Raw genomic sequence first — 144,179 nt, 5'->3', positions numbered from 1 at the left:
TTTAGACGTTCCTTCTCAGCTTATTTACGTTTTCTCTTTTAGTCTTTGAGTTGTTATTGTTTTAAACCTTGTTTATTTCTAGTTCACCCTTTATTTCTAGCTTGTTAGTCTTGAATTGTAAGTTTTAATCTTGTTTAATTAAAATTCCAGCAAGTTCTTTGTTACTCATCTCTCTCTCGTTCTCATTACGAAGTTGTAATCACTCAACCTTGAGGAATGATCGAGTACTACTCCCCAATCTTGAAAGAGAACGAGTTATGGCCATTCGGGTTACAACTCCACCATTTCCAGCTTGTTTTAATTCTACTAATCTTTTAATCATGTCTTTTACTTCCATTAACGTTCAATTTTGTTTTTTCCTTTATTAGCATGAGCTAAATTTATTTTTCCCAAGCCCGGTTATAGATAGTTAGTTAAAGTTTTTAAAATCCAACAAGACAAAAAGTGTTTTTTCTCCCATTTTATCACTTAAAGTTGTTTCCATAAGTTGAAACTTGATTTGGCCAATTAATGTTTTAACCAAGCATCAATACTGAAAGGGTTGATACGTTTTCACAACTTTACTAATTTAACTTTAGAGAGGAATACTTTAGACATAAAGATTTCGCTCGGGTATCCTAGACATACGACCTCGACCTAAGGTTACTGTTGGTTTTTACTAAATTAAGTTCTTTTTTCTAATGGGTCGACCCTTGGGTCATACCTAGGCCTAAGGACCTTGTCGATTTGGGCCGACTTACCTTTTCAAGATGGGCTCCTGAAGTGTTCAGGTTACACCCTGATCTTCTTCTTAGACATTTCACTAGCTTGTTTGTATATAGCTAGACTTTATTTAACCCAAGACACCTGATTTTCAAAAAAAAAAAAAAACAAGAAGAAAAGTTGGACAATAATTATAAAAAGAGATTAGTACATTTATAGACTTTTGAGTGGTTATAATTACATAAAAGGATTCAATCTATAAAATTTACACTTTTATCATAAATGGATGGGATAGTACCTATGAACAATTTACAATATATCATTCTTTATTTACACCTAAATATTAATAAATTATTGAAATTAAAAATAGTTGATTTTGGAGGTTAGATTTCAAATCCCTTAATTTATGCAAATTTACACTTACCAAAAATAAAAATACCAAATCCCCAAAATCCTTTTCGTCTCCCTCATTCGCTTGTTTCTTCTTCCATCGGTTTCTTCTTCTTTCCAAAACACCATTTTTTCGGACCATTTACTCCGTTCACTCGTCGGTATCAAGCCGTCGCGTTAAGGTTCTTCGTTCTCGTCGCTGGCTGTTTACTCCGTTTATCCCGTAGTAGACCGTAGCAGACCATTTACTCCGTTCTCGTCGCAGGCCGCCCGTAAAGCTTCTCACCATTCTAAATTCGAGGTTTGTTTCGTCTTCTTCTCACCATGATATATTTTCCGTATTCATATATCTTTAAGATGGTACACATTCTTTTAGATGTATTACTATTGTACTATTTAACCTCATTCCTGTAAAGTTTTCGATTCCAGTTTTGAACAATCCTCCCTTTCGAAACTCCATTCCTTTAGATGAACTAGTTTTGTACTGTTTAACTATATATATATATATATATATATATGCGGATATAGTTTATATCAAGTTTAACTAGTTACCTTTAGATGAACAATTTTTCTCACTAGCTAGTTTAATTAGTTATCATCATCGAGCAGTTCAGTTTTTTTCGGAGTCCATATTGTCAAAGAATCGATAATATGATTTGAGTGGTGCAAAATTTAGACGTGAATTCGATACTCATTTTTTTTATATGCGGATATAGTTTATATCTACAAATAAGTACTAAATGGGTAGTTATAAGAACTCAACAGCCGGATATATTTTATATTTATCATATAGGTGTATCTTATAATCAAGCATGTGCTAGGGTGTCTAAATTGATAGAGTAGATTTTTTGAGCTTTGTTTGTTAATTGTTAATTGTTGTGGTTTGATATAACACTATATAAGTTTATATAATAAAATTTGTGGGTATATTTTCAATTTGAAATCATGGGTAAATCTACACATTAATTAATTTCAAATTTGAAATCACAATAATCATTTTGTAATTAATATATGAATGATTTGAAATCATGGGTATATTTTCAACTTTGTTTAAAACGTAGAATGAATTTGAGACTCATCCTAGATCGTAATGACTGGTTTCCGACCACGTTGACGAACCTTGCCATGTTGATAAAACCACTACTAGGATTAAGGCCAGGCTAACCCCAACCCAGTTAGACATGTTTAGGCAAACATGTTTCGGTCCTATTTTGGACATGGACATTGTTTTCAACGGTCCATTGATCCATCACCTGTTGTTGAGAGAGGTTGAAGAGCCTAAGCAAGTTATTAGCTTTGACCTGTTTGGGAAGAGGGTGTCTTTTGGTAAGCGAGAGTTAGACCTAATCACCGGGCTCGCCATAGGATGAATAGGGTAGATAATCATATTCCCGGACGAAGACTTAGAGCACGTTACTTTAAAGACAGTGTTAGAGTTAAGTGTAGGGAGCTGGAGAAGATTTTTTTGGAGGACGTTTTTTACGACGATGAGGATGTTGTGAAGGTTAGCATAGTTTACTTCATAGAACTTGCCATGATGGGGAAGGAGAGGAAGTAGTTCATAGATACGACCCTGTTAGGTGTTGTGGATCGGTGTGAGGCGTTCTGCAACTATGACTGCAGTTCGATGGTTTTTGATAGGACGATTTGGAGTCTCAAGAACGTCCTGAAGGATAAACTGTCGGCTTACCAACGAAGGCAAAAGCGGACCCCACACACGTTGAGACTTATAGCCTGTATGGGTTTCCGTATGCATTTCAGGTTAGCGAGGTTTAAGTCAATTGTATAATTTTATACATGATTTAACTATATCATTTATTTGCCTTCCCTGGATTCCAGGTATGGGCGTGTGAGACGATCTCGACGTTGAGTCTGCGAGTAGCAACGAGGTTGAGCGATGACGCCATTCCTCGACTTCTCAGGTGGTCATGCACTTATTCGCGTGGGTTTCGTGTGCTGGCGAGTGAGGTTTTCGATAACACGCGGGTAAGTAATTCTCTTGTGGCCAATATCCAAGAGTTCATCGTATATGCCTCGTCGCATAGCCTGTATGGATCTATATTTCGCATCGTCGCCCCGACAATAGCATGAGAGCATGAAATCTTAAAGTAATTAAACTCCCGACAACTACACGTCATAGCGTTCAAATCAACAATCTCGTCAAGGTTGCCATCCCGTACCTGGAAATAGATCTGGTCAATGTTGTCTAAACGTGTCTCCGCGCACTATCCGAATATTCGACATACATGTTTTCTACGTAGTCGGACAATGTGGTTGATCGAGAAGCTGCAAGCGCGTCGATCGTAGAACCAAGTCTGCAACTTACCTCTAATGTGGTCAAGTAAGGTAGTAGCCGACAACTTACGGGCGTGCCTGAAGAGGGCATTTACGGACTCCGCGATATTTGTAGTCATTTGTGTGTACCTCAATTGAGTTTGGAAACAACGAGCCCAATGCTCATTCCCAATATCATCTAGATATTCCCGTGCACCGCGGTATGCACGAAGTTGGGCCCAGATCGAGTTGAAATATGACTCGCGATACGCCTTTGCAGCCTTTAAAAATAGTTACTTGACTACCTTCGCATCGTCTTTAAATTTTGCTATCAAGTTAACCTTGATATGTTGTATACAAAAGCAATGAAATGCAGCAAGAAATACCTTGTCAACTGCCTTGCAAATGGTTTGGTGTCTATCAGAAACGAAAACCAAATTATCCATTCCGGCGAGCGCACGTTTTATTTGAGTCATAAACCACACCCATGATGCTACCGTCTCACCGTCGACAATCGCAAATGCTACCGGGTAAATTTGGTTATTCGCATCGACACCAGAAGCTGATAATAATACCCCTCTGAACTTTTCCTTTAGGTGGGCCCCGTCAACAACCAACACTGGTCTAATACAATCGAGAAAACCTCGAATCGATTGACCCAATGCCATAAAGACATATTTGAAATATTTGCCACCTTCTAGTTCTAATTCGAAAATAGTACCTGGGTTCATGCTTTTCAAAGCTTCACCATACGCTGGAAGTAGACCATATGACGATGTTGGATCCCCTCTAATAAGCCGAAGCGTTTCTTCACTAGAACATCATGTTCTATCATAACTTAAATTGACACCATACTCATTCCTCATATCTTGTATAATGTCCTTCGGTATATACGTGCGGGAGACGTCCGTGAACTTCTCCTGCACAAGATGTCGTACCACCCAACTTTTGGCTTGCATACGATCATGTTTTAAAGCCCCACTATAGCACGTATGGGCAGCACAATATTTTTTTATCTTGAACAAATTGCATTCCTTTAACTTGGTAGCTCGAAGTCTCCACGTGCAATCAGTATGAACGCACCGCAGTATATATAGCTCCAGCGTCGACTTTTTTACTTTAAACTGAAAATTCATCTGCATTGTAACTAAATGCATTTTCAAACTCTACTCCTTCTTAGTATCAAATACATCGCCCTCATTAACATCATTTGTCCCAGAAGACTGTACTATGAGTTGCAATTTCTCATCATTAAGGTGTCCGGTGAGACCATTACATCCTAGTGGCCGGACCGCTTCTTCATCCCTGCGAATCTCAGTATGCACCGGTTCCACATCAGGCTCAAGCTCATCATCAAGAGCATCGTCATGCTCTTCGTTCCCATATTCTGCTTGAGAGTGTCCTTCTTCAAACTCTGCCAACGGGTCATATGATTCATCACTTTCATCTTCGTTATCATTCCACACTCCCGGCACATCCCAATCACACACCCTGTCATCTCTCAGATTACATGAAACAACATCGGACCCTAATGGTGTTAAACCCTCTACATCATTACCTATATACCCGTAGGAGGGGTGTGGTTGTCGGGAAGAAGAGTCGATGATGAGAAATCAAATGAGGGTATAGGATATGTAGGTCTCTGGAATGGGGGAATACAAGCTGTGGACATAGGAATCGAGGACACGTTTTGGCCTACATAATATGGGAAAGAAGGCATGTACATTTGATTCCCGTGTACCTGCTTTGGCACAGTAGATATATATATATAGGCAATTCAGATACATCCTCACCAGTAAAAAAAAACGCAAGTCATTGTCATCAGTTATCTCCATCACACAAACTTTGGTTTTAAAATGATACACGCGTCTAATTATAATATCAAACTGAAGGGGGTTAATGTTACTTAATCTATACACGTGACCTAGAAATTCTCTGTACGTGATTGTACTATCCACTGTCAATCCTCTCGTACGACTGCCGATATAATCTTTTTCACTATCATTCCATTTTTCACCGAATGTTATGAAAACACGAGGCATCCTGCAAATAGATAAAACTAAGTGAGATAGGAAAATCGATAATTAAGAAATAAAATAATAAAAATTAAAATAAATAAATAAATGTCTCGGATGAATCTTGGACCAGTCTTGGTCCGAGACATGTCCTGGACAAATCTCGAAGCAAGATTGGTCCAAGACATGTCCCGGACTAAATATTGTTCAAGATTAATCCATGACATGTCTAGAACCAAGACAGGTTTGAGATATATCCGAGACAGTCCCGAAACTTGATGCACCGGGATTTACATTCAACCCCGGATCTAGATATGGGATTGAAGTAATTACAACAATCTGACTTTTTTTTTTGTTTTATTCTTATCAACAACCCAATTTAGTAGTAGAACCTATTCATGGGAAAATATTTCAAATAAATTCAACAATTATAGAGTACAAAAGGTTGTGTAAAGGTAACATACCTAAATTTTCACAGGTGAAAATGTGCAGACAATGATTTTGGATAGTGTGGGGACAAAGATCAAACACGTTGATGCTTTCAGCGGATTTTGAAAACGTGATCTGTGAGTTTTTGATAATGTGTTTCAAGTTCAAACATATGTAAAATATGCGTTAGAGTTTGGTGAAATGGTTAGGTGGAAATCATAAATGCACATTTATTAACAATGAGGGTAAATTCGTCTTTTTCCATGAATAAAATATTTAAGGGATCATAAATAAAGGGTGGTGGGGTCAGAAATTAGGTTTTTTGAAAATGGGGTCATTTATCTAGTTTCAATTATTGGAGGGGTTACAAATTCAAATTTCCCATGAAGAATAGCCAAAGCTTCCATTAATTTTACACTTCTTTTCTCTTTGATGCAGCAATTTCCAGCTTGCAACACCATGCCGCTTGAATTTCCCACAACCCAGCCAGCGCCCCCGCTCGTCTGTCCTCGAACCAGGAAGCATCCGTGTTCATTTTCCAGGTATTGTGTGGTGGTGGGTTCCAATTTTCTGAAAGCTTGAATCTTCTGGTTGCATATGTAGAAATAGCTTGGCCGTTGCAAGAACTCTATCTGATAATCCTCTATGGAACCTTCTGTGCTTGGAAGTTGAGCTGTCTTTCAATTAGTAGTCTAAGTCGATCTTGATTTGGTTGTTCACCTCCAAACACCACCACATTTCTAAATCCCCATATTTTCCAGACTAAAATTATAGCTTTTGTGATGCATGGGCTGCCACTGATAGCTAGGATCTCATCCCAGTAGTCCCGACAAGATAGCGTAGGCTTGTTCAGCGAAAACGAAGTAAGACAACAAAATGCACCTCGAGGTGCTGCCGAGGAACTGGGGAACCTTCTCGAGCACAGGATAGGCAATTGATATTAATATTAAGGAAATAACTCCACATACTTCTAGATACCTTACACTCCCAAAATAGGTGTTCGGATGTCTCCTCTTCCTTCCTACATAAGACACATAAGTGGTTAGCTCGAATCCCTTTCTTAAATAAATTAGAGTTTGTTGGAAGGATATCATTTAAGGTCCTCGAGCATGAAATCTTTGCTTTTGGAAGGGCATCAGCATTCCAAAGACAATTCCTCACACGCCTATGATTATCTAGATTTGAAGAGGAAGCTTCCGCCTGAAATTGTGACTTCATCCCCACGTGATAAGCACTTTTCACCGAGAAACAACCTTTCTTATCTGGACCCCAAATAATTTTGTCATTAGCATCCCAACTCTGTTTGGTCAGCATTGCCTAATTGAAAGACCTTAGCTCCTTAAAGCTCTTTACGGATCCACATTCTCTTCCAACTTCGCTAGTGAATTTTCCTTGCTTTCGACGTTGACCCCACCAAAACTTTGCACAAAGGTTATCAATCTCGTTACAAAGCCCAACAGGGAGTTTGAAACAACTCATATAAATTTATAGTTTTAATATCTTAAGTTGTAGAATTAATATTTTGTGAGGTTGATATATAATTAGATTTTGTAGATTTTTTATTTAATTATTTTGACTGCAATTATTTATTAATGTGATTAAGTATTTTATAACTTAATTATGGTGCCCAATAGTTAAGTTTGAGACAATTATTTTTATGCAAAATAAAACAAAAGGCCAAACAATTTGAAAGAAAATGGGGCCAAAACGAGCATAGCTCGGCGGTAATTGGCATATACCTCCAATCAACAAGTTGTGAGTTCGATTGCCCTCCCCAACATGTTGTACTAAAAAAATTTTTGAAAGAAAATGGGTGAAATGCTTCAGACTTTGATAGATTCAAAAGATGGTACAAGGTTGATTTATAGAGACACGAGAAGACACCAAAAAGGAGATTATGCTATCATAAGGAAATGTTTTGGATATCAAAACTTTCCTAAACAACCCAAAATAAAGACTAGCCGTTGGAATGCCGTGGAATGGAAAGTAAGGGAGAATTTTGGTAGCTGCTATTGGTTTGATGTTTTTCACAAAATACACTCCTATTCCTTGATAAAATATATTGCCAAATTCTGCATTTTTTATAAGGTATTTGGTTTATGCTTTGAAATCATGTTGGTATCTGATTTATTTATGTTGGGTGCTGATTGAATTGATTTATGATTGTTGTTTAGAAATTATGTAGTTGTTGATATTTAAGATTATAATGTTTCACATCTAAGTTGTGATCGTGGATGTTTAAAGTTTTGAAATTTGAATGGTCTATTACTGTGAAATTTCAAGTTTGTAATCCTTAAATATTGCTGGTGTTTAAAATCTTGGATTTTCGAACTAATTTTTTATGATATTGATATTATATTTTAAGTACACAAAAATCATAACAACAAAATATTTGTTTAAAATTTTTAGTTCTAATCCATAAATCATTTGATTTTCGAACTAATCCTGTATGTTTGATACTATATTTTTAAATGAAAGGGGAAACACCAAAATTCTCAAGTAGTATGCTTTTGTAGAGTTTTGGTTCCCGTGCAAGTGCTAAGTTTCTCAAATATCGTGTTTTCGTGAAGTTTTGGCTCCCGTTCAAATACACGAATTGAAAATCCTTAAAAAAAAAAAGAAGAAAAATCTTGGTTTGAATCCACAAAATTAAAGTTTAAAAAAAAAAACAAATATTTTTGTTTTAAAAAAGAAAAGGAATAAAGTTTTTTTTTTAAATAAAGTTTGAAAACAAAGATTATGTCCTTTAAAAGAAAATGAAGTTTACATCCTAAGGTGTAGCATAGTGGCAAGAGGCTTGGATATTGACACTTATGTTCCCAATACTCATACCTTTAATTCATATTTTAGTATTAAAATGTGAATTAATAACATGAGACATGTAAATTAAAATATGAAAATAGTTTTCTTTTTGACCAAATAAAATCATAGGATAATTTATGACAAAATTTGGTAACTGTTTTTTAAACGGGTGTTGTAGGGAATATATATATATATATATATATATAATTTGATAACTTATAATTAATCAATCTTATTAATTAATTATTAATCTAATTAACAATTAATTAATTAATTATATATAATAAATAAATAAATAAATAACACTTAATTATTTATTACCAAAATAGAATGATATTCTAACGCATTTCTCTCGTATAACCAATGAGTAGGATATCATCCACATACAATACTAAGAAGGGCTATAGTGTTGTTGACGATCTTCTTAGATACGCAAAGCTCAACAACGTTTTGGTCAAAACCATAAGATTTGATCATAGTATCAAACCTTATGTTCCAAGATCGAGATGCTTGTTTTAATCAATATATGGACCGTTTAAGCTTGCAAATCTTTTACTCGTGACCTTGAGCTATGACACTTCGGGTTGAGACATATAAATACTTTCTTCAATATTGCCATTTAGAAAGGCAGTCTTGACATCCATTTGCCAAATCTCATAGTCAATAGACAAAAGTATTATCATGGACTTGAGCATAGCTACAGGGGAGAAGGTTTTTTCATAGTCCACCTCTTCCATTTGTGTGTAACCTTTCGCCACAAGCCTCACTTTATAAGCATGTACCTTTCTTTCGACATCTCGTTTTATCTTATAGTGTTCGACATCTCGGTTATGAATAAGCTGGAGTACACTCTTACCACGCTCCTAAACGAGCTGCAGACCTACCAATCTCTTATGAAATGTAAGGGACAAGAAGGGGAGGCAAATGTTGCCACCTCAAAGAGGTTCAATAGAGGATCGTCCTCTGGAACCAGGTATGTGCCCTCTTCTTCTGGAAGTAAGACTTTTAAGAAGAAGAAGGCTGCTGGTAAAGGGTCTAAACCTGACTCAGCTGCTGTTGCCCAGAAAGGTAAGGTCAATGTTGCAGAGAAAGGAAAGTGTTTCCACCGCAATATGGACGGGCATTGGAAGCGCAACTGCCCAAAGTACTTGGCCGAAAAGAAGAAAGCCAACGAAGTTAAATATGATTTACTTGTATTGGAAACATGTTTAGTGGAGAATGATGACTCCGCCTGGATACTGGATTCAGGAGCCACTAATCACGTTTGTTTTTCATTTCAGGGAATTAGTTCCTGGAGGCAGCTTGACGCCGGAGAGATGACTCTCAAAGTCGGAACGGGAGAGGTTGTCTCAGCTGTGGCGGTAGGGGAGCTCAAGTTGTTTACAAACAAGAATATGTATATATTATTAGATAATGTGTACGTTGTTCCTAAAATTAAAAGGAACTTAATTTCAATTTCTTGTTTGTTGGAACAGATGTATTCAATTTCATTTCATTTAAAGGAAGCATTCATTTCAAGAAATGGTGTTAATATTTGTTCAGCTTTACTTAAAAACAATTTGTATGTGCTAAGACCAACCATAACGAAAGCAGTTTTAAATACCGAGTTGTTTAAAAATGCTAGAACTCAAAATAAAAGGCAAAAAGTTTCTCAAAAGGAAGATACCTATCTTTGGCACTTAAGATTAGGTCACATTAATCTCAATAGGATTGGGAGGTTGGTTAAGAATGGCATTCTAAGTGAGTTAGAAGAAGATTCTTTACCACCATGTGAGTCTTGTCTTGAAGGCAAGATGACTAAAAGACCTTTTACTGCAAAAGGTTATAGAGCCAAAGAGTCCTTAGAACTTATACATTCAAACCTTTGTGGTCCGACGAATGTTAGAGCTCGATGAGGGTATGAATACTTCATCTCTTTTATCGATAATTATTCAAGGTATGGTTATTTATACCAAATGCAACATAAGTCTGAAGCCCTTGAAAAGTTCAAGGAGTACAAGACTGAAGTTGAAAATCAATTAGGTAAAACCATTAAAACACTTCAATCAGATCGGGGTGGAGAGTATATGGACTTGAGATTCCAAGACTATATAATAGAACATGGAATTGCGTCCCAACTCTCACCCCTGGTACACCTCAACAATACGGTGTATCAGAAAGGAGAAACAGAACCCTGTTGGACATGGTTCGATCAATGATGAGCTATGCTTAGTTGCCTAACTCGTTTTGAGACTGCAGTTTATATTTTGAACGTAGTTCCATCAAAGAGTGTTTCTGAAACACCCTTTGAGCTATGGAAGGGTCATAAACCTAGTTTACGTCACTTTCACATTTGGGGATGCCCGGCACACGTGCTTATGACTAACCCGAAGAAATTGGAACCTCGTTCAAAAGTATGCCTATTCGTAGGTTACCCTAAAGAGACGAGAGGTGGTTTCTTCTTCGATCATAAAGAAAACAGAGTGTTTGTATCGACAAATGCTACTTTCTTAGAAGAAGGCCATGTTCGAGATCATAAACCACGGAGTAAGGTAGTAATTAACGAGATTTTCGAAGAGGCTACAAACACGTCAACAAGAGTTGTTGATCAAACTGGCACTACAACAAGAGTTGTTGATGAAGCCAGCACATCGCGTCAGTCACATCCACCTCAAGTGTTGAGGGTGCCTCGACGTAGTGGGAGGATTGTGTCACAACCTGACCGCTACGTGGGTTTAACTGAAACTCAAGTTGTCATACCTGATGACGGCGTCGAGGATCCATTGACCTATAAGAAGGCAATGGAAGATACTGACAAGGACAAATGGGTCAAAGCAATGGACTTGGAAATGGAGTCGATGTACTTCAATTTCGTTTGGGAACTTGTAGATCAACCTGACGGGGTAAAACCCATAGGGTGCAAATGGATCTACAATCGAAAACGAGATGCTGAAGGAAAGGTACATACCTATAAGGCGAGACTTGTGGCAAAAGGCTACACACAAAGGGAAGGGTTGGACTATGAAGAAACTTTCTCCCCTGTAGCTATGCTTAAGTCTATTAGAATACTTTTGTCCATTGCCACATATTATGACTATGAGATATGGCAAATGGACGTCAAGACTGCTTTTCTGACTGGCAATCTTGAAGAAATTATTTATATGTCTCAACCCGAAGGGTTCATAAAACAAAGTCAAGAGCAAAAGGTTTGCAAGCTTAAACGGTCCATATATAGACTAAAACAAGCATCTCGATCTTGGAACATAAGGTTCGATACAGCGATCAAATCTTATGGTTTTGACCAAAACGTTGATGAGTCTTGTGTATACAAGAAGATCGTCAACAACACCGTAGCCTTCTTAGTGTTGTATGTGGATGATATTCTACTCATTGGGAATGATGTAGGATACCTTACTGACATAAAGAAGTGGCTAGCGACTGAGTTCCAAATGAAGTATTTGGGAGAAGCTCAGTATGTTCTTGGCATCCAAATTCTAAGGGATCGCAAGAACAGAACGTTGGCCTTGTCTCAAGCAACTTATATCGACAAGATGCTTGCTCGATATTCGATGCAGAATTCCAAGAAAGGTTTATTACCCTTCAGGCATGGAATTCATCTGTCTAAGGAGTAGTGTCCTAAGACACCTCAAGAAGTTGAGGATATAAGACGTATACCCTATGCTTCAGCAGTGGGCAGCTTGATGTACGTTATGCTGTGCACTAGGCCTGACATTTGCTATGCGGTAGGGATAGTCAGTAGGTACCAACCAAACCCCGGATATGATCATTGGATTGTTGTTAAAGGAATCCTCAAGTATCTACGGAGAACGAGGGATTACAAGCTCGTGTATGGCGCTAAGGATTTGATCCTTACAGGATACACTAACTCTGACTTCCAAACAGACAAGGATTCAAGGAAATCCACGTCGGGGTCAGTATTCAGTCTTAACGGAGGAGCGGTAGTTTGGCGAAGCATCAAACAAGGATGTATCGCAGACTCCACCATGGAGGATGAATATGTTGCAGCTTGTGAAGCAGCAAAAAAGACGGTTTGGCTTAGAAAGTTCTTGACAGATTTGGAAGTCGTTCCAAACATGAACTTGCCCATCACACTTTATTGTGATAATAATGGTGCTGTGACAAATTCTAAAGAACCTCGAAGCCATAAGAGAGGCAAACACATCGAAAGGAAGTACCACCTTATACGGGAGATAGTGCAGCGAGGAGATGTGATTGTCACGAAGATCGCTACAGAGCACAATATTGTTGATCCTTTTACAAAGGCACTCACAGCTAAAGTGTTTGAGGGCCATCTAGAAAGTCTAGGTTTACGAGCTTTGTACAGTTAGTCTAGGGCAAGTGGGAGAAATGTAATTGGGTATAGTGTATGCCCTAGTTTATTGTATTTTCTCTTTGCTTTATGATAATGTACACCCCACTCGAGTTTAGTTCAAGTGGGAGTTTGTTGGGTGTGTTGCCCTAAACTCGTAGTTTGTATTCTGTAAAAACAAATATCTATTTAATAAAGTTTTATTCAATAAATTTGTTGTTGAATCATAGCTTTGCATTATCCAAAATCCAATAAACTAAACATCTAAGGTTATTTTTGATGTAATCGGGACAGTATATATACTGAGTATATAGTTAATATACGGGGTATATATTTGATATACCCCTGATATATGAATGGATAATGTCCCGTGAATAACCTAAAGGGTCTATAGTATATGGATAAGGCTGGGTACCTTATCCTGGCAACACTATGGATACGACCAGCTCTGTAAAGGTTACAGACGACTCGATCCAAGTCGTTCGTGTGGAGACATGCGAGTGGGGGTATCCTATACAATGAGTTTGTATAAGACTGGACCGCGAAATAGGCAATCTTTAGTTGTAACACCGTTAACTAATAGATTGCCATTTATTAGGATGACCAGGCAACTCATTCTCAATCCTGAGTGAGTTATGGACTCCTGCCGGTGAGGGCTCGTTCTTTGATCTGTATGGGTGAGAGTGGCCCGAGTCGCCGACTCAACATTCCTACCATTTTGGGGACGAGACCGAGTGGGGAGCTGGGAACATAACTTCACAAGATGGAATTCACTCCTCCCCGACTTTAGGGAAGTAGGTGAGTGTTCCCTTAAATGCTGACTCCGGGACTTGAACAAGGGGCCCCACCCTCTCATTGGCCGAGAGGGACTTCCGGTTATTGGTTGGACCTTAATCGGGTTGTTCATTAGAGAGCAGTGGTGTTTAAGGAGTAAGATGTGACTCAGGGGTAAAACGGTAATTTGACCCAACTTGAGTTACGAACACTCGTGAAGGATTGACTCGTCATTAATGGTCGTATATCCATGGACACGAAAACATTCTGCAGTGAGAAGAGTGCAACTGCAGGTCTTTAGTGGAATGACCCGTAGTAAACGAATCTAGATTAACTCGGTCGATGAGTTTGACCGATTAATCTTGCATCATTGGAGCTTCGGATCTGTAGGTCCATTAGGTCTCCTTGCTAGCTCATAACGGGTAAAACGAGGATCAAATTTTTGGAAGAATTTGAATTGTTCAAATTACTTAAGGGATTATATGTATATTGATACATTATAATATATATAGTTAATTGTAAATTAAAACTATATATTATGAGAGATATTATTTGAATGAGATTCAAATAAAATTAATATGAATGAGATTGATATTAAAACTATAGGTTAAAAATAATGTGCATAAGATGTACATTAAAACTATAGGTTATAAGAGAGAAATGTTTTAGAATATGATTCTAATTTTATAATAAATAATTAAGTGTTAATTATTTATGTGTATATATATTTATTAATTATTAATTAGATTAATAATTAATTATATTAATTAATTAGATTATTTATATATATATTATTATATATATATTATTATATATATATTTATTATTATATTATATATATATAATATTAATATTATTATTAATATTAACTCCCCTGTAAAATTGCAGGGGAGTGGGAGGTGTTGTGACGTGGGGAGTTACCGCACGTCACCCTTCTTCTTCTTCTCCAAGTGTTGGAGAAGGAGTAGAACAAGTTTTTTGTTACAGAACAGAGAAGAAAAAAACTCCCAAGATTTCTCACAAATTCTCTCAATCTCTCCCTCTCTTCGATCAAGGTGCTACCACAAGCACGATCTCGAGACTCAAGAGGATAGCGAGAAAGATCCGGTGGTGGTGTTCGAGGGGAACTTACTGAAGAAACGTTCTTCAAAGGTTTGTTTTTCCCCTGTATTTTTCTTCTTTAAAATTCGATTTTGTATCTCGAAAATCAGCAACGAAAATTCGTTTCCGCTCAGGGATTCTCATCCCTTCAATTGGTATCAGAGCCAGGTTGTAGTTCTGATTTTTTGGGATCAAAATCGATGAGTTTGGTGGGTGATTACATATTTTCGAAATATTTGTTTGCGAGTTGGAAATTTTCTGGTTTTTGGCACCTAGATAGTGTTTTACTTCGTGATTTGATCATGTAAGGGCCCGATGTTTTGGGCATTATGTTTCTGTTTTGTTTCTGTAAATCCGGGTTGCTCGAAAGTCGTTCGTGGCGTCGGATTAGGCAAAAGTTGTAGAAAACAGCGAAGAAGACGAAGCAGACTGCGCAGACAGCGCCATGGCGCTATGCAGCAGCGCCATGGCGTTGCGGGATAGCACATAGCGCCACGACGCTGCACTGTAGCGCCGGGCGCCGCGGCGCTGCCCTTAGGTGCCGAGGCGCTGTCCCGGGTGTTTTCGACGCGGTTCCGAAGCTCCGGTTAGCGGTTCGAGGGCGGATGCAATCAGTTTTCTTATTTTGTATTATTTCGTTTTCTTGAGTTTTACCTCTTCGGGTTGATCTACAAGTTCCCAAATGGAATTGAAGTACAGAGACTACATTTCCAGGTCCATGGCTTTGACCCATTTGTCCTTGTCAACATCTTTCATTGCTTGTTTGTAGGTCTTTGGATCTTCGATGTCGTCATCAGGTATCACAACTTGGGTTTACAACCCACATAGCGGTCAGGTTGTGACATAATCCTCCCACTACGTCGAGGCACCCTCAATTCTTGAGGTGGATGTGACTGACGTGATGTGCTGGCTTCAGCAACAACTATTGTTGACGTGTTTGTAGCATCTTCAGAAATCTCGTTTATCACTACTTTACTTCATGGTTTATGATCTCGAATTTGGTCTTCTTACAAGAAAGCGGTGTTTGTGGATACAAATACTCTGTTCTCTTGAGGGTCGAAGAAGAGTCCACCTCTCGTCTCTTTAGGGTAACCTACGAATAGGAATATTTTTGAACGAGACTTTAGTTTCTTTGGGTTAGTCACGAGCACGTGTGCCAGACAACCCCAATTGCGGAAGTGACGTAAATTAGCTTTACGACCCTTCCAAAGTTCAAAGGGTGTTTGAGAAACACTCTTCGATGGAACTATATTCAAAATATAAATCGCAGTCTCCACTGCATAACCCCAAAATGAGTTAAGCAATTGAGCATAGCTCATCATTGATCGAACCATGTCTAACAGAATTATGTTTCTCTTTTATGATACACCGTTCTGTTGAGGTGAACCAAGGAATGAGAGTTGGAACGTGATTTCATGTTCTATCATATAGTCCTGGAATCTCAAGTCCATGTACTCTCCATCGTGATCGGATCGAAATGTTTTAATAGTTTTACCTAATTGATTTTCAACTTCGCTCTTGTACTCCTTGAATAATCATCTATAAAAGAGATGGAGTAGTCATACCCTCAAAATTTAACATTCATCAGACCACAAAGGTCCGAATGGATAAGTTGTAAGAGCTCTTTTGCTCTGTAATATTTTTCAGTAAAACGTCTTTTAGTCATCTTACCTTCAAGACAAGATTCACATGGTGGTAAAGAGTCATCTTCTAACTTGTTTAGAAGACTACTTTTAACCAATCTCTCAATCCTGTTGAGATTAATGTGACCCAATCTTAAGTGTCAAAGATGGGTATTTTCTTTAGAAGAAACTTTTTGCTTTTTTGTTTAACTCAATATTTAAAACTGTTTTAGTAATGATTGGTCTTAGCACATATAAGTTATTTTCAAGTTTATCAGAACAAATATTCACACAATTTCTAAAAATAAACACTTCATTTAAATTAAAAGAAATGTTATAAAAATGTTATAACAAACAAGAAATTGAAATTAAGTAACTTTTGATTTTTCGAACTATGTACACATTATCTAATAATATATACAAATTCTTGTTTGTAAACAAATTGAGCTCCCCTACCACCACAGCTGAGACGACTTCTCCTGTTCCAACCTTGAGAGTCATCTCTCCGACTTCAAGCTGCCTCCGTGAACTAATTCCCTGAAACGAAGAACAAACGTGGTTAATGGCTCCTGAATCTAATATCCAGGCAGAGTCATCATTCTCCACTAAACAAGTTTCCAAAACAAGTTAATCATATTTAGCTTCGTTGGCTTTTTGGCCAGTTGCGTTTCCAATGCTTGTCCACGTTGCAGTGGAAACATTTTTCCTTGTCTGCAACTTTGGCCTTGCCTTTCTTGGCAGCAGTAGTAGTAGAGTCAAGTTTGGGCCCTTTACCAGCAGCCTTTATGTTCTCGAAAGTCTTACTTCCAGAAAAAGAGGGCTCAAACTTAGTTCAAGAGGTCAAACCTCGGTGGAACTTTTTATAGGTGGTAACGTTTGCCTCCCCCTCCTGTACCTTATTTTTCATAAGTGACTAGTAGATCTGTAGCTCGTTTAAGAGCGTGGTAGAAGTGTACTCCAAGTTATTCATAATCACATTGCTGCGGAATTGTAGGAAACTCTTCGAAAGAGATTCCAAAATGAAGCTGACCTGACTTTTCTCGTCTATGACGGTCCCGTTCGTCTGTGCCACATTGAAGTGGATCATCAGGTTAAGAATGTGTTCTCGTACTGACGAGCCCTCCTTCGTGCGGGAGTTATATATGAACTTAAGGGTTTCATGTCGAGCCTATGAAGACGGTTTTCCAAACCTACTCTACAGCGAGTCCATGATCTCCTTGGCGGTGACCATGTTCTCGTGGTTCTTAACAAGCACATCAGATATGTTCGCCAATATGTAGACCTTTGTCTTGTCGTTGGCCTCGATCCATCGGTCATAGGCGTTGTGCATCACTGTAGTGGCGTTAGGCGCATGAGCTTGAGGATAATCCTCTTGCAAGATGAACCTAAGATCATGTATCACGAGTATAGTGTTTAGGTTTGATTTCCATTATTTGACATTCTCACCATTAAGTTTTTCGACAGCTAAAAGAGCAATAATAGAAGTCGACATGCTAAAAATAAAAACAAACCTAATTAGTTTCATACATTATCCTTTAAACCCAATCATATTTTAGCAAAAGTAATCAAGCACTCTAACAAAAAAATTTTTGCAACGACAATTCATTGATTTAGAACAACAGCTACCGTAGAGTAGACAACTACTCCTTCACTTAATTGAGACGTTCTCAACTAAATCTTAAACCAGAATAACTCTTATTCCTATAATCATTAGTCACCATTTATTTTATCAGGAAATTGCTAACTAACTTCACAATTCTCCGTAAGTGTGACCCACCATTTTCAGACCTCGTAGGTCAGCCCCAATAATCCCGTAGTAGGGAAGAAAAATATTGAAATAAAACCTAAGAAACCCTTATCCATTTCTAGAGTTTGTCATGGTTTCGATTCCATACAATGGACCATCCGTAGGGATGATCGTTCCAGGACGACACCCAGGTCATATATGAAATCTCATGATGCAAACTAATGGCAGAGACCGTAGAATGTGTTGTCACACGTCCTTCCCACTTACTACGAATACTTTCTCCATTCACCTCGATAATGAACTATGCAAACACACTACAAGAAATATGACTTATTATAGCGCTAAATTATAGCATTTCACCCTTTAAAGCTATTAGAAATGAGGCGGCGATTTAAAAAAAAAAAGCGCTAATTTTTTTTGGCCCACGCATTACAGAACTAGGCCGGTCAAATCCTTATTTTGTTATGCAACCCTAGACATCTCTCTCTTTCGTCTAACCCCGAACCTCCATGGGGCTGTCTTTGTCGGCAAAATTTTGCAGTGGCCAATTGAACAACAGATTTGGTGACCACAAATTCAAATATGGCGAAAATCATAGATCTTGCGACTCACTCTTTAACAGCGACGCAACGTACTTCTAGCGAGAATAGCAGCAGTGGCGTGACTCCCTCTTCAGCGGTGGTGAAACTCGGTGGTGGCTGAACACATAGGTTTGGTGATCATAGCTTAGATCTGGCAAGAATCACTAGTGGTTGAACACAAATTTGTCAAAAATAACGGCGGGACCTTTTTTTTTGTCGGTGGCGTAATTCAGATCTTGTGATTGACGAAAAGTGAGAACACTCAATTTATTGTATTTCTACTTGTCTTTCTTATTAATGGGTAGGAGAAAAAAAATTCTTAATCTTTAAGGTTCTGCACAAAAAAAGCACAAGTATTAATTTTTTTTCCCTTAATACGAGACTTTTTTTAACTGCGTAATATGAGGCTTTTTTTTCACTGCTTCTGCTTAGACCACGTTTACCTATCTGCAATCATAAAGGAAATCAATCATAATGAAAATCAATGGTAATGAAATTAATTGGAATCGTAATGTTATTCCATTGATGTTGTTTACTATAAATTTTCTGAAATCATAATCAGAATTCCTTTGATGTTGTTTACTAAAACTATCTGGAATCGGAATCAGATATATAACAATTACTAATATACCTCTTTCTCCTTTTTAGTTAATTACAAATATATTATTGTGCTAATCTTTTTTAAATTACAATAATAATATATTTTAATTTAATTTATTAATATATTATTGATAGTAAATATTTTTTTATTATAACATTTATCTAATATTAATACATAATGAATAATTAAAATAAAATTACATATTAATAAAATACTTTTTATTAGAACAACCAAACTTTAATATAACATATTATTAAGTTTTATTATTAATAATATTTATTTAAAAAATTTATTGATATTAATTAATATTAATTTATCATATTATATAATAAAATCACATCAACTAATAAAAATTGGAGTATAAATGGAGAAGAAATTATAAAAGTATAAAAAAAATTAATTAAAAATTATATGGATCTAATCCATAGATGAGAGAGAAAGGGTAAAAGTAGTACATTAATTATAATATATATGTGGGTCCACGTAATAAAGAATGAGAATGAGATTGATGGTGAGATTACAAAGTTTGAGGTAGGTCCCATCATTTCATTACATTTCTACAATTTGGTAAACACCATCAAAGGGAATCAAAATTTTCATTACGATTCATTGATTATGATTGCAGATAAATAAATGGGGCCTTAGTTCTAAGTTATTGTCGAAACGGGAATCGATTTATCATTCCATTTGACAGGTCCAATTGGGTCAAATTCAACAATAAAGCCAAGTAGGGAGGCATCTCTGTTTTTTCTTTGTTTCTTTTGTTTTTTTTTTTATCTAATCATTTGAAGTTTGAAGAGGCAGGGTAGTGGTGGCTCATTATGTTGGAAATTTTAAACAAATCCTAATTCGTGATTATTCTAAAATAAAAGCCATAAAATTCCAGAACAATTAAGGCCAAGGATCTAAGCATGGAAGAAAACCAAAATCTATAAAGAGATTAGAATTACCTGAAATCATTAGATAGATTGACCACGATTTGCAAGAAGTTGTGGTTTGTGGTCTTCCTCAACTATACAACCTAGACCAAATATGGGCAATACTCTCTGTTTGATGGGGAATAGGAGGCTCAATAAGCATAGTGTATTGGGGACCATAACCATATATTTATACGTTAATCCTAGGATTTCCCATAATCCTCTAAGATTAATGGGCTGATTTCTACTCGGCAAGCCACACCATTAAATGGGAAGTCATGAGCCCATAATCAAGATCACTCATATGCCTATTAAATAGTCCAAATATAATTGTTCTTTAATTTGTTACCCACAAATGAATTAATTATTAAATTAATTCCAACAATCTTCCACTTAGGTAACAATTTTCTTTACTAGCAATTATATTAATTTATTCTTTAGTGCACAACTCAATACTATTAAAATAAACTTCCCTTTAATAATAATCCGGTTCATCTCGCATATCGATGAGGAATCAAAGCGGCTTTTGTCACATGTATAGTCGCGACTCAACCTTCAATGATCACCACACCAAATATACTCAATGACATGGATCAAGCATGGAAGAGTAGCATGAGAATTACATGTAATGTGATCTAAAAATGTCTATTCTCAACTGGTCCAACTTTATTCTTTAAAGAGATCAAAATTTAGGCTTTCTAGCTTTATGTTATACTACATTTAGAAAGAAAATCATTTAGAATGACAAAATAAACCATCTTCTTTATTCTGCAGAAAAGAAAAAACCACATGTCTAATTTAAGAAAACACAAACTCTCACTCAACTGACATACCATAATTTTCACATCTATATGAGCATTATGCTCGTAAAACTTTTGTGAAAGTCCTTAATGAGCGGATCCGCAATGATAGAGTTGTATTTTTTTTTAAACAAAAATATTCTGAATTTTCTTTATCAACTAAAACTTAAATATTCATACAAAAGCTTTTGTTGCTGTAATATGGAAAAAGTACATATCTTTGTCAAAACAACCTAATGACAAAATTTGCAACCATATTCTTAAGTTCGTTGTCACATACAAAATGCTATAAACACAAATTTTAGTGGTGAAAGGGACTAAAGTGACTCTCTACCACGAGATAATAGTATCCGTTAACATATTAGTGAATATAGCATCAAAAGTGGATCTAGATGGCAACTCAAATTATCAAAATCAAATAGCTTTATGAGCTCTAATTAATATGATTTTGATGAGTGAGCATGTAACCCTTTTTTTTAAACACCTTATAACTCTTTAGATCGAGTTATCAAAAATTGTCTTTCATTCTTGATATGAATACTGCAACGGAAGCATATAGACTTTAAGCATGAATTTTTTTATTTTACTTTATTATTCAAGGGACCTCTATTGACAGTGAGTTAATCTTCACTAGTGATTCAATATCCCCTAGTGCATAAATCTTTATGCTAGAGAACTTACAATACCTTTCAACATAGTTCTTTTGTGAATTTTCAATGTTACTTGAGATTGATCTTACAATATCATTTCATAATATAAAAGAGATATGTGCAAGTTTTCATTCTCTAATAAAGCCTTTATTATGTTGCAGACATATTACACTAGGTAAATAAATTTACTCCCACTAAACCTGTAATTCATAATTATTACTCTTATTACCTTCCGATATTACATATGATAATATTAATATGTAATGAAAATTATGAAATTTCAGCTAAAAATAAATTTCATTGAGATCAAAGATGAATATAAACCTTTTGAAACTATGTGTTACTAGATCAAAAGCCTCTTAAACATACAAGCTTTATTGATTTCATAAATTATACAATTAAGAAACCAATCTTTATATTCTTCTGACACAACTCAAAAAAGTTATAAGTATTGTGTCATTTACTTGAAAGAACTTTTCGGGAAGCTATAGAAAAGATCTCTAAAAAATTAATATCAGCCTTAAGAATTGAAACCTTAACAACTAAATGAGCCTTATATTTGTTAACATTGCTTTTAAAAGCAATATAACAAAATGTAAAATATCTTCGTTGTTTGTTGTTTCAACACATTCTTTATGACATTCGTTTTTCCATCTTTTAGGAGATAAGACTTTGTTTGACGGTAGAGAATATACTCTTTTATCAAACTTAAATCTTTACAATCATATTTCTCATATCTCTTCTACTTAATTTAATGACATTTTTAATGATGTTGAGTTGGTTTTACTAGCTACAATGGAAGAATTTTTGTTCTTTACTACTAATATTGTTATAAAGAGAAAATAACTAAATTTCTCTTAAATACAACATTCTTTACTTTGTCTTCCCCTCAAACTTAACATCCTTAAGGAATTTCCTAATTATTTCCTCATTAAACGTAATCCCCTAGAATGTTGCAAAACACTGTAATAATACTTATGAAATTTAGGTTACTCCTACTTTTCAAGATCCCAATTAAACCTTAAAAGGGATATTATTTGCAAAAGTTGAAGTGTTTCCTTTCTTTATAAAAAATTCATGCAAACTTGAACAAAAAGTATTCTTAAATACACAATAAGGGAATTTAATAATATTGAACAATAACTAATTCAATAATAAAACATGCTCAAAATTAACCTTAAGTATTTGTAGACACCAAATTTGGTATGACTCAAAATTTATTTTATCGTATTATTTTATTTTTCACTTTATTTTATATTTTTTTTTATTTATTAAAAAATGTTTATTTTAGTTTTTATTTGTTTTTTTAATTATTCGTTTTAAAAGAAAAAGAAAATAACTACAAATTTATTTACTTAAATTTAGATAAGAAATAGAAAAAAGTTATTTTAACTAAAAGATTTTGTTTTTTCTTTATTTGTTTTAACGGTTTGAATTATTTTGTCAAACCCTCTATTCTCCCTCCTTATTTTCCTCTTATTTTTCTTTAATTTTACTTTACTTTCCCAAATGTTATCGTCACAACTTTTTCTTATTTAAGAGGGAGGGAAGTTGTAGATTGAGGACACGCAGGGATATAGAGAGACCAGCAGGGATATAGAGAGTAAGCATAGAGGAGTGCAGAAAAGAGCATAACAAAAGAGTTTTTTTTTTTCAGTCATCCCTATGCTTCTCCCTTTCTTTTTCACTTATTCTCTCTCTAGAAATCACCATTTTCTCCTACGTTGGTAAGCAAGGTGAGTAAATTGTGTTTGTGTTTTTATAATCACTGCTTTCATTGTGATTTCAATTGCTTTTGGAACCATTTTTCCCCATTATTTAAGGTTGTTTTTCATTGTTGATTTTTGAAGGTTTATGATCTGTGTTTTGTTATAAATGGCAGTTTTTGGAGCTAATTTAGGTGTTGTATTTTGTTAAAAATTCCATATTTTGAGTATAGATTTTCTGCCAGTTTTTATTTAAAATTGATAGATTTTTCTTTTGTTCTTTTGTAAATTGGTAGATTTTGAATTTAATTTACCGTTTATGTTTTTTTTTAAGTTTTATAATTAAAATAAAAAGAATGTGTTTAATACGAATTAAAGTTTTAAAGAGAATAAGCCTTTCAAAATCAAAGTTTTAAATAAATAGAATTTATTTTAAAATTAATGATTTTTTTTAAGGTAAATAAAGAAAGCTTGAAAAGACAAGTTTTCTTTTTAAATAATTTTTTAAAAAAAGTGTAAAAGTAAAATTTTTTTTTTCTCTCTTTGTCCAAGTCTGACTTTTTCTTTTTCTCCTGATATCGAGTTTCTTTTTAATTATCTTCTGCAGGGATTTAAAGAGAGGAAATAAAAAATAGGATTTCAAGACGATCTTTTAGTTTTTATAAATGGTTATCTTTTGAAAAAGAATCTTAACAAAAATATCAGTTTTAGCAAATAAATTTTGTTTAAAGTAAATTTCACTTTATTTTGAAATAAATTTTTTTTCTTTTAAAGAATCTCTTTAATTTCGAAATAAATAAAAGTTGTTTTTAAACAAAATTCGTAAGTTTTTTTTAGTTTTAAAAAATAAGTTAAAAGCTTTGATTTTGTAAAAGTGTACAATGTCTGCATCTTATGGTGTTGGCACAGTGGTAAGATGCTTGGGTTATAATATATATGACCCAAATTCGAGTCTTTGCATGTCTTAAATTAAAATTATTTTATTTATTTTCTTATTTTTTTTATCATTGTCTCTACTAAATAATTATTTTAAATAAAGATTTTGTTTAGAGTTTTTTTTTTTAAACAAAATTCAAAAATACAAACTTTGTATTTTAAAAGGGATCATAGCTTATACTTCAATGTGTTAGCACATTGGTGAGATGTTTAAATGTTAGTTCTCAAATCACAAGATCAAGTCTCAATGTGCCTTAAAATAAAAATTTTTTGTTATTATTTTTTTTACTAAATAATTATTTTGAAAACTTCAATGACGGGAATTGGAACCCTCAATTTACTAGAGGTGCTTAATTTTTCTAATTGCCTTCGTGTCACTCATACATATTAATTCACATCTTATAACAAAGTGTGAATTAATATAGATGAGAATTAATATAACATGTGACATTTCGATCAAAACAAAAATATTATTTTCTTGGACCAAATAAAATAATAGGATAATTTATGATAAAATGTGGTACCGTTTTCGAACGGGTGTCGTAGGGTGCTAACACCTTCCCTACGCTCAGTTGACTCCCGAACCAAAATATGTTTTTCGTAGACCAAGTTTTTAAAATAGGTGACCAATCACACCTCGTAGATGATTGGTGGCGACTTCAAACCCTTATCTCAAAAGAGACCCTTCAGGGGATGACGTCGGCCGCTCCACGTCACGATGACGTTGCGACAGCTTGGCGACTCCACTGGGGACTATTAAGAGAGTCAAGCCATTTATTTTGTCGTTTATTATCCTATTGTAATATGTTTTGGGTCCATTTTTGTTATTTGTTATTTTTTTAATTTTTGTAAATATTTATATGCATTATGATTTTATTTTGCATCATCATGCATCTCACACACATTCACAAGCCTCCTACCCAGGCTTTACCCTTAAGATTAGATTGGAGACTAAGTAGTGTGACCTTCGTGGAATTTCGGTTCTCATGCAGGCATATGAAATTCTCCACTCAAGTCGACCATACTACCAAAGCATATAATAACTTCACGCTCATATTCATATTAAATTTTATTTTTGTTGTGTCATATTGTTTATTTTTAAAAAAAATAAAAAAAAATAGGGTCAATTTGGCCGAGTTTTAACCATAAGGTTTTAAATGAACCACTTTTTTTTAATTAAAAAAAAAAGGAAAAAAGCATTTACCTTATTTCTTCTTAACTATTTGCTTAAGTTTAGATAGAAGTGTTGCATTTTAAAGGGGGTTATAAATGTCTCTGTTGTAGGCACATAAAAACTTTTTCACTTATTTAGGAGTTCGTCCGTATAACCCTAAGGTTTCATTTCATGCGCATATTCATGATCTTCTCTCCTGGGATGATTTATAGTCTAGCATTACATTTACATGCATTTAGATTGCATATCATATCACTTTCGCGGTAATTGGTAGCACATTTTTTTTCTTAAAGTAAATTAAAATTGTTCTTTCCTTGCATTATTCTGCATGTCCATAACATAAATTAAAAAAATATCATCTTATGCATGCATCATTTCACATGTTCATAATCATCTAAAATTTCCCTTAATTTGTGATCCAAAATTTGCATAACGTTATCTCATGCATATCAATTTCTATCTTAAAAAAATCAAAATCTGTGCATTCTCCATTACATTATAATTAATACGAACTTTTAGGAAAAATAGCTCAAGAACCACATATTTACTATTCTTTATATACAAGGTACATAAAGCACCATAACATGGAAGAATTTAATGCTGAGCTAAAGAATATTAGTGATGAAATCCACGAACGGGTCATGGAATAATTGAATATTGAGCTAAAGGAAATAAGAGACGAGATTCAAGAACAAATCATGGAGGTGCAGAATGTAGAGCTAAAGAAGATGAGACAAGACATCGATAATATTCAGGAGCAAGTCATGGAAATTTTAAATGTCTTAAAGAATATTGTTACAGTTGGGGACATTTCTCAACCTACCAATTTAGTCGAATCTCATAATAATTCATCACCTAGGGTGGACCCACCTTTTTGTCAATCAAAAGAGGGTTTCCCTCAGCACAGTTCGTCACATGACGCTCAGCTTTCCAAGAAAGGCCAACAAGTTCCTACAAACTGCCAGGTTGAATTCACATTCAAAGATGGACAAACATCAAAGGTCAATTACTCAGATAATTTAAAAGGTAAAGAAAAAGAAAATGTTACCAATGGAAATGTTGAAGGAACTGCAGGGAAAGAATATGCTCAAAGATGGGGAGAAGCAACAGAACAGCTGTCGGTGCCTTTAATTAATAAAGAGCCGCATCCTGAAACGAATAGAAGCTCTATTAAAAGGAAAAATAAAGTCCAGGCAGTAATTTCGAAGCGCAAGGGGAAGTACCAACAAGGATTTGTGGCATACAGTCCTTCTACGGTACCCATAAACTCATTGACTCTGCAGAATGATCCACAAGCATTACCCGGTAATCATAGTAGTCGGAGGCAACTAAAGCGAGAGAGCTTCCATCCAATCCCAATATCCTACACTGAGTTGTTATCCCAATTATTTCAAGGTAATCTATTAGCTCCCGTATCCGTAGAGCCATTGCAACCACCTTATCCAAAGTGGTACGACCCGCAAGTCCACTATGATTACCATGCAGGACCTATATGTCATTCAACTGAGAACTGTACTTCACTAAAGCATAAAGTGCAAGTTCTAATGAAGGCAGGATGGCTAAAGTTTTCAAAGGAAGATAGTCAACATATGAAGCACTAGAATCATGAGTGTACAAGATTATCAAAATCAATGTTGACCTATTGCTTTGCATTATCAATAAAGTTTATTTCTTCTTTGAATTCATCTTTGAGATTGCTTGCTAGTGTTAAAACGGCAATGAAGCTTTAGTCACCCATGATTTAGCTAAGTACTTGTAAAAAAGAATGTGAGTGTGTGGAAATTGATCTATTTTTCTTTAAAAAAAAAAATCAAAGTCATACATTGACTCATCCATCACTCATATCATATCATTGGTGGAAAAAAATAGTTTTCTTTGAAAATGCTCTCAATAAAAAATTACATGACTTGAGATTTTCAATCATAATTTTTTATATGGTCTACTCTTATAATTCTTGTTAGTGGAGACCTTAGCAAGAATCATAAACCAACTATAGTAAGTCACTTGGAGGAAACAAAACAAAAAAATTAAAGTGAAAAAAAGAAATAAAAAATGAAAAAATGAAAAAATGAAAGCCTTCAAAGTTTTCAACGAGATATAATCTTTTTCAAAACTCAACCATTTTACCAAGCTTTGTTCTCGGTCTAAATCTTAACCCAAAGCAGCTTTATGTTAGCCTCCTTATTTCTTCTCATGTGCTAACCAGTAAACCATTAAATTTCCATGCTGGGGCAAGGATGTCTTTTGAGGTGAAAACCCAAAACTGCTCACTTGGTAAACCCTTGAGCCTAGCCTGCTTTGAGCCTAACCTACCTTAAACCTAAACCTACCAGATATGTGGTAAATAAGATCAACATTGGGAGTTGACCATTTACGGCAAAAGATCCTTTACTCAGTTTGTCACATACAATTTTATCCATATTTGCCAATTCACCATAAAAGCTTTTTACTAAGTCTGCCACATCTAATTATGTGGTAAACGTCCAAAAATCCACCTAGTGTTACCCTGAGAACTTTGAAGGTAATGAAATAACATTGAACTCTCATGATTTACTGCTTCATGAATTGGTACTTGTAGTCGCACAAGTAACTCCCTATTTTGAATGTCTTTTATTCATATCTAAATTTTTCTTCCCAACTCTTTTCCGTCTTGTTCTTCAAGCTTAATCCTTCGTCTGTTTCTTTCTTTTGAGTAAAACGTGATTCCAAGATCGAGGATAATGATTTTGAGAATTGGGAAGTTAGCAATCTGATAAAGTCTCAAGATCTCAGTCTCCTTTGATGAGTTTCGTCTGAGAGTAATTTTTACTGGAGCAGCAGCAAAGACATAATTTGGAACAGCAATAGAGACGACTACACATGACCATCTTTTTTATATGTGATTGAACCCTATTTTGCTTGTATAAAGAGTATGTCTGGCAAAAAAATAATAATAAATAAATAAATATCATGGTTAGATTATGAAAATTTAAGTATCATGCATTGTGCATTCATAATCACATTCCATTGTCAAAACAAATATTAGCATCATGCATACATATTGCATCATGCATTAAAGATCAAATTCATTGGTTAAGCTAAATAAAAAACAAATTATATGCTGTTACACATTTTCAAGTGATAAAAATAAATGCAAAATAAAATGGAGCAGTATTCATGACATTAGGGCAATACACAGTTGTAGATGCACCAATCCATCATAAGATAGTCGCATTAGAGGTCGCGCAACAGCTTCCTGGGGAGCCTCCTATAGATCTCTTTAGCTTTTCCTCGACCTTTAGAGTTAGAGCTAGTTGATAGGCCACACTCAATTGTCAGCGACAGGGTACCCAATCTTCATTAGCTATTTTTAGTAGGAGCTCTACAAGGGGATGCAATTTAATATGAGAATAGCCTCCATTCCTATCACATTTTTTACGATCTCTAGTATTCCAGTCATTAACTCCTCATGCCACTGCGACCGTTTCTAGGATCGACCAGTGCCTCACCTGCACAGGTACCTACGTAGTTTAGTGTTGATTTGTTAGGATGAATTGGATTGGTCTAACCTCTCGCTCGAATGTCAGAATTTTGGCCACGATAAGTACTCCATATTGCCATTGGAAGCTCGCATTAGCATGAACACGTGGTGTTAGTCTTATCGTCATGCGTCAAGTGCATATCTCATGCACTTAGCAAGTTTAAAAGAAACTCTAAACCCTACATTTAGGTGGCATATCCTTATTAGAAGAGAAAAATTTTATCACCTCGGTACTTCCACTGTCTATCGAGCCAACACTCGTTATGGCCGAGCCAACCAAGATCTCCTTTGGTCTCGTTCCCATTCTTTGTTTGAACCGACCTAGATGTGTCTTGCTTGGCCACATATTTCAACAAACTCGACGACAGCATGCCGTAATTCACACTTGCCATAAAGAGTCGTTGAGGCCTGGTCGAAAGTCCTGTCCGTGCCTATATATAGAAATCATTTGCTTTTATCCAAGGTACACGAACACTGTATTTTCCCTCGAATACAACTCGGATTCTTCCTAACTTGGGCGTTGGAGTGTTTTCTTTTGCAGGTCTCCTACTCAGCAAAATTCAGCTTATCCTTAAAGTCATAATTCCGTCTAAGCCGAGCTCGTAAACTTGGTAATTTTTGTGATCAAACATTTATCTTCGGTTAAATCGAACCCGATCCAAGTCGAGGTCGAAGCCTGTGTGAAAGCAGGTCCATCACATTTTATCATTTGGATAAATCAAACCTGATCCAAGTCGAGGTCAAAGCCTGTTGTTAAAGCCAGGTCCATCACATTTTCTCATTTAGTTAAATCGAACCCGATCCAAGTCGAGGTCGAAGCCTGTGTTATAACCAGGTCCATTGCATTTTCTCATTCGGTTAAATCGAACTCGATCTAAGTCGAGGTCGAAGCCTGTTGTTAAAGTCAGGTCCATTGCATTATATTTCGGTTAAATCGAACCCGATCAAAGTCGAGGTCGAAGCCTGTTGTTAAAGCCAGGTCCGTTGCATTTTATTTTCGGTTAAATCGAACCCGATCAAAGTTGAGGTCGAAGCCTGTGTTATAGCCAAGTCCATTGCATTTTCTCATTCGGTTAAATCGAACCCGATCCAATTCGAGGTCAAAGCCTGTTGTCAAAGCCAGGTCCATTGCATTATATTTTGGTTAAATCGAACCCGATCAAAGTCGAGGTCGAAGCCTGTGTTATAGCCACGTCCATTGCATTTTCTCATTCGGTTAAATCGAACCCGATCAAAGTCGAGGTCGAAGCTTGTTGTTAAAGCCAGGTCCGTTGCATTTTATCATTCGGTTAAATCGAACTCGATCCAAGTCGAGGTCGAAGCCTGTTGTTAAAATCAGGTCCGTTGCATTTTATCATTCGGTTAAATCGAACCCGATCCAAGTCGAGGTCGAAGCCTGTTGTTAAAGCAAGGTCCATTGCATTATCATTCGGTTAAATCGAACCCGATCCAAGCCGAGGTCGAAGCCTGTGTTAAAGCCAGGTCCGTTGCATTTTATCATTCAGTTAAATCGAACCCGATCCAAGATTGTGTCGAAGCCTGTGTCAAGCCAGGTCCATCGCACTTATCATGTTGATTAAATCAAACCCGATCCAAGATCGAGGTTAAAGCGTGTATCAAGTACGAGGTCCTTTGCATGTTGAGATCTCGTCTAGTGTCAAGCTGGATCCATCTCTATCTTGCCTTGTCTGAATAAAATTTTCGTCTTCCCAAATACTTTGTCATTTGCATTTGTCTACCCTTTTAGTTCTGCAAGGATACACAAAGGGAGACAAGCTGTAGACACCGTATTTGGTCCGGTCTTTTTTTTAATTTAATTTATATTATTGTATTTTACTTTATTAAGTTTTACTTTAATTAAAAAAAATAACATAAGTTTACTTTATTATTAGTTTTAATATAAAGTTTAAATTAACTAATAAAAAAGGTTAGATTTATTTAAATGTTTTGATTTTATTAAAAGAATATAAAAATAGTTTTGTTTAGATTTTGTTTTATTATTAAATAGAAAAATGGATAAATAAAATTTGATTTGTTTTTAAATAAAATACTGATTTTGTTTCCTCTTTTCCCTCGTCAAACCTACTAACGTGGCATCTCCTCCTCCCCTTCCTTCCTCCCTTTTCTCTAGCTTTCTTATTTTAGCATATATCACCGTTGTTTTTTTTGGTATTTAAGGGGAGAGGAAAGACACAAGAACCAACACACAGTGGAGAGAGTTAGAAACTCATCACCGTATCTTCTTATCTCCATTTCTCTTATCCCACCATCACCATTTTTCTCTTTCATATCCACGACCTCCGACGATGCAAGGGAACGACACGAACGACAGCAACAACAACGTTCTTCACAGTTTCTTCCAAGCCCACTGGCACTCCGACGATCTCCTTCCCGGTAGTGCGTTTTACGTAAGTATCAAATACGTTGGAAAGAATTTTTTTTTTAAATAAGGGAAAATTGGGTTTGAAAATCATGCTTTTAATTTGAAACAGATTATTTTGTTTCTATCAAAGGTTTTTTTTTGTGAGAAAAAAATGTTTTTTTTTACCTTTTTTAAAAGAAAATGCTTTTAGTAAGAAACTTTTTTTTAAGATAAAAAAAAATTTCAAAATTAATTTTAAATGAGTTTTTGAAAATAAAATAAGGATTTTGATATTTTAAAATCTGTTTTAAAATAAAAGGTTTTCTTTTTCTAATAAAGAAGAGTTTTTCAAATGAAATAAATATAAACTTAATTTTATTTTAATAAAATATTTTACTTTAAAATTTTTGTTAAAATAGGTTGAAAAAAATAGGAGTTTTATAAAATAAATCTTGTTTAAAAAAATTTGGATTCTTTTAAATTTGGATTCAAAGTTTAAAAGATAAAAACGAATATTATGCTGCAGGATTTTAAAAAAAAGAGATAAAAACAGAGTATTTTAGAATAAAATCTCATTTTTTTTAAAAAAAATTCCTTTTAATGGTTTGGTGGTTATGGTTTTCAAAAAAATCTTAATAAAAAATAAGTTTTAGCAAATAAGTTTTGTTAAAAGTAAATCTGACTTTATTTTTAAATAAAAGTTTTTTTTTTCTTTTAAATATTCTTGTTAATTTCGAAATAAATAAAAAAAATTATTTATTTTTGTTTAAATTGAACAAATTCGTAGGTTTTTTTTAGTTTAAAAAAATAAATAAAAACCTTTGTTTTTGTAAAAGAATACAATGTTTACATATTAGGATGTTAGAATAGTGGTAAATGTTTGGTTTTTTAATGTATGCCTCATTTTATCGTTTTTACTAAATAATTATTTTAAATAAAAGATTTCTTTTAGAGTTTTTTTAACAAAATTTAAAAATACAATATTTGTATTTTAAAACGGAACATTGCTTATATCTCAAAGTGGTGGCACGTTGGTAAGACATTGAAGTGTCATCATTCATGTGTTTCAAGTTCAAGTCTTAATGTTCCCTAGAATTAAATCCCAAGGTGAGACGTTGGTGATAGTTTGTTTTAAATCAAATACAAAAGTATTTTTTTTGGACCAAGTATAATAGGATAATTTTCGACAAAACATGGTACCATTTTCGAACGGGTGTCGTAGGGTGCTAACACATTCCCTACGCTCAGTCGACTCCCGAACCTAAAATCTATTTTTCGCAGACCGTTTTTATTTTTAGTTGACCAATCACACCTTGTAGATGATTGGTGGCGACTCCAAACCCTTATCTTGAAAGAGACTCTTCAGGGGATGACGTCGGTCGCTCCTCGTCGCGATGACGTGCGACAGTATTTATGAAAAAAATACTTTATAATTAAACTCAATGAGGACAACAAGATACCTAACACAACATTGATAGCCTTCCTTTAGGCCGACAATATCAACTTGCAAATGATACTCTCAATGTGTTGATCAAACATTGATAATCAATCCTTTCAAGTGAAAGCCTTCATTTGGGCCAACAATCATGATTCGTTATTGTAACAGATAGCAACAACCATTTCATCCGCGATGCGTATTTTTGATTTTCCAATGGATTTACATCTTTCCAATCGAGATTATGCAGGATTATACACAAAAGATCCTTTTTTGGCTCTCTCTTTAGCCCTATGTCTCTTATCCTTAGGAGGTCTTCCTCCACTAGCAGGTTTTTTCGGAAAACTTCATTTATTCTGGTGTGGATGGCAGGCAGGACATAACTTTATATTATTGATGTTTATCACCATCTAACTATATGTGAACCTGTTATTTGGCCAAACTGAAGTCTTCCTTTGGGCCGACTACAGAGTGCATAAATACACAGATCCACAAACATCTGATAATTTTGAAAAAGGATCAGACAATTATGCAACATATATAACTTTAATTATTATTAATTTTATCTTTATGAAAATAAAACTACCAAAATTATTTTCAAAATTAATAATAATATCTTTATATGCATAATTTAATAATGGGAAAAGTCCTCTAAACAATTTACTAAATCCAGAAATAAAAAATAAAAACTCAATTTTCCCAAAAGAAATATTATTGATATTATAACTCATCAACAATTCAACATAGGCTACGGAACACTAATTGCAGCGCACAATAATCTAATATCAATAATTAATTTCATAATTGTAAGTGTATTGGTTATTTGGCCAAATTGTGACCTTCCTTTGGGCCAATCACAATTCACATAAACAACAATACTCAAATCTCACAAAATTATTACTTAATTATTATTAATTGTTTCCATATGAAAATAAAATACCTAAGTTATTTTCAACAATTAACAATAATATTTCTAAATCAAAACATTCATAGAAATTTAAAAATTGTGCCAAGTATTGATTAAATTGTTAATTTATTCACCATAATCAACAATCTTTTATTAGCACAACGAAAATTAAATCGGCCTCCATATTTAAATTCGCCCAGAATATTCAAAAAAAAAAATACATCTGTAAGTTTGCGCACTGCAACATTTCAAAAATAGTTGGTGCTAGGGCACTATCTCCACGCACCCGCCGTTATCTTCAACGACACCTTATTGGAGTGCCGCAATTTCTTTAATTTTTCTTTTAATGAAAACTAAAGATACCATCACAACTAATTTGTTAATTAAAAAAAATTAAACTTTATCAAACTAGTCAGGTATAAATTCGAACAATTTTCAATATTATTAATAATATAATATCCAATAAATTATTAAGGGCATAAGTAAAATGTTATACTTTAGTCATAAATTTTAATTTCAAGGATTTGAAATCATTTTGGTTCTAAAGGCAATCGGAATTCGAAATCATTTCCATCATTTAAAATTGGGATTTGAAATTATTTTCTACAAATTCCATATGGTAAATGGAGCCTAAGCGATTTTCAATCTGACGTGGCAGTCTCTACTTTATAAAATCCTTGGGTACCCTATTTTTGCACTAGTTTTCATGGCCACTTCAGTTTTGAAATTCTTTTATTTAATTTACTTTTTTTTTTCATTCTACTTTAAAGTCTACGTTATTTTTTAATTTGTTTTTAAATGACATTATTCTTAAAATTAGCCCGAAAAGGAACAACTTGATGCAATTTTTTAGGGTTATAAACGTTTTTTATTCCGCTTGATTTGTAGAATAATGGGTCATATTTTATGTTTGTCCTTTTTATTTCATTTTATTTATTCATTAAAATATATTTACATAGGCAACAATATGTAATTTATAGTTGGACTTAATTGAGAATGAGCTATCTATACAGAAAATGGTAGAGTTTTTAAACATTTATGTAATATATGTCAAAGTACGTACATAACTAAGCTATAATTGTCATATATTTGCTAACAAAAAGTCGTGAATTCGATTCCCATCTCTACACGTTCTACTAAAAAAAATATTTATGTAATATATGTATAAAAATAGTCTAGTTACACTACTAGAATTTTGGATTTTTGTGACGTCCATGAATAGTAAATATTGTTGAAGATTATTAAAAAAAGGTCAAGAAAGGTAAAAAACGTATTTTTGGAGGGAAAAAACGGAGATTTCTGGATTTTTGACCTTTCGTGACGTTTTTTAACCGTCACGAAATGGTCGTCAAAAAGTTGATTTTTCATGATGTTTAAAAAACGTCATGAAAGGTTGAGACGTGTTTTTGGCGGGAAATGATGGAGTATTCTAAATTTTTGACATTTCGTGACGTTTTTTCTAACCATCACGAAATGGTCGTCAAAAAGTTGGTTTTTTGTAACGTTTAAAAAACGTCACGAAATATTGAGGCGCATTTTTTGCGGCAAAAGACGGAGTGTTTCGAATTTTTTACTTTTCGTGATTAAAAAAATAAAAAATTCTATTAATATTTCTATCTTTTTTGATATAAAGTTAATATTTCCATCTAAAAAAATCCAAAAAATAAAAAATAAAAAATACTAAGTCCAAGTTATTTCCTTCACTCCCGAAACTTTCCCAAATGAAGTTCCCACCCACTCCAAACAGTCAAACCCTTGTCTTCTCCCTCTCTCTTTTGGGTCGTAGTTTCTCTTCTCCTCTACACCACATCTCCTCTCTCTTGGTAGCGTGTGACAACGAGCAACGACGAACCCAAGAGCATTCATTCACGCGGTAAACTTCGACTGCCGCTTTACTGAGCGATTGTTTGAGTGGTGATTCTTCTATGCTTCGTCCTTCACGTTTTTCCTTTGGCAAATGCTGAACATTTGCTAGTGAGTTCGATTAGGTGCATAACTCACTTCTTTCTTTTTCTCGAATTTATAGCTTTCTTTCAACTTCGAGTTCAATTGGCATGTCCCTCTCAGTTATCTTGTGTTCTTTCATTCTAAATTCAAGTTTGAGGGTTTGTCAGGTGAGGTATTTGGGGGCTTCTAGCTTTGTACATTGCCGTTTTAATGCCCTAATTTAGAGTGTTGTTAGTGAATTTTTTCTTGTTTTGTTTGAGAATTTTATTTTTTACTTTTTATTTTGGTATGTCAGGATATCAAATTCCTAGTTTATCTCTCCAAGTTTTAGTTACTAATACTCTATTCATACATTGTTACTACTATTAATTGCATTTGTCTTCTGTCTAAGGAAGTTGATTATCAGATTGTTGTTCATTTCAAGTATTCAATTGCTGATATTCTTAGTCATGTCGATGGAGTATTTCTAGGTTAGTTTGATAGTGATGAACTTTCTAATCAATCAAAAGTATTTATGTGTTTTATGAGTTTAAAGGATGTTTTTGACCATTGAAGCGGAAGGGTAGGACTTAAGAGATAGTTTAAAGTTTGCAGCTTACAATGTGTATTTGAAATTATATGCAGTGCCTTTGATGCCGGATGTTATGGAAATTAATTCCAAAAAGGCACTTGATCTTGGAAGAAGTGGTGCTGTAAGCAAATTTCACTATCACTATTATTATTATGAATCATAAATTTAGTCTTCAATTGTACCAATTTAGATCTTGAATTTACAAAATTTTAAATATATTATTAAACTTTGTATTAGGATTCTATGAAGTCCTTGCTGTTAAAATTGCCCTAATTTAGCCATTACAAAAGCTGTTAGAAGGCGGTCCCTCAATGAGTAATTAAAAGGGAAAGGCCTTAAATGGACAAACTGTACCGCTGTACATATTTACCTCTCTGACTCCACCTTCTTGAATAATATTAATGTTGACCCCAAGTCATTTCTTCCAAGATGTTTGAAATGATTCAAATGCTAATTGCATATCATGGAACATGTATCATCCATTGTCATCTCGAGAACAAACCTTCCTTTTTATTCTTCATTTGGCTGTGCAAGAGAAGTTATAAGGTGAGTTTGGTCTCCTTTCTAGATTATTTTTGTTTATCAAATAGACTTCTATTAACTTTTTTTTTGCTGCTCTATTTTCTGTCATCTTTCAATTATCACATTTATTTTATGTCCAGTTTATTTTCCTTTTGGTTTTCTTTGGAGTATTTTTTTATACATGATTTCTTATTGAGATTGTTTATGCAAGGATATGCACAACAGTGTATCTCTGATCGCAGCTCGAACTCGGTCTCCGGACCGATCTGAACACTTGGGCGGACCTGCACAAAAAGGTGAGCACTCCGACGATCAAGTCAGTATAGGTCAGATTCCCAGTTTAGTTCGAGGTCAAAAATCATCGTACCTGATCATGGAGTGAGGTCCTCTACTTATGGGTGGTAGTCCCGTTAATCTCGCGACGGTTACACCCGGTAATCTCGGGACCGACGGTTACACCCGATAATCACGCCGCTGACAGTAGCTCACATCGCCCCCCCCCCCCCCCCGAGCTTCCCGGTAGATCGGACCTTGGCCAGGTCGCACCTCGGCCCTCATACTTAGCACCTGTCAACGCTAGTGGTGGTAATCTCGGCGGTTCGAGCTGGGCATGACTCATGAGTCATCTTGGAGCACCAATAGCGGTCCTCCACGTGTCCAGGGTATTCTCTTCCCCAAACATTGGCCCCCTCTCTGTCTGGTCCGATCTCGACCTGGCAGAGAAGTTCATTCGACTTGCTTTGGACACGTGGCGACTTCCTATTCGTGGGAAAACATAACTGTTGCGGTGGATTTATCGTCGGAATATTCAAATATTCCGACGCTTCGGATTTTAGAGAGGATCCTAGCCGCTCGTTGATTACACGTGTACGGTGGGGAAATTTTTTCGACGAGCTATAAATACCCCCAGTCCTTCAGGTCATACCTTACGCTTCCTAAATTCTTGGAGTTCGATCTGAAAGCAGCTCGAACCCTTGGTAGGTCGGTCTCTTTCCTCACTTTCTTTTTCGAACATAGTTTTCATGTCGTCCTCTTTTAGCAGCGACTTAGGATCCGATGAGGAATTAGCTCGTAGGTTAGAGTCCGAGCTCGAGGAGATAGAAAACTTTAGGTTCTCCGATGACGGGGAGGATAGTGACGCTTCCACCTCGGGTCAGGGTCTGGAATACCCTTTTAGGATACCCGAGCACTACCTCGGATCCCTTCGTAGGAGGTTCGCTATCCCTGAGAACATTCTCCTTAGGATTCCGGAGGAGGGGGAGAGAGCTGACAATCCTCCAGAGGGATGGGTCACTCTCTACTTCAAAATGTTTGAGTACGGCCTCAGACTTCCCCTTCACCCTTTCGTCCAAGAATTTCTCTTCCGAACTGGGCTGGCTTCGGGGCTCAAGTGGCCCCCAATGGGTGGGGTGTCATTTTTGCTTTGGCCATCCTTTTTTGGTTACGAGCTCGGGACAACGAAGAGGCCGAGCTGCTGGACGTAGACCAGCTCCTCGCATGCTTCGAAGCGAAAAGGATAGCTAAGAAGCCCGGTCGGTACTATATGTGCGCAAGGAAGGCGCAGGAGATATAGTTAAGGGGCCGACCTCCATCAAGGGATGGGTGAGGAAGTGGTTCTACGCTTCTGGGGAATGGCTTGCAAAGGACGAGTCAGGTCGTTCCTTCTTTGACGTTCCCACTAGGTTTGGGAACCTAGGTACGGAGTAGTTCTTACTTTTTGTGATTTTCTTTCTTGTCATTCAGGTCTAACTCGGACTTTGTCTTTCTGCAGTATCAATCCGACCGGTCCCCGAGCTTACTCAAGCCTCCTTCGACACCCTGAAGTATTACAAGGAGCACTTTCCGAGGGGTAGGAAGGTCGGAACCTTGGTGGCCGACAAGCTGCTGCTTGAGTCCAGGCTGCTAGATTACAACTCTGCAGTTCGTCCCATTGTATCCTCAAGGCCGAACTCCGAATTAGGTATGCGGAGCTTGCTATCCCCTCCTTTTCCTCTAACTTTGTGCTGACTTCTTTCCTTTGTTTTGCAGCCATGGTTTGCGGATTTGCGAGTAACGTGAAACGCAAGTCTAAGGGTCGAGCCCATGCTCTCGAGGCCGCCAAGAGTTCGGAACCCGCAACTTCTGCTGTGGCAGGGCCAGCCTCAGAAGATCCAGCCCCAGTGATCGAGCTGGAGTCTTTTGGGGTCCTTCGCGGGAGAAGCGCCCAAGGGGTCAGACTGAGGCGGTGGACGTCTCGTCGTTGGGCGAGGAGGTGAGGGAGGAGGCCCCTCTGAAGCGGAGGAGGAAGAAGAAGAAGATCACCTCCCCCTTGGAGGTCGGAGCTCGTGGGGCCCTGCCTGCGAGCTTCGCAGATCGGGACGATCCTGAAGCCAGGATGGGCGGGACGTCCGACGTGACGACACGGTTCAGAGTTGAGCCGTCAAGTTCTGGGGTGAGGGACCAGGTGTCCCGCATCTCGGCTGCAAGTTTGGACCGCTGCCTAAGTATGGCGTCCAAATTTGTAAGTGACCCAGGGTCCGTTCTGCAGAGGACCATCGACTACGCCGCTGAGGTAAGATTGGTGTCTCCAGTTTTGCTCAATTTACCTAACAGGTAGCTCGGTCTAATTTTCTTCTTGGTGTTTTTTCTCAGGCGTTTGTTGCTTCCATTCAATCGGCTCTGGCTGTAAAGGCCGAGCTGGATGGGAGGGAAGTTCTGGCAGCGAGGGAGAAAGAGGAGTTCTCTGCTGCCTTGGAGGCTTCTTCCTCCACCATGAAGGATGAGCTGCTGAAGGCTCACTCTGAGGTGGAAATTTTGAAGGCCGAGGTGGAGACCAAGGCCGAGCTGCTGAAGAAGGAAGAGGACAGACGCAAGGTCCAGCTCCGAGCTGCCCATGCTATCACCAGGGGCTTGGAGAATGAGAAGTTCCAACTCCTCAAGGAGAAGGACGACATGCTCCAGGCGCTTGAAGCGAAGGATGAGGAGCTGAAGCATGTGACTGCCGAGTTGGAGACGGCGAAGGAGCGTCTCAGCAATGGAGCCCTATTGGAGGAATCGTTTAGGCAACATCCTGACTTCGATGGATTTGCCAAAGACTTCTCTGACGCGGGCTTCAAGTTTCTCATGAAGGGCATTGCTTCCGACATGCCTGACCTTCAGATCGATCTTAGTGGTCTGAAGAAGAGGTATGCCGAGCAGTGGGCGTCTGGGCCTAGCGGCACCCCTGGCCCCCAACCGTTGGTGGATAAGTATGTCAGAGATCTGGACTCTGACTACTCCGATCTCGAAGAGGACCAGGTCGGCACCACTCAGGAGGGCGCTCCTCAGGTAGGCTCTTAGGCGATCATCCTTTCATGAGACCTTTCTCTGTCTTTCTTCTCTTCTCCTTTGTTTGTAAGTGTCAGGGCAGAGCTGCAAGGTCTTTAAGCCTTGGCTCTGCTCTCCATTCAATAAAGAAACTCCCATTTGTTTTTACTTTGTTGCCTTCGTTTCTTTGCTTTTTCTTTAAGTTAAAGCCAATGTCACCTCGCACCTCGTACTTTTGAGGTTGCGCCTTCAAAAATACTTGAAATTTTGAATTCGAATCTCTGTCTAGTATTCAATGCATTGCACCAACTCTGGATTTTTTAACATCGCACCCTTAACTTAAAAAACGTTAAAAGGCTAAAATCCTAAGTCCGTAGCTGTTCTTCATATCGCACCTCGTACCCTCAGGTTCAGAGGCTTGATCATTTTGAACTTTTCACATCGCCCCTTTACCTTGAAGGTTTGAATTTTAAGTTCGTCAGTGGTTTTGGCATTGCACCTCGTACCCTTAGGTTTTGGAGGATTGGATTTTAACCGACTGCTGGAATGTGACCGTGTGGGAGTCCGTGGCCCCCATTTAATTTCTGGTCGAACTCGGAATCATGAAATTAAATCATCACATTTCCGATTGAAACAGTTTTTACAGATCCATTGAAAACCATTTCGGCATTTCAAGGATAATAACACTTCAGGACGTCTCCTTTCAGATCGGCCAACATGTACGTCCCAAGTCGGACTATTCCCTTGACTTCAAACGGCCCCTCCCAGGTCGGGTCAAGGGCACCCACATGGGTTTGGACCTTCCTTAAGACCAGATGTCCGACTTGGAAGGTTCGAGGTCGAACGCGGGCGTTGTAGTGTCTGGCCATTCTGCCTTGATATTCCGCTAGGCGTAGCTGGGCCATTGCTCTTCTTTCCTCCAATAAGTCGAGGTTGAGGAGCAGCTCTTCCCCATTTGCTGTGGGTTCGTAATGCTCTACTCTGTCAGATGGCATGCCGATCTCAACCAGGACTACAGCTTCGGAGCCGAAGGCCAGGGAGAACGGGGTCTGTCCCATCGATTCTCTTTGGGTGGTCCGGTATGACCATAGAACCTCTGGTAGCTCTTCGGCCCACCTGCCTTTCTTGGAGTCCAGTCTAAGTTTGATGTCTCGCTTGATGATCTTGTTGACCGCCTCCACCTGCCCATTTGTTTGCGGATGTGCGGGGGACGAGCTAAGGTGACTTATGCCAAGCTTCCTGCAAAAGTCTTTGAACTTGGCGTTGTCAAACTGCTTCCCATTGTCTGTCACAATGGCCTGCGGTATACCAAAGCGACATATGATATTTGTCCATACGAAGGACGTGACTCTGGATTCCGTTATGTGGGAGAGCGCCTCGGCCTCGGCCCACTTTGTGAAGTAATCCACAGCAACTACAGCGAACTTTGTCTGGCCTTTGCCCAGAGGGAAATGACCAATAATATCTACCCCCCACTGCGCGAATGGCCATGGAGCCGAGATGGGGGTAAGCAGCTCGGGAGGTTGGTGGATTACGTTTCCGTAGCGTTGGCAATTGTCGCAAGTTCTAACGAACTTCTTGGCGTCCTGGCTGAGGGTCGGCCAATAGTATCCTTGTCGGATCACCTTGGCTGACAGCGACCAGGCGCCTGAGTAATTGCCACATACTCCTTCGTGGATTTCGCTGAGGACGTATAGGCCCTCTTCAGGGGTTAGACATCTCAATAGAGGCAGGGAAAAGTCGCGCCGGTACAACGCTCCACCTCGGACCACGAACCGAGCTGCCTGCCTTGCCAATTTTCTGCTCTCCTTGGGGTCTTGTGGTGAATTGCCCCTAATGAAGTCCATAATCGGGTCCATCCATGAGGGCTCTGGAGCGCCAATCTCCATCAGATCTGGCTCCAAGATCGAGGGATTATCCAAGATTTCAACGGGGACCGACCTGGCCAGGTCGGTCTCGTATGCTGATGCTAACTTGGCCAAGGCGTCAGCGTTAGAATTTTCTGCTCGGGGAACCCGGCTTACTTCGTAAGTTCGAAACTGGGCGAGGTACGATCTAACCTTGCCCAAATACTTCTCCATTCGAGAGTCTTTGGCGTGGTACTCTTCCTTGATCTGGCTCACAACCAGCTGGGAGTCGCTGAAGACCTTAACACAAGAGGCCCCCAATGCTCTAGCGATTCGCAGACCGGCAATAAATGCTTCATACTCAGCCTCGTTGTTAGAAGTCTGGAAGCCGAACCGCAAGGCATACTCAAATCGCTCCCCTCCTGGTCCGAGCAAGAGGACCCCGGCCCCGCACCCCTTCTCATTGGAGGATCCGTCGACATAGATTGTCCACGGTAGGTCGGACTCGCTCAGCTCGAAGGTGGTGTGAGCTCGGCTATGAAATCTGCCACCGCTTGTCCTTTCAACGCATTCTGGGTTCGAACTGGATGTCATACTCACTTAGCTCCATTGCCCACTTCATCAGGCGTCCAGAAGCTTCTGGCTTATGGAAGATGTTTTTTAGGGGCAAGTTAGTGAGCACCACCACAGTATGGGCTTGGAAGTATGGTCTAAGCCGTCGGGCCGAGGTGATTAAAGCGAGAGCCAACTTTTCCATTTGAGGGTATCTGGTCTCGGCTTCGGTCATAGCCTTGCTTGTGTAGTAGACCGGGTTTTGCCGCGCTTCCTCTTGCCTGATTAGAGCCGAGCTGACGGCACTATCAGACACTGCTAAGTACAACTGGAGCTTGTCCCCTGGTAGGGGCTTGGCGAGCAAAGGTGCCGAGCAGAGGTAGCTCTTCAACTGCTGAAATGCTTTTTCGCACTCCGCTGTCCATTCAAACGGCCCTTTCTTTCGTAGGATTTTGAATAAAGGAAGGCAGTTATTCGTCGATCTTGAAACAAACCGGTTCAGGGCTACAATCTTGCCATTGAGGCACTGAAGCTGTTTCAGCATCTTGGGTGCCTCCATCTCGAGCACGACTTTAATCTTTTCGGGGTTGGCCTCGATCCCCCGATGGTTCACCACGAAGCCAAGGAATTTTCTCGAAGAGACTTCCAAGGTACATTTAGCTGGGTTGAGCTTCATTTGATATGTCCTTAGAACCTCGAAGGCTTCGGTCAGATCGGAAAGATGCGACTTAGACTGCTTGCTCTTGACAAGCATGTCGTCCACATATACTTCCATATTCCGGCCGACCTGCTTGGCGAACATTTTGTTCACCATTCTCTGGTAGGTTGCTCCTGCGTTCTTTAAACCGAAGGGCATGACCTTGTAACAATACAGACCTTGGTCTGTTATGAATGCGGTATGATCTTGATCTGGGACATGCATCTTGATTTGGTTGTACCCAGAGTAGGCATCCATGAAGGTGAGCAGTTCGTGCCCGGCTGTGGCGTCCACGAGCTGATCGATCCTCGACAATGGGAAGCAATCTTTCGGGCATGCCTTATTTAGGTTCGTAAAGTCTACGCACATTCTCCAATTTCCGTTAGATTTTTTAACTAATACAACATTGGAGAGCTACTCAGGATACAAAATTTCTCTTATGTATTCAGCTTTCAAAAGTTTGTTAACTTCTCAACAATTACATCACTCTTCTCCTTGTTTATAGGTCTTCGTTTTTGTTTCACAGGTCGGAATGACGGATCTATGCTGAGGCGATGCGTCATAATCTCCGGGTCGATACCAGGCATGTCCTCGTGAGACCATGCGAAGACGTCCGAGTTGGATCTGAGGAAGTGGATTAGCTCCTCTCTGTCGGTGGCCCCCAGCTTAGTTCCTATGCTTACCTGCTTCTCGGGACTAAGCAGAGGAACAAGCTCGAGCTCCTCAGTGGGCGCGGAAAACTCCCTTCTCGGCAGGTCGTCCTTGAACTCGGGTGTCCCCTTCCCACTGGCATGAGTTTCGAGGGCGCATACTGATGACCCTTTGAGTGCGGAGGCATAGCACTCCCTCGAAGCGGTCTGTTCTCCTCGGACTGTGCCCACGCCATTGGGGGTGGAATACTTCAAAATTTGATGAAGTGTTGAGGGAACGGCCCGAAATGAGTGGATGATGGGTCTCCCAAAGATGGCGTTATAGGCCGATCTACCGTCAATCACCACGAACTCGGCCATTTGGGTGACCTGAGTTTTGTCTTGCCCAAATGTGACCGGCAAGTCGATGCAACCTTCTAGGATGACCGATTCTCCAGAGAACCCAACTAGCGGTGTTGGGCTTTTCTTCAACTGCGACCTTGTCCATCCCAGGGCGTGGTAGGTCGGTAAGGACAGGATATTAGCAGATGCGCCCCCGTCTACTAGCACCCTTCTGACCACCACATGATCAATCAAGGGAGCGATCACAAGTGCATCATTGTGGGGCAGGTGGACCTCCTCCAAGTCTGCGCTGTCGAAGGTGATTGGGCAGGTCGGCCTCTGCTCCCTGATGATGCACACCTCGCGCCTGGCTGCACGAGCTAACTCCTTTCTTTTATGTCCGGACTGGCCCCCGCTTGGCCCTCCGAAAATGGTGTTGATGACCGCAGGTCGATCAGTGCACCGGGACGGCGTCCGCGAACGCTTCCTATCTTCCTTTTTTTCTGCCGAGCTGGTCCCGGGCTTCCCCACAAATTTCTTGAAGTATCCATCTTGAATTAGATCCTCAATTTGGCGCTTCAATTCCCAGCAATCCGACGTGTTATGGCCGTGCTCCCGATGGAAGCGGCAATACTTGTCCTTGCTGCGCCTCTCCGGGGCTCCCCGAAGCTTCTCAAGGCGTTTGAGGAGTTTTTCCATTCCAGACTCCTCGATGTTCGTTAGGATCTCGGAAATTGGAATCGTGGTCGGGGTGAAGCGTTCGTAAGGTCGGCTCCTGGTAGGTCTGTTCTCCACCCTTCGATACTCAGCTCGGCCACTGGAGAAGGATCCCTTGTCCTTGGACTTGGGATCTGCCTTTTCTATATCTTTTCCACTTCTGCCCCGGCCGATCTTTCGTTCTGGTCGGCCGGTTTTGATTCGGAGGAGCTCCTGTCCATCGATGACTTTCTTCGCCTTCTGAAGCACTTCGGCGAAGGTGGTCGGGGCCTCCTCTCCAAGCTTCACCGTGAGGGCTTCGTCGGCTAGACCGGTGAGAAAATAGCACATGGCCGAGTCATCGGCCCTCATACTTAGCACCTGTCAACGCTAGTGGTGGTAATCTCGACGGTTCGAGCTGGGCATGACTCATGTGTCATCTTGGAGCACCAATAGCGGTCCTCCACGTGTCCAGGGTATTCTTTTCTCCAAACAGAGATTAACTTCAATTCAATTGCTTAGACATATACAATGACTGTTTTTCATTGTTGTAGTCATTTTTATTCTTTACAAAAGCCTATTTCTCTTATTGAATAGATTTGTTTCTTATACTTTTGAATACGTTACTATTTGGAGGTTCAACAATGTTCAAAGACTTCAAGAGAAGGTTACGTAGCGACTTGAAGAAGATTGTGGATGGCCAGATCCTTACTTCTGAAACTAGACTAGGAGGGAAAGCAAGAAGATTGTGGATGGCCAGATCCTTACTTCTGAAACTAGACTAGGAGGGAAAGCAAGGTGATAATTATTATATGACCATTATTTTGATCTGATTATGATATTATATGTTTTTAACTTAACCCACATCAGAAATTACTTTCCAATTATTATGCTTTTTTCTTGATAAATTTCTATATAGATTACTGAAAAGTAATTCCCACGGAGTTGTATATTTTTTCTTGATTTTGTTACATCCAATCTGGAATTTGTTAAAGTTTACAAGAGTGCTTAAATTGAGAGTTTGTTAGTTTAGCCCAATTGGTTACTATCATTGGTATGGTTTGTTAAATTTTAAACATTTTTTTGTGGACAAGTGTCCTACATAATCTTGGTAGAGTAAATTGACGTATTCTCAATTTATGCTTACTCACGCCCAAACAAAACCCGATCTGTGATACCAATACCTTATTTTCATCAAATCTACAAGTCTCAAAACTTTTGCCATCGTTTCAGTAAGGTTTAGTGGGTAACGACCCTTTGAACACCCTTTTAGATTCAACTTTAGTAGCCAAAATTGAGTTGTAACATGCTGATTTTACCTTGTTGCCTAGGTTTCAATCGACTCAAGAAGTTAGGAGCGTTTAGGGGAGTTGTAAGTAGCTCTTACTTAGAGGGATGTTTGTGTGTGCTTAGTATGAATGACATGTTTTAATTTATGTGTTTGATCTCTTAATGCTCGTTGGATATTGATGCTAAATGTTTCTCTATGAATGTTGGATGTTCTAGATGGCTATGATTGATTCTAGTTGTTTATAATTGTTTGATTATGCTTTGTTATGACTACAATCACTATAAAGCATTATATTTTTCTGGTCAAGTATATATGCATTATGTTTATGCAAAAAATATGACAGGGTATGACCTGATCAAGGTCAGGGAAGAGCTCGACCTGCTCCAGGTATGACCGTCGGGAGAGCATGACCTGCTTTTCAGGTATGACCACGGGAAGAGCATGACCTGCTTCAGGTATGACCGTGAGAAGAGCTTGGGTTTCCTTGAAAAGGGATGACCAGCTCAAAAGGTCAAGGTTGGTTGACTGGGATGAGCTGGTGTCAGGAATGAGCTAAAAGGTCACTTGACGAGGAAGACCTGCACAAGGGAACAAATACTCCAACTCTCAAGTCAGTTTTGAGTCCGACCTTAGTATGGAGGCCGAGCTAGAATAAGATACCTGACTGAAGAGTGAAGTGCCCTATTTATAGGCTGAGGTACCCGACAAGGAATCCGACCGGCAGTTGAGCATGTCGGGACCAAGGTCGGCCTGTCGAGGGTAGGTATTCCAGTTCATACTCTTGTCATCTGGAATTTGACTAAGTATAGAAGGTCATTCCCCCCTTGAATGATCTTCAGGGAAGACCTTCAGATCGGCCTTTAAGGAAGGCCTCAGGTCGGCCATTAGGCAAGGCCTTCAAGTCGGCCCTCAGGGGAGCTCTTCAGGTCGGCCCTAAGTGGAGCTCTTTAGGTCGGCCACGAAAAGAAAGATTTTCATGTCGGCCACTTCAGGTCGGCCAACAAAGGGAAGACCTCCAAAGTTGGATCTTTTTCTGTCCTCCACGTGGCAATACGATTTTCAACCCCCAAACACATTACATTTTGAATGAAAATAAATAGTTATTTGTTTTGTCAAAATGTTTTCTTTTTGGCAAGACAAATTAGCAAAATGATGATATTCAAGTGATTCAATCAAAGAAGATCAATGAAGTGCAGTGGCAATGGCTAAACAAATGGCTACTTATAACTAACTTCTTTAATGTTAAGAACTTTTCTGTTATGCTTGCTAATTGTTGGAACTATTTGCTTGTTTATGGTTGTGATATTTGATGATTTGATCTCCAAATAGCTAACGATTTGAACTACTTTTCTTGTGTATAAGTGTACAATATTGGGATGTAGCTAGATTTTTCTCAAGACCTTGTTTGTTAAAAATCTCGAATCAAAACTTATATTTATGTGTAATATTTTTCATTAAATTTTATTGTCGCAACGTCATCGCGACGCGGAGCGACCGACGTCATCCCCTGACGAGTCTCTTTCGAGATTAGGGTTTGAAGTTGCTACCAATCATCTACAAGGTGTGATTGGTCACCTATTTAAAAAAAAAACTTAGTCTATGAAAATAGAATTTTGGTTCGGGAATTGGTTGAGCATAGGGAAGGTGTTAGCACCCTACGACACCCGTTCGAAAACGATACCATATTTTTGGTAAAACAAATTATAAATTTAATTTGAGGGCCGCAAGGATTCAAACTTGAGCTATGAGTATTATTAATATCCAAGTGTCTTGCCAATGTGCCAACACCTTAGGATGCAACTTAAAATTCTTGACTTGAACTTGTAACATAAGACTCAATACCCAATTTTTGTGCTGCTATGCCATACACTAAGATATGTTATTTAGAGTATTTTTAAATAACAAAGTTTATTTTCGAAATTTGTATTAAAAAAATGAAAAAATATATTAACGAAAATTTAAAAAAAAAACTTTTATTTTAGGGATTTGAAATTCGTTTTAAAAAAAAAGAATCACCTATTTAAAATCAAATTGGTTTTAAAAGAAATCTTATTCACTTTTTCCAAAACTTAAATAAAAAATCTTTACTTACTTTTTAAAAATATTATTTAAAACGTAAAACAAGATCTTTAAAAAAAAATCATACTGGAAATAAGAAAACAAATCTTACTATTTTCAATAAAAATTTAAATTTTAAAAATCTTTTATTTTCTTTCCTTTAAAAAAAACTTTGTTCTTTTTAATAAAAAAAACTTTATTTAAAAGAAAAACTCTTTCCAAAACAACGTTTGTTTAAAGCTAAAAGTTCCTTTTTTTCTATTTCCGAACTCACCTTCTCCCCTAGACAGTTTTAAACAGAGGTTCCCGCAATGTTGTGGGTTGATGAGGTGTATATCCGAATGGGTTCGCCGAAATTAATTTGTGCCATTGCCAGAGTTGATCGTGGTCGAAGGTTGCCGGTGTAGGTGAAGAAGAAGAGAAGATAATGGTAAAAAAAAAAGTGAATGATTTGATTTTTTCTCCTCTCTATCTGGGTTTTCTCTGTTCCTCCTCTCTACTGCAGTCCTCTTTAAATACACCTAAAGATAACGGTAAAAAAGAAAAGAAAAGGCAAGAGAAGAGAGAAAAAGAGGGAGGAGAAGAAGGGAAGGGAAGGGAAGGGAGATGAGGCCACGTTAGAGAAAAAGAAGGGGAGTAAAAGGAGAGGAGACCACGTAGGTGCCTTTGACGAGGAAAAAAATCCAAGAGGAAAAACCGTTAAAAATCAAAAGTTTTGTTAAAATAAAATGCTTATTTAATTAAAACAAAATCTTTTTAAAAAAGAAATTTCATTTACGAATTTTACCAAAAAAAGTTCAAGAATTTATTTATTTATTTTATCTATTTTTTATTTTAATAATAAAACAAAATCTAAAGAGACCATTTTTTTTTTATTTTTTATTAATAAAATTAAACATTTTAATAAATCTTAACATTTTAATTTTAGTTAATTTAAACTTTATATTAAAACTAATAATAAAGTAAACCTATGTTATTCTTTAATTAAAATAAAACCCAATAAAATAAAATACAATAATATAAATTAAAATTAAAATTAAAAATAAGTCGGACCAAATATGGTGTCTACATTAATTATAATTGAGTTTTCACAGATGTGGAGTATGCATTATATCGAGTTCCAGTTCTTCCATTTGGAGTCTTTTCTTTGACCTTGGTTTTTTGTATTTTGTATAATGGTCACCACTGGAAAGTCATAAGTTTCAGAGAAGGTTAAGTGACCACGTCTTTTCTTGTTTTTATTTTTGCTTTCTTGACTTCGGGAATTTTCTCTTCTGCTTAGGTAGAAATTGGTATCATTACAAAATAACAATTTCTTATTAATTAGTATGACCAAAGTTCATTAATCTATATATTTTTTCATGCTTATATTTGATTGTACTTGATCTCATACCGGAGGTAAAAAATGCAATCAACATTTTGGTAAGTGCAGAATTTTCAATTATGAAGTTCTATTTGTGGAAAAGTTGGTAACTTTGTTTTTCTGTTTGGTTGCAGATGACTAGAAATAACAGTGGAGTTGTACACTCGTCATATGTTTGAAGTTTGTTTTTATATCACTCATCTCATCATATGTATGAAGTTGTACACATTTATGTTGGAATGAATAAAAAAGCTTTACGATGTTATTCGTTTACTAATTTTCAACTAACTGCAGTCTATTAAGAACATGGCTTTTTGTAACTTGCTTATCATTGCATTATATGACAGAGACCGGTAATAAAGATTTCAAGATTGACATTAGGAACGAGAAGTTGCCAAGTTTCTCCCGCCTACAATCTATGATCCCTCGGGCCCTGCAACCTCGAATTAGGGTTTGACTACGGAGGTTCTGGAATCATCTTCACGACTATAAGTAGCAGTGAGATCCAACCTTGAGGGGGTAGGTGACTAATCCTTAGCTAATTATTTTCTCAACTCTCCCTCGCTAACTTAAGCAAGGTAAGGTCACACCGGTTTAGATCGGTTTGATTTTGCAGGTATCGATTCCCTTTTCATTGAGTTTGGTGTGTGCGAGCCGGAGGGTCAAAATCCACACATCAACGACATTTAACTAAAATGAAATTGATTCCACTTTTGCATATAGCGGCGGATCACAGAATATTTGTGTTTAGAATTTTTTTTTATTAACTATTATATTCAAAATAACCTCAATTTTTTAAATTGTCGACTTGTTTAGACTATACAAAATTTAAATAAAACACTACATAGAAAAACAATTGAATTTCGAAAAATTTGATTAAAAAAAACTTTGCTAGCAATAATTAAACCAGAGACACCATAAATATATATAAATTTGACTATAATCTCTCAAAGTTCAAAACAGTAAGATACTGCGCCATTATCGATATATATTTTTTATTTTTTCCTTTTCTTAAATAGAAATTCTTATTTATATATATTTTTAAGGAATAAAAGCAATATATACATATTTTTCTTTTCTTAATAGACATATTTATATAAAGAAATAAAAACAAGCACAAAATACATTTTTGGTCTATGGAGTTTCATTTCATCCGGATTTGAGGTAGGTCTCTAATTGGTCCCTAAATTTTAAAAATGAACATTTTTGCTCCTTGAAGTTTGAGAAATACTTCTAAATAGTCCCTGATTTTTTTTAGTGTTAATTAACTAATATTAAAATGAGGCGGCAAATTGAAATTAAATTATTTATTGTAGTTGCTAATGTGGCAAATTATATTAATTAAATGATATATGTCCAGTATGAATGACGGACAGCGACAGAAAAGACGCGGTGGTCGTTGGAAAAGGGTAGGAGAAAGAGAGACGAAGAGATGAGGAGAGAAGAGAGAAAGTAGTATCACCTATATATATTATTTAATTAATATAATTTGCCACATGAGCAGCTACAATAAATAATTTAATTGCAATTCGCCACGTCATTTTAATATTAGTTAATTAACAGTGAAAAAATTCAGGAAGAACTATTTTTCAAATTTCAAGGACAAAAAATGTTTATTTTAAAACTTCAGAGATCAAGTTGACACCTTAAAGACCAAAAATATTCATTTTGAAACTTTAGCGACCAGGTAGACACCTACCTCAAACGTTAGACAAAAAATGTTCATTTTGAAACTTTAGGAAATAAATAGACATCTACCTCAAATCTCATGGACCAAAAATGTACTTGGCCCTAAAAACAATTATATTTCGAATTTTGTAAATATACATATATATAAGTGAGTAGAAATTTTTTAACAAAACAGAAGATCCGAATGGTTTTATTATTTTCCTTTTTTTACATCAATAGTTTGTTATATAATAGTATATCGTAGATCCACCCCGGGGTTGCATAGATAGGAGTTAGTATTTTTCTTCCTTCAAAAAAGAAAGAGAAAAAAAGGAATTAGTATTTTTCTTTTAGTAAAGGAAATGATTGGTCAACCACATCTAGAATCGGTGTATATAATTCGAGAATTATGGAATTTAATTTTGTGACGGAATCTGACAGACATTTTCTCAATGTGGTGTTTAATATTCCAAAAAGACTATGAATCTACCACCAGACGTGACTTGGACGACACAAACTTACTTCAAAAGCTCACTATAAATTACTTTACCAATTACTTTAAACACAATAAGGACAATCTTATATTTTGGAACATATCTTTTTTATGAAGAGTTTTAAAATATCTTTGAAATTTCTTTAAAAGCACCATCTTGATAAATTTAATTAGAATTGTTAATTGTACAAACTACCATATGACAAAATTAGTTAAAAGTTATTAAAATATTTTAAAATTTAGAAGCTAAATATATAACTATTCAAGTTTGGGGATTGTTATATAAAGTTTTAAACTCAACTCAACACTAATTAGATGTGTCACAAACAAGCTTACTATATTGGTATTTATTTTTGGATCTCATCCAATAAAGGCATCTAACAGACAAAAATTGTTACATCGATCGTTGCACTACCTAAACTCAAAGTTATAAGTTCGGAGAGGTAAACTTATATTAAGTTTGTAAGAGGAATGCAAACAAAGTTCTATATTAACTAGGAAAGAGCATGATCCATAATATATAAATAGGGACAATTATCTTCACTGATATGAGATATTTTTGACGTAAAACTAAAAGCAAAGCTGTGAGCCTTATTCAACCATTCTTGTTGAGTTCATGTACTAACTCAAGATTTAACACTTAACTATTAGAAACATGGGGATAAAGGAAACAATATCGTATAAAATTTTAACTTCAAACTCTAGATCTCTATCTATGGTACCATGTTAAATCATGGTTGAACCTAGCAAACTTGAGTGGTAACAATCCCATTTATCCTCATTTCACATCAACTATTTACGTTTTAGATCTATGAGTTTCCAATCATCAATATGAGATTTCATTCACACCGAAAATCAAGATGATTATGTCAACTTTCAGGTTTAGTTAAAGAAAAAACGGAAAATTGTGAGTTCCCATGCATGTCATAAAAATCCAAAATTTTGCCAGAACTTCCGAGCTTCTTCAAATTATATGCCAGCTAAAATCCTAAAAGCAAACAAATGAGTGATGGAGTTATTATTATTTTTTTACAAAATCATTTTATAAGTTTTGCTAATCCTTGGACGCCACGTTCTCCTTCAAACCCTATAAAATCCTACCCTTCTCCCAATTCTCCCACCACACTCTCAGCTGAGAATTAGCTTCTTCATTTCCTTTAAGTTTCAAGAGCTAATTCATTCCCCTCTTCAAACTATGGCTTCCAAAGCTATAGCCTCTCTCGCCTTCCTCCTCTCTCTCAATCTCCTCCTCTCGCTCATCGCTGCCTGCAACGACTGCTACGCTCCGTCCCACCCCCACCCCACGCCTTCACCCGAGCAAGGAAAGAAATGCCCCAAAAACACTCTTAAACTTGGCGTCTGTGCCAAATTGCTCGGCGGTCTTGTCGATGTTACCATTGGCCACCCACCGGTGACTCCGTGCTGCAGTCTGATCAATGGTCTCGCCGATCTTGAAGCTGCTGTTTGCCTTTGCACTGCCATTAAAGCCAATGTTTTGGGCAACAACCTCAACATCCCCCTCTCCCTCAGCTTGCTCCTCAATGTCTGCAACAAGAATCTTCCAAACGGCTTCCAGTGTTAATTTAGTACCTTTGATTGAATAATTCAATAATGTTTAATTAATGTCTGCTGTTTTTTGCTTTGTCTATTTTTGAATTGTAACACTTAATTCTAGCTTTGCTTGTTTGTTTGTGGGTTTCTTTTGGGTTCTTTTACTTTTCGGTTTAAGGGTCAACAATAAGTTTGCCTATTGCTGAATTTGATTAGTGATTGTAGTTTTACTGATTAGAAATGGACCTATATCATTTCCTATCTTATTTCCATAATTCTTCCAAAATTTCTTTTATAACTTCTCTCAAAAAGATTGTTAAATTGATTAATTGGTGTTGATGATGTAAAAGACAAAAATTAAACAGAAGTCTTGAGAAAAAAAAACAGTAAGTAGCAAGAAGCACAATGAACCACCCATAGCGACTATACGGGAGGTTGTTGTTGATGCCAATTTATGGGCAAGTGCCACATCAGTGTTACGTAGGTGCCACGGATACCTTCATCTCTAAGGTCTCTATTTTCTGTACATAATTAAAATCTAGTATCGACATGGTGATCTACCCAATGAACTTTGATGCTTACTGTTGAATTCAAGTTTTAGGAGTAGACAAGTATGGAGCAAATAGAGCAAAATGGCAGTAATCTCGAGGGTTGAGATTTTGCTTAACGGTGTGTGTCGAATTCTCAAAAGGAGATGTGTAAGGGGGACGACTTACCTCGATTAGGGTTGCTCTCTTTTCTTTATATATATGGAGTGAGGGGTTTTTTGTGTGAGGCAGACACAGAGAGGTGGTATGCTGCACTCGGGGTTCGTGGGTACCACCGACATCCTCTTTTCCCTTCTGTGATGCAGATGTGGTGCGTGACAACACTCTGGGTAATCTTACAAGGCGTATCATAGTTTGGGTATAGGGTGTCAGCACCCTAGCTGCAGCTAGCTATCCATTTGTACGCGAGATATCCAAATGTGCTAGGGATTAGGTCCGGTTCGCTCAATCTTTAATGGTTCTTCTTTCACCCAACCCACATGTTTTGATGAGCTAATGACGATTGACACGTGGAATCTCAATTTTCCCTCGATAACAGTTACAATTAAAACTCTCACAATTATAAGGGTTATTAAAACTAAACATTCAAAATTGTTGTAATTATACTTTTCGACTTATAAAATTGTTGCAATTAAATGTAATCATTAATAAAACAAGCAATAAAGTTACTTACAATGATTCGGTCTTAATGAAAAGTTAAGGTGAGTTTAGAGGACAAATAATTGAGTTTAGAGGACAAATAATTGTTCCAATTGAAATTGTTGGGATTGGTGGAGCCAAATCAACGTTGAAACAAGCTAGGGATGAGTCGGAATGTGTCGAGACGAAAAGGGATGAAAACAGGTGTAGTGGAGTGCTAGGCCAGAATGGCCGAGGAGGCTGCACCAAGGCTGAAGGAATGTGAATAAAACCCAACAAAGGCGTTGGGGGGCAGCATCGTAGCGGTGTCCCAATGGGGCACGTGCAAACTTTTTTTCGTCCGTAGTGTCATGGCGCTATATCGATGTTATAAGCAGTGCAGTTTCATATTTTAGGGTTTTTTCGAGCCGTGGGGTTTGATTCTTCAGCCGATTTTCAAAGGGTTTTATGGAAGATTTGAGGTGATGGCTCGAGGCGTTGACAACACACAAAGAGAGCAGATCAAGATCATTATTTGAGGTAATTGTATCTTGATTCTTTGCGAGTTTTTCATTCCCGTACCTAAGTATATTGTGTAGGATACCTCCACTCACATGTCTCCACATAAACGATCTGGATGGAGTCGTTTGTCATTATTACAAAGCGGGTCGTATCCACAGTGTTACCAGGATAAGGTACTCAACCTTATCCATATGTAATATAGATCATTTAGGTTTTTGCTGGAACATTATCCACTCGTATACCGAATATATACTGTATATTAATTGTATATCAAATATATACCTTGTATATTAAATATATATTGTATGTCAAATATATACGGTTAAGTTAGATGAAATAACATTGGATCTTAGTTTATTGGAATACGAGTAATGCAAAAAAATAACTCTGTATTGAAAAAAATAAATTGTTTATTAATTACAAATACACGAGCTAAGGGCACAAAATCCAACATCCTCTTTGGTTCGAGGTTTTTTTCATCCAGAGAAAGTAGTCATTTTGTATCTCCGTTCTTGGAAAAATCGATTAGTTCTGGGGGACGCCATGAGGGTTGTGAAGGAGGCATTTAACCAAGCTATGGAGTCTTGGTTCAACGACATAGAGAAAGATCTGTAAAGCCCAATTTCTTATAGGATGACATTGCTGTGGTTAGTTCTTCTGTTGGTCTGATGCTTTGGACTCTTTCTTCTTTATGATGCATCATCTTGGAAGTTGGCAGTAGTGTGGCATTCGGATGAAGCAGGGAGAGAATCTCTCTCTACTTTCTCTATTGTTTGTTTTTAGACTCAAAATATTATTACAACTAAACTCAAACCATATGATTTGTTAATCAAAAAATCCAATAAATCATTGTAGTTAAACTCTCAAATTTATGAAATTGTTGCAATTTAGAGTTATAACATAGGATTTTATAGTAATAGTATCATGATTTTAATTAGGAGATGTATATAATTCTCCCAATTAAAAATTTTAGAGTTAAATGGTAAGAATTATATAGTTTAACAGGGGTGTGAGCTGCAATTTTTCCTTTTTAAATTGGAACTTTGTCAGGAGATCGTTTTGTGGTCAAGAAAACAAGACCTTGAGATCTTGAAAAATTAATGGTTGCAATAGATATATGATGATTTAGCGTGACGTGACATAATGAAGTAGATCAAATTTATAATTTTTTGTTTAAAATTTATCCCGTTTGCTTGTGCTCCAATTTTTTGGCCAACCAAAATTTATTTTATCCAATTAATCTACTCTCTTCTAGCATATCATGTCAAACCACTCATTTATCATTCAATCAACTTGTCGGATGTGGTTAACAATAATATTGTTAGAATCAAAATTGAAAATTTATAAATCTAAATTAAACTTTATAGAATTGAAGACATAAACTAGGTAATTTATTATTATATATAAAAAAACTTTTTAGAATAGTCTTTTTAGTATAGTAGAGGCAGGGGATGGAAGATTGAACTTTTAAACTCTAGATAATGAATCATATATTTTAACGGTTGAATTATGAATGCTTATATTGGTAAAAACTAAGTAGTTGTTCGGTAGAAAAACAAATTTATGGAGGAGCAAAAACTTTCGTTCTACATTTTTATATGATCTTTTAATTTAAAACCTTTAACTTGTTAATATAATTTTTTATCATCTAAGACAGCATTATTCCTCTTTACTTTCTCGCTCTGCCCTTCTATGTAATTACATTTATTTGTTTGTTATAATTTTTGTAATTTAATATTAGAATCTTGTAATTTGGAATCTTAAGTGTTTTTTTTTTCTTTTTCTTTTTTTTTTTTTTGAAAAAATTGGAATCTTAAGTGTTCAATGTCGAAGTCAGGGTGGTTATTATTTCTATATGTTTCTCACAAATCATTGGTTCATTTCATGGAAATGTTTTGCCTTTCAATTAAAAATTCGTACATTTGGAAGTGGTACACATGTCTCCAATTAAAATGAAATAACATTATATTGTAAAAATCAAAATACAAAGAGCAATCTCTAATTTATTTATTTTATGATATACCATCTTTAACATATTCTTGATTTCTTTAAGCAACTTATCAAAGTTTTTTTTATAGATTATGTCACCCTATAATATCGAGTTGCGCATCTTTTCAACCCATTTATCTACTGTTACCAACTAAATTTAACTAACATTTACTTAAGAAATATAATCATTTAGTTTGTATTATTGTTAGTGGCAGGAGCTACGACATAAAATTACAGATTAAAAGTTAATAGATGTAATTTATTTTTTCTAAAAAATTATAGATTAAATAGATGCAACTATTAATTCTGAGGAGTTATTACATATAAAAAGTTTAAATAGAAAATAGTTGAAAAATTATGTTACCAACCATCATAATTACCGTATATCTTTGTTATTTATAGAAAGACATCCCACCAAAAATAATTAAACTAAAAATGTATAGGTTAGAGATAAATTTAATGATTTAAAATATTATTCTTTAACACTTGCACTTTTTTTCTACAAAGGTGAACACAAGATTTACCACATGAAGTCATGAACCATATATTGTTCTCTCTTCTATATTATGATTTTTTTTTTCTTGTAAAAGTTACCGAGGTTTCAAAAGAGTATGTGACAAATGTAAAAATTACAAGAAGGAGGGTATATGAAAGAACTCCTTTTGAAGGAAATGGTGAAGATATCATAGTTACAAAAGAGGTTTGATTTCAAAGACCATGTTGAGGTTAAGACCTTTATATCCTCTCAAAGGTGAAAGGCAGATTTAAAGGAATCATAAAAATTCGGTTGTTCCTTTCCAACCAAATAGACCACATAAGCGAGCCCATAACGTTACTCAATAATATGTTACAAAGATTACTTAATGAAGAAGAGAGGGAGGACGTGAGACCTTGTTTATACTCCTCGCAAACCCAACATAATTTCAACAGCTAAAAAGGTATATTTTCTTCTCATTATATTTCATATCAACCATTTATAAATTATAGATACTCTCGTAAATTGATTTCTTGCTCATCTCATTTTCAATCAATATGAAATTTTATTTCCACCGAAAATCTGGATCTCGTCAACCTTTCAAGTTAGTTAGAGGAAAATTTAAAAATGGAAATTGTGAGTCCCCATGTCACAAGGTTCCAAAACTTTGGCAGAACTTCCGAGCCAGCTAAAATCCTAAGAGCAGTCATATGGGTGAGATGATGGAGTTCTTTTATGAGTTTTGCTAATCCTTGGACGCCACGTTCTCCTTCAAACCCTATAAAAACCCTACCCTTCTCCCAATTCTCCCACCACACCCTCAGCTCAGAATTAGCTTCTTCATTTCCTTTTAAATTTCAAGAGCTAATTCGTTCCCCTCTTCAAACTATGGCTTCCAAAGCTACGGCCTCTCTCGCCTTTCTCCTCTCTCTCAATCTCCTCCTCTCGCTCGTCACTGCCTGCAACGACTGCTACGCTCCGTCCCACCCCCACCCCACGCCTTCACCCGAGCAAGGAAAGAAATGCCCCAAAAATACTCTTAAACTCGGCGTCTGTGCCAAATTGCTCGGTGGTCTTGTCAATGTTTCCATTGGCCACCCGCCGGTGACTCCGTGCTGCAGTCTGATCAATGGCCTCGCGGATCTTGAAGCTGCTGTTTGCCTTTGCACTGCCATTAAAGCCAATGTTTTGGGCAACAACCTCAACATACCCCTCTCCCTCAGCCTGCTCCTCAATGCCTGCAACAAGAATCTTCCAAACGGCTTCCAGTGCTAATTTAGTATCTTTGATGGAATAATTAAATAATGTTTAATTAATAATGTCTGTAGTTTTGTCTGTTCTGGAATTGTAACGCTCAATTCTAGCTTTTCTTGTTTGTTTGTGGGTTTCTTTTAGGTTCTTTACTTTTTCGGTTTAAGGTTCAACAATAAGTTTGCCTTATGGGTGAATTTGATTAGAGATTGTAGTCTTACTTATTAGAAATGAAAGGTCTTTCATTTCCTATCTTATTTCCATATGATTCTTCCGAAAAATTCTTCATAATTTCTTTCAAAAAGCTTGATAGTGGATTAATATTGGGTGTTCCATATATTTTATGAACGACGTTAAACAATAAAACTAAAATAAGTCCTCCAAAAATTAAACTAAATAGAATGAAGTTCAACTTTTTTAAAATATAAGAATTTTATCAAAGTGAAAGATAATTTATAATTAATCATCCATTTATTTTTAAAAAGGAAAAGGGCAAAAAACCACATCTTGAAATTCTATAAAAAAAAACCACATTTTAACTATTAATTATAGATTGTTATATAAACCCATGGACCTTGAATTTGAACAATTTTCTTGAAAATTAATAAAATGGTAAATTGCAAAAACGACCCTAAACTATAATAGTTGTTGCAAATACACCCGAAAAATTAAACCGTCCAACTTAAATAATGATTCAAATTAAACCTCTCTGTTAGTTAGGTTAACCTAAGTTCTCCTTTAAAAAACAAACTGATGTTTTAAAAAATAAAAAGAAAAATAAAATAAAGTTATTCATTTAAGTTAGAGAATCATGCGAGGAAGGGAGAAAACAAAGAGTTTTCAAGATTTCTAAACGAAGATAGACAAAATCGATTTTAAACAAGATAACTACTTGGATTCCAGTTTTGATCATAATATATATAATCGGCTTGGGAGTGTTCAATGGTAAGTAATACAGAATCGAGTATCATCTTCTTAAATTTTCTCCTTTTCATATGTTTGGCCGTAGAGTCTTGAATGCAGCTGAGTTTTGATCTTTTCCTTTTCAATTTTATTGTTAAGTCACTTGATATTATAGCAAACATGGAGAAGTTTTTTTGTGTATTCGCTTATGGAGGTTCATATGTGAAAATAGATGAAATCATTGTTTTTTTATAGAAGAAACCTCATATAACAATAATTAATGAATGCTTATTTATTATATGTTAGGTCTTCCATAACTGATGAAGTTCTTAAAAGAAGACTCAGGAAAACCAATAGAGGTAATTTTTTTTTAAAGTAAACTCAACTTTAGTGGGTTTTTTTTTATGATTTTGGTTACGTAGATGATTTTTTTAGCATGTTGGTCAGATGGGAGAATATCTTTTCACAATATATTTACATCATGGAGGTCGATTTATTTATAATGACAGAACATCATATACAGGAGGGTTGATACATAAAATTGTAGTTCTTATATGATGTCCATGTCCCTGAAATTGAAGAAACACTGAGAGAGGTAAATGCATTAGATTGGAATAAAATATACTTTTTAATTCTAGATATGGATTTTGATAGAGGATTAAGACTTTTATAGCCAGATAGGAATCTTTTCGACATGTTAAATTGCGTTGCTCATAAGAAAATACTACATATATATGTAGAGAACCCTAGCAATATTTTCGATGAAGGAGAAAGCTTTGTGGGTGTTGAAGTGATTGCAAAAACACCTATTGCCATAAAAGAGTCACATAATAGTTTAGAATTAGACGATATTTGTGGTAGTAGCGATAGAGGAATGCACTTAGGAGAGCTACTAAACCTTGATTATAATGGAGAGGATGATGATGAATTGTTTAATGAAAAGTTTGATAGTGTGGGGTTAAACTTAGGGGATGGTGGTATAGGTTTATATTTAGAGGATGACGAATTGTGTAATTCTGAATGTGGTTCCTTTAGACCTAAACTCACCCATTCAATTCTGATGATGATGTTGTCGAGGGATCACAAAAGTATGTTGAGTTCCATCCTTCTATGTTGAAGGATAACATAGAATTTATATTAGGGATGAAATTTGAAACATTAACTAAATTGAGAGATGCAATAAGAGAATATTATGTACGATTTGGACATGAATTGATTTACCAGAAAAATGAACCTGGAAATGTTATAGTGAGATGTCAAGATGGGTGCAATTGGAGGTTGTATGCCTCTAACAGACAAGATGAATGTATGAACTGAATTAAGTCATTATATAGTACACAGTCCTACGCTAGAAATACAACCAATAAGCATGCAACGGCCAGTTGGCTTGCTTGTCCAGGGTGTGTTACCCATGGCCGCATGTCCAAACCATCCTCACCACTCGCTTTCCTTTCATGTCTTTAAAGCTTTCTAGTGTAATTTTCTTGTATCGGGTTTTTGGGGTTGTAGGTGGAATTTGGCCGAGCGGCTTTGGAACTAGGTGTGTATTAGTAAGATATGTAAGCACGCCAAATTCCAAGCCAATTGGAGTTCACACGGGCCCTGTAGGCCACCGAGTGACTCCTCGCCACTTAGGACGTCTACACCTGCCACACCAAAAATGTCTTATAATGTACCTTAGGGGGACCAAGTAGTCATCAAACCTACCCCCGACCAAGTGTTGTATACTTTCTTGCAATCAAAGCTTTCTTGCATCCAATGTCTACAATGCTTGTTTTAAAGATGTTTTCAACTGTTTTTCTCTCTCACGTTTTCTAAAACCAATTTTCTCCTAAAACGTGAGCGGAGGCTAGACCCACGACCGAGATTGTCCGCAACTTACAATTTTTCCTGGCTGACTTGCTCGTTTGAGCTAGAGCAAGTGCCGCACAATCGCTCGAGCTGCTTTGAAAAGGTGCGATTGTGACATTGAGCACTACTTTTACAGATTTAGGGCTCAACTAGACATGGATTGGAAAGCAATTGTAGATCTTGTGAGGAAGGACTTTAATATTAACATCTCAAGGCATCAAGCATATAGAGCAAGAAAGATTGCAATGCGTAAGCTTGAAGGCACAATTGAGATGCAATATGCCAAGCTATGGGATTACTGTGAGGAATTGAGAAGATCTAATCAGAATAGTTCCTTGTTTACTAAGTGTGGATAGAACTCAAAATTTATATGCAACCTATATTTAGAAGTATGTATATTTGTCTCAAAACAAACCATAGATCTCCACATGCGTTGCTTCAAAACAAAACCATAGATCTCCTCATACATTCCTTTAAATTGACATAAGTTAAAAAAAATGATGCTCTCTTCATACATTCCTTTAAATTGATATAAGTTAAAAAAAAATATCCTGAAGTCTCAAGAAAAAATATAGTGCACACAACAATGACTATTTAACTTGTTTTCAAGATTAAACTACTTTACAATAATCTGCATTAAGTTCACTAAATAAGATACATCTTGCATTTGCACTAATCGGTGAAAAAAAAATTAAGAAGAAATTGAAAGACAAAGTGACCTAATTATTAAGAACTCAAAATTTAGCAACTGACGAATGGGTTGAGTACTCTATAGAGGTATTGGAAATAAAATAATAAAGCAAGACTAAAATTCAACTAAAAAATTTCAAGAACGTCTAAAGCATTGAATCTTGCATGAGAAGTTTCTCGATCCATCGATAGTAAAATTACAGTTCATTCCTTCGTAAGAGGAATTTATCATTAAAATTTTTTTTCAAAATACAGGTTTCACATTTTTCTCAAACAAAATTAATTCAACTTGAACAACAAGAATCGTACATAAACAATGTCAAGGCGCCAACCAACAGAAACTAATTTGGTGAGGTTTCTTCTATAGAAAAAAATAATAATAATAAGAATGGTTTCATCTACTTCCACGTATGAACCTCCATAAGCGAACTCACACAAAAATTTCAGCAACTTTTCATCTCCATTTTTTCTATAATATCAAGTGACTTAACAATAAAATTGAAAAGGAAAATATCAAAACTCAGCTGCGTTCAAAACTCTACAACCAAACTTATGAAAAGGAGAAAATGTAAGAAAATGATACTTGATTCTGTATTACTTACCATGAACACTCCCAAGCTGAACATATATATTACGATTGAAACTGGAATCCAAGTAGTGATCTTGTTTAAAAATTGATTTTGCCTTTGTTTTCATCTAAAAATCTTGAAAACTCTTCGTTTTCTCCCTCTCTCCAGGAAAGATTTTTGTTTGTTAGGCGTGATTCTCTAACTTAATGAACGACTTTATTTTAAAGGTTAACCTATCTAACACAGAGATTTAATTTGAACCATTATTTAAGTGGAAGGGTTTAATTTTTGCAATTAAAAGTTTGTGAGTGTATTTGCAACAATTATTATAGCGTTCAGGGGTGGTTTTTGCAATTTACCCTTAATAAAATCATTGCAATTTAAGACATGTTTTTTTAGTAAAATAAAGGTAGGATTGGGGTTCGGACCTCCCTGGAAGGAAATAAGATGCCTTAACTGTGAGTTGTGCTCATGTTGGCTATTTAAGACACATTGTTATAAATATTTTAGTGATACTTTGAAAAAATGTACAACATTTAGGTGTTCGTGGATTGGATTTTGACCTAATCGTTTGGTTTCTTAGACTCATACAACCAAATAAACCTTTGTAACTTATGAAGGTAACCCAGACTAACCCATAAAAATTAGGTTGAATTGAGTTTGGATTGGTTCTATATCATATTTCAATCAAAATTAACTCATAGCTTATATAGTTTTGTCGTTGAGGTAGGTAGCTTTTAAATATGTGTTTAAAAAATTGGACTAACCAAAAATAATTCTCAACAGTTAATCCAATCTCATATGATTTGGATTTGGTTTCAACTCAAAATCAATTTTGGATTAGAAATGGAAATGAACTTGAATCTTTAAGTCTAAGTTCAAATTTAAAAATTTATGATTATATATTACACATAGATTGGGTTGGGTTGAAGTTGGTTCAACTAAATGGATCATCCAAAAACTAAATCAAACCAATCTAAGTTTCCAAAAACATTGAACTCAATGTAACTTAAATTAATTTTCAATAACCCAACCCAGAAAAGGGGAAAAACAATTGTATTGGGCTGCTTTAATTTTTTCGGATCTTTTGAACACTCCAACAAATTAATCACCCCTAAACTAAAACGACCGCGTTACATTTAAAACTCTCGCACAACTATAAAGGTCAATAAAACTAAACATTCGAAATGGTTGTAATTATACTATAAACTTATAAATTGTTGTAATTTTAACGAATATTTGTGGTGGAAATTATTCGAATTCTGTAGTTTAATTAAAGATATGTATTTTGCAATATTTTTCCATTTTAAAATGGTTCCTTAGAATATTTTATGGGCAAAGAAGAAAAATCCTAAATCCTAAAAAAATTATCGGGTGTAACAAAGTAGTTTCCAACATGTCGACGGTTTACCGGGCCACGTATGGTCCCACGGTTATGCAAGGCACGGCAAAATCAAAATCCTACCTTATCTTCAAAAAAAAGGATTAAAAATACATTTATCCTTTTAACAATTAAAAGTAAAGATTTAGTCCTGCATTTTAAAATTGGTTACAATTTAATTTTCGCCGTTAAAAAATAGGTTAGATTTAATAGAAATATGACGTGGTGTATTCACGCGTGCAGATTAAATGGCTGACTGTACAGATGGATTCAGTTTCAGTCGGTTTAAATTTGACCCGGTTCGAATGGGCCATGAACTGCTTTAGAAATCCAATATTCTTACACTTTCAGCAAGATTTTGAAGAGGGTCGAGGGAGGATTCGAGCTTGTCGGCGATTCGACGGGGATGAAAGAGTGGTGGGAATTTGGGGAATCGGGAAGGCCATGCCCATGTAGCCGTGAGAACGAGAGAAAGATTTGGAATTGGAGGTGACGAGAGAAGCGATTCCGTCGGTGAAAGGATGACGAGGGGTGGGGATGGTGGAGAAAGAGGCGGCGGAATTTGGATGGGTGGTGAAATCAAGAAAGCCAATAGGGTTTACGAGGAGTGTGAAGAATGGTGTTGTTTCTGAGGCGGGCGTCACCGGAGAGGGTAATGTTCTCGGCGGGCAACAAAGCAGAGGCAGAAGAAGAAGAAATGAAGCCAAATGGGCTTGTAGCTGGAGTTGAACGATGAGCCATGACACCTTCAATCGCCGTTTTGGGGAAAAAAAATTGACTCAAATTGGGAGAAATAATACAAGCCTCATTTTTGGCCTCCAATTACATGAATTTCGATTTCTGGTAATTGCACTCTTGAGCTGCCGGATTGCACCCATCTTTGGAACTAGACATGGTGGCATGTGAACAACGACAATGGAATTTGAGAAAGGGGATTGTGGAGGATAACAGAATGGTGGGGATCTACAGCCCGAATCCTCAGTCGAGTGAATTTCCGAGTGGCTGATTTTGAATTGGTACAAAATTAAACCAACTCGAAATTGAATCGGTTTTCATAGTAAGCTATTTAATTTGTACAAGTCATATGCCACGTCATACGTCTGTTAAATCTAATCTATTTTTTAAGGGTGAGAACTAAATTGTAACCAATTTTAAAGTACAAGGACTAAATCGTTACTATTCAAAGTTCAGGAACCAAATCGTTACCTTCAAAAAAAATTGGATCATGGGAAAAAATTAAAAGGACCAACCCAACTTGGATTATAGACTTATTTAGATTCGGTTGGGTCCAAATAAATGAAAATTTTATGAGATAATATCTCCGACTGTTTTAGAAACTTATTTATATAAATGTATAAATTTTTATAAATTTACACTTTTAGATTTATGCATGTAGGATTTTAATTTAATTCCGAAATTACCCCTACTGATTGCATTTTCATTTATTAAGGGATTTGGATTTTTTGAAATATAAAATTGTTATTTCCATAAATTAATATCACAATCATTTAATAAATGTGGGCCCCGTAGTAATTGTCAAATCAAATTCCTTAATTCTCTCCTTCAAATCGCTCAAAAAAGATTTTTTTTCATCTCTCTTTCATTGTTTCCGATTTTCTTCTTCGTTCACTTCCAAGGTATCCCGTTTTTTCTACCGTTTTTCTTCTTCGTTCACTGCCAAGCACAACATCCTTGTCGTCTGCTACAGTGCTACGAACACTTTCCGTTCGATTTCTGCTATGGTGCAAAATGCTACAATGTTTCAAAATGGTAATCTAAATTTTCTGCATTCCTCTCACATTCGCACTTGTTCAAAAAAAAAACACACACACACAGTATGTTGCACGCCACTGCCAAGAAAAAAACGTGATTCTGGTTTTTCCACCGTCATTCACGCCTCCAGCAATTACATGTTTTTATTATTTCTTATGATTACAGGTTAATATCACTTCCACTGTCACATTATTTCTATACTTCCTATTGCCGCACTTCCTATTACTATCTTATTTTAAATTACATTTTAGCTATTCGTATTTATGGGTATAAATTATGTCCATGTTGTTTCGTTATTATAAGATAGGGATTAGTACATAGATGGGTATATAATATACTTATACTATTGAAATCTACTATTAAACATTATGTATAAACGCCTATTAAGTAGTATATAATTTATACCCATGTAAGTAAATATACTTTTATAAATGTCATGTAGGTAGTACTTCTATTACCGTGAGCATGTTTCATGGTGGATTTTGTAACGATAGAGATAATTACGTGGAATACAAAGATATATACATGTTGATAGTAAAGTAATTTCATAATTTAACAAATACATGTTGATATATCCCTTTATAAACACTATAAGATATATACTTGTACAACCATTGGAGATATTGATAGTCAAGTAATTTCATAATTTCATAAGTTTGACAAATACATATTGATATATTCCTGTACGAACACTATGAGATATATCCATGTACAACCATTTCAGATATCGATAGTCAAGTAATTTCATAATTTCATAAGTTGACAACTGCATGTTGATATTTCCCTGTATGAACACTATAAGAAATATTCCTGTATAACTATTATAGATATTGATATATCACTCAAGTGTGTCTAAAGTTTATCAAATGATTACTAACTTAGTATTCTTCACAAAAGAAGCAAGAATATATCAAATCTCTGAGTCATATTTAATACATCTAACAAAAAAGTACATAATAACTACCACAAAAGTACATTTACTAATGAATTCCATTACATAAAATCGATACTTAAAGTTGTGATAAAAAGTTGGGGCCTCAAAATCATCAATGCTTGGTATCTTATATTTACTATCTTCTGCTGAACCGAACTTTGTAGTGTATGGTGATCTATTCACCTTAGAAGGCACCACCACAATAGTAAAGGCTCATTACAGGACAAAAAATCCTAGTTGAAAGCCAATATGAAGTTCTAAAGACATGGTATAAAGTATAACATATTCAATATATAATATATCCGATATAAGATAGACTAAACCTTATGCGATATAAAATTTATCCGTATGTATTGATGTAAATCATGTTGGGTACTCTGTCCTAAAACTCGTAGTTTGTAAACAGTGAACATTAATATGAGGTTATTCAGACAAATGTTGTTAAATGAAAGTGAATTTGTTTTTTAATAAATCCAATAAACTACGAACCCTTGGCTATTATAATGAGTACTTGGACTTTATGTGGAGACATAAACTGGATCAAGTTCAACTAAATAACCTAAACAGTCTATAGTACATGGATCAAGTTGGGTACCTTTTCCTGGAGACACTATTGAATACGGCCCGCTTTATGATTGTTACATATGTTGTAAGGTGTCATAAACGAAGTGATCCTGATTCGTTCGTGTAGAAACATGTGAGTGGGGGTGTTCTACACAATGAGATTGTGTAAGACTGACCCTGAAATAATCATTGTTACGTATTAACACCGTTTACGGATAACATAGATTAATTTCATTTATCGATGACCTAAATAACTTGATCTAAATCATGAGCCATCTATGAATTCCTATTTATTCAGGATTCTCCCTTGATCTGCATAGGTGAGAGTAAGCTCACCAGCGCTGCTTAATATGCCTCCCATTTCAGGGATAAGACTAGGTAGATAGCTGGAGACATAGAATTAGCAAGACGAAATTCACTCCTACCCGATTTAGGGATAGTAGAGAGGTTGTTCCCTTAAGGGCTGATCCCGGGTCTTGATCAAGGGGCCTCATCCTCTCACTGGCCCGAGAGGAATTGGATTTAGTGATTTGATCCTAAATCAATTGTTCATTAGAGGGATAGTGGTACTTAAGGAGAAAAGATGTAACTCAGGGGTAAAACGTTTTTTTTTTACCTAGCTGAGGTTACGAACGGCCTATGAAAGATCAACTTACCGATGACGGTTATATCGAATGGACACAAATATATCTACAGTGAGGGGAGTGCATCTACAGGCTATAGTGGACAGTCATGTTAGTTAACGAATGTTGATTAACTAAGTTAAAGAGTTTGACTAGTTAATCTCGAATCGTTGGAGCCCATGATCTGTAGGTCCAACGGGTCTCCATGCTAGCTCATAAAGGATAAAATTGATGAACTAGGTAAAGCAAGAATTTGAAGTGTTCAAATTCGGTTTTTAAGAGAATATTGTATTTTATATGAGATATAATATATAATCTAATTGACATTTAATTATTATGGAGAGTATGACTTATTTAAATTAGTCTTAAATAAGTTCAAAGCATGAAAAAGAGTTGTAATTTGATTAATGTGATTAATCAAGCTTAGGTGTCAAAGACCAATTAATATGAGATATTGATTTGACTTGGTTTTTGTTTTAATAGAAAATTGATATTTCAATTTTTGTTTTTATAAAAATTAGTTTTATCAAAGTTTTATTTAAAAAATCAAGTTAGTGGAAAAATCTAACTAGTGGTTTTCGAAGTGTTTCTTCAAGGCAATGACACCTATCTTTTACATGCTAGTAGAGTTTGAAGTGGAAGGCATGCAAGGCTTGTCTTTGCACGCATTTGGTCTTTATATAGGTGATGAAGATCACTTGGATAAGGCTAATGCTTACTTACATAAGTGCAGAATTTTTCCACTTAAATTTCTATTGTCTTCTCCTAGCCATTAGTGTTTTCCCTTTGTTTTCACTCAAAATTCGGTCCCACAACTGTGTTCATCAACCCGAGGATAGCACGGATTTGTCGTTGGTGGTCCCATTGAGTTAGGAGAAGAAGTTATAATGGAGGTCTTCAAAGGTATAAAGTTAATCTTTTTTCTCTTTACCTTTTCCATCATTTTTCCAAGCATGCTTATTTTGGTTAAATTGCTTCATTAAGTATATTATGATCCTTAGCTTCCGCTGTGCATGTCTAAGAGTTCCAACAAATCATTAACGGTATATATCCAATATATTTTTAACTGTAAATCACAATCCGTATATATCGAGATACATAAATCTTAAGATATAATATATCCTTATCTAAACACTATATATCACCATACATACATTACTCAGAACAAATAAATAAATAAAAATATACTCGTATATACCAATGTAATACTGAAAGTCTTCTGTAAACTAGAGACATATTATATATCCTAATACATTTTCCATGGAAACTGTTTCACTGGTATATATGGAGATACTTTAATCTAGATATATATTATATATCCTAATCAGTGTCACTATATTATATAAACTCAATTATACACTATTGTAAAGGATAATAGCATATAGCAAGAGATAACGGGAACCAGAGAGCAACAGATTCTGTCAATAAATGAAACCTAAATTGAGCATATACAATAAGAACTATATACCTCGATTTTGTGCAAACTTGAAACCTAAATATAGCATAAAATACGGTATAAGTGGACATGACGGACTGGATTGCTCATGCGACGGAGAAAGAAGATGAAATTAGAACTTACTGTGTAATGGGTCGACATAGCCGCCGGAGACGAAGGAAGCGTGACGATGTTGCCCTCTGAAATGCGATGGAGGTCGTCGCAGATATTTTCTGCAAAGAACGGAGAAGCACCCACCGGAGAAATCTCTTCAGAAACGCGACGATGGAAAAACTGATGGCCTTGAAGATGGAGATTAGAAGCTTGAAGATGGAGAAACCTTTTTGTCACAGCGGTGAAGAGGGAGAAACCGACGGCGATGAAGAGGTTACGAAATCGTGGGTTTCTAAAAATCTCAATTTTGGAAATTTGAATTTGCTTGATTTTAGGGATTCCATATATCTTAATAATTATTTACCAATTTCATATTTTATTAATGATTTAATATTGAGATTGATATATTAGTAATTTCTATTATGTGTATCATCTATTTTGGGAATTATGTTAGACATAAGTCTAAATTCTAGACTTTCAATCCTTTTACGTAATTAGGTCTCTTAAATAGACCATCTATGTACTAATCCCAAATTTTATGGGATGAGTTGGTTCAATGATTCACTTAAAATAAATTTTTAGTTAACTGAACCAATCCAAACTTATTATTAATTTTAAAATTATTTATTTTACTTCCCATAAAATTTTATATGGGATATATTTATTTTATTTTATTTTATTCAATAATTCTATATGGATTATTTATGAATATCCAACAACTTTTAAAAATAAAACTTTAAGTTTTTCAAATATAATTTTTCACCATATAAATAAACAATTACTTATATTTCATGATTGAATGTTAAAAAATATGTAAATAAATGTTTGATATTAACATTTATTATCTTTTTTATTATACAATATTTTGAATTATGAGTGACTCGAACCAACCCAATCCAAATATTTCATGGTTGGGTTTGGTTGGATTCATTATTAAATAGAGTTTTTTGGGTTGAATAAATTTATCACCCGAACAATTGGATTGAGTCTAAAAAGTACCTCAACCAAACCAAATCCAACCCACTAACACTCGTATTCATATGTATTATATTTATTTGTTATAATACAATAATTCTTAAAATATCGTTTAATAATTTTTATACCATGGTTGATGCAGGATTTTTGTATTCGCATTTCGTTGACAGAAGTTCAAGGGAATACCCGCTGTTATGAATGAGAAAATTGTATTTTCTACAATTCGATTTCCTCCTTATTTAAGAAATTCAAAAGGGAATATATATCTTGATGGACTTATGATTCAGGAGAAGATATATCTTATATTCAAAAGGACAAGATATCCTGATTGCCTTAAGATTCTCCCTAGATTCAGATAACCAGATTTCTTAGATGTATTAGGATTCGAATTCCACAATCCTAGGATCAGGATTCAACTTCTATAAATAGGGGAGTAAGTCAAACCCTAAAGGGGACGACAAATCTCTACTCTTTGCTATGCTCACAATACTCTACACTTTATATTCAACTACTCCGATTCTGACTTAAGCATCGGAGACCGATCTTTAATGTTATTCTGTTTTGCAGGTCCGGCTTTTAGTGCTATTCTGTTTTGTAGGTCTCGTCGATCTCTCTTATTCTTGAAGATTGGTGCGAATTTGGCGGAATCCCAAGAGGTCAAATTTCTGCATCAACAATTGGCACCGTCTGTGGGGACAACTAGAGATTGCAGATTTGTCGACATGAGTTTGGGAAGGAGTCCACAACATTCTAATGAAGAATGTCGCTACAGGAGAAAAGTTCATATGAGTACACCTCCGTCCGAGACAGTCGAAGGAGAGACTGACCGACCAGTTCTCAGACCGAAGGATACCGATCTACCAGATGACGGACAGAAGGGTACTGGCCGACTAGTTCTCGGACAGAAAGACAAACCGATCAAGGTTCTTGATCACAGGGTGAAAAGATGATCGCCTTAGAAAAGAAGGTTGAAGGAATGCACCAGAGCAAGTCCCTGCTTCTGCAAAAACTCGAGCAACATGAGATGGAGCAACCAGTGCTTGTTCACGATCCATGAAAAGGGTAAAGCTCCGATAATTGAAGTAGTTGGGGAGACAACCAGTCATGCACGGAGCAAACTGAAGATATGAGGAAACAATAAACCTCGAACCGACGTTCTCGGCTGGTCAGGTCGGCAAGCAGCTGATCAAGGAACTCGAATTGGGACAGACCTAGAAGCCGGCCGATAAGCAAGAAGCCAATCAGTGAAACCAGGGAAGAGAATCCCGAGGTGCTGAAAAAGACATGCGTACAGGCTCAACAAGGTTAATACAGAAAGTAGGTAAGCCTAACCAATCAATGAAATCAATGGGTAAAAAATCATGTGGCAAAAGCCAAAATAGGTTAGAAACCCGAGGGTGTTGATTTAACTTGGGGTAAAAAATTGGCAGAAGCCAAATATGTTAGAAACCTAAGAGTGCCGACTAAACTCAGGGTATAAAAGTCATTGGCAAAAGCCAAATGAGTTAGAAACTCGAGAGTAAACCCTGAGGTATAAAACATGGGCAAAAGTCAAAGACGTTAGAAACCAAAAGGAAGTACCACTGGTCCTTTTGAAAGTTAGATCCCAAAGCCAAAATCTAATGGTTAAAACTAACCGTATAGCAATGCCTAAGAGACTTGATTGCAACCAAGTACAACAGAAGTGAATGAGGGTTATGACAGCCAACCCATAAAACGACAACCGACAACAACAAAAGGGTATTGACTGGACTTAGGGTATAAAATCATTGGCAAAAGCCAAGTAGGTTGGAAATCCAAGAGTAAACCAAGAGACTTGACTACGGCCAACTACGACAAATACTCTCAACACTAAGGGACTCAATTGCAGCCAACTACAACAAAAGAAAATGGGGGCTATGAAATCAGCCCATAAAAAGCGACAATTGACAATGACAAGTACTCTGAATGCTAATAAGAGACTTGATGGTAGACAACTACAACAAAAGAGAATGGGAACTAGGAAAGTTAACCTAATTAAGACGACAATCAACAGCGACTAAAAAGAGTCTATTCCACAAAAATAGTCAACTCATGAGTGACAAAATACTCTCAAAGCAAGACTTTGACAATCTTCAACTTTGAGAGTGGGGACTATTGTTATGGATGGGAAAATCTCTATTTTCTACAATTCGAATTCCCCTTATTTAAGAAATTCAAAATGGAAGATATATCTTAATGGCCTTATGATTCAGGAGAAGATATCATATATTCAAAAAAAGAAGATCTCTTGATTGCCTTAAGATTCTCCCTAGATTCAGATACCAGATGTATCAGGATTCGAATTCCACAATCCCTAGAGGGACCAGGATTCAACTTTTATAAATAGGGAAGTAAGTCAAACCCTAAAAGGGGCGACAAATCTCTACTCTTTGCTATGCTCACAACACTCTACACTTTATACTCAACTACTCCGATTCTGACTTAAGCATCGGAGCCTGTGTGGCAAGAGCCACACCAGACTTTAATGATATTCTGTTTTGCAAGTCCGGCCTTTAGTGTTATTCTGTTTTGTAGGTTTCGTCGATCCCTCTTATTCTTGAAGATTAATGCGAATTTGGCGGAATCCCAATAGACCAAATTTCTGCATCAACACCCGCACACAAGAGAAACTTGACTCCGAGGTGCTAAGTTCAAACACACTTCAGGATTTTTGGATCCGCATTTCATCACAGAAGTTCAAGGGAATACCCACACACAAGAGAAACTTGACTCCAATATGGTGCTAAGTTCAAACACACTTCAAACGCCTAGGTTAGCAAAATTTTCCTCTAAAAAAAATTAATAATAATAAATGAGAATATACTTCACGTCCAGATCTTGTCCATATCTCTCCTCTTATTTTCAGAGAGACTCTCTTCAAATTGGTTCGAGTGAACCGATTTGATCAAATTTATGTTAGAGATCTAGTCTGATGGAATGGTTCGATTCAAATGATTTGAATCGAGTGGCTCCAACCCATGTCAATTTCTTGACTTAAATGGTTAGAAACTTGATGGGATAAATTTCATTCATAAGGGCTATATTTAAAAAAAAAAAATATTATCACGTATGCAATTATAATATTACTTTTTTTGAGTTCAATACTTCAATATTACATTCTGTCCTTTGTTATGTGTTTTTTTTTTTAATTTAATATTAATCCCATAATATGGAATCTTGAGTTAAATCTCGAAGCTGTCTTGCAAACTAACATGTATATGTTTCTCACAAATCATTGGTTCACGAGAAGGGTTTCATTTCAATTAAAAATTAATGTCATGTGAAAGTGGCAATATAAAATTTAATTAAGTTTTATTATGCCTCCATATTTATTTTATTTTTTCCACAACCTGAAGAAGCCTATTGGAGAAACAGTAGGACTAGTATGTAATTTTATATCATAAATTTCGAATTTCCATCTAACACATATTAGGTGGTCTAATGTCACAATCTACCCCTTAAAAGCACACTCTTGCTAGTGTGGCAAATCCAGATAATTAACTTCGTATAAATTATTTAAGGTTAAAAAAACAGATTTGATTCTTGTACTTTCTCTGAATTAACAATCTAATTCCTAAACTATATTTTGTAATGATTTAATCTCGATATTTTCAAATCAGTAATAATTTCGTCCAAAATTTAATAAGTAACAATTTAGGTAGTCTTTATTGTGAAATTTTTTGTTAAGAGTTATATATATATTAATAAACCAATAAGGGACCAAATATATTTATTTAGAAAACTTAAATTGTTATATGATAAAACTTGACAATTAATTTTAATAAGAATTTTCACGATAGTGACTAAATTGTCACAATTTTTAAAGACATTATGTCATCAGAAAGGTCCAAAACTTTGCCTAAACTTTTGAGCTATTCCCTCAAATCTGCCAGCTAAAATCCCAAGAGCACACACATGGGATATCTCATCAATTAGTAGTAGTATTCATCTCAGTATTCTCTTTACAAATCACCTTCTAATTTTTTCCCATCCCTTCTCTATAAAACCCCACCCCCCATCTCCCCCGAAATCAAGCCTTCAACTTTCAAAGCCTTGGAGAAACCCCAATTCCCCCACTTCTCTCCATAATGGCTTCCAAAGCAACCCTCTCTCTGGCCCTCCTCCTCTCCCTCAACCTCCTCCTCTTCTCCGTCGCGAGCGCTTGCAACGACTGCTACGTCCCAGTTCCGCCCAAGCCCAAACCCTGTCCTCCCACCCCCAAGCCCACCCCTTCCTCTCGCTACCATAAATGCCCAAAAGACACTCTTAAGCTCGGTGTGTGCGCCAAATTGCTCGGCGGGCTCATCGACATTACCATCGGCAAGCCTCCCGTGACCCCGTGCTGCAGCCTCATTGGAGGCCTTGCCGATCTCGAAGCTGCTGTCTGCCTTTGCACTGCTATTAAAGCCAATGTCTTGGGCAACAACCTCAACATCCCCATCGCCCTCAGCTTGCTCCTCAATGTCTGCGACAAGAATGTCCCTAAAGGCTTCCAATGCTAAACTTTATTATTATTATTATATTTTTTCTTTTCCGTGAATTCTAATGTTTCATGTGTCTGTGGTTTGGTTTTGGGTTGTCTGTGTTGTTAGAATTTATTACAAATTCTTGGTCGTTTTTATTTTTCTTGTGGAGTTTAAGGGCTAATAAGTTTGCCTATTGGTGAATTTGATTGGTGAGATTTGTAGTTCTTTGAATATTGGAAATGAAATATCTATCATTTCCCCTTTTTTTGCACGCGTTACTCTTTTAACATATTATGTTTAGTGTAATACTTGGGTAATTACAATGGTATCTTCCTACTTTACTGTCGTTAAAAAATTAACAAGCTATTTATTTTTTTAAATAGAAAATTTTATTTCCTCTCTCTCTTTATGCACTATTCTCCCCTCCTTGTTGTCAATTTTAATAGTGTTAAGTAGAAGATACCTATAAACACTTGGTTAATATTACACTTTCCAACATGATCATAATCATAGTTTAACGATTAAGATATTTTACTTCTTTTTCAAAACTACTTAGAAGACTCATTTCTTGAGGTTAGAAGTTCAACTCTCCATCTTTGTTTTACTGAAAAAGTAGATAAATATTATCTTCATTTCAATTAAACCTATGATTCTAATTTATATCATGCACATGAACTCTTTTTTTTAAAGGCATACCGATCCTAATATAAAAAAAATGTGAATAATAATTAAATAAATGGTTAAATACTCCATTCGTCATTGTAATTTTTAGACACATTTTAATTTTATCTATGTTCAAATTTAATTCATATATTTCTAATGTTCAACTTAAAAAAAAAGAAAAAACAATTATAATGAAAAGTTTCTTTTTTAAAAAAAAAAGTATAAAACTTTCCATTATAATGAAAAGTTGAAAGTTTAATTAGGAACTTAATAGTAGCTATTATTGCCAGAGCGAGATAGTCCTGCGGTAATTGATATATATCTTAAACTAAGAGGTCGTGAGTTCGATTTTCGACCCACATGTCACATGTTGTACTAAAACATAGTAAAATATGGTTGTACTAAAAAATAGTAAAATATTATTTTAAGATTTATTGAAACGGCAAATAATAAATTTTTATTTATTTTTTTATAATAATAATTATTATTATTTATTATTTTTTTTTATAATTGCAAATACCCAATTAAGGCATATGGGAATTTAATACTCAGTGTTGATGTTGTTTTCCTCCGAGTTCACAAGTTGGTCACGTGCTAACGAGGATGAGTTGTTGAGGTACTCACGAGTGAACCTGCACAGGGAACAAATACTTCGACGTCCAAGTTAGTTACGAGCTCGAGCTATTTAAGTCCTTAGAGGAAATAGCATACCTGTTCAATGGGCGGAGTGTCCCTTTTATAGGTAGACAAGAGAGACAAAACCATTAGGTTGTTACCACATGCAGTTACGGTTGTTGGGCCCCAGGTCAATGGTCGGGCCTGAGGTCGGAACCCTCAGGTCAATGAGTACATTTCTTTTATCTCAGCTCGGTGTGGATCAGTTCGTCAAGTCTCAATTGTCCGTATTCTAAGATATGGTTGCTCCGAATTGAGTTCATGCTTATAAGTGTTGATCTAATTTTGACCACCAACACTCAGTTTTAAAATACTTACTACCCTATGAAATATATAGTTAAAATTATATTTTTAATCTTTTCTTCACAATAAAAAATTAATGTCATACTCTAATTACGCAGTTTTTCCTAATAAATTACCAGAGATTTAACCATTATCTCTAATTTATTATAATATATTTATAGAAGAATGATCTTGATCTAAAATAATTATGAATTATTAAACACACCTTCTTCATTGCCGGTTCGAGTTCCAAATCAAAATTTTATTATAATCCTCTACAATTGCAGGTAATCAATCAGTTTATTTATTTTCCTTGAAAACGACTAAAATTTTCAGAATCAACGTATTTAATTATCACAGACCTGATGCAAGACTAATTTGTCTTATCTTTACATAATTGAGTGTCCAAAAAGAATTTAATTAAAGCTGAAATTTAGTTTAATATGATTTACCACTATCATTAATAAAAGACAAGGAAAAACAATTACACAATTTATGAACTTTGTCTTTTACTTATTTAAAAGATGGGAACTCGATTTTAATTTTATGGTCAAACCCTAAAATCCTGACATGTCGACAATTGACAGAACGACGTGTAGTTCGATGATGGAGGGCATGGGCGATGACTTACTCTGCATGCATGCAGATGTGAGTAGGACGCATGGACTTCTGAAATTTATTTCCACAGAACTTTAAAGTATGACAATTAATTCTCTCACTTTTTTTCATTCTGACAAAATTTTAAATTGTGTTTCATAGATTTTTAAAATTTTTAATAATGTCTAGTTATTTCTTAAATTTCTTTGTGTTTTAATAAATTTTTGAGGTTAAGATTTTTTTTAGTTAGGAATTTATTAGATAAAAAATTAATAGTTCACATAAGAATCCCTTTGATGTACTATGTTAAAAATTCAAAACTATATTACTATTAAAAACTTTTATAATTAGAATCTAAAAGATATACATTCATAAAAGTTTGGACTGTTGATCTATGAGATTTAAAATTAGTAGTTCTTTAGTTACAAGTTTCAAAAGGGACAATTTTAATTTCTAAAATTTCAAAAGCGACAAATTTAATCTCAGAATTTTTTAAAATAGTTATAAATGATTCTTTTAAGCTCATTTATTTTACTCTTAGTTGACCAATAGTAAGTTGACGTGGCGATTAAATTGCTTACTTTACTGGGGTGAATTGCTAAAAAAATTAACTTAATAATGTCCTTTTGCTTATGATCGACTTTTCCCTCTTTCCTTCGTCTCTTCTTCCTCCTATTCTCTAACAAACTTTGCCTCGTCAAAGACCTTGTTCCAGATTGGCAAGGAATACGTTCCTTGTGTATATAGAACGAGGAAAACCATCAATTCCACATTGGGAACGATAAGGTTATTCTTCGTTGTTTCAAATTTGGAAAGAGGAACATCGTTCCACGTTCTGGAAGGATGAGGTCAATCCTCGTCATGAGGAAACTAATTCCAAATCTGAGAAAGATAAGGAACATGTCTGTTCCTTGTTCCAGATCGACACCTCCAGATCTAGAACGTCATTCCAGATCTATGGAACGATTATTTTAACCGAAGTAAGGGTTTTATTCCACTGTTCTTTGTTCTCTAGATCTCAAAACAATGATGAAGGTGTTAGAGGCTGGGAAGTAGAAAGAAAGAAGTAAGGAAAGGGAATGAGAGGTACAATTAGAGTCATACAAATATTATTATTAATTTTTGTTCTACCAAAACAGTAAGGTACAGACATTTAACTACGACATCAATTTAACGTTAATCAACTAATGATCAAAAGAGCTTATGAATTATTTAGAATAATTTTTCAATCTTCTGCCAATGTCACTTTTGAAACTTCAATATGACTAGATAAACACATTAACAACAAATATTTAATATTATTAAGGACCCACCGGAAAAATAAAAGGTTATATAATTGGTTTTAACATGAAATTCTATAAATATTGGTAAATATTAAATGAATTCCACATATATATTTTATTTGATAAAATTTAACCGTGACTCCGTGAGATCTTGTTATAAAAAAGAAAAAAGAAAAAATCCACCTTTAGCTCTGTTTTGTAATTGAATATATTCATTTCGACATTTTGTAGAAGGATAAAATCACTTAAAAAGCGTATAAATTTGGATCAATTGGCAGCTTTATTGTAGCTAATCAATCATATGGCCATATGGGTCCACTCCACTCCATAAATTAATCAGGATTTCCCGTGAACTTATTTTGGCTTTTTGCTAGGGGTTCGTTGTATTAAAAAAAAAAAAAAAGCATAAAATTCATAAACACATTAACCCTTTTTTTAATTATTATTTTCCCCATCTTTCACTTTGTGTATCATGATTTCACGCCGCTCGAAAATGGGCGATGTCTTTGTTGGTTTTTGACTTTATTTTAAAATCTTACCTTTGGCCAATGTGAATTATGTTCCAACCTTCAACATTTATGTACAGCAAGAAGGATTATTATGATATCCAGTATGTGAAATTTTAATATTGTTGGATGGGATTTCTAAGCTGGTGCCATGTAGGTGTTATGAAAGTATCAGGTATGTTTTGTCTCTTTACTCGAAGTTTATTGGCACGCAGAAATAGGATCGGTGTACTATGTCGAATACATTTGGATGCCTAAGTTGGAACTTAAGATGAGAGCGAATAGTTATGGAGCAAATAGAGTAAGGAAGCAGTAATCTTGATGAGAGCCACTTGAGAATGTGTGTTGAATTCTCACAAAGAATTGTGTAAGAAATTTCGAGCTATTTCCCCACAATTTTTCCCAAGAGCTTTTTGTATGCAATGGGGGAGTGGAATGTCGCACAGGGGCCATAGGGACCACCGATATTCTCCTTTTCTCTATACACTATAAAAGGGGGTGCGATGGTGTGATGGGCGATCTCTGAAGTGTAATGCGATTTGGGCATAGGGTGTCAGTACCCTAGCTACTAACAGTCTCTCTCGTATAGTCAATCTAGGTGTGCTTGGCCCCTTAATCCGATGCACTCAGGTTTGGGCTCAATGCGCTCGAGTTTGGGCTTGATGTGCTCGCTTTTCGTAGCTTGATGATCTATGTGACTCGATTGGAGTTGGGATGCATGTTGCTTTAGATTGATCCAAGGACAAATATAAAACAAACAAAATTATATTGTAAAATCTAAAATTTTGAGACCTCGGGGATAAAAAATCGTAGTTAATCCCACCGACTTCTTAACTGACCAATAAAAGAATCAATGCTTTGATAAGATTAATGATAAATTTTTCAATTAAAAAAGAAACCTCAATAGTCGAAGTCGAAAGGAACTTTGATTGACTATGTCATGTAAGAAAGGGAAGAGTACACATATCTAGATCACAACAATGATAAAATTATTAATCTGTTCTTACTAAAAATGCAATTTTTAATTTTGTTGATAAATTATTTTTAGGGAATTAGAATTGTAGGAAATGTGAGAAGACAGTACGTCAACACAACACTTTCTTGACGTGGTTTTTGCCTTTTCAGTTACATCGAGGAGTAATATAAATTTATATATTCGGATGTTTTCCTTTGCTTATTCATTTGTTTGTTGCATTGTGATCTATTATTTGGTAATTGAACTCATTGAAACTTGAAAGCAATTTACGAAGATGAAAATATGTGCATTATGGGAGCACTCTTTTCAGAGATAAGATTTTAAATATATCTTTGAGTTTTCAATTTTACAAAAATATGGATAAAAATATTGATAAAATATATATTTAAAATTATAAAAATAAAAATTCGTAATAAATATTTAAATTAACCATCACAATTTTTAAATAAGTTACTCAGGTTGATATTAGGTTCCTATTAAATATATCTTTTTAAATATTTTGTCGATTTTCTTTTTGTAATATTGTGGAAATCTTATTTATTTCATATTATGTTGTAAAAGAAAAGATACGAACACCAAGCAATAGCCGCATGACAGTACCACCTTAACTTCCAGGTCAATAATAGACAATATTTATTGTCACCATTAAGGGGCTGTTTTTTATTCAATCTCAGCCCATATCAATAAAATATATGACCATACAGTTGAGAATAATCTTCCTCGAATCAATTCTCATCATGGTTAACTATTGCCTTAATTGTTGCAGTAAAACCTTTCTTATTATCTAGAATCTTTTCCTTCATTTTACAATTGCTATTATTTCCTTAGCGAGAAAATCATGAAGGTCAATATGTGTAATTACCTTATTTATTCTCTTAGATGTCGATTTAACAATTGTCTTGGTTTAGCTTCTCTACACCAGAAATTCAATCAATTATATTGTAATTTTACGGATCTTTCTTTTTGTACATTTCATGCTAAACCTTTTAATGTCGACCTCGATAGAAATTTAATACCGCGGTCCTAATTTGTTTAATAATGATGACATTTTATAATTATTTCATGAAATTGATTACTTTCCGTGATTTTTGTTTGTATTTGCTCTAAATATTTAATAAGGTAAATTAAGATTGTGGATGTTTTTCTTTTAATATGACTTAGTAAATATAGGGCTATCAACTTATATATAAATTCTCTTATAATAAATAGAGATTTCTTAGCCAATGAGTTATATGTTAATGTTCGTCAATAACTCATGTTTGAAATGTCTAAGGTTCCAATTTTACAACAATGTTGATGGAAATATCAATATCGACGAAAATTTCAAGAAAAATTATAAAAATTGTGAAAATTGATGGAAATTGTTTAAATTAATACATGGGACTTTAATTAAGATTTAATTAGACTACAATGAACCATTCTTAATCATCACATGAAAAAATATATGAGTAACATTCATATGGAAATGTCGATGTTGTCGAAAATGTCAAAAAAAATACTAGAAAATATAAAATGGATAGAAATTATTTGGATTAATAAATAATAATTTAATTCTATATTAGATATGATATAATTGATAATTTCTAGTCCTCTTATTTAAAAGATATTAATATCGATTCTATAATTGAAAAAGATGAAATATGAAAATAGGACCAAATAATAATAATAAAATATTTAAATATAAAATTTATAATATAAAAATGTATGCATACATAAGGTAGAGAAAAAGAAAAAGTAATATAATATTACAAAATGATATAAACTATTAGATTTATAATAAACTATATACTTTACTTAAATTAAAGAAAAAAAGTTCTGGAATAAAATAAAAAAGTAAATTATTTTGGATTAGGAGAATAAAAATTTAGGTGAGAAGAGAGATGGGAGAGAGAAATGTGGGAGGCGAACACGAGAAAAAAATTGGAACCTGGAGGCTGGAACCCACTTTACTCCTATAAATAGGCTATACTTATCTCTCTTCATCGTGGGCCTTCTCTTGTCATGGGCTTCAAATCCAAAATGAGGCCCGTAAGTAGAAAAGGAATTAGTTTTTTATTATTGTTTTTTAATACAGAAAAGGAATTAGTTCAATATTCCCATTAAATTTCGACATGTCCTAGTGTCATGTCTCATGTGTTGGGGGAAATTTTGTTGGTAGTACAAGAGTACTATACTCCATCATATTTAAACCAAAAATAGAAGAAATAGATCATATTTAATACATTGCTGATGTAGTAAGGAGTACAGTACTCCGTGTCTCATCAATATTCAATAATATCTTGTCAACATTGTAATATGATAAAAAGTTTCATATGTTTGTCAACCTAAACATAACTTAATTGATTAAGTCATCTATCTCTAATTGAAATGTGGTAATTCGAATCTTCATTCCCGCATATATGTACTAAAAAAATAATAATAAAGGTGCTTTATATTATTTAATCCTAGTTGCTTTATATTATTTTAATTGGATTGAGTTACTCTCTAATCTGTCTTTCAATAAAATTATATTATTTACGAGTGTGTGAAATTAAATGTGATTGTTACAAGGCTTGAAGTGTTAGAGGATTATAGCCTGTCATTAAGATTCTTGTTTGGCGTTGGATGTAAAGATACCCTATAGACAAATTATCATTCCAGATTTTTCCTCAATGGTTGTTTGGGAAGTATCAGGCATGATTGAGCACGAAGACCTTATTTCCAAATAGGGGTATATGGTGGTGATGTTTTAATCGCTCGGCTATGTCTAATTTGAACATAATTTAACTGGTTATAACTCTGATCAAATGGTCGTAGGTTCAAATTTCTACCTCGATCCACATATTGTCGTACTAAAAAACCGTTGAACTTTGTCATGTTGGTGGGTGAAAGTAGGGATTAAAATGTCAAAGTCGTGATTGCCCCACCAATTTATCAAGCTTATGGTTTATGTAGCAAACTCATTTGAGTTTCAACAATACCTCAAACTTACTCTCCCAACCTTATTCTTTCGATTTCTTAAACTCTATTTCTATCTCTTCCATTTATACCCCAGACTTTGAACTCAAATCTATAGTTTTTGACATGCGCTGCAATGTCGATTGCACATCGCTTGGCTCGAAATAATACAAAGAGAATTTATAGTAAGTGTACTCATTTGTCATGTTATGTTTTAAGACCAAGGTTCTAAATGTTCTGGAAACGTCAAGGACTCAACTTCATAAGAAATATCGTTAGAAATTAAATATCGATAAAATGTTCATCGACATGGATATTTCTGAAAAGATTATAAAAATAAAAAATTGGTAACTAATATTTAAATTAACAAATAAGTGTTTCACCATTTCTAAATAAGTTAAGAATGATTAATTAATATTTTATTTATTTTTTTTACAATACTATAGAAATGTTGATTCACCCCTCATATTGATGTTGAACTAGTGAACGTATAAAAATGTCTATGAAAATGTCGACGAAAATTTCAACATAATACTATGTGCCCAAGTGTAAGTGATGATAACATATTATGTTATACATTTGTACTAGAAAAAAAATACTTTGTAATATATTGCTTGGATTAAGGGGTAAGGAGGAAGAGTATGCTTATACGATCATGAAAAGAACTTTTTAAAAATAAAATGTATCAATACATTTTTTATGAGTTCTTATTTTGATAATTTCATTATGGTAAGGAATAATTTGAATTTAAACCTCATAAAAGAGTGATATTGTCTAACCACTCAATCTTACTACTAGTGTAACTTACACGAATCTGTATCTAATTACATAATATTTTTTATAATTATTAAAATAATTTTTAACATGAAATATAAATAATATATTAATTATTATTAATAGAATATTATACCATTTAAAATTTTATTAATAATTAAAATTAATTTTATGCCATTTTTTGTTTTAAAAGAATTGGTTAATGTTTTATATTAATAATATATATTAATTGAAAAATAAAAGAAATATTATATAACTAATAATAATTTCTAAAGCTGCGAGATTTTAAAGCTATCAAGGACAGAGTTTGGGCAATCGTCCAAGGTGGAAAGAGAGTTTCTTCTCTTGTGGAGATAAAGAAGTTTTGTGTGGTTCAAGCTATACCCACATATGCAATGAGTTGTTTTCGACTCCCAAAGTCTTTTTGCTTGGAGTTATCTAAAGCTATGGCCAGATTTTGGTGGGGATCCTCAGACTCAAGAAGACGTATTCACTGAATTAATTTGAGTAAAATGTGTTGGTCGGTCTTAATTTCGGTGATTTGGAAACATTCAACAAGGCCCTCCTCGCAAAACAGTTATGGCATTACATGAATCAACCTTCCCGGTTGGTTGCTCAGGTTCTCAAGGGTATTTATGCTCCCGATTCATCACTCCTTTCCGCAGAGGTGGGTTCAAATTCTTCTTATTTTTGGCAAGGTTTGGTATGGAGTAGGGATCTTTTTTAAAAGGGATGAAGAAAACTGTTGGAAATGGAGATTCTATTGATCTTTTTTTAGGATACTTGGATCCCGAGAGAAACAACTTTCCATCCTACTATAGTCTACAAGACTCCCAAAAGGAGATTTATGGTTCGTGATTTTATTACTCCGTCTATGAGTTGGGATGTGGCAAAGCTGCGGGACTTTGTTTGTTTGGAAGATGTGGAGGCCATTATCCGTATCCCTATAAGTGGGCTCGATAGAAGAGATGGATGGACTTGGCATTATAGCAAAAAAGGAGAAATAGAGTGTACTCTGTCAAGAGCAGGTATAAACTGACTATAAGATTTAGCCAGAACACTGCAAACAATTATGTAAATGAAATTCAAGCAGCCATGGTTCTGCTGTGGAAATTTCCCCTTTACTGTCTGAAACTTTAGCAATTTGTGATGGTGTTCGTCTGGTGGTGAGACTTGGTCTTCGCAATATTGTTGTGGAATCAAATTGTGTTACTGTCATTTAGTTGTTAATGGACAACAAGATTATCAAAATGAATATTATACGTGGATTCAGGATATCCAAGATTTGGCCCTTTCTTTTTCCTCTTCCATGTTTTTGCCTGTGGGTAGGGATGCCAACAAAGTTGCCCTTTTTTTTACTAGAAAATCTCTCAAAATAGTTAACCCTTTGTTTATGGGTTTCTTTCTTTTGATTGTTCCAATTTAGCCCTAGAGGCCACAGGGGCTAAGGTTGAAGGGAGTCTCCTTTTACAATATCCACCAGCCATTGAGGATAATGGGAGAGCCACGTACACGTGGCAGAGGCTGAAAGCCTCATTTTGCCAAAAAAATGAGCGCAATAATTACAATTTCTGGAAACATGAGAGAAAGAAATGGAATCAAAATTTAGGGCTGTTGCTTTGATCTCCAAAATCCAGTTGAATTCATATCCCATAGTCTGCAAATCTCCCCGAATTAAAGGAATTGCCTCGTGGGAATCTGATTCAACAACAAGGCGAAGGCAGTTTACCGAACAAGCGAACTTCAAAGCTTCCAATATTCCTCGAATTTCAACGAGTAGAGGGGAAAGGTGAAGCAGTATATATGAATGGTCTTTGCTGCCTGCAAATCTCCCCTATTGTCTCTGATGACCAGACCCAGCCCTGTTGATGATGATCGACAAGCTGCGTCACAGTTAACCTTCAAGACGGGGCCCCTTGGTGGGAACCATCTGAGGGAGCTTCGGGAAGGAGTCGCTTCTGGCCGCCGGGTAATCAATTCTCCCCTATTAATTATCTAGGCATTCGAACTTTTGGAAGTAAGAACTGATCCAAGCACATTTTATATCAGGAGGAGAAACCAACAACCCATGAACTAGTCAGTTCCGATCACCCCAAGTCGCCCAACAGGTAACAGCAGCAAGCCCTCTTTCATCTGGATTTAAATGATCAATTAGATACAACCAAACGTCCATAAAGCTTATTCTCGTATTTATAGGTGTGCTAAACAAGGAGGGGAACATAATATTCCAGATTTGCCGAGCCCTTTTTATAGAGAAAAATGGCATGCAAGGAACTCTCTGGCTTAGTAAAGCAAATAGAGCACCCACGTACCACGTCAATACCCCTTTTATTGAGATTTTGAGAAGTTGGAAGATGAAGGAATTTTAGATCCCATATTGATTTCCAATTATAACCACGAAAAACCGTCACTAGTAGAAACACCATTGCATGCATATAAAGTTTGTAACCACTTTTAACGCTGTAATTCCCTCTCCTGTCAAAGTGCCAAATCCAAGAGTCTTGGAGATTGCACGGGCTTATAGGCATAGATAAAATGAAATCTCTATCCTCCTTGCAAAAGAAATTGGATACTAGGTTAGGGTCCCACTCACCTTGAGAATTGATGAAATTAGCCACTTTGAGATCTGCAGTTCTATTTGAGATGGTAATTGGGCGAAAAGTATAAGGTCTTGGAATCCATGGGTCTGTGAAAACATCAGTCAATCCGTTTCCAATGCGGAGCCTCATCCTTTTAACAAGAAGATCTCTACCCCATAGGAAGCCTTGCCAAAAATAAGATTGGTTTCTGATAGGAGTCGTATAAACGAATCATTGAAATATTTGGCTTTTAGGACTTTGGAGACTAGGAGGTTTTTATTTTGTGAGATACGCCAAACATGTTTAGCCACCAAAGCCTAATTGAATCCTTCTAAATCTCTGAAGTTTAGGGTGCCCAATTCTTTTGGAGGCACATACGCTCCCATTTCATCCAATGGAGTTTCTTTGCATTGTTTGTTGTACCCCACCAAAAGCGGGCGAACATTTGAGAAACTTCATGATAAAATCTTTTTGGGAGCCTAAAAACACTCATAGCATAGGATGGGATTGCCTGACCGACACATTTTATAAGGACTTCTTTTCCTCCAACAGAGAAAAAAGAGCGTTTCCAACCTTGCAATACCTTCCACACCTTATCCTTTAGAAAACTCCAATCCAGCCCTTTCTGCCTACTGAAATGAGATGGCAGACCAAGATAAGAACCAAAATGATCCACTAAATTGACCTGGAGGATTCTTTGAAGGTAGCTTTGGCGCTCAGGGTGAACATTAGGAGAAAAAAAGGGCAAATTTTGAAAATTTAATACATTGGCCCGAGGCCCTTCCATAACACTCCAAAATACTTTTTATGACGAGGCATTCAGACTCTGAAGATTTCAGGAAAATTAGGTTGTCATTTGCAAACAGAAGATGCGAAATACATGGACTATTAATACCAAAATGAATACCTGTGAGATGCCCCAAATTGTTGCCATGGTCAATTAATATGGAGAGACCTTCAGCACATAAAAAATAGGTAGGGGGAGAGAGGATCCCTTGCCTAATCCCTCTTGAAGAACAGAAGGAGCCCCGAAGAGAGCCATTAATAAGAATAGAGAAAGAGACTGTAGAAATGCAACTCATAATATAACCAATCCATCTTGCATCAAATCCCATCTTCCTCATAAGTCTTTCGAGATAAACCCATTCGACACGATCAAAAGCTTTGCTAAGGTCTAGCTTAAAAGCAGCCATTCCAATCAGCCCCGAATTACAGCATTTGATGGTATGAAGGCATTCATGGCCTATTATAACATTATCTGTAATTGCTCTCTACACGGAATGAAAGCTGACTGGACTTCCGATATGACTAAACCAATCACATTCTTAAGATGAGTTGCAATTGTCTTCGATATAATTTTATACGAGACATTGCAAAGGCTTATAGGTCGAAAATCAGAAACTAACCTTGGGTGTTCACCTTCGGGATAAGGACAATATAGGTGTTATTCCAATTTTTGAACTCCGTATTATTATTTAGAACGTTGAGGCAAGCTTCTTTAGTTTCAGGGCCAATGATATTCCAATAATTTTGATAAAAGAGCGGTGGGAAACCATCCGGCCCCGGAGATTTCGTAGCGAACATCTATTTTACAGCAATCTCAATCTCCTCTTTCCCATATGGAGTCAATAGACGAGCATTAACCTCAGGAGTTATTGATATGGGAGTAAGATCAATTATGGCCTCAATATCTGCAAGTAAAGGGGAGGAAGAGGAGAACATCGACCTGAAATGATCAATAAAGATGTTTTCAATTGCCCCCAAATCCTCCGTCCAGCTTCCATTCGCACGTTCAATTCCATGTATAGAGTTGCAAGTTTTCCTCATAGTAGCTTTCTTATGAAACCACTTAGTGTTACCATCCCCCATTTTTTAGCCAATCTTCCTTAGATCTTTGATTCCAAAAAATTTCCTCCAATTTAACAAGGCCAGTTAGATCATCTTGGGGTGAGTGAATTAGAGTGAAATAAAGAGGGAGGGGCTGATTGTAAGCTTCTACTAGTGCTGCCTTATGAGATTTGATTTGTTTAAACAGATCACGAATGTTGGAACGTCCCCAATTCCGAAGAGCCAAAGCAGATGCATGAGTGCTGTCTGTGAAAGAATAAGAAGCATCCCTATCTGACCAACGCCCAGAATGAAATAATTTTCTCACACTTCGGGTTTGTGGACCAACAAGTTTCAAACCGAAAAGGCCTTCTGTCTCTATCTCTAGCGTTGTTGGTAAAGGGGGCAGAGAAATTCAAAGTAGTAGCACGATGATCTGATTTAGACCATTGGAGATGAGCAACATAAGCTTCAAGGAAAAGAGAGTAAAAAGCCTCATTACAGACAAATCGATCCAGATGCTTCCAAAGTTGTTTGTTTTGCAGCATGATTATTACACCAAGTGTATTGACTTCCTTGGAAACCCATATCCGACAAATAGCATTGATCGATCCAACAAAGTACGAAAAGCCGAAATATGAGCTATATCATAAGAAGAAATATAAGATGCTTCATGACTCAAAATAAGAGCATTAAAATCTCCCCCAATATGCCAAGGTGAATCATCATAATTATAAATTCGGCGGAGTAATTTCCATGTTATGTGGCGATGATGAGGTATTGAGTGTCAATGAAACCTGTGAAATGCCAAGATTTATAGCCCATTAAAATAGAACAGTCAATATGATGCGGAGAGTAGGAACGAACGGTAATGTCAATATTGTCCTTCCAAAGTAACATAATCCGCCACTAAGGCCTCGACTATTAACAGTAAAGCATCCATGAAAATTGAGCGAAATCTTTCATTTATTAGTTAAGCGATCGTTACACTTAGTTTCAATAAGGAAAAGAACTTGAGGGTTTTAATGATACAGGAAATCACGTAGGACTCGGAACGTCCGAGGGTCCCCCAACTCTCGAACATTCCAGCAAATGATTTTCATGGCTCGGCGAGGTTGCTCAACAATCTTCGCCAATTCAGAGTTATCCATCGAAATGACATGAGCTGATAATTTCTACCCCTTCAGAGCTAAAGTAGAAGCTGTGGATAAGGCCTTCCTCTTTGGGGCAATAGGAGAAATTAATCCCGCAATGAAATCCTCCGAGGAATTAAAGACGTCGGAATTGAAAGCTATATTCGTAATTGATATAGTTGCCAGAGCAGCCATCGGAGGGATTGAATCCGGCTGGGCAGAATCACCTTTAGAGGTTGGAGAAGATGATACGGATGTAGTTTCAGAACTACTATTTGAGAAATCCTTTAGCTGTTGCAGACCTGTAGATAGGGGTAAGTCGGATTTGGACCTGCCACGTGTCGCGATCAAAGGGGGTAATTCGAATTGACGTGTGGATGAGATTAGACTTCCTTCTAACATTGCTCAGGTCGGCGGTCACGGGCCGATCTGAAAGGACGAGCCGACCTGAACAACCTTAGGAGTCCGTAAACGTGTTTCTTCCGAACCCGACAACATGCCGTATTTTTAGGGTGTGTCAGAGTTCCTGTCGGGCCCAGTTTCTATAAGTAAAAACCTTAGCCTTAAATGCAAGGTACGCAATACTAGATAGACTCGGCAAATTAGCTTGGACTAGAACTGACTTGCTCGTCGGAGTGCTAACTTTGTTTTGCAGGTCTCAAGAGTGTTTAGGGGAGATGTTGGGCAGTTGGCTGTAGTTCGTCCTGAACGGTCCGATCTACATTACATCTGAGCTCGGCAATTTCGAGTTCAAACATTTGACGTCGTTGATCTTCAATCAAGTTACCGAGGAGTATCAAGTGAAGGAAGCTCATATGGAGAGGTATCTGGCCAAAGCCCGGGCACTCCTCGCCCAGTTTGAGGACTATGTGATTCGACAGGTGCCGAGGTCCGAAAACTCCAACGCCGACACACTGGCTCGCCTAGCCTCGGCATACGAGACCGACCTACCGAGAATAGTTCCAGTTGAAATACTCATCGAGTCGTCCATCGACCAGCCTGAGGTAATGTAAGTCTAGTCAGCTCAGCCTACATCAATGGACCCGATTAAGGACTTCTTGGTCAGTGACGAGGAATTATCTGCATTTCCTTCTTTCTCCGGTGCTTCTAACTCATGCTTGAAACCTGCAGTTATTGAGACACAAAATTCTTCCATAGAAACAGGGTTAGTTATCTGAATAGTCGAGCACTCTTCTATTTCATTTGGAAGCCGCATAGCATCCAGTACGTTGAATGTTACTTACTCGTCATTTACCTTCATTATGATCTTTCCCTTCCTTACATTGAAGATTGTATCTCCCGTTGCAAGAAACGGCCTTCCCAGTATGATAGGTACTTCCAGGTATGCTTCACAATCTAAAATAGTGAAATCTGTAGGGAAGATAAACTTATCAACTTTGACTAGCATCCTCTATTTTTCCCTCAGATTTTCTAATAGACCTATCTGCAAATTGGAGGATTACAGTCGTGGAGCAAGCTTTTCCTATATTAAGTTCTTTAAAAATTGATAAAGGCATTAAATTTATACTTGCGCCAAGATGACAATGTCCTGCCTAGATCTTTCCCTCCTATTGAACAGGGGATAGTAAAACTTCCAGGATCTTTACATTTAACCAATAAGCGATTCCCTAAGGCATCACTACTCCACTTAGCTAATGCAATTGTTTCATGTTCCTCTAACTTTTTTCTCTTAGAAATAATATCATATAAAAATGTAGCGTAATTAGGCATTTGATCAAGGGCATCAACTAGAAGGATATTTATATGCAGTTGTTTTAGAATATCGAACAAATTTACGAAAATTATTGTCCTGATTTTTTTTCACAAAACGCTGGGGGAAAAGGAGGAGGTGGTCTAAAGTTACTTATCTGTGGGGCAGTTGGCTCACTTACCTTAATTTCTACTGGTTGGTTAGGTTTTGTTGCAGTCTCTTTTCCTTTGAGGGACTGGTGATTGTTCACTCGACATTTTTGGTCTTTCATAAGCTCGCCCGCTCCAGGTTGTAATCGCTTTGCTTTGCTCCTAACCTTCTCTTTTGGGCTCCTCCGTAGTGCTGAAAATGTACCTAGAGGTTGACTTTAGAGTTCATTGGCGAGCTGTCCCATTTGAGCTTCCAAATTCTGCATAGCTACGTCATTTCGAGTCATGTACTCTTTCATCATACTGGTACTGGTCATACATTCGTTCATCATGCTTTCAATACTACTCATATGTTAGGTTGTGCTGGTTGTGGTGGAATTTTCTGTTGATTGTACTGCTGTGAAGGTGGAGGTAGAGCTAGTGTCATCGGGAATCCAGGAGGATTTTAGGTCTACTTGTACTGTTGGTTTTGTACTTGACACGTAGCGTTGGAACTTCCTTACCCATTCCATGAAAAATTAGGATGGTGTCTCCATCCTAGGTTGTAGGTGTTGGAGTAAAGGTTAAAGTTCCTTTGATTCCCTTGCCTTACATAACATAAAGAAGCTGGATTAGAAGGGCAGTTTTCAGAGTTATGAAAATCTCCACAATAATAACAAATAGATTCAATCATATGATAAACAAGAGTAAAATTAGTATTTGTTGTTGGTGCAGGCGTGGTATTATTCCCTTGCATATTCTTCATCATTTGAGTAAGCTGGGTATCTATTTGACTCCGCATTGATGCTACAACATCTAAAGTTAACACTCCAGCTTGATCTTTTTTCTTCGGTTAGGTCATTGATCTCTCCGAGCAACATAGATCGTTGTGTTCAGTTAACTGAACAAGAATGGTAACGATCTCGTTGATGTCTTAGAGGTGAACTTTCCATTTGTGACCGTGTTTAACATAATCTTTGTTGTTATATCACAACCTCGATATAAATGTTCTATTTGTACACAGGTCGGAATTCCTAGGTTCATACAACTCCTTAGTAGCTTCATGAAACGTTCACATGCTTAATTGACAGATTCATTCTCCCTTTTGCCTAAAGGTGATGATTTCTTCCCTTTTGTACGTGTTTCGTATGGGTGGAAAATACTTCGCAAGGAACTTGTCCACCATGGTTTCACCTGTAGTAATGAAGTTTTTAGCGAAAGCATTCAACCATGCTGTTGCTTGACCTAAAAGGAAAAAAGGGAATAATTTTAGTCTTAATGCATTGTCGATATCCCTGGTAATCTACAAGAATTTGCCACTTGAGTAAATAATTTAAAGTGAGAATGTGGATCCTCATGTGAGAGTCCCGCAAACTGGCCTATAGTGTTAAGCATTTAAAGCATCATCGGTTTGAATTCAAATTGGGCATCTTCTGGGATTGGATTTGTAATGCTCGGATTTAAGTTCTGTAAAGTAGTGGCCGCATAGTCGTGCATTGCAATATCTCTACGATCGGCCAGTAAGATTGGATTTTGCACTTCTTCTACCATCTTGGTGATTACTTCCTCAAATTCTTTCTCTTTCTCTTTTTGGATTTTTGCGTGTTGTTTTCTGAGTCTTTGTCCACACCTTAACCTCTTGCAAGTTTTCTCGATCTCTAAATCGTATGGTAGCAAGTGTGGATTTGTACTCATGCACTAATGCTTACTTTTGAGCTTAGATAAGGTGATATTTTTAGAATAGAAACGGTGAAGTGATCGCACACAAAAACAATTCATAAAGAATGAAATTAAAACAAGAACAAAGTCCCCGGCAACAGCGCCAAAAACTTGTTGGGCCTCTACTTAATAGCTCGAGGTTAAAGTGCAAGTGCACACTATCACAAGTAATAATATAGAAATATTTCAAGTTCGTCTCCACAGGGACTAGTTTTCTTTTAAAATAAAATTGCAAACTGCTTGAATGAGCAATCGGGCTTAGGATAAAAATTGGTGAAATTGTCGGAACACGATTTAGAAACACACGAAAAATTAGAATTTAAAAAGCCAACCCCTACGACTATTTAGTTCTAAAAAGATGAATTACATCTACCAAATGTGTCCGCATTTACGCTCAATTTATGCAAACTAGTTCAACTCTTATTACATATCGTTTTTGATTTGTTTAGAAGCTTACGCTAGTATTTACACATGTCTACTAAACACTAGAATCCTAAATAAAGCAAACTCCAACTTACATACGTTTAATGGGTAAAAGACCCTATGTCTAGGTTCTTGTTTTAGTTCTTATTTCTAAATAACTTCCCGTTTTACCTTGATGAAATTTGTTTGATTCTAACCTTTTCAGAATTAAATTCAAACTAATGTGATTTAAACAAGTTGCTAGAATAATTATATCAATCAAGATAAACAAAAGGAGTGTAATACGACGTGCTCATTGATAGATGTAATTATTAATTATAAGAACTAAGAATTCGCAGGAGGTAGAAGAAATAATTTAGCTACTCATGGAAGTAAAAAAAAAGAATAACAAGAGAAGATAACAAAATAATGCATTACAAAAGAATTCATTCTCATTAAAATTGGGAAGAAAGTACAAAATTAGAATAAATTGAATTGCATATAAATAAGCAAAGAGCAATTACAAAAATAACTTAAAGAACAAAACTTAAAAACGGGAAAAAAACTAAAAAACTAAAATTTGATAATAATTTGGAAATGAATAACTAAACATGAAAAATGAGGTGTGTGGAAGTGATTATTGGAAGCTCAATTTTATAGGCTTGGGAGATACTAAAGTGTTGAGAATTCCATCGAAAGTTGGTAACCACTTTAGTTGTAGAGATTTTAGGATAGGAGATCAAAGACCAATTACTTGGTCAACAGGTTGTCATGCACAGTTCGACAATCTGGACATGGAATGTGAGTGGCACATTGTGAAGCAGGATCTTTCAGAATAATGTGGCTGGCGCATTATGATCACTAATCTTCAATGTTTCCTAAAAAACAAATATATTTAACCAATTTGTAGATATTGTATTTAGTCCGGCTTAATTTTATATTTTTATTATTATTTTATTTTACTTTATTAAGTTTTATTTTAATTGTTTTGGTTAAAAATGTCATAAGTTTACCTTATTATTGTTTTTAAGGTAAAGTTTAATTAAATTAAAAATTAGATTGCTTTAAAGATTTTGATTTTATTAATAAAATTAAGAATTAAAAAAATAAAGATTTTATTTTAATCAAAGGTTAGATTTGAAAAAATTTAAAGATTTTCATTTTATTAATAAAATTAAGAATTAAAAAATAAAGATTTTATTTTAATCAAATATTTGATTTGAAAAAATTTGATATTTTCCTCGTCAAAGCTTCGGCCACTTGGTGTTCCATGCACTTTCCCTTCCATTTTTTTCTTAAGTTTTATTTGACCCAAGGCTACAGTTATATTTTTGCGTATTTAAAAAAGGTTGTAGTGCAGGAAAAGGGAGCCAAGAATGAAGAGAATAGTACGCGGTTAGTTTCTTTCTCTCTCTAAATAGAGTCACCTTCTTCTTCATCTTCTACCTCTCACCACCACCACTCCCTCTTTCTCTCTCTCCAATAAACTCCAGCGACCCATTCCGATGGTAACTCTACAGACGGCAGCGACGCACCACGAACTCCAACGATGCACCATGAACTCCAGCGACGCACAATGAGCTCCAGCAACGCACAATGAGCTCCAGAGATAGCAGACTTCTGCGAGCACGAACGGCATAAGTTTTTGGCAAAATCCTGGCGGTTCAACTCTCTGCCCAAAAATAATATACCCTCGATACATCTTTTAATAATAAAAAAAGTTTCTTTTTAGCAGTAGAAACCAAGTTTTTCCATTTAAAAGATTAACCTTTTTTTAAAATAAGTTTTGAAAAATAATGTAAATGTCACACCCTAGGGTGTTGGCATAGTGGTAAGAGACTTGGATTTTAGTATGTATGTAAAAGACTTGAGTGCTAACACTCATATATCAACTTCAAGCCTGCCCTAAAATTAAATTATTTTTTATTTATTTATTTTTTACTAAATAATTATTTCAAAAACTCCAATGACGACAATTGGAACCTTCCAATATTCTCGAGGTGATAAAAATTTTCTAATGGCCTTCGTGTCACTCATACCTATTAATTTATATCTTATAATAAAGTGTGAATTAATACAAAGTCGGACATTTAAATAAAAAATACAAAAATATTTTCTTTTTGACCAAATAATATAATAGGATAATTTATGACAAATATGGTACCGTTTTCAAATGGGTGTTGTAGGGTGCTGACACCCTCCCTATACTCAGTCGACTCCCAAATCAACATTATGTTTTTCATAGACCTTGTTTTTTTTTTTAAATAGGTGACCAATCACACTTCGTAGATGATTGGTGTTGACTCCAAACCCTTATCTTGAAATAGACCCTTCAGGGATGAAGTCAGTCGTTCCGCGTTGCGATGACGTTGCGATAGCTTGACGACTTCCTAGGGACATTAAGAGAGTCAAGCAATTTATTTCGTCATTTATTATCCTATTGTTTTTTTTTTCATTTAATTGTATTATGATTTTATTTAGCATCATCATGCATCTCACACACATTCACAAGTCTCCTACCCGGGCTTTACCTTTTAGGATTATATTGGAGACTGAGTAGTGTAACTTTCGTGGAATTTAGATTCCCGTGCAGAAGCATGAAATTTTCCACTCAAGTTTACTATACTGCAAAATCGTATGGAAGATTTGGGGGTCATTATCCTCTATGATGCATTAGTACATAACTTCACACTCATATTCATATTACATTTTATTTTTGTTGCATTGTTACGTAATATTGTTTATAAAAAAAATATAAAAATTAGGGTCAATCTAGTTGAGTTTTAACCATAAAGTTTTAAAATGATCCACTTTTTCTTTAAATAAAAAAGGGAAATAAAAAAATCATTTACCTTTTATTTACTCTCATTTGTTTCATTATTTATTTGTTTTCAACATGCATCTACATCATATTTATTTTACTTTTTGAGTCACATATTTAGCTTACTTCTAAGTAAATTTAGAAGGGTTGTCTTTCAAAGGGATTTTAAGAGATTAGTACATAGATGTTCTATTTAGGAATCATAATTACGTAAATTGATGGAAAAGTAAATAATTTACACTTTTGTCATGAAACAATCTCTAATTAGATGGTACCCTTAACACAAATTACTAATATATCCCTAAGATCAATCTCAATATTAAATAATTATTAAAATATAGAATTGGTAAATTGAGAGGAAATCCTTTAAATTGTGCTAATTACACTTTCCAAAATTGAAAAATCCCAAAACCCACAAATTTTTTAAACCACCGTTCTTCTTCCTCGTTTTTCTTTCCTTCCTCCGACCGTCGGGCTTCCTTCCTCCGAAACCTCCATTCCTCTTCTCCAACATTCGTCGTTGTCTCCCTTCCTCTCCGGCGGCTCCGGTTTTCTTTGTCGCAGAGAATTTCATCTCCGGCCGCCTTCACAAGAGCATTTCATCTCCGACCGCCTTCACAAGAGCATTTCATTCCGTCGGTTCCTATTTTCCGGTAGTTTCTGTTATATTTAGGTTTCAATTTTAGACATATTCGAGGTCATTTCTTGCTCTGGTTCTATTGCTGCCGCCATAGAATAGTTGGCATATACGAGTATATATTTTGATTTCGTTTGTTTGAAATATTGTATATGTGAGGATATATAGTATAGTGATTAGATTATGATATATATTATAACTCAAGTTTTATATATCCTGATATATACTAATGATGATTTAAAACTAAGAATCTGGTGGATATATATTGCCTACAATATTATTCTGGTGGATATAATACCGTTAGTGATTTACATCTTGGCTTTATGATGTTTTTGTTATTTTGTGGATATATACTGATAGTAATTTACATACTGATGGTGAATATATACCGTTAGTGATTTACATTTACTTACATGAGTATAAATTATATCTTACTTAAAAGGCATTTATACATAATGTTAATAGTAGATTTCAAAACTACAAGTAGATTATATTTTATAATAACGAAACAACACGAACATAATTTATACCCATGAATAGAAATAGCTAAACTGTAATTTAAAGAAAGAAAATAATATTCATTCATACCTATATTTCCTTCGATATATAGATAAACTGTGGTTTTCTTCTCCTTTCAATATTGGCGTCAATCAATACGTGCTTCCCATTAATGATCTTCTCTTAAAGGATAAATAACAAAATAATAATAATAATTAAACATTTGAAAACTAGTGGGAGCCATAGATGACCCAAACACAGTAGAAATAAGACCTTGCCAAAATTAATCAGCATCTAAACCTCATAAAATTGATTTCATTGAAACAAACCTTGCACTCAAACAACACAATAAAACAATGCGAACGACAGTGAAAATATTCAAGCAATATGGGCATAAAGAAGAGTATCGGTTGAAGAAGTTAACTGTACCTGTTGAAATATTGGAGAACCGTACCAGCCAAGCAGTAGCAAAAATGAGGATGATGAGAAGGTGTTGTGCCCAAAATAATTAAGATTTGGATATTTTTAATTAATAATATTGGTAAATAAAGAAAATCAATCTTTTTGAATGAGTCAATTAAGGTGTTGAACGAGTGAATTAAGGGATGTGAATTGAAAATTAATATGGGGCCCACGATAATTCAATGATTATGATATTAATTTATGGAATTAAATATTTTATATTTCAAAAAAAGTAAATAACTATAATAAATGTAAATGCAGTAAATAGGGGTAAATTCGGAATTAAAATAAAATCCTACTTGAGAAATCTAAAAGTGTAAAATTATAAACGACATTTATGTAAATAAGTTTCTAAAACAGCCCTCCGAAGATATTATCTCGGATTTTAAACGTCCCTATGTAGGCCCACCAAAAACTTTCAAATTCATCCATTTTCGATCCAAAAATTAGGAGTTAAGTCTTAACCCTAGAACTAAATGTCATATTCATTTCTCCCTCTTAAGGTGAGTTAGAGTCTAGTATTGCATTTACATGCACTAATAATTGGACGAAATATTGTTTCAAAAAATAAATAATTGCATGAAATATATATCATATCACTAGGGTACTTTGTAGCATATTTAAGGGAAAAAAAAAACTCTGTCTTTCTCATGCATCATGCCACGTGTCTGCCATATCATAAATTAAAAAAATATATCTTGCATTTCTCATTTTACATGTCCGTCGTTCTCATGCATCACTAAAAAAAACTCTATATCATCTTATGCATGCATCATTTCACATTTTCGTAATCATTTCAAAAAATTTCCCCTAATTTATATCCAACATTTCATAACATCATCTCATGCATATCAATTTCTATTTAAAAAAAATCAAATTTTTGTGCATTCTCCGTTACATCATCAGCAATAACTTTTATTTCTTTCTTTAAAGAATAGCTCAACGACCATATATTCTTTTTATTCTAAGAATACATGGAAAATATATGGAAGAGCATATTATTAATTAGAGTTTATTGAGATGAGCCATGAAAAATCAGATTTTTAAGTTAAATGAGATGAGAGATGGGATCCAAAAACATATGGAGATAATTGAAAATGTTGAACTAAAGAAGTTGAGATAAGATATTGATAAAATCCAGGAGCAAGTCATGAAATTTTTCAATGTTTTAGAGAATATTGTTAGCTGGGGCATTTCTCAAGTTAACAATTTAGCTTAAGCTTTTAATTCTGATTTAACTAGATTTCAGACTATTTTCTTAAAGAAGAAAAAGGTCAAAATCATACATTCACCCATGCATCATTCATATCATATAATTTGTTAAATAATTTTTTTAAAAAAATCCTTTGGATAAAACAAAATTACATGTTTTGAAATTTTCAATAATAATAAGGTCTACTCTTATCACTAGAGTTAGTTAATACCTTAGTGAGAATCATAAAGCAACTATAGTGAGTCTCTTGGAGGAAACAAAAAAAAGGTGAAAAAATAAAAATAAAAAGTAAAATGTAAAATGTTGTGGAAAAAATGAAAATGTGAAAAAAAAGGAAAAATGTGAAAAAAAAAAGAAAACAATGTTAAAAAAAAAGTGAAAAAAGGCCTTTAGTGTTCTTGATGAGATTAAATTTTTTCAAGTCTCAACCTTTTTTTTCTTCTTTGAAAGATATTTTTCCAAGCTTCATCGTCGGATTAATTCCCTAACTCAAAACAACTTTATTTTTTGCTTACCTATTTCTTTTCATGTGCTAACTAGCAAACCACCAAATTTTCATACTTAGGCAAGGATGTCTTTTTGAGGTAAGAATCTAAAATTACTCGCTCCATATAAAACCTTGAGCCTAGTCTGCTTTGAGCCTAATCTACCTTGAGCCTAGCCTACCGATATATGGTAAATATGGTCAATCTTGAGAGTTGACCATTTATTGCAAAAAAATCATTTGCTTAGTCTATATCATACAATTTTTTGTGATGAATATCCATGTTTGCCTACTTACCATAAAAGCATTTTACTAATTAAGCCTGTCATATCTAATTACGTGGTAAATATCCAAAATTATCCACCTAGTGTTACCCCAAGAACTTTGAAGATAATAAAACAAGATTGGGCTCTTATGATTCATTGCTTCATGAATTGATACTTGTAGTTGCATAAACATCTCCCTATTTTGACTTATTTTATTCATATCTAAAATTTGCTTCCCAACTCTCTTTCGTCTTGTTCTTTAAGCTTAATCTTTCGTCTATTCTTTTCTTTTGAGTAAAAAGTGATTCCAAGATGAGGATAGTAATTTTGAGAATTGGGAAGTTCACAACTTGAAAAATAGTCTCAAGATCTCATTCTCCTTTAATGAGCTTCGTTTGAGAACAATTTCATCATGTTATTGGAGCAATAGCAAAGAAATACTTTGGAACAGCAGTCAGGGTTACAAAAGGATGATCAACTTTTTTATATGTGATTGCACCCTATTTTGTTTGTAAAAAATGTTGTGCCTGGCCAAAAAAAATTATATATATATATAATAAAATAAATAAATAAACAAAAAAAAGAAAAAGAAAAAAGTTTGTCTAAGCTCATGACAATGCTTTAGTTCAACGACTGAGGCAACTGACATGGATCCACAACATCAGTTCCAAAGGCTTCAAAATCCTCTTCACAAATCTTCAAACTGGGGCACAGTCAAGCAATGCTACATCGGTGCAAAATTGTAACTGCATTATACAAAACTTTGAAACAAAGGTCATCTTCAGACTAAGAATGTCTCATCTCTCTCGTAGGAAATTTTTCAATTTCAAAAAAATCCTTCATTGTACAAAGTGGACTATTAGACAACATTCCATAAAGAACTTCACTTTGAAATTGAAGGCTAAACGGAGAGGTCATTTACATTCAAGAAGCGGACTACAACAATATTCCTGTGAAGAACGGCACTTCGGAACTAAGGCTAAAAAGACAGTCTTTACATTTAAGGTGGACCACAACAACATTTCCGTGAAGAAAAACATGTGGCTAGAAAGATGATTTCATCAAGTGTCTCTAGCTAAGCTCAAAGAATGGTACATGAGATGAACTCTTGGGGAGTTACGCAACCAATTCTCAAGGTTATTTATCCAAAGAAATTGGATCCTTTTAACTATTTTTCTTACCAAAGCTTTAAAAAAAAAATCCAATCTCTTATTGTTCAAAGAGATTTGATAAAATATCCTTCAACTCTTATTTTCATTTTCTTTAAAAAGTAAGTCCGCTGACTTTTATTCATCATTAATTAGCTTTGTTGAAAATTGCAATTTCCAATCTCACTTGTTCCTAATGTCAAATTAATGTTCTTGTATCCATCCGTCTTGTCAATTACGATGCTAAGGTTATGAAGTAATTCAATCAAGCAAGATGTCCAATGCTAATTAATAAATCACATTCGATAGTCCTTCCGACCACGATTTCTTTTTTTGTTCTAGTCACCTTAAAATACGAAATTGTATTGAAACTTGCACATGAGATACTTCTAAAAAAGAATCCCCCACCAAACCTGATATGGTTGAGAAATTACCTTGATGTGTATATCTCTTATCAAGTGAAGGCATTCATTAAAAAAAATGCGCAAAAGAAAAGGAAAATGAGTTGACAGGTTTCCTCCGATGTCGACATTATTTTTTTTTCTTTGATTATTTGCTAAATCTTGCTAATAAGAAGGATAAGAGTAGACAAAGTACAATATCTTTACCAAATATGGAAAAACTTCTTGTTCTCTCTACCATATTTTCACAAGTCATGCATTCACATCACTTGCATATATATTCTTCAAAAAATAAATTATTTTCATATCATGGTTAAATATTGAAAATATGAATCATGCATTCATCTGAGTTACATTCATTAGTTGTGCTAAAGTATATGGATAAGGCTGGGTACCTTATCCTGGCAACACTATGGATACGGCCCACTTTGTAAATATTACAGACGACTAGATCCAAGTCATTCGTGTGGAGACATGCGAGTGGGGGTATCCTATACAATGAGTTTGTATAAGACCAGACCACGAAATAGCCGATCTTTAGATGTAACGTCGTCGACTAATAGATTGCTATTTCATAGGATAACCAGACAACTCATTCTCAATCCTGAGTAAGTTATGGACTCCTGCCCGTTAGGCTCGTCCTTTGATCTGTATGGGGAGTTGGGAACATAACTTTACGAGATGGAATTCTCTCCTCCCCGACTCTCGGGGAGTAGATGAGTGTTCTCTTAAATGCTGATTCCGGAACATGAACAAGGGATCTCACCCTCTCACTGTCCCTAAAGAGACTTTCGATTATTGGTTGGACCATAACCGGGTTGTTCATTAGAGGAGCAGTGGTACTTAAAGAGTAAGATGTAACTCAAGGGTAAAACGGTAATTTGACCCAACTTGAGTTATGAGCACGCGTGAATGATTGACTTGCCATTAATGGTCGTATATCCGTGGACACGAAAACATTCTGCAGTGAGAATAGTGCAGCTGCGGGTCTTTAGTGGAGTGACCCATAGCTAACGAATGTTGATTAACTCGATTAATGAGTTTGACCGATTGATCTCGTATCGTTGGAGCTTCTGATCTGTAGGTCCATTAAGTCCTCCTACTAGCTCACAACAGGTAAAACGAGGGTCAAGGTTTTTTTTTAAGAATTTGAAATGTTCAAATTGCTCAATGGATTAGATGTATGTATATTGATACATTATAATATATGGTTAATTCTAAATTAAAACTATATATTATGAGATACATTATTTGAATGAGATTCAAATAAAAAAATCAATATGAATATGAGGTTAAAAATAATGTGCATAAGATGTACATTACAACTATAGATTATATGAAAGAAATGCTTTAGAATATGTTTACCCCACGTCATCATGGTGATACATGTAGAACAGTTCTACATTTTGGTTCCAAGTTCTTCACCTGCATTCCTCTTCCTAAGGTGTGGTGCTCTCAAATGTTTGAATTGAAAAGTTTCCTTGACTTCAAAAAAAGGGCTCCCACAAGCTTTCCTTCGGACACAGAGAATAGTCGGGAAAATCGGTGGTTGTGAACGAATTTACCGATGATTCCTTGGAAAACGATTCTTCAAAGGTAAATGAAAATTCTTTTCCCCTGTATTTTTTTTTAAAACTTGTGGTTTTTGTTTCTCAAAATTCAAGAACAAAGATCTTCGTTTTCACTGCGAGATTAACATTGTTTTTACTAAATAATTATTTTAAATAAAAAATTTCGTTTAGAGTTTTTTTTAAACAAAATTTAAAAATAAAAGTATGTATTTTGAAAAGGAAAGTCAAATTGCATCTTAAAGTGTTAGCACATTGGTAAGAGGCTTGAGTATTAATATTCAGCTTACAAGCTTAAGTTTCAATGTGCCCTAAATTAAAATTATTTTTTATTTATTATTTTTTTACTAAATAATTATTTCAAAAACTCCATTGACGGGAATTGGAACCAAAAAATATGGTACCATTTTCAAACGGGTGTTGTAGGGTGCTAACACCTTCCCTACGCTCAGTTAACTCTCGAATCAACAATCTGTTTTTCGTAAACCTTGTTTTTTTTAAATAGGTGACCAATCACACATCGTAGATGATTGGTGGCGACTCCAAACTCTTATCTCGAAAGAGACCCTTTAGGGATGACGTCGGTCACTCATAATTTAATGTACGCAACTACCACACGACCAGACATCACGTACAGTGTGAGTCAAGTGAGTCGGTTTATGGAAAATCCAAAAGAGTTTCATTTACTAGCAGTTAAGCGAATCATATGCTATCTCAAAGGAACTTGTGAATTTGGATTGTTCTATTAGAGAAATGGAGGAAAAGATTTGATTGGTTATACTAATAGTGACTATGTCAATGACGTTGAAGACAGAAAAAAGTCCATCGGGCTATATATTCATGATGAGTGAGGCTGCAATCATGGAGCTCGAAGAAACAACCAGTGATAAGTCTATCAAGAACTGAAGCAAAATTTATTGCAGCAGCAGCAAGTTCTTGTCAAGCTGTGTGGCTTAAACGAATACATGAAGCAGTAGGAAGAAATCAAGCAAGTTCTACGATTTTATATTGTGACAATAGTTCTACCATAAAGTTGTCAAGAAATCCAGTTATGCATGGGAGAAGTAAACACATATGTACGCTTTCATTTCCCAAGAGATCTTAGGAGGAATGGAACTGTTGAGCTGTAACATTGTTGTTCACAAGAATAAGTAGTTGATGTCATGACTAAGCCACTCAAGTTAGGAGTTGTAGCATGTGTAAACTGATTGCGTGGATGATTAAGTTTAAGGAAGGTTGTTAGTTTGAATAAGTCTCCTAGTTTGTTAGAGGAATAAACTCACCTCAAAAAAACACTTGAATAAACTATCGGTTCTTCTTCATTAATTACTTTAGCAACTATTCTCTTTTCTAACAAAAGTGTGCATGGGATGTATTGTAAAGAAACTAACATAAAAGATTTCCTTAACAACTACTTCCAAATCTCTCAGCTCTCCCTCAAAGCTAACTTCAAAACTCAAAACAAACACAGATCAGATCGCCCATCAAATAAACTTCCAAAGAAAACACATCCATGGTCCATGGAGATGGAGTGTTGTTTTCAGATTCCCAACTGGCTCTGAACCTCCAATATGGTGTTGGCCGACTCCCTCAGCCGTCGGCACTCGTCCTCGCTAAGATGCACATTTGTGATCCCCAAAACTCCGCCCCTCCCCAGCTGTGCCGGCAGGCTCAGGAACAGCTCGCCCCCGTCGATCCCATAGAACCCTTTGGCCAGGACGGAGACCGGGTGGATCCTCCTCTGGTCCCGAATCAACGATCGTGCCAGGCTCGCCACCGAGTACCCGATCGCCCAAGATGTGTATCCCTTGAGGCTTATCACTTCGTAAGCACCACCTAATGGTTTGTTGAGAATAAAATGAATCATGCCATCATTCCTCCGCTTAAATTAAATTTTTAGATTCAGAAGTAGTTTAATATTCATCCGCTTAAGCTTTTGGATTTAGTAGTTTAGTTTAATATGTTATTAGAGTAAGAATCTTGAATTTGAACTCTCCCCTCAGTTGAATTCAGTTACCTATCACTTCTTTGTGAATGTTCTCTAGTGTTTCCTTCTCATATGCGATTTGCTGATTTTTTAGAAAGCTGAGTATCGGCACACCGCCGACGCTTATGCTCGACCACAGCGCCACCGAGCTGTCACCGTGCTCTCCAACTATGTATGCCTGGAAACGTGAACATGTATAGTCTAAAGTTTTAAATATCTCTCGGAATACAAAAATGACATTTCCATATTTCTAGGGAGCTGATATTTCTAGAGTCTAAAGAAATATCAATAAGTATAAAACTATCAGTAACACGAACATAAATATATACCATCGATCCTTTTCAGAAATATACTTTGACAATGACATACATGTGTTTCTATAAATTCATCAACATTTCCATACAATTCAGAGCTCAACATTTCCATGTCCTGTATAATCTCTTTTCCGAGCTTAGAGGTCTAAATATGAACCCTAATTTCTAGAAATGGAAAGATTGTTTTTCGTTCTGATAAAGAGTCTATTTGGGGAAGATGAAAGGGGTTTAACCAGTGACTGACCTGGACATCCTGAGCGTTGACGTCGAGATGATCAGCGATGAGAAACCGAAACCTAGACGAGTCCAGATTCGTTCCCGATCCGATTACTCGATTCGACGGGAAACCTGAGAGCTTCCACGCGACGTAGGTCAAAACATCGACCGGATTCGAGACGATCAGCAGAATCGTGTCGGGAGAGTATTGAACGAGCGGAAGGACGATTTTCTGAAACAGAGCAACGTTCCTTTGCAGCAGATTCAACCTAGACTCGCCGGCGATCTGGCGCGCGCCGGCCGTGACGATGCAGAGATCGGACCCGGCGGTGACGGAGTAATCGGTGGAGGCGTTGATTTTGGTTCGGGGGAGGAAGGCAGCGGCGTGCTGGAGGTCGAGCATCTCGCCGCGAAGCTTATCGGGCTTGGCGTCGACGAGAACGAGTTCTTCGACGAGATCTTGAGTGAGGATGGTCTGAGCAATGGCCATGCCGACATTTCCGGCTCCGATGACGGAGATTTTGGTGTGGCGCTTCAGAGCCGACGGCGGAGCGGCGTCACGGATTGGCTTGAAGAAGGCTTGGGAAATGTCGAGGCCGCCGGGACCTAACAAAGACTCCGATGAACTCTTCTGCATAATTCCAGTGGTAAAAGATTCTGAGATTGCGTCTTCGGAAGATAAATTACAGAGAACTTGGCGGATTTTAAATGGCCATTTCTCCAAAAAGGAGGAGGAAGAAGAAGAAAGGGGAAAGTGGAATAGCCGTGGGCAGATTTTCAACGGTCAACATTCTTCGGAGTTGATAGTTCCACTTGGCGCAGTTTTATTGGTCACGATGGGCCCCAGTTCTATTTTTAGAGTTCTATTCTATTCCATACTTTTATAATTTCCAAAAATCTGGAGATCACTGATTTTAAATATTATTTTAGTTTATTTAGATTCATTTTCGACTCTATGCTTCCAAAACATTTGTTTTGGTATTTTTAAACTGGGATCAATTTATTATTTATTTATAAAAACAAATTTTATACTATTTTTTAATACAAATTTATAGCTATATTTTAATAAATTTAGTGAAAGAAGTATCGTGTTAAAACTATAATAAAAAAATGAGGTAAAAATAAAAATAAAATACAAAAATGATCATTGTACAGCCACCAAAATAGAAATTTTAAAAGTATGTATATAAAAAACACATGTTATATTGATTACTTTTACAAATCCTCCCTTTCTTGGAGTTGGATTAAATAATTTAATGAATCGAGGACTTATTTATTTTATTCTGTACATAAAGCTCTTAAAATTCATTTTCTGCTAGCCAATAAAATTATGTTTGGTTAAGTACAAAAGAAAATCCGATTTTCTCTTTGTTTGTCCTCTCAAATTCCCAATTAACTTTTGTAAGATTAATTCAACCAAAAACATGTAAATAGTTGCGCAAGATGACCTGAACATTACAAAGAAAAAATGAAAAATAACAAAACTCAACAATTATTTTTGAAAAAAATGGAAAAAGTAATCTATTCATCCAAATCTGACAAATTATGAAGGGGTTTCTTCATTCTTTTTCAATTAAAAGATAAGAAAAATTGGGTAACCCATTGAAAATAAATTTTTTTAAAGTAAAATCAAACGAGAGTCGGTGGAAAATGTGCAGTGGGGAAAAATGAAAATCATGTGATGGGAGCGAGAAATCCCAAGCAAAAGGCACGAGAGGTTTGAAAGTTGTGGAGAATCGTTTTCCATCAACCACTAAACCAAGAAGATAGAAGAAGCTCAAGGTTTTGAGCTTTGGAACCGTGGGCGGGTTTGTTTACCTCACAATTATCAAAGGTTCATAGGTGGGATATCGAAACAAAATATAAAAAAGATATGAGGAAAAGTACGCTTTTTGATTCCAGAGGTTTGAATCAAGTTTCTATTTGATCCTAAAGTTTTAAAAATGGTTGCTTTTTATTTTATAGTAGGTGTTTCTTTGGTCTCTCAAAGTTTCAAAATGGACATTTTGGGTCCTTAAAATTTAAGAAATAATTCTAAATGGTCGTTTTATCTTTAGTTGACGATTAATATTGACTGTTAATAGTTTTCTCTCTCCTTCTCTTGTCTCAGTTGCCGGTGGGAGGAGAAGGTCTCCCTCTCTCCCTCGTTCCAAATCTGGAACGAAGGAGAGAGGGAGACCTTCCTTCCCCTTTGCAGCGCCGGTGATGGAGAAAATGCGGCGACGATGACAGTGGGTGGGGGTCGGCGGTGGCAGTAGTTAGCTGGAAATAGGAGAGAGATGGAAAGAGAGAGATGGAAAGAGAGAGTGAAAAGGGAGAGTGAAAAAATTACACATGGTCAACTAACGGTCAAATGACCATTTAAAATAATTTCCCAAACCTCAAAGATAAAAAAATGTACGTTTTGAAACTTAAGAGACGAAATAGACACAAACTACAAAACCTCAAGAATCAAAAATGTCAATTTTGAAACTTCAAGAATTAAATAAACACTTTTTCAAACCTCAGGGACCAAAAGTGTACTTTTTTCAAAAATATATATATACACACACGTATATACATGTCATATATATACGTATATACATATTTATATCTATAACTCTACCTATACATATATATACGTATATACATATACATATACAGATAGACGTATATACATGTACATATACATATACACTATATCAGGGACAAAAATGTATTTGATGAACATAATTTCAACACTAGTATAAATATATATATATATATATATATCAAAATAACATGATTAAGATGAACATAATTTCAACACTAATATTTATTTATTTATTTATTTATTTATTTATTTATTTATCTATCTATCGATATGAACATAATTTCAAGAGTAATAATTTTTAACTAGGGTTAATAATTTAACTTATTTAAAAAAACGTGAAATGAAAATTTTTTAATTTAAATATTTGTTATGGATTTTTTATTTTTATAATAATTTTTTTAAAAAAAAACCCATCAACATTCCTACCAACATGATATTTCGAACCTTGGGTTAGATGGGGCCTTCTTTGCAATTTGCATTTTCACTAAACTTTAGTTTGTAACAATTTAGATTTTATATTTTTAAATTGGTAACAATTGAATTTTAGTATGTTACAATTTAGTTCTTATAGTCTAAATTTCGTAACAATTTAGTCTCTACTATGAAAAATCTCATCAAAGTTAACTGTCGATTTTTATTATATAAGGATTTAGTCTTTGTAATTTATAATAAACACATTTGTCCATCGATCTACGTATATAAGAAACATAACAAAAAATTTCACGACAGGGACCAAATCGTTACTAACTTTAAACTACTAGTACTAAATTGTTGCATACTAACATTAAGACTAAATTATTACCAATTTGTAAATACATTGACTAACCTATTACAAAGTAAAGTCGAGTTTTCAAATCGTCATTTCAATGAAAGTACAGAAGTCCAGAGTGATTTTCAATTAAGTTTTAATTTGGTTTTCATGGTTTAAATTTAGTTTTGGTTTGGCCAATATGGTGGAGTTGAGCTTGAGTTATCATGTAATCCTTAATTGATCCATTTTTATCCTCTACAAAATTCGCCCATTTTTCTTTTTCTTTTAACTCATGCCTAAACCCCAATATAGATGGCTAAACCAGTCAACCAAATTACAAAACACAAATTAGATATGTGGTAGGATTCCACGAATTGAAACTAAACTCAAATCTTAAGAATCAAATTGAAATTTTTGGTCAATTCAACTAATTAAAAAATATAGGATAAAATATATTTTTAAGATATGTTCTATTATGTTCCTATCTTCTAAAGAGTGACAATTTAGTCTAAAAGATAGTTTTAAAAAATCTTTGGAGTCAAACCTCTGGTACTATCACTCGATGGTGACGTGGCATTAATGACTTAAATATTTTTTTTTAATTTTATACTAATTTTAGCTTAGGTGTCAATTCTTCAGTCTCCTCCTAGTCGAAGCCCTTCCAATTCTGAACCTGTGCCCTTGCCTCGATCTTTTGAACGCCTCCTCAAATTTCTCACTGTATCTCAATCTCCAATACCGAAATTCGCCTGAAAATCACATCATGACATCATCGGAGGGAGTCGGTTCCACCCACACGCAGAGTCACAGTAGGACTTACCGGAACTGTCAACGGAGTTCTTAGTCTCTACCGACGACGACGACGATATCCAATGCCCATTACCTCCCAGAAGTCTCGCACATTGCTGATTTCCAAAACCAAAATTTCTCAAAATCTTTGAAACCAAATCCAGATTCAAAATATTTGGAAAAAAATACAATTTGTTTAAGATGATTTGGTTTTGTGTATATAGAAGACGGAAGAAATTATAACTCATTTATCGTGCTTTGAAAGATTTGGTCTGATTTTGTGTGTCCCTACCGTAGAAGGGAATTGGAACGGTGGAGCGAGGAGGAGGGATGAAGAGAGAGAAAAAAATGAAAATAAATAACATGTAACCTAAAATTAATATAAATAAATAAATATTCAACTCATCCCTGTGATGTCAGTATCCGTCAGTATTTTTTAAGGGTTAAAAGATCAAACTATCACTTTTTAAAACTTAGAGACCAAATAGAAATTTATCGTCAAACTCAAGGACCAAAATGTATTTTACCCAAAAATATATCTCCGATTAAAAATTCATGAATGTAATTCCTACCCTAACATATCTTTTTGTACTAAAAAAAATTGAAACTTTTGAAGATATCTCTCCAATTGTATGATATTGTCCGTTTTAGGCATAAGTCCTCGTGACTTTATTTTTGGAGAAATTGTCTTTCGTTTACATATCCATAAACTTTCTTTTATCTCACCAACAACGTAAACCGAGATTCGTCGACGTGAACGCATGCTTTGTCTTATTAGTGTGAGAACCTTAAATAAACTAACGATAACGTGAGACTTTAATCGCATTCTCAACATTGACCAAATTTATAGTCTAAGTTAATTTTTAGTTGTAATTCAAAACCACTTTCTCAATTATTTATTCAAATTTCAAAGCTTACAAAAAGTAAAACGACATACTTTTGTTGCGTGTCCATTGTAACAATTTATTTTTCTCCTCTCGTTAGTTTGTTTTCAAAAACTACTATTCAGAACAATACAACTAACAGTTGTTAGATTAGAAGAAGAAACAAACAAGGAACTATATCTGATAATGTTATGTAATTAAAAAAAAAAAGAAGAATATATTTTATCTTAACAATTGAGTCCTTCAATTGTGATTTAATACTATATTTTTAAATTGATTACAATTTAGTTCTTAAACTTTAATATAGAAAATTTAGTCCCTATAGTTTTTTAAATTGATCACAATTTAATTCTTAAACTTTGATATAGAAACTTTAGTCTCTACAGTTAAATTTGTGACAATTTAGTCTCCACCGTAAAAAATCTCATCAAAAAATAAAGTGTTGATTTTTATCCTACAAAGAATTAGTTTATGTAATTTATTAAGACAATTGATCCCTCATCGATTTATCGACCTACATATATAAAAAAAAAATAAAAAATAAAAAATTAACAAATATCTTTACGATGAGGACTAAATCGCTACAAAATTTAAACTAAAATGACTAAATTATTACATACTAAAAAATTGTTACCAATTTGAAACCACCTAAACGAAATCGTTACAAACTAAAGTTTAGGAACTAAATTGTTATTTCAATGAAAGTACTGGACCAAAAGTATTTTTTAACCTACTTTTATCTACCATACAATAATTGTCTATTTATAATTTACATTTGATTATAGAAATCAAATCTAAATTTTGATATATTCTTAAACATAGCAGAAATTTTGAAAATTTTACAAAAAAAAATAAAAAAAAAAGACGTAATCCAAATTATTTAAGGGAAAACACACTTAAGTCTGATGATGGAGACATTTGAAAATACATATGAAATTTCCCGACAAAAAGAAAAAGGGACCCAAAAGCTTAAACTAGATTATAGTAAATCTAATTAAATCAAGAGAAATTGATATTACAGGAGTTCGAAGACATGACCTCCTACACTAATAATTAAATCACCAATAAACTCAAGCTAATCTTATTAAGGTAAATTTGATCTTTTACAGCTTACAGGCAGAAAAACAGAAGAAATACCCCACACAAAAAGGGAGGGGGGAAGAAAAAAATATAAAGGGAATATTGAGGATATTGTTTTTTTTTTTCACAAATTTTATTCATTATGTAGAGCTGTACACGATATGAGTTTGCCAGAATCCTTGAACTGTGAGAACAAGCAGCAAAAGGAAGAGGCAGCGAGAACAGAAGAAGAAGAAGAAGAAGAAGAAGATAGCGAGAATCTAAAATATAAGTGTAACAAATGAGAGAAATCTCAGGTCTCTCACAGAAGCCAAGCTACCACCCAAACCCAAATCCAAACGTGTTCTCCCCACTGTAAGTAACATACAGAAATCCATCTTCATCCTTCTTCTCTTCATATATTGCAGACATTATTGCCCCTAAGAACCCAACAAAAAGACAAACAAGTCGTTTGCTCAGGCACATTGGATTACAACAAGCTATAGTTCTTCAGGAGTGAGAGACAACTTTTCATAGGAATACAAAATCTTTCAGGATCTTAGCTTTTTAGTTTGATTTTTTCAATCTAAGGCGAACCGAGAGAGAGGCAATTGCTCCCCCTCCCTCGCTTCGCCATGTAGTTCTTGAGGTCTTGCAAATCATACTCATGTTGAAGTTTTGGATTTAAACACCGATATAGTTATCGAAATTTGTGAACATGTCCTTCCATTGGGTTTTCCGCTGTTTAATAGAACTGGTGCACATGGGGGTTATGTGTACTAATCATGTTAAGGGTAACGCGATATCTAACAGGGTGGCATTTATTGATATATCATACTCGTAGCTTGATCAATATGTTGAGAATTGTTCTGGAAATCCGTTAAACGAACTTGTCCATGAGATGGACTTCTCACTATTCAAAAGTGGTCCTAGAGATATCCTATATATATTATAGACAAAAAGAGGATGTACCTGTAGGAGGGAGGACATTGTCCACAAATATAAAGATCGCTTTCTCCGGGCTCAATTTAATCCTTTTACGGATGACATAAACAAATTGTCCCACAGTAAGGTCAGCTGGAACTAGGTACCTGCAGTCGTAACGTCCAAATCTTAGCTACAGAAAGAGAAAGGAGTAAAGGGGTTGTCTGTTTTCTCCTTGCGTTTTCTAAATGAATCATATGCAGATTGATAACAGAACCATGAGAGAGTACAGAAAGATAATTAAAAAAGACACACACACACACATTCAGAGCAATTAAGGTCTTTTAGAAAGCAGCAATATTATATATTCAGCTCATCAGCATCAATCTTTCCCAAAAGATCTCTTTTTCGAAATTAACTTCACCTTTGATCAAATACAAAAGAATAATAGAATACAACTGAAAACTGCTAAATGAAAAAATGTGTAATTTTTGTGAGTGATCCTTACTTCTTCTTATCAATGCTAGGGATGTCACTTCTTTCTGCCTTCTCCACAATAACCTTGAAACCATAAAAGCAGAATTATAAACAAGCAGTAACAGATAGAACGTCTAAACGCATGCACAAACAAAACTACCAAATGAACTGCCATTATTTTGAGACATTTTATTCTTAAAAAATATTTCTCATCTGCTAAACCAGTGACAACATGAATGACAAGTGTCTGATAACCCCAGTTTTGGGAAAGAAATCAAAGACAACATTATCAATAGCTGATTTCTTTGCTTCCTTACCAAATGATAGACAAAAAAAGGACTCTGACAATAGAATAAAAACGTATTTGACTCCATACTTGGGAGTGAGGAGGTCAGAAAGAACATCAAAGCTTTGGTAAAACAGTATCTGAACATCAATTTGATAATAACCAATAGCCAATCAAATCGAGGTTGCAAAATAAAATCATTTCTTACCGGAATCCTATCAGGGTATTTCTCCCTAATCCTTGCAGCCTCTGCTTTTCTTTTTTCTAGTAAAAACAAACATGGAAAACTTATCAGTTTTTGTCTTAATAAAATATCTAGAGCAAAAGGAGAGAATATTTTGAAACATGGAGTTGAAGACTACCAAGATCATGCTCTTGCTTGAAGTAGCTCTTAGCCATCAGTCCTGGAATTATAATCCACGAAAGTCAGACTCCTTTAGTTTAAAAAGACGCAAACACAGAATTTTGAACAATTGAGAAACTAGCGAGCGGAAAATACGAACATTACAATTAACACCTGATGATAAACAGCGAAAAATCCCCACAATTGACGCCATAAAACATAATCGTGACCAACAGAAAAACCACCTTATCAATTAAAACCACCAACAATTTCACCAGTTCGCTAAAGTCGACAGCCCAACAAACTTTTACGGCTCTCCCAATCAACGAACAACAATAAAAACAATAGAAGTAAACAAAATTGAACACAATCAAACGAACTCAAACATCCAATCTTCACTGGAAGTGAAACAAGAGGCGAATTGATGGACAGAAACTCAGCTGATTTTCAAGTAGATCATGGAATTGAGAAAAGAATAAACGAACATAATCAACGATCATCGACGGAAAAAAGAACAAACCTACAGGAGAGTTGAGCAGAAACTAATCGACGCGCGAACCGAACTGAGTTGAAAACTGACCCAAAAGTCCGATTAACGAAAAAGGAAACTGGTTTCTTTGGGCGAGAAATTTTGCGAGAATCGAGCTTGATTGAATTGGAGATAAAAGAGAGAGAGAGAGGCCTTCGCGGTGGCGTTGCTTCGGTGTTCAATAATTTTTCATATTTTTAAAAGCATTTATCTGATTGTGATATGCAACTAATATATTAAACAAATTTAATAATTAAAAAGTTAACATAAACCCAGCTCGAATGATTAAGTTACATATTTTTCACTCAAATACAGTGAGTTCGAATTTATTTAGTAAATTTACGGTCAACGATTTTTTCAAAGCAAATTTTACAGAATAATAGTTCATAGACATCATCGAAAATCAAGATGATAATATATGAACTATGCTAGATTGACACATTATCAAAATCTTTTATCCTTAAGATAATGTTTGGTTTAAAGTAGGTTACCTCTGACATTTTTCAATTGTAATTATTTTTATGTTTCATTTTATTATTATTTTATTTTTTGAAAAATTTTCCTGTTATTGTTGAAATTGGTTGATAATAAATTTATATGGTAGGACAATGGACTAGAGAATATAAATTTAAATAAAAATTAGGTTGCTTAACAAAAAATTTTGTGAACTCCAGCAAAGAAAGGAAAAAAAAAAAAGACAATTTTTATAAATTTAACGAAGGAATTAAAAATTTTCATATCTTAGATTGTCTAACCTCTTATTTAAATTTTTATCCCTTCATTAAATACGAGTTTCGTGACGTTTGAGAGGAAACACATTTTAAGGTTTGGTTAATTAAATTTAATTTATTTTTTTTAAATCAATTACTAGAAGATTTTGTTAGGTTTTTAATTAAATTTAATTTCAATTTTTTTTAATCGATTATTTGTTTCTTTAAGATTGGGTTAGATTTTTTCTAGTTAAATTAGTTTAACATTTGTTTGTCTTTTTCCTTTTACCAAAAGATAAGAATTAAAAATTTCTAAAATTTAAATGTTTAATAGTAATTAGTTAAATTAACTTTTTTATGTTTTAGGATTTAGCTAAATTTAATTTAAAATTTATTTTTCTTTTAAATCAATTGCTTTAAGATTTTGTTAGATTTTTTAAGTTAAATTTAATTTAAATTAAGTTTTTTTTATAGCTCATAATTTATTTCTTTGTTTTTTTTCTTTATCAAAATGATAAGAATTTAACTTTAATTTATTTAAAAGAAAAATAGAAAATGTCCAATGTCGTATAACTTTTATTATTGTTTTCGACTTTTCTTTTTCTCTCCCACTAACTTTGAATTTACACCAAACTAGAAAATAGTTTTGAACATAAATTTTTTTTTTTAAGGTTTGGATTCAAAATTTTCAATCTACATTTTTTCTTAAAAAAACAACAGATCTCATCTCAACTAATTAGAAGACCAGATCCATATTTTCGACATTTGGTCGACATATCGACGATTAGGAAAAAACGATTTTCTACCCTATGTCAATGTCGAGACTGACATGTCGAGTGAAATTTATAACAATAATTACTGCTGAGTTAAGTTTATATCGGTCTAACCAGTTAAAACTTAAAAACAGTTTTTACGGCACTTTAAAATTTCAACCGACACTAACTAGTTAAATTACTTTCAATCCTCCCAGACACTTCTATACAGATATATCAAACACATCTTAAGTTCGTCATAAAACTTATCATAAGCCAAATTTTAACTTTAAAATTTGTAAAAGACTAAATTGAATAATCCTCAAACAGTTTGAACAAAAACAGTTGTTTACCCTTTAAAAAAACACAAAATTTTCAATATGTACTTGGTTGATTTATAAAGCGTTTAATACTTAATTATTTCAAATTTAATTTTAAAATGTTTTCCTGTTATAAAATTAATATGTACTTTTATAAATAATAGTAATTTAACAAGTGGATTACACGTTGTATCTTAATTTTATCGCATCATATATTAACCTTAGTTTTAGTTATAAAAAAGTTATGAATGAATCAAATACTACAATCATTTTTATTTATAAAAAAAATAAATTATCTATCAAGAGTAAATGAAGTGATTTTTCCGATGTTTTTTGATAATTATTTATTATTTTTAAAATTTAGTAACACTTATTAAAATAAATAGCTCACCATTTATTTACAACAACCTCATGGTTGGATAAACGTGCATTAACCTAACAATTTTTAAATATGTAAAAATATTTAAAATACAAAATAATGATATAAAAATTAACTATAAAATAATCCGAACTTAAAAATAGCAATATTGAAGAACAAAATCAAAGCGATTATCCTATATTTTTGTAAAATATATTTACTTCTTATTGATATTTGAGATCAAATTGACAAATACTTGCAAGATACACATCAACAAATTGAGATTCTAACACGTTTCATATTATACCATTCAACGACCTAATTAAATGTAAAAAATTTAATTTTAAAATTAATTTATATAAATAAAGGCAAAACTTTTGATATTCTTAACCTTTCATGTTTAATTCATTTTATCCACAATGCATTTAAATTTTGTTCCCTAAAAAAAATTATCAATATTTAAAATAAAAAATAATGATATTAAAATTAACTACAAAATAGTTTGAACTTAAAAATAGAACAAAATCAAGACGATTATCCTATATTTTCATAAAATATATTTACTTCTTACCGATGTTTGAGATCAAAATAACAAATGCTTGCAAGATAGACACAATAATCAACAATTGCTAAACAATGCCGCTCTACAACATAAAAAAGAATATTAAAAATGTTAGTATTCTATCACTAAATCTAGAAACCACGATGAACTAAAAAGAAAAAATATGTATAAAAAAACAGAATAAATTAGTGTGAAAATGAGGAGGAAGAGAACCACTTTTACAGTCGCAGAAAGTAGAAAATTATAAAAACCTTTGAGATTCTAACACTTTCCATATTCCACCATTTAACCTAATTAAATGTAAAAAATTAATTTATATAAATAAATGCAAAACTTTTGATATTCTTAACTTTCATCTTTGATTCATTTAATCCACTTTTGTGGTGCATTTAAATTTTGTTTCCTAAAAAAAATCAATATTTTAAATAAAAAATACTGATATTAAAATTAACTACAAAATAGTCTGAACTTCAAAATAGCAATATTGAATAACAAAATCAAGGGGATTATCCTATATTTTCATAAAATATATTTACTTCTTACCGGTGTTTGAGATCAAACTGACAAATGCTTGCAAGATACACAATGATCAACAATTGTTAAACAACGCCGCTCTACAACATAAAAAAGAATATTGAAAATGTTAGTATTCTATCACTAAATCTAAAAACCACGATGAACTAAAGAAATTAGTGTGGAAATGAGGAGGTAGAGAATCACTTTTACAGTTGTAGGAAATATAAAAATTACAACAACCTATGAGATTCCTAACACTTTTCATAATTCACCACTCAACCTAATTAAATGTATAAAAAAAATAATTTTAAATTAATTTATATAAATAAAGGCAAAACTTTTGATATTCTAATTAACCAAAAGAGAAGAGGGATGGATGAGAGAGACATAAATTGAAGAGAATGATAATTTCGATATTACAAAAGAAGTAAGAGTTAATATTGTCCAAAAAATATTTCTTCCACATCCATACTTTTTAATATATTAGTAACTTAACACGTGCGTTACACGTTATAACTTAATTTAAATCTAAGTCAATATTTCGTGTATTTGAGACTATTTTCTTGAAGCATATCTTTATCTCTTATTTAAGATCAAACTAATCGCTAGATAACACTACTTTGCCATTCAAATTAAAAAAAAAAAAATACTTAGTCAATTATGCTCTTGAAGGGAAATAGAAAGGAGAAATAAAAACAAACTGAGAGCTTATGTAAAAGTTTAATTGTGTGTAGAAAAATAGATGAGAGGTTTTTTTTTTTTTTTTTAAAGAAAGAGATGGGAGAATTTTGATATAGTTGTAGAAAATGAGAGGGTGATTGCAGATCTATTATAATTCTAAAATTTTTAAATTTTCATCGTCAATTATTATAAATAAAAATAACGTCATAAATTTTAAAATTAATTTTTTTGCAAAGGATTTTAAAAATAAACTTACAAATTTTTCCTATATTCAAACTTCTCGCCTTTTTTGCATTTAAATTTTATGAAATAATTAGTTTTAATATATTTTTATACTTTTATTATTTTACTATTAAAACGCTATAATTTTTTAAATTTCATCTTTTTTGAGAAAGAATTTTTTAAATTTCATTATTAATTATAATTAAAAATAAAATCATAAATTTTAGAAATAATTTTAATAATAAAATGACAACAATTTTATATTCACGTTTCTCACTTTTTATCAGTTAAATTTTATGAAATAATTAGTTTCAATATATTTTTAAAAAGTTACAGTATTTTTAAATAGTTGGATGATATTATAATCTAAATTAAAGATAAAATCATAAATTTTAGAATTAAATTTAGGAATAAATGGAAAAAATGTATACTAAGATTTTTCACATTATTTTCATTATTAATTTTAAATTATTAGTTTCAATGTGTATTTTAAGTTCTATTTTAAAATTTGTTTAATTACTAAAAGTGAAAAAAAAATTGTTGTCTACAAAAAGTGAAAAGAAAAATTAGAAATCATAAATTATGTTTTGAATAAAGAACATAGAGATGTTCATTTTGCAATCGTAATTTATGAATGCATCTAATTATTAGTTTCAATATTTTTTATATTTTTATATCTTTAAATATTGTTTAACTATTAAGCACTATAGTTTCCAAATTATATTTTTAATTATAATTAGAGATAAAGTCACCACATTTTAAAATTTATAACTTTATTAAAAAGTGAAAAATGAAAAATCACAAATTTGTTTTAAATAAAGAATATAGAGAGGTTTATTTGGTAATGACAAATTTTTAAATGTATCTAATTATTAGTTTAATATATTTTTTATTTTTTAACATTGTTTAACTATTAAAACATGACAAATATTTTGACAATCATGTGGCAAATTTGGGAATACAGGAATAGGGTGGTGTTCTGTGGTGAAAAGCCTTCTTTTGAGAGTATTTGCAGATCAGTTGACAAGCACTTGGGAGAAATTTTAAGCAACGGACCCTCAAGCAATTTAGCAATTATGAAGCAGAAAGAGAAATGTGCACAACCAACACACAAACATCAGTCCGAGGTGATAAATTGGATCCCCCCTCCGTTACATACCTGGAATGATGGTCTCGGAACAGGAGGAATCGGTTGGGTGATTCGAGATTGGGATGGTCAAACTGGGCGTGCAGGTTGTCTCTTTATAGCTGACAAACAAGAGGTCAAATTTTTGGAAACAATGGCTATTTGTGAAGGTTTTAAAGGTTTGAAGGAAGGAGGTTTTTACCCGAGTATAGCTGAATCGGACTCCCTCGAGGTCGTTCGTTTGCTGAATGGAGATGCTGAAGACCTCACTAAGATTCGATGGTTGATCAACGAGGCGAAAACTCGTGCTTCAGACGCCGGTGTAATTTCGATTCACCATATTGCGAGAGTTGGGAAAGACTTGGCTCATGAAATTGCGCGTTGGGCAATGGTTTCAGAGATATCGCTAGTGTGGGAGGCGTGTTCGCCGCAAGTTTTTAGGGATTTCTTTAGTTCTTTTATGAAGTCTTTTTCAAAAAAAAAAAAAAAACTATTAAAACACTATGAAGTTTAAAATTTAATTATTAATTATAATTATAGATAAAATTATAGATTTTTAAATTAATTTTTAGGAATAAATTGATAAAATGTATATTCAAATTTTTTATATTATTTTTCACTGTTATTTCATGAATGTACTTAAATTATTAATTTCAATGTGTATTTGTACTTTATTTAAAAACTTATTTAATTAATTAATTGTTATAAGTGAAAAATGAAAAATCATAGATTTTAGAAGTGAATATTTTGAATGAAAAATAGAGAGGTTTATTTGGTTGAACAAAACTAACATCTTTTTTATTAAAAAAACATATTATTAATATTCTCTATAAAAAAATCTTTAATAAACAAAATTTTAAATATATAATTATGCTGAATGATATTAAAATAATGAATTATATATATATACCTTTCACCAAGGTTCATGACTCTTAAGCAATACTAATCTGAAAAATTGGAATGTGATCAGCTGCACTAATTAATAAACTTTGAAAATAATAAATCGTGATAGAGAAACATAAAAATAATAACAAACAAAAAAAAAAGTAGAAGAAGAAGAAGGAAAAAACTAAAACCTACCGACAGAGTATCAATTACTAATGTGTCACATTAGCAAGTAAAACAATAATAAATATACTATTTTAACTGCAAATGTATTTTCAAAATTTTTCCATTCAAAAATTTTATTTCAAATTTTTATTATTGATTAACTGTCCAAGAAAAAACAAATATTACCGATTGTTATTCACGAAAAGTTACATTAGGATTTAGGAACAATCTTTAAAATGGAAAGATATCGTTAGCTTTTTATTTCTTTGTCGTTTTCCTCCTTTCCAAAAATATGATTTCAAACCCATCTTTATAAATTTTTGTAAAAAGACAATTATAAAAACAATTTTTTTTAATTAAATAGGTATTAAATATTCGTCGACATGGACATTTCTATATATCTATAGATTATATTAAAAAAAATTGACAAAATATGAAAATATCAACAAAATATCATTAATATATACATAATATTAATATTAATTTACTTAGAGGTAGAAAAAAGTTTATTTGTTAATTTAAATATTTTTTACAATTTTTTATTTTTATAACTTTTACAAAAATATTTATCAACATCTACATTTTATCTTATTGATATTTCTATAACATCTACATTTTATCTTATTGATATTTCTATAAAATTGAGGTTTCGACATTTCTATTTCTACCGACACTTGGCACCTTGGTAATTTTCAAAAAAAGAAAAAAGAATCATTAGCTTTTGGACGGTCGGATTTGAGTGGAATTTCCCGGTGGGCGCGTTTCCGCTGCTTGATCCTTCCAGAAATATAGCGTTAAGAACTTAAACAATTTTATTATTTTAAGTCTTGGAGTTAGAGATTTGATTTGGAAATGTTTATATTTTGAATTTTTTTAATTGAATTAATTAAAATAACGGATACTTATATTTAATTATCCATAAGTTCGTTAATCAATACTAAATATAAAATGAGTGATGGGCAATTTTTTCTCTCTCATCATCTCTTCCTCTCTCTCACGCAACTTACTTCAATTTTTTTTTTTTTCATTTTCTTTCAAAGTATTTTTATCTTTGTGTTTCTAAATTCCACCTTTTTCAAATTAATTTTCTCCCTCCTAATCATGTCAAATATTAGAATGTAATTTTGTCTACTCGTTTTTATGAATTAATTTAAAAAATTATAACTTATTTTATATAATTGATAATGAATTTAAAAAGCTGTGAGAACTTTTTCTTACTCTTTCTCCTAATTTTTTGTTCTCACAAGAACTTAGCATTCTCTATCCTTCAATATGTTTTTATCATTTAGTCAATTTCTTGTGTTTTTTTTTTATATTTTAGTTCGTTGACCTAACATTTAACTTTTAATTTTTCTTTCAATGCAATGTTAATAATTATAATTCCAAACAAGACTTGATTACCTACAATGTTGTTTGGAATTTTGGATTCAAAATAAATGAGAGCGCAAGTGTACACCCGTCACAAGTAGTAAAACGAAACGAGTATTCCGAGTATCGATCCTCAGGGACAAATGAAATCTTTTTATAGGAAATGTTAATGATCGGTAACTTTGTAATTGAATTTGGGATGAAAAATAATAAAGATAATGTTGGTTTTGATATTTAAAAACTCAATATAATAAACTCAGCCCATTTACTTCAAATTAGCTAGAAATACGCAAATTTTTTCCAACTAGGCGCCAGACGCCTCTCATGAATTTTCTTCGGTTTTACTTCGCATCTTCTTATGTCTAAGTGATTTTGAAGGTTTAAGTCCATTCTTAATATGTCTATTAGAAAAAAAAACTTAATTTAGTAAAAATCAACCGCAACCTTAGGTAGAGGTCCTATGTGTAGGCTACCCGAGCGAAATCTTTATGTCTAAAGTATTTCTAAATCAGTAAAGTTGTGAAAACGTATCAACCCTTTCAGTATTGATGCTTGGTTAAAACATTAATTGGCTAAATCAAGTTTCAACTTATGGAAACAACTTTAAATGATAAAATGGGAGAAAAACGCCTTTTGCCTTGTTGGATTTTAAAAACTTTAACTAACTATCCATAAACGAGTTTGAGAAAAATAAATTTAGCTCATGATGATAAAGGAAAAATAGAATTTAATGTTGATGGAAATAAACGACATGATTAAAAGATTAAAACAAGCTAAAAATGGTATAGTTGTAACCCGAATGACTCTAACCCGTTCTCTTTCAAGATTGGGGAGCAATACTCGGTCGATTCCTCAAGGTTGAGTGATTACAACTTCGTAATGAGAACAAGAGAGGGATGAGTAACAAAAAACTTGCTGGAATTTTAATTAAACAAGATTAAAGCTTACAATTCAAGACTAAATAAGGGTGAACTAGAAATAAGCAAGGTTTAAAACAAAAACAACTCAAAGACTCAAAGAGAAAACGTAAATAAGCTGAGAAGGAATGTCTAAAGCTAAAATGATCATTCCAGGATGATGAATGAAGAGAATTAGTTGCTGAATTTATAGGGACTTCAAGGTGGCTAGGAGGTTGAGAGCTTTGTGGAAAGCCATCCATTTCGAACACCTTTTGGTTGGTTAGTTATTGAATTGACAATCTTTCAATGCATGGAAGACACGTGGCAGAGCTTGGGAAGGCTTCAAATCAAACCAAAATGGCACAAAAGTGTAATTTCCGTTAGAAATCAACTCTAAATGATGTAAAAATGTCCTATGTGCATGTATAACCTAAGATAACTTAAAATGAAAGGTTTTTGATACTATAATAAGCTTAAAATACGGTTTCCAAGTTTAAAACGTTAGAAAACAGCACCCATTTAGCTTCTTTTTACCCTTATGAACAAGGGAAATCAAATGTATAAGTAATTTATTCAAATATGACATACTTGTGTGTGTGTGTTTTATGTTTAGGAACAAAAAAGGATGAAAATTCATATTGTAAGTTTATGTTAAATCAAGTAATCGAGGAACATGTTAAGTTGTTTATTCTTGCTTCTTATATTTTACTTATGTTAAATTTTTAAGTAACAACACTTCTCAATTTTTTTTAATCACATCAACCAAATTTGTGGTTGATGATAATTACTGAGACGTTGATTCAACATGGAAAATATAAAAAACTCAGTGAGGTAAACATTGAGAGATAAAAAGAGTCCAATTATATTTAAAATTTTAACTATTTAATTAATTTTTATGGTTTTAATGGAAGCATTAGTAGTCCAGATTCTACTAATGGACCGGATGTCCAAGAGATGAGTACTTTTGACTTTTCTAATTATTCTTTTGGAAAAGAATTCAAGAATCTCTTCGGTATCACAGAGGGAAATGCCGTTAATAACCCTGAAATAATGATGGATCACTCTGTTCCACCAGATTTTAAGGGAGATAATACGAAATCTTCTTCTGGTGTGCAGATTCCCCCTATTTTGCGGCTGTAGGGATCTCCTTGTCCCCTGTTAAATCAAAAGCATGAAAATACTTTCCTGGAACGTCCGTGGAATAAATGGTTATAAGAAGAGACTAAAAGTCAAGAAGACTATTATGAAATCCAATCCAGATGTGGTATTATTGCAGGAAACCAAACTTCAACAAATTGATCGGATAATCATCAAATCACTTTGGAGCTCCAAGGATGTAGGTTGGGCATGTTTGAATTCGAAAGGTAAATCAGGAGGTATTTTATCTTTATGGGATGAAAGCAGAATCGCAGTATCTGAAGTTCTAGAAGGCACTTGCTCAATTAGTATAGTAGTCTCTCTTTCCAATTTGAATAATGTGGTGATAACAAATGTTTATGGCCCAACAGATTACAGAAATAGGAAGCGATTATGGTCAGAACTCAGGGATATTTCAGGCTTTAGTGAAAAATTCTGGTGCTTGGGTGGTGATTTTAACGTATCAAGATGGCCTTCAGACAAATCTTCCGGGGGACGTATTACTAGGAGCATGAGAAAATTTAATTGTATCATTGGAGAGCTTGACCTTACGGAGGTTCCCTTATCTAATGGCAAATTCACATGGTCAAGAATGGGAAACGACTCTATACATTCACTTTTGGACAAATTTTTGCTATCCAAAGAATGGGATAACTTGTTTAACAACTCACGGGTAAGTAGAGTGGAAAGAATAACATCAGACCATTTTCCTATTGTCCTTGATGTAGGGGACTGCACATGGGGCCCTTCCCTGTTTCGCTTTTTCAACTCTTGGCTAAAGAATAAATAGTGCATTCGCCTAATTGGATTCAAACTTTCGGAGGATCGTTCTTATGGATGGGCCGGTTTTGTGATATCAACAAAGCTAAGGAATCTGAAAGCTGTGCTTAAACAGTGGAATACTCAAAATGACAAGATTCATAAGGAAAAAGAATAGAAGATTGTGTCTGAGATCAACGTCATTGATGCCAAAGATGAGTTACTTGGACTCTCTCCAACAGAAGTTGACAAGAGGTGCTCATTGAAGCATGACTTGCTGAGCTTGTATTTGTCGGAAGAACGAGTGTTGCTGCAAAAATGTAAACTCCATTGGCTTAAAGAAGGTGATGAAAACAGTAAGTTCTTTCATAGATACTTGGCTGCCCGTAAAAGAAAAGCACAGATTTGTGAAATTAAAGATGAGCGGAATACCTCGCTGGTGAATAAAAGGGAAATTGAAACTGAAATCATGAGGTTTTTCGAGAATTTATACAATAGTGAGGGGATTCAACGATTTTCCTTGAAGGGTATTAACTGGAGACCAATTCCTATCCAAAACAGTAGGTGGTTAGAGAGACCTTTCGAAGAAGCAGAGATTTTGAGTGCTGTAAAGATCCTTGGGAGGAATAAGGCTCCGTATCCTTTTTTGGCAACATCGATGGTTGGGGGACTAAATACTAAAAGAACAGTTTCCTATTTTATTTCGAATTTCTTCTGCCCCTTTTATCCCAGTTCGTGAGGCTTGTGATTCATGCTCTTCTCCTTGGAGAATTGAAACATGAAGAAATCTTAAAGATGAAGAATTTGATGATTATTTAATACTCTTATCAAGTTTAAATTCAATTATCTTGCAAGAGGAAGATCAGTTGACGTGGAGTTTGCAACCTTCGGGGTCTTTTTCGGTTGCTTCTTTATGCAAGCCTAGAAAGGCTTCTTTCTTGATGACCAATGATCAATGCTATAGGCTATGGCGGACGGGTTGCCCAAAAAGAGTTAATATCCTTTCTTGGATTCTTATTAATGGAAAAGTCAACACAGCAGAAGTTCTTCAAAAAAAAAAAAAAAAAATCACCACATATGCATTTGCAACCATCCATTTGTGTGCTGTGAAAGAAGACCTTCGGTGGAGTGATTCAGCTTGGCTAAGTTTAAAGCGTCTCAATGGTGTGCTCTATCCAATCTTTTTGCTAATTATTCTCCAAACATGATATATGTTAATTGGGGGGCTTTCATATCTTTTTATTTTATGCTTTTTCACTCCCTTGGGAGTTTGTATCTTTGAACATTATGTTCCTTTTCATCTATCAATGAAAAGTTCGTTTCTTGTTCAAAAAAAAAAAAAAACTATGAAATATTTTTCCGGCGGCATTTATTTGAAAATAAAGTGAAGCTGGTAAAAGCCTCTCGAATGCAGTAGCAGGAGAGCCTGTCGGTCTCTGACTGATCTTCTGAAATCCTTGGATTTCAGTCTTTCCGTAGTAGGTTAGCCTGCTAGGGTGCTATGGCGAGGAGGAGCTTTTGGAGGGATGGAAGAAATTGAGGTTAACAGCGGATGAGGAAGAGGGGGCAGTGGATGTTGACAGGGCGGCTATGGAGGAAACAGAGAAAGTTCTGAATGTGTGCCTAATGGGGAAACTACTGGCGGGGAGGTCGATCTCTTGTGAGATTATCAGAAATACAATGAAGAAAGCGTGGAAAATTGAGAACGGTCTATCTGTGGAAAGCATGGGGAGGAATCTCTGCCTCTTTACCTTTCCAAGGGTAATTGATAGGAACCGTGTCTTCAAGACAGGACCTTGGAGTTTTGACAAGTATTTGCTTGTTCTTGAGAATCCAGATACTATGGTTAGACCAGATGAGATGGATTTTGACAAGGCTTCCTTTTGGGTTCACTTCTTTAATCTCCCCTTGGGATGTCGAAACAAGACGATGGCACAGAGGTTGGGGAATGTGATTGGTGTTTAGGAGGACGTTGATTGTAGTAGGGATAGCTTTTGCGCGGGTGAAAGTCTCAAGGTTAGGATAAGATATGATATCATGAAGTCTCTAAGGAGAGGGATCAAAATAAACATTGATGGATCCATGGGTGGCGTTTGGATCCCTTTGGAGTATGAGCGACTGCCGGAATTCTGTTCCTTTTGTGGAAAAATTGGGCACAACGCCAAAGATTGTGAATCCTTTTTTGCAAAGGATGACAATCTGGTTCAGGTGGGGTATGGAACGTTGCTGCGATTCGATGGGACGGTGAAGAAGAACCCGAAGATGTTGAGGAAGGGTTTTGGGGATCTGATGCCGGAGGAGACGGATGGCTATGATAGGAGGGGCGGCGAGGCTGATCGCCGTGTGAACCACCAAATGGAAAGTCCAGATTTTGCCCAAAAGATCGTGGATACGACGGAAGTTATGGAAGGCATTAATGGAAAAGGAATGGGAAATAATTGCTTTCCAAATCAATCTGATTAGGGAAATAGAATCCCTGAAATCACGGAAGATTTGTTGGAGGAAAACGAAATATCCAAAGAAAGCAAAGCTAGCATGGAAAAGGTGCAGATCTTGGACTTTAATATACTTGATGGGCCTCTTTTTAAGCCTATAGAGACAGTGGTACAAGCTGAGCCCATATAGGAAACCAACAATCCAAGGAAAATATTGTCCTGGAAAAGAAGAGCACATGGAAAACAAAATCTGGTGGACGGTGAGGAGGGGCCGTCAGTTTTGGAAGGATCAAGGAAGAGGAAAGGTGTGGAGGAAGTCAATGAAACGGTGAAGAAAGCTAAGCAAGAGATTGAACAGAATGGAGTTCGTGTGGGACTCTCAGAATTATCGGCGGAGGCTGTTGTACAGCCCTGCCGGGACCAATGAAAACATTATGTCAGGAATGTCCGGGGTTTAGGGAATTCCTGGTCATTCAGAGCTTGTCGTGACATTATTAGTCACTTTGACCCCCATATTTTATTTTTAAGTGAGACTAAATGTAATGTGACCGTTATGAATAAATTGAACGCCACTTTCAATTATTATGGGTGTTTTCCGGTGAGCAGTTCGGGTGCTAAAGGAGGTATTTGCCTCTTTTGGAAGGAGAATGTGCAAGTTAAAATTCGGTCTTTTTCTTTCGCTCACATCGATGCAATGGTGTCGTGGGAGGGAGTGACGTGGAGGTTTATAGGTATTTATGGTCAGCCTGTGTCTCAAGAGCGGCGTTTCACTTGGGATTTGATCAGGAGGTAAGATGATAGTAGTGGGATGGCCTGGGTGATTGGTGGGGATTTTAACGAGATCCTTTGGGACCATGAAAAGTAAGGTGGTGCAGCCCGAGATGGAAATCTAATGGAAAATTTCAGAAATACGCTGGAGGATTACAATCTTACAGACCTTGGGTATTTTGGAAGCCCTTACACTTGGTTTAGGTTGTGGAGTTCGGGATGCCACATTTTTGAAAGGCTTGATAGGTTTGTTGGCAATGAAGCCTTCATCGATCTGTTTAAAGAAGCTACAGTCCAGCACTTGGACTGGTACTGTTCTGATCATAGGCCTATAATTATTGATACTGTTCGGGAGCCTCAGACGGTTTCTAAATTAAAGAGGTCATATGGATGCAAATTTAATGAAAACTGGGCAGCTCACCCAGAATGCAAAGAAATTATCTCTGATAGTTGGAGTGCTAATATCCAGCAGAATGTTTCTCTTTCTAAGAGCTTGGCATTGTGTTCAAAGAGGCTGGGCAGATGGGTGAAAACTAACAACAGAAATCTGTTTAACCAAATTCGAAAGCACATTAGCTGATGCGTACAACGAGGATCCCCCTTTGAATTTGGAGGTAATCGACAATTTGAAGGAGAAGCTTAATAAACTTCTTGAGGAGGAAGAAACTTACTGGAGACAGAGGTCTCGGGAGTGTTGGCTAAGATGGGGTGATAGAAATACAACTTGGTTTCATAAAAGAGCCTCAGTAAGGAAGAAAAGGAACGAGATTAGCGGGATAAATAACAGAGATGGTGTTTGGATGTCTAACGCCACTGAGATGGAGCAAATATTCACAGATTACTTCCAGGAGATTTTCTCTTCGTCGAATCCTACTACGAAAAATTTGGACTGGATCCTTCAATGTGTTCCCCAAAAGGTCAGTCAAAGTATGAATTCTGTTTTATTAGCTCCTTACAATAGATCGGAAATTGTTACAGCTTTAAAGCAAATGCAACCGTCCAAAGCCCCGGGGCCTGATGAATTCTGTGGGGGACAGAACCATTGATGGGTGCCTTGACATTTTGAACCGGAAGAGCTCTATACAAGATTAGAACCATACGAATATTGCTCTACTTCCTAAAGTGCAGAGACCCAGAGAGGTTGCGGACTTCAGGCCTATAAGCCTTTGTAATGTTTCATACAAACTAATCACAAAGGTGCTGGCAAACAGACTCAGAGTTATTTTGGGGGATAATATTATGGTGGGTCCATGAGTGCCTTCATTATGTTCGTGGTATGAAGAATGGTAGGACATGGCTTGCGGCAATAAAGTTAGATATGAGTAAGGCTTATGATCGGGTTGAATGAGTTTATTTGGCGAATCTTATGCTCAAATTGGGTTTTGATGGCAGTTGGGTTTCGTTGGTTATATAGTGTATTTCGACAGCCTCCTTTTCTATCCTTATAAATGGAGAAGCCAAAGGTCGCATAACGCCAACAAGGGGGTTGAGACAAGGGGATCCATTATCCCCGTATTTGTTTTTGATTTGTGTTGAGGGGCTCTCTTCCCTTCTTCAGAACTCGCATGCCAAGGTGAGAATTTCAGGTGTCTCTATAAACAGCAACTGCCTGTCAATTTCCCACTTATTTTTTGCTGATGATAGTATGATCTTTTGTCGGGCAAATGCTATTGAATGTGGTTGGCTGAAATCGATCCTGAGGATCTATGAGGAGGCGTCAGGTCAGAGCATTAATTTCAACAAGTCTGCCATGTGTGTTTCCCCTAATGTGCGGGGGTGTGCAAGTCCTATCTACAGCAAATTCTTGGTGTTCAGGTGGTCAATGATCTAGGAATCTATTTGGGGCTTCCTTCCTATTTTTCTCGCAGGAAAAAGGATGCTTTTAGTGCAGTGAAGGAGCGAGTTTGGAAGGTAATTCAGGGGTGGAAAGGTCATATTTTCTCAGCTAGTGGGAAAGAAATTCTTATAAAAAGCATTGCTCAAGCAATCCCCGCGTATGCAATGAGTTGTTTTAGGCTTCCCAAAAGTTTTTGTAAAGATGTGGAACGGATGATTTCTAGATTCTGGTGGGGATCGACGATCGACAAAAATCGTTTACATTGGAAGAGTTGGGATAAGATGTGCCGACCAAAGGAGGCTGGTGGACTGAATTTTAGGGACCTCGAGAATTTAACCAAGTCCTGCTAGCCAAACAGGTTTGGAGGATTCTCAAAGGACCCCATCTCTTGGTCTCTGAACTTTTAAAGGGATGCTACTTCCCTGAGTCAGACATACTAACTCAAAGTCCTCACTCTTCTGCCTCATACCTTTGGAAGGGTCTCCAATGGGGGAGGGAGCTATTGCTAAAAGGTCTCCGTATTAGAGTTGGGAATGGGAGAGGAACCAGGTTTTTCATGGATAAATGGCTACCGAGGGAAACTTCTTTTAGACTAATTTCCCCTTGCATTAATGGGGCAGATTTGAAAGTCTCGGATTTTATAACTTCTTCCAAACAGTGGGATATCCAGAAGTTGAGACAGTATGTTATTGAGGAAGATCTGGAGGCTATTGGACGAATACTCCTAAGCTGGTCTGAGGCTGAGGACGCTTCGGTGTGCCACTATGATCGTAGAGGGGTGTATTCGGTGAAAAGTGGCTATAAACTGGGCATGAACTTGAAGGATCTTCCTTCCTCTTCGAGTAATCACATATATAGTGGGTGGTGGAAATGCGGTGGAAGCAAAATATTCCCCCCAAAATTAAAATGTTCATTTGGCGAGTGTTCACGATGTGTGTGCCTTCATGGAACTCCTAAGTTTGAGAGGCATCGGTGTGAATCCAATGTGTGTAACGTGGGAAAAATGCAGAATCTACGAACCATGCTTTATTTCAATGTAAACGTGCAAGGGAGGTTTGGAATTTGGTCTTACCTCAGGTGAGATTCATCATAGGCCACAGTCCCTCTGTCCAGGACAAGTTCCTCACGCTTCAAGAAGCTCTTTCTGCTAAAGATTTTGAGTTAGCCTGTGTAAGCTGCTGGGCCATATGGAATGACAGAAATGCGATTAGGGCACAAGCGCAAGTACCTGATGGCAATTGTAGAAGCGAATGGATTCGGGCGTATATGAAAGAATTTGAAGGTTGCTGGCAGGTGAAGCATGTGTCTGAAACAAATTTGCAGTTATCCAGTTTTCGAACTTTTGTCTCAGTTTGGGTTCCTCCCCCCGCTGAATGGGTTAAGCTCAATGTTGATGCGGCGTGCAAATCTGAAATTTCTCGTACCGGTATCGGAGTGATTGGTCGAAATTGTGGGGGAAAGTTTTTGCAGCTCTGGCCAAAAATTTCGATGCGCAACTTGACCCTTTAGTAGCAGAACTTTCAGCCATTCGAGAAGGTCTTTATCTTGCTTCTCAATTGAATTTCAGTTTGGTACAGATAGAATCGGATTGCTTACAAGCAATTGAGCTAATTTCTGGAAACAGTGAATGTTGGCTGGAAACAGGAACTTTGGTTGACGATATTCGTCATGTTGCTTCTAATTTCTCTCAAGTTTGCTTTCTGCATGTGAGGAGGGAAGGAAATCGGGTGGCTCATCAGCTAGCGACGAAGGCTTTTGTAGGTGAGGTTGCCGGCGTTCGGTTTTCTAATTTTCCCATCTGGATTTTAAATGAATATGGAAGGGGCTCTTGTAATGTTCGGGCTTTAGCTGGTCCGTTTTGAGTTTCAATAAATTCTTTTCTCAAGAAAAAATAATAATAAAATTATGAAATTTCACGTACACTTACCGGCTAAATTAGATCAAAACCAAATTAAACTTCCAAAGTAATAATCCATCAATCTGAGAATATTCTTACCAGTAAAGACATATATCTTCCACGAATAAATACAAAATTTGAATCTCAAAAAAAATAAATAATAATTGAAGCACTATCGTAAGTTCGAATTTTCACATTATACTAAAAAAATTACAAAAGAATAAAGGCATGGTTGGTTTATATTTTATAAGAATATCTCTTAAAAAAATCTATTTTTGAAAATCATTGCACCATCTAAATCAAAATTTATATATTTAACATGTTAGCATTTTTTGAGCAGTATTCATTTTTTCAATTCGGGGGCTTTGGAGAGACGATGAATGTGTGGGAGACAATGCGGCAAAGGCGACCGGTGACAAGGATAGAAACAGTTGGCGGTGTCAAGAGAAGATTGGTCGGAGATGGGAGAAGAGAACGAGAGAGGAAGATATTAGGAAAATGGAGAGAACCCACACTAACGGTCAAAAGAGTTTAGGGACCATTTAGAATAATTTCTCAAACCTTAAAGATCAATAGTGTCTATTTTGAAACTTAGAGATCAAATAGATACCTACTCCAAACTTCAGGGACTAAAAATGTTCATTTCGAAACTTCAAGGACCAAATAGATATCTACTCTAAACTTCGGGGACAAAAAGTGTATTTTTCCCTCAAAATTAAATAGAAATATAATTTAAATACATAATTAAATTTTGGTTAAAAAAATACTTTTAGGACCTTTATGTACAGATTGGTTATAACTTCCTTAGTCAGTTATTTAATTTGCTTTATATCTCATGTATATATACAGATATTGTATTTTCATTTCAGGGGTAAAATGAGAATATTATCACATTCACACTCTATTATGGTATCAGAGCGTATATCTTCCGCAGAAGCTTCTCTCTCTAATTTTCCTTTTTCCGCCATGCCAACCACACCGTTTTCTTCTCCGGTTCGTCCAATTGATCCAATTGCTCCAGTTCTTGATGATTCTTCATCACCAAATTCTTCTTCGTCCGTGCCTGGTGTTGATTCAGTCCTCAGTCCATATTATCTTCACCATACGGATAACACAGGGCTTGTTCTTGTTACTCAACCGCTTACAGAGGAAAATTATTCCTCCTGGAGTCGGTCCATGCTCATTGCCCTCTCCGTCAAGAACAAGCTAGGGTTTATTGATGAATCTATTAGTCGACCGATTGGTGAACTGCTTCAGGCATGGATTCGCAATAATCATGTAGTTATTGCGTGGATTCTCAATTCTGTGTCGAAGGAAATCTCATCGAGCATTCTATTTTCGGAATCGGCTCGCGATATCTGGATCGATTTAAAGGAGTGCTTTGAGAAGAGTAACGGTCCTAGGATTTTTCAATTGAAGCGTGATCTTGCTCAATTGTCGCAAAATCAACAGTCCGTCAGTCTCTATTTCACTAAACTCAAAGCTATTTGGGATGAATTAAGTCAATATCGTCCTTTGTGCTCTTGTTCGTGTACGTGTGGTGGTGCCAAATCTGCTGCGGATTTTTTATAATATGAGTATCTGATGAGTTTTCTTATGGGATTGAATGAATCCTCTACTAATATTCGTGCTCAGTTACTTCTCATGGATTCGCCGCCTTCAATCAACAAAGCTTTTTCACTTGTTAATCAAGAGGAGCAACAACGATCTTTAGGTGTCTCCTCTTCTCCTTCTCCAGCTACCTCTCTTGCCCTAGCCGTTCAACATTCGGCCCATTCTAGCAAGACTATGGCAAAATCTTCGGCGACTACTTCGAAGGGAAAGAAGGAGAGACCATTCTGCACTCACTGTGGCCTCCTTGGTCACACCATTGACCGTTGCTACAAATTACACGGTTATCCTCCTGGATACCGTTCTCAGAATTCGCGGTCCTCGTCTCAGGCATTTGCTCACTCTGCTTCTTCGTAGACCACTGGCTCCAACGCATCGGTTTCTTCAGCTTCTTCTCCTACTATGCCGAATCCTGATGTTGTTGCTCAATGTCAACAGCTTCTCCAGCTTCTTCAGTCTCAAATGAATGTCTCGAAGGTTTCTACTTCTGATGCAGCTTCGAATCATATGACAGGTATTACTGCTTGTTCTTTAAATGCTGCTAATTTGTGGATTCTGGACTCTGGTGCTTCAGCGCATATTTGCTGTTCTCAGTCATTGTTTGAAACTGTTTCGCCTATTTCTCCAATCCATGTCAACTTGCCTGATAAGTCTCGGTTTGTTGTGCACTTAAGTGGTACTGTTCGGATATCAGAAGACTTATCTCTACACAATGTCTTCTTTATTCCTCAGTTCCAACTCAAACTAATATCAGTCAGCTCTTTGACACGAGATTTTCCTAATCTGAAAGTTGAGTTTGCTAATGATTCGTGTGTTCTTCAGGACAAGTGCACTTTGAAGATAATTGGCAAGGTTAGTCTGCGGAATGGCCTCTATATTCTTGGCGGTTCTTCTATTGATACATCTGGACTTACTGTTTGTCATTCCTCTCTTAGTATGCGTAAATTTCCATTTGAAACTTGGCACAATAGGTTTGGTCATCCTTCTTTTAAGCTGATGAATGTTTTAAGTCATGTTTTGCCCATTGTTGATTCTGTTTGTAAGGACCATTTTTGCTTCATTTGTCCTTTAGCCAAGCAAAAGAAATTATCTTTTGTTTCAAGAAATAATGTCTGCTCATGTTTTTGACATAATACATGCTGATATCTGGGGGCCCTTTGCTCATTTTACTCACCATGGGTATCGATACTTTCTTACTATTGTTGATACTGTAGTAGATTCACTTGGGTTTTTTTGTTACGCAACAAGTCTGATGTTCTGTTTGTGGTGCCACAATTTTTTGCCTATATTGAAACCCAGTTTCACACCTGTATTAAAGTTTTCAGATCTGATCATGCCTCTGAGCTTGCTTTTAAGGATTTTTTCCTTTCTAAGGGTGTTGTTCACCAATTTTCTTGCGTGGGGCGTCCTGAGCAGAATTCTGTGGTTGAGCGTAAGCATCAACATATCCTGAATGTTGCTAGCCCACTATATTTTCAGTCTAAAGTTCCTATCACTTTCTGGGGTGAATGTGTTCTAACTGCAGTGTTTTTAATCAACCGCACTCCCTCACCAACTCTTCATTGGAAGACCCCTTTCCATTCTTTATATGGCCGTGATCCTGATTATCAGTCTCTTTGGGTGTTTGGATCGCTTTGCTATGCTTCTACGCTGTCTCATAATCGAACTAAGTTTGATCCAAGGGCTACACTTGTTGCTGGGATGAAGGGATACACTCTGTATGACATTCAACAGAGAAAATTTTTTGTTTCTCATGATGTTATATTTCATGAGAACATGTTTCCTTTTAGTGAACAGTTTGTTGTATCTGATGTTGATCCTCTTCCCAACATTGTCTTTCCAAATTCTTTTGAGTTTGTTGCTTCAGATACCTCTATAGCTGCTGATAATTCGGGTTCTTTAGTTAATTCAGACAATGTTGCTACTGACAGTACTTCTGATGGTTCTGTTCGGCCATCTCTCTCTCCAATTGCAAGTTCTCATGGGAATGTTGCTCTTTCTGAGGTTGTTGGTAATGTTTGTCCAACTGCCACTGATATTGTTGATTCTGCTATTGTTGGCTCTCCGGTTGCTGTTGAGGCTCAGCTACTTCGACGTTCTAATCGTCTATCTCGACCTCCTTCATACCTCAGAGAATATCATTGTGCTCTCTTGAATGGTGATTGTTTTCCTACTGTCACTACTAAACATCCTTTGCACAATTATGTATCTTACTCTCGGTTGGCTCCGTCTCATTCTCATTTGGCCTTAGCTGTTTCTGTGCACGATGAACCACAATTTTATCACCAGGCTGTTTCTCATTCTCATTGGAGGACTACCATGACTGCTGAGATTGAAGCAATGGAGACTAATAGAACTTGGACTGTGGTTCCTTTACCTTCCACCCATCATTCCATTGGTTGTAAGTGGGTATACAAGGTCAAATTACATTCGGATGGATCTATTGAGCGTTATAAAGCTCGGTTGGTTGCCAAGGGTTATACCCAACTTGAAGGTCTTGACTACCTTGAAACGTTTTCTCCAGTGGCAAAAATGGTGACCGTCCGTGTTTTACTCACCATTGCAGTCTCCAAACAATGGTCTCTCATTCAATTGGATTTCAACAACGCCTTCCTCCATGGCGATCTCTTTGAGGAAGTCTACATGGACCTGCCACTTGGTTATAAGCCTACAGGTGTGGTTTCTCGTAAGGGGGAGCGTTTGGTTTGTCGTCTCCAAAAGTCCATCTATGGACTCAAGCAGGTCTCGCGACAGTGGTTTACAAAGTTTTTTATGCTCTTTTATCACTTGGTTTTGTTCAATCTCGGGCTGATTCTTCATTGTTCATACGAGGTTCTGGTGCTTCTTTTATGGCCTTATTAGTCTACATAGATGATTTATTGTGACTGGGGCTTCTCTGACTCTGGTTAATGAGTTTAAAGTTGTTCTTCATGATCGTTTTAAACTCAAAGATCTTGGTTCTCTTAATTTTTTCTTGGGTCTTGAATTGGCTCACTCTTCTAAGGGAATTTCTGTCTCACAGCGTCATTACACTCTTTCTCTTTTGGAGGAGGCTGGTTTACTTGGCTGCAAACCAGTTACTTGCCCGATGGATCCTAATCTTCGCCTAGAGGCTGCTGTTGATGCTGATGTTCTTCCAGATCAGTCTTTGTACCGCCGTTTGATTGGAAAGCTCATTTATTTGACTATTTCCCGCCTGACATAGCCTTTGCTGTCAATCGCTTAAGCCAGTTTGTTTCCAAGCCTGGTAAGATGAATCTTTCTGCAGTTTATCACTTGTTACGTTATTTGAAGCAATCTCCTGGTCGTGGTATTTTCTTGCCTGTCACTTCATCTTTTTCATTCAGGGCTTTTTCGGATGCTGACTGGGGATCGTGTGTTGATACCCGTCGTTCGACCACGAGATTCTGTGTTTTTCTTGGAGATTCTATTGTTTCATGGAAGGCCAAAAAGCAATCCACTGTGGCACGTTCTTCAGCAGAGGCCGAGCATCGGGCGTTAGCTACTACTACCTGTGAGTTGGTTTGGCTATCCAGTCTTCTTGTTGATTTTCAAGTTGCATTTGTTCCTCTAGCTCTCTTGTTCTGTGACAATCAAGCTGTCATTCACATAGCGTCGAATCCTAGTTTTCATGAACGTACTAAACATATAGAGTTGGACTGTCATTTTATTCGTGAGAAGATTATTTCTGGTTTTATCCGATTGATAACTATTCGTTCATCCCTCCAGTTGGCTGATGTGTTTACTAAACCCCTTCCAGCTGCTGTTCTTCATACCTTCATGTCCAAGATGGGCTTACTGGATATTTTTGCTCCATTTTGAGGGGGAGTTTTAGGACCTTTATGTACAGATTGGTTATAACTTCCTTAGTCAGTTATTTAATTTGCTTTATATCACGTCATGTATATATAGAGATATTGTATTTTCATTTCATGGGTAAAATGAGAATATTAATCACATTCACACTCTATTAAATACATTTGGTCTTTGTATTTTTACTCATGGTATTAAATATCCATCGATACGTCGACATTTCTATCGACATTTCTATGTACCTATGGATTTGACATCAACACATTTCAAATCATATTAAAAAAATCGACAAAATATGAAAAATATCAATAAAATGTCACTATTATATATAATATTAATATTAATTATTTTTAACTTATTTACAAATATAAAATTGTTTATCGTCAATTTAAATATTTTTTACAATTTTTTAATTTCTCGACTTCTACAAAAACATTCATTGACATTTTATCGATATTTCCATCGATATTTCTATGAAATTGAGACTTCAACATCTATATCGACATCGACATTTAAAATATTGTTTTTGCTAAAGTAACAGTTGTAATAATTTAGTCTCTGTACTTTCAAATTGATAACAATTTAGTCCCTAAATTTTAGTGTCTAACTGATATGAATATCCAAGCTATGTTCTCATTTGGTGAAGAGTCGCTTCTGTTCATGCAAGATAAGAAACTTTTTCCATCAAAGAAGCTTAATGAATATGAAAATTTAGATTCATTGTCATATTTAATGCATTATGTACTATTTAAATTCATGTATTTTCATTTAATAAGGTTCATGTATGGATGTGAAAATGTGTAGGTTAAATTTAGACTAGTTAGCCAAGAGTTGTGTCTTTTCATTTAGTATAAATACAGATGTACATTTGCTTTCCAAACACACAAAATTTGATGAATGAAAATTTCAAATTGAGTTTAATATCTGTCAAGCTTTAAGCTTTCTTTATATTATTGTGTTTAGAATGCATGTTTAGAACTTTCAATTTAGTTTGGTCAATTATGCTGTGGAGAGTTCAAAATCAATATAGGAACAAGTTCTCTTTTATTCTTGATCTTTAATCATATCTTTCCAAGTGTAAACCTGTTTAGCTTTCTTAGGGTTAGTTCATCATTTTGTTATTTAGTTTGGTCAATTATGTTGTGGAGAGTTCGAAATCAATATAGGAACAAGTTCTCCTTTATTCTTGATCTTTGATCATATCTTTCCAAGTGTAAATCTGTTTAGCTTTCTTAGGGTTAGTTCATCATTTTGTTATTGAGGTTATTCTTATTATTGTTGGGGGTTCACCTTGTATAAAGGAGTTCTCAAGCATAATTAAAGTAGTTCCTTTATCACTAACAATTTAGTCTATATAGTTTAAAATTTGAAACAATCTAGTCCCAACCATACGGTACAAAATCTCATCAAAATTGAGTGTGGATTTTTTTAAACAATTAAGTGTGGATTTTTTTGTATAACGATTTAGTCTTTATAATTTATAAATACATTTAGTCACTCATCGATTAATCGATCTATATATATATATATAACTTAACAAAAAAATTTATGATAGGGATTACATTGTTACAAACTTCTACAGGGACTAAATCGTTACATACTAAAGTTCAGGTGTTATTAATTTGGAAATACATAGACTAAATCGCTACAAACTAAAATTTAGGGAATAAATTGTTACAAATTAAAGTTTTGGGAATAAATCGTTACTGCAATGAGGGTAGGGGGGCAACAATATTTTTAAACTTTTAATTTTTTATTTAAAAAGTTAAGGATTACTAAATAAAAATAGTGTTTAAAATATAAAAATTAAATGTATAATTTAATCTATTTTTTGTTTCCTTTACAAAATTTGTAAAATAATAGATTTACCTCCGGTTATTAGACTTTACAAACTAAAATTGCCAAAGAATCGATCATAGTTCATGAATTATAGATATATGAATAATTTATTATCGAGTTTGGTGAGATGGGATTCATAGATATATGAATAATTTATTGTCAAGTTTGGTGAGACGGGATTCAAACCTACCAACAAGAAAGGCATGTACCAAAATATAGTGTGTTACAGTACTTAGAAGCTAGAAAGCTTTTGTTGTGACCTTTAGAAGGTGAATATGTGGGGAGATATTTGAGTGCTTTATATCCAATATTTGATTATAGTGGAACTCGCATATGAGCGGAAAATTGGACGTAGTCTATAAACTGTTGGGGTGAACTAGTATAAATCTACTGTGTCGTTTATTGTTTTCCATATATCTCTTTTGTGTTGTGTGATTGGCTTAGTTAACTAGATAACTTTGGAAGGGGAAATTATTAGGTGCGCCTAATTTCCCAACAAGTGGTATCAGAGCTGAAGATTACAGTATCATGGGATCCAGTCAGAAGTCACATCACTACTTTGAGGGGGTGTTGAGTTTGATGGGGAGAATTTTGGATTTTGGAAGATGTAGATTACAGATCTTCTTACATACAAGAAGATTCACAAGACTGTAAAAGAACGACCGGCCATTGGGATGTCAGATAAAGAGTGGACAAAGATGGATGAACAAGCGATAACAATCATCAGGCTGTGTTTGGTGATGAATCTGATGAGTCTCGTGGCGAGCCAGAAAAAAGCAATGAGACTGATGAAAGCTTTGACTGATAGGGTATGAAAAACCTTCTGCCAACAGCAAGGTGTATCTATCTCATCACGAGATAATTCAACATCCACGTGGAGGAGAATATCTCAGTGAACTCCCACATTAATGAGGTCATTGATCTGATGAACAAGTTGGAATCGATGAAGATTACGTTCTCAGAGGAGGTGAAGGTTATAAAATAGTTGTCCTCTTTGCCTTGGGGAGACGATGAAGACGACAGGTGTCGAATTCGTTGGGGGGGGGGGGTAAGAGTCTAAAAATTTCAAAAATCTGTGACGCTGCAATTGCTGTAGAAAAGGGTGTAGGAAGAATTTTGCATCCACTTCCAGAGGAGAGAGGAATTTGGAATCAACATTAGTAGCTTAAAGCAGGGGCAAAGAGAAAATGAGTTACAAAGGAAAGCAGCAGTATAGCTAGAGGAGTGGGAACAACAATTGATATTTGGAGTGTTTTTATTGCCATAAGAAGAGACACATTAAGAGATTTTTTAGGAAACTTAAGGAGAATCAACATAAGGGTGATTCTGCTAATGTTGCAGAAATTATACAAGAGTTTCTAGCTTGTTTTGAGAACAACTCAGCAGATCGACCATCAGACTGGATTGTAAACACTACAACATCAACACATGTATCTTCAAACATAAAGTGGTTTACATCTTTACTAGTCAGCACGACGAGGTAAGGATGAGGAATGAGAGTATCACAAAGGTTAGAGGAATTGGGGATGTCTGTTTGAAGACCGATGGGGAAGAGAGTTGATGTTGCGAGCTGTCAAGTATATTCCAAGTTTTAGAATGAGTTTGTTATCTATGGAAAACTGGATGACGATGGTTCCAGGAGCGAGTTCATAAAATGGTAGCTGGGGATCCGAGGTAGTGGTGGTAGTGGGCCACAAAGAAGCTTTAGTGTATGTGCCTATATTTTGAGGTTGTTAGGGAATCTGAAAGACAGAGGATTCACATGGCTGCAAATAGTTTAGGGTGAGACTTTAAGGAATCAATAACATTGGCAACCAAGACAGAAGAAGAAATTTTGTCATTAGTTCAAGTACAACGACTGAGAAGTAGATGAAGGGGAAAGGGGGGTAACTCAGTGAATTGTTCAATAGGTTGTTAGTTTTGAGGCCCAGTTATTTGATAGTTTGGCGAGCTGATGAAGTCGCGTAGAAGAAGGAGTGCATCGAGGAAAAAGACCACAGTTGATGCTGAGGTCGAGGAGGAAGTCTCTAAAGTGACAACAGACTTGGGTGGGAATGCCAAGTCATTAGAGGGGAAATCTTTCTTTAGGAGTCATTGGGTGTGAGTGAAGAAGGAAGCATCACAGACACTTAGATCGAGTGGGAGCACGTCGCTGTGTTTCTAGCATCTGGGAGACAAGACCACCACTACAATAATTGTCACATTCAATGTCAGTTGGTACTTTGTAAATAATGATGGTTTAGGTTATAATGTCAGTTTTGAAAAAGAGGATCTTTAATGTCAGAACTGATATAAAATATGAAGATATGATGTCTGTTGACAAGTGATATCAAATATTGAAAAAATAAATAAATAAAAAATAAAAAGATGTAGGGATACGATGTCAGTTAAGAAGCAACATAAAATGTAAAAAAATATATAGGTATAATTCGGTACCTAACCATCATTTCATATTAAGATACAATGTCATTTGAAAAGCGACTCAAATGTTGAAAAAAAAAAAGAAATTGAAAAAGAAAAGGAAAAAGTTGTTTCAAATTAAGTCGGGGAAATTGACTCAAATAACCCTAAAAAGTTTTTGGAATGCTCAAATGACCCACCCCTCTCAAAATGTGCCCACATGACTCACTTGAATAAAAAATCAAACCGTTTGCAAGTTTCCCACTTTCTCTCCATTATTTATTGCGTCGAAGAAGAAGTGCTCCTGTCATTTTTTTCGGGTTCGACCTCAAGCGAGGTTGAGCCCGAGGTAATTGAAAGACGCTGAACCTCGAGGTTGAACATCTTTCAAATACCTCGAGGTAACCTTGGGCGATGTTGAGCCCGAGGTCTTCGAAAAAGGCTGAACCTCGGGCGAGGTTGAGCCCGAGAGGTAATTGAAATAAGCTCAACCTCGAGTGACGTTTGGAAGAAACTTCAAACCTCGTTCGAGGTTAGGCCGAGAAAGTTCATAGAATGTACATACATTATACAGAAATTTGAAAGTTGATAGTGGTTTGGTGCTCTCGATCATTTTTCTCGGGTTTGACCTCAGGCGAGGTTGAGCCGGAGGTCTTCGTAAAAGGCTGAATCTGAAGGTTGAACATCTTTTGAATACCTCGGGCTCAACCTCGAGGTTACCTCGAGGTTGAGTCGAGGTTGAGCCCGAGGTATTTGAAAAACCTCGAGGTATTTGAGGTAACTTCGAGGCTGAGTCTTTTCTGAAGACCTCGGGCTAAACCTCGCCCGAGGTCGTACCCGAGAAAAATTGACAGAAGCTGAATAAGAGTGACGTTTCTTCTTCTTCTTCAACCTCCCACCACACAACTTAGAACTACTATCAACCTCCTACACACCTATATTTTAGTAGAACAACAACGAATGAAAAATCAACAAATAACATGGAACGAAAAAAAAAGGTAAAATCGGACAACAAAATCGACGAAAAAAACGAAAAATGCAGCAGAAATTCGAAGGTAATTGAAAAAGCTGAAAACAAAGAAGAAGGGAAAACGAGATAAATCGAAAACAGTTAAGGGAGCGAAAGTTAGATTTTTTAAACTAAGGGGTAGTACTGTAATTTCATTATCGTTTAAAATTAATTAAATATTCAAATAGGTCATCTAGACACATTTCAGAATGGTGGGTCATTTGAGCATTTCATAAGAGTAGTTAGATTCACGTGCATTGCACGTGGTTTAGAAATTTTGGAACATAATATTTTTGTGGTGAAACTTTACCTTTTGAATAAATATATATATATATATATAACTAAGAATTCTTAAAAAAAATTGATTAAAGTAATTACATAATAATTAACTATCATTACATAGTAAATAAGTAAAAGTTAGGAAATATTTTTTTAACATGGTTATTTTAGATTAAGTAATTATTTAATATAATTATTGATTTTCTTCCCAATTGGAAGGTATGATTTTTTATCTAATACAAAAATGTATACATGTCAAAATTTGTAATTAATTAAGAGTGAACATATATAGACAACTCAAAAATATGTTGACATCATACAATAAAGTTTTTTCTTCACACATAAAAAAGTAGTTTTTCACTATTAAATCATGTGAATCATGGAGTAGTTATTAAACGGTTGAATGAGATAATTCTTTTTTTTTATTCTATAGATTTATTGTATTCTAAAAAAATGTTAATTGTTTTTTATGAATTTGTTCTTATTTTAATAAAACATATATTAAGTTATATTTTGAAATTTTAATGTATATTTCACTTATAATATTTTATCAATAAAGTATGACACGAAACAAAAATTTTTCTTTCCATAGATTCTAAAAACTAAAATTTAAAATTCTGTCAATTTTTTAGTTTATGAAAAAAAAATACCTCTTATTTTTATTTTCTATGAATTTGATTCTTATTATTGTTTCGTATAATACTTCAAAAGTTTTAACAATATATTATTCAATATTTGATCCAGGAAAGTAAGATATTAAACAAATTTGAAAAAAAAAGTTAATAATATCATAAAATTGTATCATTACAAATTTTAGAAAAAATAAATCATACGCATAATATAAAAAATTTCTAGTATGACGACATATTGAAAAAGAAAAAAATCATCATTTTAAGAAAATATTTGAAGTTAATAACATTGTATAGGAAGTTTTGAACGACAGCATTGTATTAAAAGTTAATCCATTAAAATTTAGAAATATAATATGAATAGTAAAAAAGATGTTCAATATAAATTAGTAAATAATTAGTATGAAACACTTTGTTTGAATAATGAATGTAAAGGGTTTTAGAAAATAAATTAAAGTATTCAAATAATTTAAGACTTACATTTTATATGATCTGATCAAGTTCTTGTTCAATCTCCTTTTTGAAATTAGTAGGATCTTCGATTTTTGCTGATTTTTATTCGAGAAGATGATAGGGTATCAGGTTTTCAGTGATGTTTCCCCTTTTTAAAAAGTTGGGGCAAAAATGGAAGGTAAAGATTCATAGCCCCATTTATTGAAAAAAAATAAACCTCCAATCACAAATATATGACGTCAACGACGTCTTCATCGTCTCTAATGGAGGTCTCCAATTTTCACAACTCTCATTACTTTCATTTTCTTTCATCATTATCAATCACTTGCACCACTTTGTTTTTGGCTAGCTACACAATTCACCAAAGAAGTTTTACAGTGTCTCGAACATGAGTTTACGTCAAAATAAAAAAATACATGAGTTTCTTTTCTTTTATAGGTGGTTTGCAATCACACCTATACGTGGATGGATGCATCGTCGTTTTATTGAACAACTGTATCTCTTTTAAATTTATTTATCTCAACAGACATCTTCGAATAGTCGTGTCCCGTAAGTAGAGGGCAAAAATGGGAGGCAAAGATTTTCCATAGCCCAATTTATATATAGTATAGATAGATCATTTGAATCAACCGTCGTAAAGTCTAATCAAAACTTAGCCCGTTGAAGTCTTTGCCGCAAAATTGCAAGAGAAAATTGACAAAATAAACGTTCTGTAGGTGCCTCTTAAGTTTTCTAATCGTCCTTTCCAAAACACAAGTTTTCTAGTCACTGCTGACATCACATACTTTGTCAAATGACATTTCATGCCCCTTCTTACTTTTTCTTCTCTTCCAGACTCCATCTCTCTTGTCTCTCCCCTCCTCTCTCCTCCATTTCTTAGATTTGCTTGATCTTGTCCATGATTTCTACACAACACACACTAGTTTTTGGCGTCTCCGCTAGGAATTCAACGAGTGGAGG

At 35.1% G+C, this 144,179-nt stretch overlaps 4 protein-coding genes, 2 long non-coding RNA genes and 3 pseudogenes across 14 annotated transcripts; 6 read left to right on the top strand and 3 right to left on the bottom strand.

Annotated features, from left to right (window-relative positions):
* The first annotated feature begins 35,472 nt into the window (after positions 1-35,472).
* LOC148210982 (uncharacterized) lies at positions 35,473-40,112 on the top strand. Of its 5 annotated transcripts, none has more exons than XM_088125365.1 (6): positions 35,473-35,627; positions 36,326-36,393; positions 37,020-37,090; positions 38,566-38,754; positions 38,823-39,345; positions 39,426-40,112. In XM_088125365.1, the coding sequence occupies exons 5-6, from the start codon at positions 39,169-39,171 to the stop codon at positions 40,110-40,112; spliced, it is 864 nt and encodes a 287-aa protein (XP_087981491.1). In that variant the 5' UTR covers positions 35,473-35,627; positions 36,326-36,393; positions 37,020-37,090; positions 38,566-38,754; positions 38,823-39,168. The 5 variants fall into 5 exon arrangements, with proteins under 5 accessions (XP_087981491.1, XP_087981490.1, XP_087981489.1 ...); XM_088125364.1 differs by having other exon boundaries at positions 37,006-37,090; XM_088125363.1 differs by having other exon boundaries at positions 35,473-35,742.
* Positions 40,113-52,821: 12,709 nt separating this feature from the next.
* On the top strand, positions 52,822-53,532 carry LOC111021978 (14 kDa proline-rich protein DC2.15). The gene has a single exon (XM_022299124.2). It carries the CDS (start codon positions 52,911-52,913, stop codon positions 53,295-53,297), a length of 387 nt encoding a protein of 128 aa, XP_022154816.1. The 5' UTR covers positions 52,822-52,910; the 3' UTR covers positions 53,298-53,532.
* A 4,716-nt stretch (positions 53,533-58,248) lies between these two features.
* LOC111021979 (14 kDa proline-rich protein DC2.15 pseudogene) lies at positions 58,249-58,919 on the top strand (annotated as a pseudogene).
* Positions 58,920-74,519: 15,600 nt separating this feature from the next.
* Positions 74,520-75,232, top strand: LOC111021974 (14 kDa proline-rich protein DC2.15 pseudogene; annotated as a pseudogene).
* An 8,730-nt stretch (positions 75,233-83,962) lies between these two features.
* On the top strand, positions 83,963-95,990 carry LOC148210981 (uncharacterized). 4 transcript variants are annotated; one of them, XR_015791558.1, is made up of 5 exons: positions 83,963-85,630; positions 85,711-85,769; positions 85,858-94,555; positions 94,654-94,822; positions 95,429-95,990. It is a non-coding gene; the product is annotated as an uncharacterized LOC148210981 (long non-coding RNA). The 4 variants fall into 4 exon arrangements; XR_015791559.1 differs by lacking the exon at positions 95,429-95,990 and having other exon boundaries at positions 85,858-90,542; positions 91,116-94,555; positions 94,654-95,090; XR_015791560.1 differs by lacking the exon at positions 95,429-95,990 and having other exon boundaries at positions 85,858-91,979; positions 92,064-94,555; positions 94,654-95,090.
* A 7,964-nt stretch (positions 95,991-103,954) lies between these two features.
* On the bottom strand, positions 103,955-105,944 carry LOC111021951 (Lactate/malate dehydrogenase family protein). Its single transcript, XM_022299089.2, has 3 exons — positions 105,204-105,944; positions 104,676-104,823; positions 103,955-104,494 (listed from the first exon to the last, which is right to left on the bottom strand). Exons 1-3 carry the CDS (start codon positions 105,810-105,812, stop codon positions 104,199-104,201), a joined length of 1,053 nt encoding a protein of 350 aa, XP_022154781.2. The 5' UTR covers positions 105,813-105,944; the 3' UTR covers positions 103,955-104,198.
* A 5,398-nt stretch (positions 105,945-111,342) lies between these two features.
* On the bottom strand, positions 111,343-113,989 carry ATG8F (Ubiquitin-like superfamily protein). Of its 2 annotated transcripts, none has more exons than XM_022299143.2 (6): positions 113,785-113,989; positions 113,280-113,321; positions 113,126-113,181; positions 112,663-112,715; positions 112,203-112,321; positions 111,343-111,670 (listed from the first exon to the last, which is right to left on the bottom strand). In XM_022299143.2, the coding sequence occupies exons 2-6, from the start codon at positions 113,314-113,316 to the stop codon at positions 111,567-111,569; spliced, it is 369 nt and encodes a 122-aa protein (XP_022154835.1). In that variant the 5' UTR covers positions 113,317-113,321; positions 113,785-113,989; the 3' UTR covers positions 111,343-111,566. The 2 variants fall into 2 exon arrangements, with proteins under 2 accessions (XP_022154835.1, XP_022154834.1); XM_022299142.2 differs by having other exon boundaries at positions 113,781-113,988.
* Positions 113,990-122,355: 8,366 nt separating this feature from the next.
* On the bottom strand, positions 122,356-131,090 carry LOC111021984 (uncharacterized). Its single transcript, XR_002602914.2, has 3 exons — positions 130,518-131,090; positions 130,362-130,433; positions 122,356-122,693 (listed from the first exon to the last, which is right to left on the bottom strand). It is a non-coding gene; the product is annotated as an uncharacterized LOC111021984 (long non-coding RNA).
* Positions 131,091-132,152: 1,062 nt separating this feature from the next.
* Positions 132,153-133,154, top strand: LOC148210980 (uncharacterized; annotated as a pseudogene).
* Positions 133,155-144,179: the final 11,025 nt, after the last annotated feature.

The sequence above is a fragment of the Momordica charantia genome (genome assembly GCF_013281855.1).
Source record: "Momordica charantia cultivar OHB3-1 chromosome 6 unlocalized genomic scaffold, Mcharantia_2.0 BLBB01000006.1, whole genome shotgun sequence".
NCBI classification, from domain to species: domain Eukaryota; kingdom Viridiplantae; phylum Streptophyta; class Magnoliopsida; order Cucurbitales; family Cucurbitaceae; genus Momordica; species Momordica charantia.
The sequence above is the reverse complement of the archived record's forward strand: the minus strand, read 5'-3'. Positions and strand labels throughout refer to the sequence as shown.

What these genes read in the sequence shown, in the direction of transcription:
- LOC148210982 (XM_088125365.1), top strand. Translation starts at nt 39,169, where the DNA reads ATGGGCGGGACGTCCGACGTGACGACACGGTTCAGAGTTGAGCCGTCA. An exon ending in CCATCGACTACGCCGCTGAG is followed by an intron (nt 39,346 to 39,425) that starts GTAAGATTGGTG and finishes GTTTTTTCTCAG; the next exon opens with GCGTTTGTTGCTTCCATTCA.
- LOC111021978 (XM_022299124.2), top strand. Translation starts at nt 52,911, where the DNA reads ATGGCTTCCAAAGCTATAGCCTCTCTCGCCTTCCTCCTCTCTCTCAAT.
- LOC111021951 (XM_022299089.2), bottom strand. Translation starts at nt 105,812, where the DNA reads ATGCAGAAGAGTTCATCGGAGTCTTTGTTAGGTCCCGGCGGCCTCGAC. An exon ending in TCAACGCTCAGGATGTCCAG is followed by an intron (nt 104,824 to 105,203) that starts GTCAGTCACTGG and finishes TCACGTTTCCAG; the next exon opens with GCATACATAGTTGGAGAGCA. An exon ending in CATTCACAAAGAAGTGATAG is followed by an intron (nt 104,495 to 104,675) that starts GTAACTGAATTC and finishes ACAAACCATTAG; the next exon opens with GTGGTGCTTACGAAGTGATA.
- ATG8F (XM_022299143.2), bottom strand. Translation starts at nt 113,316, where the DNA reads ATGGCTAAGAGCTACTTCAAGCAAGAGCATGATCTTG. An exon ending in CCTAGCATTGATAAGAAGAA is followed by an intron (nt 112,322 to 112,662) that starts GTAAGGATCACT and finishes TTACGACTGCAG; the next exon opens with GTACCTAGTTCCAGCTGACC. An exon ending in CAATGTCCTCCCTCCTACAG is followed by an intron (nt 111,671 to 112,202) that starts GTACATCCTCTT and finishes TTGGGTTCTTAG; the next exon opens with GGGCAATAATGTCTGCAATA.